Here is a 136,964-nt window from a genome sequence, read left to right as displayed (position 1 = left end):
AGGTGGGTGGGCGGTGCGATGACGCGGCACGAGTGGGCGTGGCGGGCCCGTGACGCAAACGGGGGGTGGGCGGGGCAATGACGCGCACGGGTGGGCGGGCCGGGCCCGTGACGCAACCGGGTAGGCGGGCCGGCATGGCGCAGGCGGCAACGCTGCGACCTCGGCTTGAGCAGAGGGTTACCGAAAGAGGGTACAGTAACGGAGGAGCACAGGGGAGCTGGTGCACACAGCTACAGGAAAAGGGATAGTGAAAGGGAACAAAATATGGTCACGGTGCAGGACAAAGGGAAAAGGAGAGGAAGGAAGAAAGAAAGAAAGAGAAATATACAGGCAGGCTGGGAGACAAGAAGCAGGATGGAACAGAGAGACACCAGAACTCAAAAACCCTCCTCCTCTGAAAACTGAAAAATCAACAAGAAAAAGCAGGCCTGCCGGGTCTGACAGGAACTCCCCCCGACCCCCTCCTACCCACCCCTGTCACCCGACAGCAGCGAGGAGGAAGGAGCAGGGCACGGTCTCGGGGGACTGCAATACCACGCTGTGCCCACAAGGCGGCAGCACTGCCGCTGAGCTCAGCCCGGGGCTGCGGCGCTTTGAGGACGGACAGACAGACAGACAGACAGACAGACAAGGGAGGCGGGGGGAAAATAATGAGATCCATCCCTTCAGGAAACCCCCTAAATGAATGCAACAAAATAAACCCCAGCCAAAACTAAAGAAACACTTCCTCTAACCAAATGAAAACAAACGAAACCGTTTAGATATATATATATATATATATAGATAGATATATATATATATGTATCTACTGGTTATTATTTAATTTATATTTATATTTATATTCATAGTCTACACATATCTTTATATATTCAATTAAATATATTCTAATATAATGCAAAATTTAGACAATATATTGTATTTAGTTTTTATTCTATATCTTTATACTACTAATATTTATTTTATGTATATCTTTCTATTTAAATTATTTGTATGTTTTTATTTTTAATATCATTCATTAAAAAGCTCTGCTTCTAACCAAATGGAAACCAAAAAACCACTTGATATTAAACTATATATTCAAATATATTTTTCTACTTGAATTTTTCATATTTATATCTGTAATTTATAAATTTATGTTATGCATATACTATAAGAGTATTTTCAATATTATTGTATTAAATACTACATAAATACTTTTCTGATTCTATACAGATTTATACTTACATATATTTATAGATGCATTTCTAATTTCATGTCTGTATTTTATTGTACATTTTTACATTTATCTATTGCTTATACCATTTATAGTTCTATTATTTGGATATTTATCTGTTGCTAATATTATTTCTTCAACACCCTGCCCCAAACCAATTAAAAACCAATAAAACATTTATTTTAAACCATAGTTAAATGTTTTTATATTTCTAGTTTCATCTTTTACAACTTATATTTATACATTATGCATTTTGATAATATTTGCTTTATTTATACTATATGCTCTGTATTTTATACAGATGTGTAACTTCTTTGTTTATATTTTATATTTATACAAATATTTTTAAAATTTATTTTTCTATTGCATTCCATACATTTTATACTTATATTACCTATAAAAAAACCCTGCCTCTAACCAAATAAAAACCAATCAAATACTTCTTTTCAACGAGATTTAGGTCTTTTCTTATATTGCTATTTTTCATGTATTCTACGGCCACCCCTTCCTATCAATGTCCAGGCACCCATGGGTCCCTCTGGGGGAGGGCACCCAGCATGACCCCCCCCATTCCCCACTCACCTGCTCCTGCGCCGCAGCGTGGCTCCCTCTGCCGGGGACCTCGGGCTGCCCCGAAACACATCGGAGCCCCCCGAGTCTCCACCCCGTCCCCCCCTCAGCCTTCTTTCCTCACCCCCAAAATGAAGGCACAGAACCGCTCCAGCTGCCCTGGACGGCAGCACGGCCCTTGATGGGAACCCTCCCCACGGGTCCATGCCCCCAAAAAGGGACCCTGCTGGCACAAGGAAAGGGGGGGGCAGCCCACAGGAGGGCTCAAGTTCCTCCCCAGCCCCGCACACACAGAGGTCACGAGGCAGAGAGTGGCAGCAGAGAGGACACAGGAAAGAAAATGAAGATCAGGGTGCAGGATGAAATGGAGAAAAAAAAAAATAAAAAACAAAACCACAAGAAAGGGATGCTAGATGGGCAGCACGAGAGAGGGATTAAAGAAGAACAGGGGCAGCGAATGGGACACAAGGATCCCGGGGGAAACAATGGCACGGGGAGCACCACAGAGCCACAGGGAACAGAATGGGAACACGAGTGAGGCACGGAGAAGGACAGACAAAAAGACGGAGTCCCAAACACACAGCAAGGACGCAGGGACACAGAGACAAAAAGGGAAACCAGGACCGAGAGACAGGAATCGACCACGCCACGTGCTCGGGAGGGTAAAGACGGGCAAGGAGCGGCACGGGGACGGGGACAGAAAAGGCACGGCCAGCAGGACAGAGGCTCACCAAGAGAGCGTGCAGTCAGGGAGCAGCACTGGGCAGCAGTCAGACTGGGCAGGGCTCCTCTAGGACAAAAATATTTACACATAGGAGCCATTCCCTCCCTGGCATCTCATTTGTGTTTAACCTCCCCAAAAATGAATTCATATCACGAGCAATGTGCAGTCCTGGCTTCTCCCTGCCCAGGATTTGGACAGAGGACCTGGGCACAGCACCCACTTGTGAGTCAGTAGAACAAATCCCAGGTGACATTTCAAAGGTTCTCCTTCTGGCACTGCATGTTTGCAGATCTGGGCTGGCACGTTCGACTCCCTGCATGGCCACATTCAAGAACAACTGACCACATATGGCAGAGAATTCCCAAGAAAACTCACGTGCCATCAGTGAGCAGAAAATCCTTTGGGGTTTAGTTCCATCTCTCACCTGTTCCCAGTGGAAGGAAGATGGGCTTTAGTCACACATCACAGCAGCAGTGATGGAGCGGGGGCTTTTTTATTTTAAAATTTAATGAAAGGTAATACAAATAAACCACGTCTGACAGAAATGCCTTTTAAAGCCATTAAAGCTTTTTAAAGCCAAGGAGACCATCCCCATGCCCGAGTTCAGTCTCCTATTCCTACTGTTTTTGGTATCAGCAAATCCATCAGGCTCTTTTCAGAACTAGTGCTTCATATCAACTAAACCTCTGGCTCCTCTTTATTTGCACTTACAGCCCCTTGCAGGAAGCTCTGCAGCCTTTTTTCCTCATCCTGCATTGGAGAGAGGAGGGATATTAGTGACACATGTATGCACAAACAATCCTTCTGGCTCTTCAAACAGTTCAAAACGCCTGTAATAAAATTGATATCAAGTAATATTGAGTATCAGGCTGTTCAAGAAAAGGGAAAGTGGAACTTTCATGTCCCACTGCTGAATAAATACTTCCCCATGAGTTTGCACACAGTAATACCATTTTATTGACCAAACCAAAGTAAGAATTTTTTGACCAAACAAGTTAGGTCTGTGTGAGAACAGCTCAGGAGGCTTTCAGGGCTCACAGCGATGATGGCAGAGCACAGAACGTTACAGATGAAGTGTTAGTTCCCCGAATTAACAGCCTGATGGAGCCAAATCATTTTGCAGGGACACATAAGAGCTTCTTCTCCTTTCAGAGTTTCCAAGTCACCCTGTAGCTTACCTCCTGAACCAGTGCACACCAATCTGATGTGGGTAAGTAACAGATCCAGCTCCCGAGCTCCAAGCCACACGGCCCCGATGGGAATGCAAGTAAGGAATAGAAAAACAGCTGTGCAAGAAAGATGAGAGAAAAATCAGAAGAGATATTCTTCTATTTCCACACAGCAATACCGACCAAGCTGTCTATCTCCAGGACTAGCTTTTCAAACAGCTCCCTAACTCTTTTCCTAGATGGAAAAGTTCGAGTTCCCGGGCCCATACCAAGCCAATGATCCTACACACCAGAAGGAACAAACCAGTTTCCTGTCAAATCAAACAGTTTGAAACCTGACCTGTCAGATACTCTCATGGACCAGCAATAGGGATCAGCATCCAGGCCCCCGTGGACTTGTTTTTTGAAGACTATTTTCCCTCTTGGAATTACAATTCTTTTATAGCTTTTGCTCCATTTTAGTCCTTGAAAAGCGAGTTCTGGGTGAATATTGTGCAGAGGGTCCAGAATGGCAGTGCTGCTTTATTTTTCCCAACAGTTCCTAGCTTGGTGTGCTGACAGACTATCCTGGAATTCAGAGGTCAAGCAGGGCGGCCTTTGGATCGCCCTTCACCTCTGCTCCCACTCTGTGCAAACACAACTTGTGCTGAGGTCACTGAACACATCGCCTCAGCTTTTCCCTCCAAAAGATCCCCTCCCTCTTTCTCTGCAGGTGAACTCCGATCCACTCCTCACCTGCACTGCTCATCCAAGTGTCCATTCTGTTCCCCCGGTTACCCCAGCGAGGTCCATTTGCCTTTCTCCTGCCCCTCTCCAGCCCCAGGCCGCTCCTCTGCTCACTCTCTCCCGTGGGCCTCATGCCGCACGGAGCCTCTCCTCCCTTCCTCGCCGGCTGCTGCCAGGGAAGGAGGACACAGAGTCCCAAGGGCTGAGCCCTGCCTGCTAGCCCTGGAGAGCCCTGGCTGCGCTCCCCAAGGCCCTCGCAGAAATTTCCCAGAGAAATTCTCTGCCGGGCTCCCTTCAACTCCCTCAGCAATCCCCTCAGAAATGCCTCCTCGCTCCCGTGGACAACCCCTCAGCATTTTCCTACACAAACACCTCTCGTGCCCCGTCTCAGTGACCCCGGGCTCTGCGGCTACATCCACGGCACGACCCGTGCCCGCTGCTCGTGCTTCACCCGACCACAATCAAGAGCAAATGTTGGCTGGGCTTTCAGAACTGGAAATGACTTGCAAGCAAAAGAAATCACCTTTTTTCCTTCTTTCTCCTGCTGGACTTGCCTCTGGGGATGCGTGCTGAGCTCTCGCTGCAGGGGACTGTCAGGCCTGAATGGCTGGGAGTTCGTCCTCTTCTCCCTGGGCAAGCAGAAATTGGCATTCATTACACCACAGAAATGCTTTCTGAAACCTTTCCCCTCTCCTGCCCTTGGCTGCTACATCTTCTCTCTCTGCCTTGGAATTGACAGCTGTATCCCTGATGTCATTTCCCCTGCCTGGCTTCTGTGCAGCTCCAAACTGGGACAACTTAGCGGGGACAGAGGTGAGACTTTTTAGCTGGATTTTTCTCCGACTTCTAACTACACCAAAACCTTCTCCAATTCCCCACTGAGAAGAGCACAAACTCACAGCCATTCCGGGCTGGCAGTCGCTGAGGGAGATCTGACACAGTATCAATAAATAAGTAACCTTTCCTGGGAGCAGCCATCACCCCAGTCCTCCAGCCTCGGCGAGCTGCTGCAGTCAATGGACCCAACTTCTAAGGCTTAACCTACATTTCTGTCAGCTCCTGTTAGAAAGATCCCAAACAGTAAATCATACGACAGAATTTTAAAATGGCACCAAGAATAACAGAGCCCAGGCCAAACCCAACCACCCCCATCGCTGCTCCACCCCGCTCTTGGCAGAAACAGTCGTATCCTTTAGAAATCCTCTCCTTTCCCTGCTACTCAGTCCTTCGCTGCCCATCCCCACAGAGGATTTACTCCACCTTTGGCTCCCCACAGCACCTCTCTCCCCAGCACAAATCCCACTTGGCACAGACACAGACGGAGCAGACCTAAGGCAATGGATCCAGCAGCAGCTGCGATTCCGAGCTCCCCGTTCCCCGCACAGCTCATCCATCCAAGCACTCCTGGCAATCTCACCTCAGCCCGGACTCTCTGTTCCTCAGAGGCAAACACGGCCTGATGGGGCACGGCTCTGGCACCCCATTTCCTCTGGCTCCTGCCGACCTGGAAAGCCACAGGGAAATGCAGTCCCCCGGACCTCACGTGCCTGGATACCAGCAGAGCCGCAGTTTCACCCAGATGCCATAGACACTTCATCCCAGCGGGGAGGAAAAGGGGAACCCTGTGCGGTCAGGACCGGGAGCCCTCCAGTGCAGAGCCCTGGTGCTGAAGCCTCTTGGCTCTGGCTCCTCAAACACCACAGCTTTTGGCAAAGACGGGAGGAGTGGAAACGTTTCTCCGGTCCTGGAAGATAAGAGGAAAAGAAAATGAAGTCCCCTGCAGAAGTCAAAGGATCCCAGCTTTCACACTTCTGCTCTGATTGCTCACTGTGGGGCTTGATCCAAGCCAGGTGACACCGATTCAAATATAAAAGTGCGCCTCTCCTGCATTCTTGCTCCTAACCCTTTCAGACATTAAAAGGATGCTCATTTTTCTTACTGCATTCTTTGCTCCATTTTAACAGATCCATTTGCATGCCAGACCCCACTTGTCACTCACTCAACCCTTCACCACTGGACTTTGCACAAAGGGACACCCGGGGTGCTGCATCACAAGAAATCCCAAAGAGAAACCCCTCCAAAACCTGACAGAGAAAGGTTTCAAGGCACTGCAGAACACAGACAGCTGTTCATGCCTTCTCAGGCCACACCAATCCTGTCCCATCCACCAGAGCTGTGCAGGTGAGCTGTGCAAAGCCTCCCCTTCCTCCTAGGCAATCGCTGTCTGAGGCCACAGATGTCCATCCTGGGCAGCACCTGGAAACAACTTGGGAAAGGCAAAATGAGAATGTTTTCTGTCAGAAAATGAGTAACAATGATAATAATGATCAGAACTTCTGGACAAATTTAGTAACATCATTTTCATATGATAAATACTGGCCATGCCCATCCTTCCAGCCCAGGTGAAAACAGGAAGGAGAACTACAGGAAAAGCACAGTCCCTTCTTTGGATGTCTTTCCTAAAGACTCTTCTGCACTGTATGCACTTTGTGTTCTTTAAATGAATGGATAGCTGCTAAAAAATTTCAGCCCATATTTTCTTGGCCACAGGCGGGACAAGGTGGGCTGCAGCTGCAGAGCCAGGGAGATGCAGGACCTTGGCACACCAGGGATAAGAGCAGGGGAAGCAGGGGGGAGAGCTGGACAAGTGAAGGAACAGGCATTTTCTTGTTTACATTCATCCGTGCTGGGAACTTGGAAAACACGTGGTGCTGCATGCATCCAGGACACAGTGCCCACGGTTTGGTTGTTTTCCCTCTGGTCATAATCCCTGCCTTCAGCCCCACTCCAAGGGAGCAGAGAATTCCTCCACGCTAAGGGTGAGTCTGGTCCCACACAAGGGATGGGTGCGGTAAAGGAGGGGAGCTGTTTACGGGAACTGACCGCAGAAATCAAACCCAAGAAACACTGAAAGGGACTCTGTCGAGCTGCACCACCAAGTGCTGGCAGCAGGCAGAGGCGCGAGGCGCACGCAGGACCAACAAGTACCACTTCACTTGTTTTTCCTGCTTACCTGTATTGCAGTTCTGCTTCACTTCACAGCTGCTCTTCTGCCAAGGCCATTTCCATTTTCACAAGCCTGTGTCACGCGTGGTCAAGGCTGGAAATCCTCCCCTAGGATTTCCACGTCACATCTGGATTTGCCAGGAAGCATGTACACACACAGATGCCTGTTTCTGTGGCAGCTCAGTCAGAAATCACATAAGCCAGCAACTTGCTCCTCACTGCACCACTTGGAAATACATAAAAAAGCCAGAAGAAACAACAACCAATCAACAACCCACAAATGACACAACTTAGCACAGCTACATCCTAATATCCTTCGTGCCCAGTGATGGAGAGAAAGAAGGAGGAAAGCTGTTCTTCCAGTTCTCACAGTTCTGTACCAAGCAGCTGGAAACAGCCTACACTGCCCTCACCTGCAGCTGTGGCAGCTTCCCTCCTTCCTTCAGCCTCGCCCTGACTTGTAAGGGGCCAGAGGCACCACACCACCAAAAAGTATCAGCACTCACAGCCTCCGCCAGTATGGACGTTGTCATGGTCCGTCTTTGGCCAAACAAACCTCGGGGATGGTTTTGCTTTCCTGACAGACTTGGCCAATCTCATTCCCATTTATCAAGGTAACGCACCTCTTGTCAGAGCCCCTCTGGAACAAGAACTCGAGAGAAGATTGGAGGGAAGAGTCCGAGAGCAAACTGAAATCCCACGTATGCAATGAAGGCCTGCTTCTGGCAGGTTCCTTGTGGCTTTTGGGACACAAGAAAAGCCTTCAGACTATAAAAGCATACGTGAAAACCCCACACCTTCATGTTACAGACATAGAATTGCTTTGGGATTTGGCATTTCCTGCACCCACACAAACACACTAAAAGAATTAAGCGCGGAGTCCTGAAGCTTGGTTCTTCCAATCTTATTTTGGTGGTGTCACTTGACGTACCAAAATCCAAAGCAATAATTCATAAAAATGAAAAGCAGCTCCCATCCCCTCCCCTCCCTTCCCCTCCCCTCCCCTCCCCTCCCCTCCCCATTCAGTTTTCCAGTTTAGGGCTCCTTTTAAGAACAAGTTAAAGAAAAGAAGAAAAGCCCAAGACCTACTATCAGCTAGTGTACCAACCCCCTGTTTTCCACAGATTCTCATTACGCCTGATGGCTTCTCTAAGAAAATCAATTTGTACATGTAAAAACCCATCGAGCAGGGGCAGGGGTTTCTGAGCCCGCACCTCGCAGGTGAAGGATCGGGGGAAGAGCGGCACGGAAGGATCCCAAAGTGCCCAAGAGAGGGTCAAGTTCACTGTGTCGGGGCAGCAGTTTTTGAAACCAAAGTGCTCTGCAGCTGCCCCAAGCCTGGAGTTCACAGAAACAAAATGAGCTCCCCCTCCTGCCTCATTTTCTGCCTTCTCTCATCAAGTGACAATCACATCATGCGAAAGATAAGAGACAAGATGCTAACACCAGTCCAGTGCCCCCAGGATGGCCCCTGGCACCAGGGTTCATTCCCCCCTCTGGCTGACAGAACTTAAACCCAGCTGTTCTGGGATTTAAGGAGAAAAGCCCAGCTTTGCCACTTGCTCTTCCACTCACTCCCATGTTTGCAGAGCGGGAAGATTGCTGGGTTCAGCACTGCATCTCAAAGCAGCAGCCCTGGGAGTGCTGCTGGAACCCAGAACACCCTCCCCATTCCCAGACACCAACCGAACCGGTCAGCCTCACACTCCTCCAAAGGCAGAAAAACCACAAACCAGTAAAAAATGGCTATTTTACACAAAAATGGGACCCATTTCACAGGTCAAATATCCCACGCTGCGTCCCTGAGCGTTCCCAAAGCTTTGTGACAGGAAAGTGAAACTTCACACGTGAAGCACCATTTCCCTTGGAACAACATCCTCCATAAAACTTGCCACATAAAAGCCCTGTGGAAACAGCACATCCCCTATGCCAACCGACTTACCTCAATCTCTGTGTTTGCTTTCCTTCAGATGCTCCTGGCAGACGGGTAAGGACAGGCTCCGCCTGTCCCCAGGGCACACCACTCACTTGATGCCTTTTTCCCTGGTCCTAGAAAGATGAGACAAACACAGTTAACCGATATAAGGGATTGAACCGTGGTATTTAACAAGGATCCTCGGTGCAACAAGTGGTCAAGGAGGAATACACGAAATGCACACAGCCGGTGCACCGTGTGTACAACTGTACGGACCTTGCACGTCGGCACCACCGACCAAGATGGCCCAAAGAGAAGCTTCAGTGAGTGGCGTGACATCTCCCTATCTGAAAGTATTCCCCCCCAGGTGGGGCTTAATCCTGCTTTACAAAATACCCTCCCAAGGAGAGAACCTTGGTTTCTCAAGACAGTGTCAGGCTTTCCAGCCTCCAGCTGGGAGGCCTTTAGGATGCTTGATCTTCTTGCCTAGCAGAATACCAGGACTATGCTAATAGACCAGATTTAAACAATTACAAGGATGCATGCTAAGGATACATAAAAGGAATGTAAAGAGAAAAGGCAAAAAATCATCATGACATAGACTCCCAGCACGTGCCACTGATAAAAACTCACCCAGTCCCTCACACTCCAAGCTCCAGCACCGCTTCCAACTGGGTGACTTGCACATCACAGGTTTCCCATCTGCTGTCACACCCGAACACCTTTGAGTCCTCAGGTACGGAGGGACTTGGAGCTCACACCTTGGAGCTTTAAAAGTTTTAGCTTTTGTATTTTTCAGAATCTCTGCTGCTTAGTGTGTAACTGTGAAACTTCATATTAGGTGTTAGTAAGTTCTCTTTACAGGATAGTTAGACAAAACAATTCCTTTCTAGCTAGACAATCAAGGACAAGCGATACCCAAAAAAGCAAAAGCAACGGTGAGGGAAAGGGAGCAAGCCAGGGGGCTGGGAGTTCATAGCCTGAGGCTATGGCTGGATAATAAACCCCAATATGGAGATGAACCAAAACTTATAAAAGTGTAAAGACTTGTTACTGGCATCCATGTGGAATCTGACTTGGGTGTAGTCCTGGCCGGGATGTCGCACTGCCCCAAAGTGTATCCTTTCAATAAATACCTCTTTTATTCCTTTTACTCTGTCTAGTCTCTGTTCCAGGTCGGCCTTTCCAGGCAACAGAGCAAAAACATTCCCAGCAATAACAGCAAAGGAACTTTACTTCGGGATTGTCTTGCTAAATCCTGGGTCAAAAAACAGTGTCAAATTGTTTAGGGCACAAAACCAAAATTAAAGAAACCAACTCTGGGAAAGCCGGCCGCAGCCACCCCTAAAACTCCCTTTGGAATCTTCCTTTGGCTGAACCCTGAATACCTGCACCCCTGCTGACTGAAAAGCAAAACCAACACGAACGAGTCCCTTCCCTAACGAGGAAAATGCAGCAAAGATGCATACAACGGCACTGAATACAAATACCTGTGGGAAGGTCTCCCCTGAGCTTCCACGTTCCAGTCCAGCTTCTCCAGAAGATTAAAAGGTAAGCAGAAGATTTCTACAGAACTCACTGAATCCAATTTCTCTAAACATCTGCAAGCAGCATGGCTCCTGTGCCACAAGGACTTCTGTAATCATGTAATTAGAAAATATGTTACCATATGAAGGATAAGAAAGACGAATGAGCACACCAAGTTAAAAAAAAAAAGTATACAAGCCAGTACTGTGCAAAGAACGGACGAGTGAGTTTGTGGTGGAGCAATCCCCCTCACTCATGGCGTTGAATAAACAAGTACATGCGCTGTAAGCCTTACACTGCAGAGTAGTGTATTCTCACCTAGTTTTCAGGCATCAACCCAGCATAACTCTGATTTACAGAGATGCTTCCCAAGGCCACTGTGTCCCCAGGCAAGGAGCACCAACCACCACACTCCACCAGAACCACAGAAAATTCTGGCCAAGAGTGAAAACTGACACAGAATATCCAAAAAGCAGAACCTCCCTGTGAAAAAGGGTCAGAAAGAAAAACTACAATTAGGGCAGCCCCTTGCTTTTAACTCTGCACAGAGAAAGGAAAGGTTCTTCCATCCTGAGGCAAGCCCTGGGACACCAAAGAGCAGCAGCCCCCTTGCAGGCTCACCTGGGCCGGCAGAGCGGGGGAGCGCGGCGTTGCAGCCGGGCGGGCTGAGGCGGCGAGATGAGCCGGGGAAGCGGCCCTGGGTGGTGATGTGGAGCGGCAGCCCCGGATGATGATGCCGCGCGCCGGGGGGGTCCGGGGTGCTGATGCGGCCGGGCCGGGGCGATGATGCTGCCGGGCGGCGCGGGGCGATGACGCGAAGGAGTGGGCGGGCCAGGGCGATGACGCGACATGGGTGGGCGGCAGCCCAGGCGATGACGCGCACGGGTGGGCGGGCCCGGGCGATGACGCGGCACGGTGGCGGGCGGACCGGCGCAGTCGCCACCGCTGCGAACTCGGGTTGAACGGAGGCTTGCCGAAAGAGGGTACAGTAAGTGACGAGCACTGGGCAGCAGGTGCACACAGCTACAGGAAAAGGGATAGTGAAAGGGAACAAAATATGGTCACGGTGCAGGACAAAGGGAAAAGGAGAGGAAGGAAGAAAGAAAAATATACAGGCAGGCTGAGAGACAAGAAGCAGGATGGAACAGAGCGACACCAGAACCCAAAAATCCTCCTCCTCAGAAAACTGAAAAATCAACAAGTAAAAGCAGGCCTGCCGGGTCTGACAGGAACTCCCCTCGACCCCGACCCCCCCCCCCCCCCCCCGCCCCGTCCCCCGACAGCAGCGAGGAGGAAGGAGCAGGGCACGGGATCGGGGCATGGCTGCAGTACCGCGCTGTGCCCACAAGGCGGCAGCACTGCCGCTGAGCTCAGCCCGGGGCTGAGGCACTTTGGGGACAGACAGACAGACAAGGGATGGGGGGGATGAAACAACGAGATCCATCCCTTCAGGAAATCCCCCTAAATGAATGCACCAAAATAAACCCCAGCCGAAACTAAAGAATGCCTTCCTCTAATGAAATGAAAACAAACAAAACCCTCTAGATATATATATATTGAGATATATATATATGTATCTATTTGCTATTATTTATTTTACATATATATTCATAGTCTACACATATCTTTATATATTCAATTTAATTTATATTCTAATATGGTGCAAAATATAGACAAGACATTGTTTTTACTTTTTATTATATATCTTTCTACTATTTATTTTATGTATATCTATATCTTGATATTTAACATATTTGTATGCTTTTATGTTTAATATCATTCATTAAAAAGCTGTGCTTCTAACCATAGGGAAACCAACAAACCACTTTGTTTTATACTATATTCAAATATATTTTTCTACTTGCATTTTTCATATTTATATCTGTAATTTATACATTTATATTACGTATATATTATACTATAAGAATAGATTCAATATTAATTGTATTAAATACTACATAAATACTACATAAATACTTTTCTGATTCTATATTTTGATAATATTTGCTTTATTTATATTATATACTCTGTATTTTATAGAGATGTGTAACTTCTGTGTTTATATTTTATTTTTATAAAAATACTTTTAAAATTTATTTTTCTATTGCATTCCGTATATTTTAGACTTATATAACCTATATAAAACCCCTGGCTCTAACCAAATAAAAACCAATCAAATACTTCTTTTCAATGAGATTTAAGTCTTTTTTTTATATTGCTATTTTTCATGTATTCTATGGCCACCCCTCCCTGGGAATGTCCTGGCACCTGTGGGTCCCTCTGGGGGAGGGCACCCAGCACGGCCTCCCCCCCCCCCCCCCCCCCCCGCCATTCCCCACTCCCCTGCTCCTGCGCCGCAGCGTGGCTCCCTCTGCCGGGGACCTCGGGCTGCCCTGAAACACATCGGAGCCCCCTGAGTCTCCACCCCGTCCCCCTCTCAGCCTTCTTTCCTCACCCCCAAAATGAAGGCACAGAACTGCTCCAGCTGCCCTGGACGGCAGCACGGCCCTTGATGGGAACCCTTCCCACAGGTCCATGCCCCCAAAAAGGGACCCTGCTGGCACAAGGAAGGGGGGGGGGGGGGGGGGGGGGCAGCCCCCAGGAGGGCTAAAGTTCCTCCCCAGCCCCGCAGACACAGAGGACACGAGGCAGAGAGTGGCAGCAGAGAGGACACAGGAAAGAAAATGAAGATCGAGGTGCAGGATGAAAGGGAGAAAAAAAAATAAAAAACAAAACCACAAAAAAGGGATGCTAGATGGGCAGCACGAGAGAGGGATTAAAAAAGAACTGGGGCAGCGAAGGGGACACAAGGATCCCGGGGGAAACAATGGCACGGGGAGCACCACAGAGCCACAGGGAACAGAACGGGAACACGAGTGAGGCACGGAGAAGGACAGACAAAAAGACGGAGTCCCAAACACACAGCAAGGACGCAGGGACACAGAGACAAAAAGGGAAACCAGGACCGAGAGACAGGAATCGACCACGCCACGTGCTCGGGAGGGTAAAGACGGGCAAGGAGCGGCACGGGGACAGAAAAGGCACGGCCAGCAGGACAGAGGCTCACCAAGAGAGCGTGCAGTCAGGGAGCAGCACTGGGCAGCAGTCAGACTGGGCAGGGCTCCTCTAGGACAAAAATATTTACACATAGGAGCCATTCCCTCCCTGGCATCTCATTTGTATTTAACCTCCCCAAAACTGAATTCATATCACGAGCAATGTGCAGTCCTGGCTTCTGCCCGCCCAGGATTTGGACAGGGGACCTGGGCACAGCACCCACTAGTGAGTCAGTGGAACACATCCCAGGTGACACTTCAAGGGTTCTCCTTCTGGCACTGCATGTTTGCAGATCTGGGCTGGCACGTTCAACTCCCCTCATGGCCACATTCAAGAACAACTGACCACATTTGGCAGAGAATTCCCAAGAAAACTCACGTGCCATCAGTGAGCAGAAAATCCTTTGGGGTTTAGTTCCATCTCTCACCTGTTCCCAGTGGAGGGAAGATGGGCTTTAGTCACACATCACAGCCGCAGCGATGGAGCGGGGCTTTTTTATTTTAAAATTTAATGAAAGGGAACAAAAATAAACCAGGTCTGATAGAAATGCCCTTTAAAGCCATTAAAGCTTTTTAAAGCCAAGGAGACCATCACGATGCCCGAGTTCAGTCTCCTATTCCTACTGGTTTTGGTATCAGCAAATCCATCAGGCTCTTTTCAGAAACAGTGATTCATATCAACTAAACCTCTGGCTCCTCTTTATTTGCACTTACAGCCCCTTGTAGGAAGCTCTGCAGCCCTTTTCCCCCCCCCATCCTGCATTGGAGAGAGGAGGGATATTAGTGACACACGTATGCACAAACAATCCTTCTGGCTCTTCAAAAAGTTCCAAACGCCTGTAATAAAATTGATATCAAGTAATATTGGGTCTCAGGCTGTTCAAGAAAAGGGAAAGTGGAGCTTTCACGTCCCACTGAGAGCTGTTGAATAAAATCTTCCCCATGAGCTTGCACACAGTAATAACATGTTTTGGACCAAAGCAAAGTAAGAATTTTTTGACCAAACAACTTAGGTCTGTGTGAGCACACTTTTTCCTTTTATGCTGATGGGAACAGAGCTCCTCTCTCTCATCTGAATGCTGCTGAATAAAACGTACACCTAGGAAGAATGCAGGTGGGGAGGGATTAAAGAGTCAACTTGTTCCAAAGTACATCTAGCAGCACATAGGATAGAAGCACACACTACTGAAACACTGTATCCAGAATCACAGGAACAGCGGGCTTAGAATTCTCAGCAGCTGCTCCCTTTGGCTACTTCAAGGGCTCTCCCAGCCAGGGAACCCAGCCGGGGCACCCGGCTGGAAGGGGCACCTTTGCAACAAAATGCCATGGAAGCTTGCTCCAAACCAGCGCTGCAGCTGCTGCCACACGCAGAGGACACCGGGCTGCTGCCAGCTGCAAGGGTGGGGAGCTGGAATTGTGCCTGGGAATTCTCCCGTGCCCGCTCTCGCACGCCGCCCCGTCCTTCCGCCCCTCTCACCTCTCCGGCAGAGAGAGCAGGTGCCTCCTCCTGCGGGCTGCTCCGGGAGCTGGGCGACCGTTCTTCCTTCGTCGATGCGTTGCCCGGGCGGGAGCGGACCCGGGGGGCGCGGAGACGGGGCGCGGCGGGACGGGAGTCGCGCTCCGCGACGGCGGCCGTGGAAGGACCCCGGCAGAGAGAGGGGCGGAGCCGCCGCTGCCTGTCGGCGCCCGCCGGGCTCCCGCGCGTCCGCGGCGCCGCTGAGCCCACAGCCCGTGTGGGCACGATGGGAAACGCCGCGCAAAATCGCGCCGGGGGGGGGAGGGGGGGGGGGTGTGATCGGCGTCGGCGTCGCGGGCAGGCAATGCAGTAGACACCCCGTGAGGGGTCCTATTTTTCCCCGCCCTTTTTTTGCCGCCCTATGTAGAAGGTCGGGCGAGTGACGGTTGAGTCGCCATCTTGGGAAGGTCGAGACGCAATTTCCGCCCTCCCCTGCTGCCATCTTTGATACTGGCAGAAGCCATTTCCGGTGCTTCCGCCATCTTTGTTTCGGGAAGTGAAAAAGAAGGCCCCCTACATTGGCGACTATTGAACTCGCCTGCCTGAATCCGGCCCCGAAACCGATCCCGCGTTCTCGGCGCGATTTTCCGTCGCCTTTTACGCGGCGCGGACGGGCGCGGACTGGTCAGCGGTGCTGGAAATGGCTCGTGGGACAGGCGGCGGGAGAGCGCGCGATCGGCGTCGGGGGTCGGATTCAGGCAGGCGACTTCAACAGACACCATTATCTGGGGCTTTACAGTTACCACAACAACGGTGGCAACGCCACCGGAAGTGGCTTCTGCCAGGACCAAATTTGGCGCCAGGAAGGGCGGAAATTGCAGCGTGCCACTCCCAAGATGGCCACCTGGCCATCACTCACCCGACCTTCTACATAGGACGGCAAAAAAAAGGGCGGGAAAAGAAGGACACACCCCCCCCCCCCCCCCCACACACACACACACACACACACCCCCCAGCGTATCTCTGCTGGGGCCCTATTGCGTCCGCCGTCCCGAGCGTCGCATCAGTTCCAGTGGAACGGCATCGTCACGTTGGGCCATCCGCCATCTTGAGAAGGTCACACGCCCCCACCGCCCTCCCGCAGCAGCGCCGAGGAGGAGCCCGTCGCCGCTTCGGGGCACGGCTGCAGTACCGCGCTGTGTCCACAAGGCGGCAGCACTGCCCGGGCTCCGGCTCCGGGCACGGCTGCAGTACCGATCTCTTCCCACAAGGCGGCAGCACTGCGGCCGAGCTCAGCCCGGGGCTGCGGCTCTTTGAGGACACGGGGGACACAGACAGAGAGACAGACACACAGACAGACAGAGAGACACACACAGACAGAGAGACAGACACACACAGACAGACAGAGAGACACACACAGACAGAGAGACAGACACACACAGACAGACAGAGAGACACACAGACAGAGAGACAGACACACACACACACACACACACACACACACACACACACACACAGATAAGGGGCCAAAAAACATCGAGGTCCCTCCCTTTAAAAAATCCTACTAAACGAATGCCCCCAAAAAAACCCCGACCCAAACTAAAAAATCCCTGCCATGAACAAATTAAAAAAAACCCAAACCCATTATATATATATATATATATATATATATATATATATATATTTGTTAATAATTAATTTATATTCATAATCAATACCTATTTTTGGATATTGAATTTAATGTATATTGGCATCAATTACAACATGGGTACAATATTATTTTTATTAAGAAATCTTTATATTACTAACATTTGTATTTTATGTGTGTGTATATATATGTATATACACACACACACACACACACACATTTATATATTCTATATCTTCACATTTTTATATCCTTTATGGAAAAGCCCGGCCTCTAACAAAACAGAAAATTAAAACCCCTTTATTTTAAAACTATATTTCAATTCATTTTTCTATTTATATTTGGCATACTTACGTGGAATTCATATATCCATATAGTCTACACATTATAAACCAGACACAGAGGACACGAGGCAGAAAGGGAGAGTGGCAGCAGAGACGACACGGGAAGAAAATGAAGATCGGGGTGCAGGATGAAATCAAAAAAAAAACCAAACAAACAAAAGAAAAAAAAAAAAAAAACAAAACCAGAAAACAAAAACACGGCCAGCGGGACAGAGGCTCACCAAGAGGGTACAGTCAGGGAGCAGCACTGGGCAGCAGTCAGACTGGGCAGGGCTCCTTTTGGGCAAATATATTTACACGTAGGAGCCATTCCCTCCCTGGCATCTCATTTGTATTTAACCCACACCCCGACCCCCCCAGAAAAACCTGAATTCCTATCACAAGGAATGTGCAGTCCTGGCGTCGCCCCGCCCAGGATTTGGACAGGGGACCTGGGCACAGCACCCACTTGTGAGTCAGTGGAACACATCCCAGGTGACACTTCAAGGGTTCTCCTTCTGGCACTGCATGTTTGCAGATCTGGGCTGGCACGTTCAACTCCCCTCATGGCCACATTCCAGAACAACTGACCACATATGGCAGAGAATTCCCAAGAAAACTCACGTGCCATCAGTGAGCAGAAAATCCTTTGGGGTTTAGTTCCATCTCTCACCTGCTCCCAGTGGAGGGAAGATGGGCTTTTGTCACACATCACAGCAGCAGTGATGGAGCGGGGCTTTTTTTCTTTTAATTAAATGAAGGGCTAACACATTCAAACCAGGTCTGATGGAAACACCTTTAACAATTTGCCTGGCACGCCAACATAAACATAAGGAATCATCAACCCCCAAAGAAAGCAGAGGCAGAAGTATCCAGCTCCAGGCCAGCAGGCACCTGTAACTTTGAACACCACAACACCACGCTCACTGGAAACAAACTGGGGCTTCAGTAACCTCCCCCTCACTGCAGTTCACTCTCGGCTCTGCTCCCCACCAAGATTCACACGAGTGAACTACATGGAGTTATTCCCTTTTGACCTTTCTTAGACACCTGTTAACCCACAGACTGGTACGGCACGCAAGGTCTGATGGAAAAACAATCCTGCTTTTACACAGAACAGTCACTAGGACTGTAAGTCGCTGAACACTTTTTCCTTTGACGCTGATGTGAAGAGAGTTCCTCTCTCTCTCTCTCTCTCTCTCTCTCTCTCTCTCTCTCTCATCCGAGTCCTGCCGAATAAAAAGTACACTTAGGAAGAATGCAGGTGGGGAGAGATGAAAGATTAAACATTTTTTTCCAAGTACCTCTGCATCAACTAAGACCAGTTACAGACATCACACCTACATGCTGCAGACAAACGATTGATTTTCCAAGGTGTACTTTGAAACCTACTGTATCCTGCTTTGGAATCTCTACCAAAACTCAGAGTAGCTGTTCTGGATCCGGGAATTTTGAGGTAACTGCAAAAAAAAAAAAAAAAAAAAAAAAAAAAAGCAGACACAAGAGAAATGAAACTATTTTCCCTCTGGGAATGACATTTCTTTTATACTTTTTGTTCCACTTCAGTCCTTGAAAGGCAGCTTCTGGGCGAATATCATGCAGAGGCCCAGTGTAGGAATCGGACTGACTGACATGCCAAGCCAGACCAGTGTTTTGGGTGAGGAGTTGGCCCATGGCCCCAGACCTTGGAGGGCATTCGTTTAAGTTTAGAATAGCTCCTAAGAAGGTTGTCAAAGGTTTTAAAAATTCTTTATGGCAAAGCTTTAAGGTAAAGCTTTATAACCCTCATTTCCCATTGGTTGCCTCTGTTCTCAGTTATGTCATCCCCTGTCTCCTCCCAGCTCTGGAAAGTTCTTGTATCCTTGTACACCCCCCCCCCCACTGGTTTATGTTCACTGCACTGTTCCACCCATCCTACCTTATCGGCCCCTGCCCTGTATTACTCCTCCCTTACACCACTTTTCCCTTTACCCACTGAATTCTCACCCTGGACCCACCTCTCATCATCCCTTACAAATACCCTGGATTTTCCCTCAGCCTTGTCTTCGACCCTGAACTCTTCCAGTGTATGCTCTCGCTGCAGGGGACTGTCAGGCCTGAATGGCTGGGAGTTCGTCCACTTCTCCCTGGGCAAGCAGAAATTGGCATTCATTACACCACAGAAATGCTTTCTGAAACCTTTCCCCTCCCCTGCCCTTGGCTGCTACATCTTCTCTCTCTGCCTTGGAATTGACAGCTGTATCCCTGATGTCATTTCCCCTGCCTGACTTCTGCGCAGCTCCAAGCTGGGACAAACTGGGATAACTTAGGGGGGACAGAGGGGAGACTTTTATTTAGCAGGATTTTTCTCCCACTTCTAATTACAGCCAAAACCTTCTCCAATCCCCCACTGAGAAGAGCACAAACTCAGAGCCGCTCCGGGCTGAGGGAAATGTGACACAGCATCAATAAATAAGTGACCTTTCCTGGGAGCAGCCATCACCCCAGTCCTCCAGCCTCGGCGAGCTGCTGCACTCAATGGACCCAACTTCCAAGGCTTAACCTACATTTCTGTCAGCTCTCGTTCGAAAGCTCCCGGACAGTAAATCACACGACAGAATTTTAAAATGGCACCAAGAATAACAGAGCCCAGGCCAAACCCAACCACCCCCATCGCTGCTCCACCCCGCTCTTGGCAGAAACAGTCGTATCCTTTAGAAATCCTCTCCTTTCCCTGCTACTCAGTCCTTCGCTGCCCATCCCCACAGAGGATTTACTCCACCTTTGGCTCCCCACAGCACCTCTCTCCCCAGCACAAATCCCACTTGGCACAGACACAGACGGAGCAGACCTAAGGCAATGGATCCAGCAGCAGCTGCGATTCCGAGCTCCCCGTTCCCCGCACAGCTCATCCATCCAAGCACTCCTGGCAATCTCACCTCAGCCCGGACTCTCTGTTCCTCAGAGGCAAACACGGCCTGATGGGGCACGGCTCTGGCACCCCATTTCCTCCGGCTCCTGCCGACCTGGAAAGCCACAGGGAAACGCAGTCTCCCGGAACCTCACGTCCCTGGATACCAGCAGAGCCGCAGTTTCACCCAGATCCCAGATTCCATAGACACTTCATCCCAGCGGGGAGGAAAAGGGGAACCCTGCGCGGTCAGGACCGGGAGCCCTCCAGTGCAGAGCCCTGGTGCTGAAGGCACCTTGGCTCTGGCTCCTCAAACACCACAGCTTTTGGCAAAGATGGGAGGAGTGGAACCGTTTCTCCGGTCCTGGAAGAGAAGAAGAGGAAAAGAAAATGAAGTCCCCCTGCAGAAGTCAAAGGATCCCAGCTTTCACACTTCTGCTCCGGACTGCTCGCTGTGGGGCTGCATCCCAGACAGGCGACGGCTGCAGTACCGCGCTGTGCCCACAAGGCAGCAGCACTGCCGCCGAGCTCAGCCCGGGGCTGCGGCGCTTTGGGGACGGACGGACAGACAGACAGACAGACAAGGGATGGGGGGGGGGGGGGGGGGAATGAAACAACGAGATCCATCCCTTCAGGAAATCCCCCTAAATGAATGCACCAAAATAAACCCCAGCCGAAACTAAAGAATGCCTTCCTCTAATGAAATGAAAACAAACAAAACCCTCTAGATATATATATATTGAGATATATATATATGTATCTATTTGCTATTATTTATTTTATATATCTATTCATAGTCTACACATATCTTTATATATTCAATTTAATTTATATTCTAATATGGTGCAAAATATAGACAAGACATTGTTTTTACTTTTTATTATATATCTTTCTACTACTACTATTTATTTTATGTATATCTATATCTTGATATTTAACATATTTGTATGCTTTTATGTTTAATATCATTCATTAAAAAGCTGTGCTTCTAACCATATGGAAACCAACAAACCACTTTGTTTTATACTATATTCAAATATATTTTTCTACTTGCATTTTTCATATTTATATCTGTAATTTATACATTTATATTACGTATACATTATACTATAAGAATAGATTCAATATTAATTGTATTAAATACTACATAAATACTTTTCTGATTCTATATAGATTTATACTTACATATATTTATAGATGCATTTCTAATTTCATGTCTGTATTTTATTGTACATTTGTATATTTATCTATGGCTTATACCATTTGTCCTTATTTTATTTGGATATTTATCTGTTGCTTATATTATTTCTTCAACACCCTGCCCCTAACCAATTAAAAACCAATAAAACATTTATTTTAAACCATAGTTAAATGTTTTTATATTTCTAGTTTCATCTTTTACAACTTATATTTATACATTATGTATTTTGATAATACTTGCTTTATTTATATTATATACTCTGTATTTTATAGAGATGTGTAACTTCTGTGTTTATATTTTATTTTTATACAAATACTTTTAAAATTTATTTTTCTATTGCATTCCGTATATTTTAGACTTATATAACCTATATAAAACCCCTGGCTCTAACCAAATAAAAACCAATCAAATACTTCTTTTCAACGAGATTTAGGTCTTTTTTTTATATTGCTATTTTTCATGTATTCTACGGCCACCCCTCCCTGGGAATGTCCTGGCACCTGTGGGTCCCTCTGGGGGAGGGCACCCAGAACGGCCTCCCCCCCCCTCCCCCCCCCCCGCCATTCCCCACTCCCCTGCTCCTGCGCCGCAGCGTGGCTCCCTCTGCCGGGGACCTCGGGCTGCCCTGAAACACATCGGAGCCCCCCGAGTCTCCACCCCGTCCCCCTCTCAGCCTTCTTTCCTCACCCCCAAAATGAAGGCACAGAACCGCTCCAGCTGCCCTGGACGGCAGCACGGCCCTTGATGGGAACCCTTCCCACAGGTCCATGCCCCCAAAAAGGGACCCTGCTGGCACAAGGAAAGGGGGGGGGCAGCCCCCAGGAGGGCTGAAGTTCCTCCCCAGCCCCGCACACACAGAGGACACGAGGCAGAGAGTGGCAGCAGAGAGGACACAGGAAAGAAAATGAAGATCGAGGTGCAGGATGAAAGGGAGAAAAAAATAAAACACAAAACCACAAAAAAGGGATGCTAGATGGGCAGCACGAGAGAGGGATTAAAAAAGAACAGGGGCAGCGAAGGGGACACAAGGATCCCGGGGGAAACAATGGCACGGGGAGCACCACAGAGCCACAGGGAACAGAACGGGAACACGAGTGAGGCACGGAGAAGGACAGACAAAAAGACGGAGTCCCAAACACACAGCAAGGACGCAGGGACACAGAGACAAAAAGGGAAACCAGGACCGGGAGACAGGAATCGACCACGCCACGTGCTCGGGAGGGTAAAGACGGGCACGGAGCGGCACGGGGACGGGGACAGAAAAGGCACGGCCAGCAGGACAGAGGCTCACCAAGAGAGCGTGCAGTCAGGGAGCAGCACTGGGCAGCAGTCAGACTGGGCAGGGCTCCTCTAGGACAAAAATATTTACAGTTAGAAGCCATTCCCTCCCTGGCATCTCATTTGTATTTAACCTCCCCAAAACTGAATTCATATCACGAGCAATGTGCAGTCCTGGCTTCTCCCCGCCCAGGATTTGGACAGGGGTCCTGGGCACAGCACACACACCTGTGAGTCAGTGGAACACATCCCAGGTGACATTTCAAAGGTTCTCCTTCTGGCACTGCATGTTTGCAGATCTGGGCTGGCACGTTCGACTCCCCTCATGGCCACATTCAAGAACAACTGACCACATTTGGCAGAGAATTCCCAAGAAAACTCACGTGCCATCAGTGAGCAGAAAATCCTTTGGGGTTTAGTTCCATCTCTCACCTGTTCCCAGTGGAAGGAAGATGGGCTTTAGTCACACATCACAGCAGCAGTGATGGAGCAGGGCTTTTTTTTTTTAAATTTAATGAGAGGTAATAAAAATAAACCAGGTCTGATAGAAATGCCTTTTAAAGCCATTAAAGCTTTTTAAAGCCAAGGAGACCATCACGATGCCCGAGTTCAGTCTCCTATTCCTACTGGTTTTGGTATCAGCAAATCCATCAGGCTCTTTTCAGAAACAGTGATTCATATCAACTAAACCTCTGGCTCCTCTTTATTTGCACTTACAGCCCCTTGTAGGAAGCTCTGCAGCCTTTTTTCCCCCATCCTGCATTGGAGAGAGGAGGGATATTAGTGACACACGCATGCACAAACAATCCTTCTGGCTCTTCAAAAAGTTCCAAACGCCTGTAATAAAACTGATATCAAGTAATATTGGGTCTCAGGCTGTTCAAGAAAAGGGAAAGTGGAGGTTTCATGTCCCACTGAGAGCTGTTGAATAAAATCTTCCCCATGAGCTTGCACACAGTAATAACATTTTTTGGACCAAACCAAAGTAAGAATTTTTTGACCAAACAACTTAGGTCTGTGTGAGAACAGCTGAGGAGGCTTTCAGGGCTCACAGCGATGATGGCAGAGCACAGAACGTTACAGATGAAGTGTTAGTTCCCTGAATTAACGCCCTGATGGAAACAAATCGTTTTGCAGAGACACATAAGAGCTTCTTCTCCTTGTTTCAGAGCTCCCAACTCACCCTGTAGTTTACCTCCTGCACCAGTGCACACCAATCTGACGTGGGTAAGTAACAGATCCAGCTCCCAAGCTCCAAGCCACACGGCCCCGATGCGAACACAAGTCAGGAATACAAAAACAGCTGTGCAAGAAAGATGAGAGAAAAATCTGAAGACATATTGTTTTATTTCCACACAGCAATACCGAGCCAAGCTGTCTACCTCCAGGACTACCTTTTCCAATAGTTCCCTAACTCTTTTCCTAGATGGAAAAGGTCACCTGAGCTGTGCAGGTGAGCTGTGCAAAGGCTCCCCTTCCTCCCCGGTAATCACTGTCTGAGGCCACAGTTGTCCATCCTGGGCAGCACCTGGAAACAACTTGGGAAAGGCAAAATCAGAAAGTTTTGTGTCAGAAAATGAGGAATAATAATAATAATAATAATCATCATCATCAGAACTTCTGGATAAATTTAGCAACATCACTTTAATATGGTAAATACAGGCCATGCTCATCCTTCCAGCCCAGGTGAAAACAGGAAGGAGATCTACAGGAAAAGCACAGTCCCTTCTTTGGATGTCTTTCCTAAAGACTCTTCTGCACTGTATGCACTTTGTGTTCTTTAAATGAATGGATAGCTGCTAAAAAATCTCAGGCCCATATTTTCTCGGCCACAGGCAGGTCAAGGTGGGCTGCAGCTGCAGAGCCAGGGAGATGCAGGACCTTGGCACCCAGGGATAAGAGCAGGGGAAGCAGGGGGGAGAGCTGGACAAGTGAAGGAACAGGCATTTTCTTGTTTACATTCACCCGTGCTGGGAACTTGGAAAACACGTGGTGCTGCATGCATCCAGGACACAGTGCCCACGGTTTGGTTGTTTTCCCTCTGGTCATAATCCCTGCCTTCAGCCCCTCTCCAGGGGAGCAGAGAATTCCTCCACGCTAAGGGTGAGTCTGGTCCCACACAAGGGATGGGTGCGGTAAAGGAGGGGAGCTGTTTACGGGAACTGACCGCAGAAATCAAACCCAAGAAACACTGAAAGGGACTCTGTCGAGCTGCACCACCAAGTGCTGGCAGCAGGCAGAGGCACGAGGCGCACGCAGGACCAACAAGTACCACTTCACTTGGTTTTTTTTCTGCTTACCTGTATTGCAGTTCTGCTTCACTTCACAGCTGCTCTTCTGCCAAGGCCATTTCCATTTTCACAAGCCTGTGTCACGCGTGGTCAAGGCTGGAAATCCTCCCCTAGGATTTCCACGTCACATCTGGATTTGCCAGGAAGCATGCGCACACACAGATGCCCATTTCTGTGGCAGCTCAGTCAGAAATCACGCAAGCCAGCAACTTGCTCCTCACTGCACCACTTGGAAATACATAAAAAAGCCAGAAGAAACAACAACCAATCAACAACCCACAAATGACACAACTTAGCACAGCTACATCCTAATATCCTTCGTGCCCAGTGATGGAGAGAAAGAAGGAGGAAAGCTGTTCTTCCAGTTCTCACAGTTCTGTACCAAGCAGCTGGAAACAGCCAACACTGCCCTCACCTGCAGCTGTGGCAGCTTCCCTCCTTCCTTCAGCCTCACCCTGACTTGTGAGGGGCCAGAGGCACCACACCACCAAAAAGTATCAGCACTCACAGCCTCCGCCAGTATGGACGTTGTCATGGTCCGTCTTTGGCCAAACAAACCTCGGGGATGGTTTTGCTTTCCTGACAGACTTGGCCAATCTCATTCCCATTTATCAAGGTAACGCACCCCTTGTCAGAGCCCCTCTGGAACAAGAACTCGAGAGAAGATCGGAGGGAAGACTCCGAGAGCAAAATGAACTCCCACATATGCAATGAAGGCCTGCTTCTGGCAGGTTCCTTGTGGCTTTTGGGACACAAGAAAAGCCTTCAGACCATAAAAGCATACGTGAAAACCCCACACCTTCATGTTACAGACATAGAATTGCTTTGGGATTTGGCATTTCCTGCACCCACACAAACACATTAAAAGAATTAAGTGCAGAGTCCTGAAGCCCTATTCTTCCAATCTTCTTTTGCTGGTGTCACTTGACATACCAAAATCCAAAGCAATACCTCAAAGAATGCAAAGCAACTCCCCCTCCCCTCTGCATTCAGTTGTCCAGTTTAAGGCTCCTTTTGTTTGTGCAGATAACCTCTGGAAATTCTGAAGGAAGCTGGCTATTAGGTCATGTTGAACAGTTAGCATTCATCTGGATAAAAAATCCTCGAGCAGAGCTGAAACTTGTGTTCATTGGCAGGCTGTGCTTTCCTCCAAGTGGCCTTACCATACCTACACACCACATACAAAGACTGCACCCAGATTCTAAGTGTTCACAGGTTCCCCCCCTCCCACCCACTTGTGCTGCTACAAAGATGGAAACTGCTAATGGAAGCTTTCAGAAATACAAACCAGTACCATCTGCATTTTTCAACGTATGAACGTAGGATTAAAATAAACCAGGAACTTCATCACATACGACAGGTGCTCACATTTCTGATGCTGTTTTAGGTTTCTTACTGTAGACTAAATTAAGATGCTCCTTGAGCTAGAAATAAACAATTTTCACTAGGAAAGGAAACCACTTTCAGAAGAAGGTTTTTTCTTCTATTTTGACATAATGATAAACGGAAAGGTGACTGAAACACAGCAATGCATGTCATTCTGAAACTCATTTTGTTCTTATTTTCCAACTCTCACTAGCTTAGCTGAAAGGTAGTCCACAGCTAGATCAAGACTGCTTAAAATATAAAGAACAAAGAACTCAGATATTTTAAACAAAGAGGCTAAAGCAAAGATTTACATGTTTCACCCAGAATGTTTTAGGTGTACTCATTCTGTTCCATTACTTAATTTTTTTTGCACTTCCAGAGGACAAGGACTAACAGAGCTTGGAATATAGAAGTCACCATATAATTATCCAATTTTATGAAAATAAAACAGATTTTTTCTCCAGAAATGGAGAACCTCAGTTGCTGATCAATGACAATCAGTTCATACCAATACTAAAGACTTTTTATGTATGAGAAGGTCAGAAAACATACAACATTATAATTACATGGCTTCTATATGTCAAGTGCAACGTACGTTCAACTCCAAATACATACAAATTTTAGTTTGAAAATACCTGCTATGTCATCAACCATTTCCATTGCTCTATAAGCTATGTCAAGGAATTCATTGATGTTAGGCTTAACAGCGTAGCGCTCCTGGGTCCTCATACTCAGACATCCTTTTGTGCATCTTGCACTGTCCTTAATTACAGTTGCAATCTTCCCAAGTATCATTCCAAATCTGTAATATCACTTGTATCGTTAATTAGATGCATAATCATTCACAATTTTTACTTGCAGCATCATCCCCAAAATACAAGTAGCAGTATTACAGATAAGTGAAGCTACTTTTAAACTTTCTGCTGTTAAAACAAAACACTGCATTTCATTTCTAGTTTCACCTCAGAATGAACCGTGACTATGCCAAAGTCTGACTAAAAATACTATTCACATCTTTGGAAGATACAAATTATTTTTCAAATAGACATTTCTTTCAAATACACAACACTTGATTTTTGCATGATTATGGAGACTCATGGAAACCACTACTCTTGTCTTTTCAGAACTATTTTTAAGGGAGTTCAGTTCAGCAGTAACTCACCTATCACAGCTGGCTCTCTTGCTTTCATCCCCGCATTAATTTGCTGGGAATTACATTTGCTGACAATTAAAATCAGCTTTAAACAAAAGAATTGAGCTATGCCCATAACTATGAACAAGCAAAGATGCAACATCTCTTATCTTACAGGCTCTTTTGAGATGAGACTTTCCAACCCAGTAGCTAAGGAGTACAATAAATACCTGGTAGCTTCAAGGGAACTGTAATAAGCCTTTAGCAGCTGTGTGTTACAGCTTCTTAAAGCAGGCTATTGAAGACTAAAATGTGGCCATGTCACTTCCTGCTTTTTGCAGCCTTTTCAAAGGACCAAGAGTTTTCAGATTCAGTGAGACTAATCAGCACTTGTACAAACAGCCTGCGGAATCCGAGCAGGAGTTTCTGTTCAAGGTTTGTTACATAACCAATTATCAAGGGAAAGGCAGGAACCCTACTCTTCACAGCATAGACTCAAATGCCTATTGCTGACTGGTGTTAATCAATGGACTATGCTGGCAGTGTTGTGTTCTGTAATTCTATTATTTGTTTATTTTCTCGATCCCTTCCAACTCAAGATATCCTCTGAAATTTCATTAACTGCACTTCATACACGTAAGGGCAAAATTATCTCTACTTCATTTAAAAAAGAAAAATAAAGAAGAACGAAGACCACTTACTTTCAGAGGCTCCACGAGTTCTGAGGTATGCTTCAGGTAGATTAAATTAGTTCTTTTTGATTCAGCAGTTTTAATCTGTTGAAAATTTTTCTGAATATTAGAGGTGTTTGTATGACTGCTCTAAAAAATATTTAGCAATTACTAGAACTCATATTCTTAAAAGTAACAGGCTTATAGATTTAATGAAAATTCCTGAAACGCTTTGTAAACTCACTTTGATAGCTTTGTGTCTGCACAAAATATGTTTGCCTGAATTTTACACTGCCTACTGTGATAATTTGTCTCCATCCGTAGTCAGATTTTCCTGTGTGTGATCTGATAACGAGCTCTAAGAACACCCTGCTAGCCCAAGATGTGAAAACTTCTCCTCTTCTATGTATACTTGACTCTAGAAATCTCTACACCATTTGTAGACTTTTTCAAAGCAAGTACATGATCGGTTATAATGAAGCACACCACCTTTTCCATTAATGCTGTTAAACACAACATAACCCTGTTTGCTTGATTGCTCTTCTGTTAATACACAATTTACATCCTTAAGCATCTGTCCATATGATAATAATAAAAATCCAGTAAACATTACAGAATTTTTCTCACAATAAGGACTTTTCTTAAAATCTTTCATTCACAGAAACCCTGGACTTTGTTTGGCATGACCCATTTACACACCTGATAAAGAACTCTGCTGCTGATATTAGGTCATAGCATGTGCAGTACACATGCACTGTGCAAGAAGGTTTTAATGAAATAACACAGGTAAACATAGATAGAAGCACATTAACATAGGAGCATGACCCCATGTGAAATCTTTTCTCATTCATATACGAAATATCTCCTTACTCTTGTGACAGATGGCACCTCTTATCTTACAGTCACATCAAGTTGTGGCTTTTTTGTAAAAGATAGAACTAAACTGTGCTAAATGCAATAATGGAAGAATGCTAATCTCCAGAGACATATTCGGTCCAAGTCCCATGAAGAAATCAGAGATGAAAAGAACTGCTGTGGTCACACATGAAAAAGTGGTAGTGGAATGGATCTTGGACTAGATCGTTCTTAGAGGAATTTTAACTCAAGTCGTGTTAAAAGCGAATCTCTGCACATGACACTCTGAAGCCAAAAGGCAGTACACGATTTCACCATGGAGTCACTGAGCCAGTACTTGGATAAACCTGTCTGCTGCATGAACAGTGAGCTCTGCTCTCCTGGAACCAGGCAACGGGGAAAAACACTGCAATAAAAATGTTTGCTGTACATCCTCCTATGCTTGCACAAAAGCATCCTGTGTGACACACCTTTAGTCATACAGAACGAACCCATGAATTCCTGTTACACATTTCCACAAGGAAAGCCGGGAGCAACAACCATGCTGGGGTTCGATGATGGCATTTAAGAGATTTACCTGCAGGTACTACTGTCCTGTTGGAGTCTGCACCTGATTTCCTTAACTACAATTAGACAAATCCTTTAGCTAAGCAGGTAAATAAGCACATGGGAGAAGACACTGGGAGGAGAAAGAGTTGTGAGTATCTAAGATGCTGCCACACCAACATAAACATAAGGAATCATCAACCCCCAAAGAAAGCAGTGGCAGAAGGATCCAACTCGAGTACAGCAGGCACATGCAGCTTTTAACACCATGCTTTCAACAGGCTCAGTGGAAACAAAGTTGGGTTTCAGTAATCTCCCCCTCACTGCAGTTAACTCTCGGCTCTGCTCCCCACCAAGATTCACACGAGTGAACTACATGGAGTTATTCCCCTCTGATATTTGTTAGACACCTGTTAATGTACAGACTGGTACGTCACGCAAGGTCTGATGGAAAAACAATCCTGCTTTTACACAGAACAGTCACTAGGACTGTAAGTCACTGAACACTTTTTCCTTTTATGCTGATGCGAACAGAGTTCCTCTCTCTCATCTGAGTCCTGCTGAATAAAACGTACACCTAGGAAGAATGCAGGTGGGGAGAGATGAAAAAGTAAACATTTTCCAAAGTACGTCTAGAAGCACACCCAACAGAAGCACACACTGTTTAAATATTGTATCAAAAATCACAAGAACAGCGGGCTCGGAATTCTCAGCAGCTGCTCCCTCTGGCTACTTCAAGGGCTCTCCCAGCCAGGGAACCCAGCCGGGGCTCCCAGCTGGAAACACCTTAGCTACAAATCCCATCAAAACTTGCTCCAAACCAGCGCTGCAGCTGCTGCCACACGCAGAGGACACCGGGCTGCTGCCAGCTGGCTCAGCGCGGACTCTGTGCAGCAGTTTCAGCACAGCTGAAAGGGGGAGCTGGAATTGTGCCTGGGAATTCTCCCGTGCCCGCGCCCCCACCCCGCCCCATCCTTTCGCCCCTCTCACCTTTCCGGCAGAGAGAGCAGCTGCCTCCTCCTGCGGGCTGCTCCCGGCTGCGGGCAGGGTGATGGCTCATGTTCCCAAGGGATTTCTTTAGGGACATGCAGCTTCTGACCTAATAAAATAATCCATATTCCCACAGAAACCTGCTAAACTGTGGTTCTGGGGCAGGAGTGTCAGAAAGTAGCATCTTCAGTGTCAGCTCAGTATTTTCCTTGGAGCTCTCAGGGTCAGGATGAAATGGTGTTCATGCCCCACTGGGAAAGCACAGAGCTGGATCAGTGTTTCCTGCTCACTGCACTCTCTCAAGGATGACCTGGAGTGTTCTGGCTCACAGCAATATAATCTGTGTGTAACAGCTTCCCGTGCCTGCCAGTGCAGCTGGGACAGTCACCGAGTGTCCCATGGAATCCCTGAGGTTGGAAATGCCCTTGAAGACCAGTGGGTTCAACTGCTGTCCCATCACTGCCAAGGCCACCCCCACCCTCTGTCCCTCTGACCACCCACTGAATAACATGAATTGGGGTGAGGGCTGCAGGCACTGACAGCATCAACTGCTCACTGGCAATGCAGCTGGGGGCTCCCAGAGTGGCTCCATTGCCCCTTTGCTTTTCCCTGGCCTTCTCCAGGCATGGTGATTGGTCTGGAGAACACAAGGTGCGTGGGGTATAACTTCAATGCAGGCTTGAGACCATTTTGCTGCAGTTCAGGGAACCTGTGCCCAAAGCACCTTGAACTCCCATGTGCTCAGCTTTTCCTTTGGGTTTTTATACACCTCGAAACAGAATTTGGGATATACCAGTAAATTCAGTGAATTGTCCCAGCCAGAGACCTTTTTGCTGATCTAAAAGTAGCTTTTAAATCCTAGACCCAAGGCTTGCAGTATTTTCCTACAGCAGAGTGAGATGTGATGGATGATCCTGTTCAGTGATACAGCTGTCTATGAGGGCCAGGTCAACTGGGACAGCCTTTGCTGTTGTTTCTTGTCTCTCAGAAAAGAAAAAAATTGCCTGGCTTTCCTATGTGGTATTGACTGAGGCTGTGAAGTGCAATCCAGAGTTGGTGCTCAGGGCTGTGGTGTTTGGTGTGCAGACAACATTCCAGCCTGTCTGTTCTGGGGTTGAATGTGCATTTCCTCAGTTACTTGGACTGTGAAAAGTCCAGCAGAAGAAGAGGCCGTAGAAGATGGTGGGAAGGGCTTTCTCCCAGTCCTGGACAGCCTCAAGGCAGGGATAATTTTTTTAATGTTTGTTGTCTTTTATTTCCCAGCCCAGGGCTAAGTTGGTATACCCTGAAAGGGAGGTGGAATGAGGAGGTCTCTGTTGGAAAAGTGGGAGAAAAGGATGCACCTAACTGGTGTGTCTTGGGTGGGCAGAGAAATCTGATATTGGCAATATGTGTTTGTGGGCATTTAATCAATGCAGTGGTGCCAACATGTCTCGGTTCTCAGGTGCTGGTAGTTCAGGACAGAGAGGAGAAGGGGCTGACAGACACTGGCACTGGGTGTTTGGGCATGGCTGGAAATGAGCAGCTGGATCTCCCCCCCAGGCTGTTCTGGGTGTGGATTTGGGTCCTGTCTGTCCACAGAAGTGTGTGGCAGCTGGAGACTGGGCAGGTTTGGGGGCTGTGCTGCCCCAGCATCTTTAGTTCTTGTCCCTGCTTGTTCCCTTTCAGTGGAAAAGCATCCCTGCTTGGCTGGTTATTCCCTGCAAACAACCTGATGTTCCTCGGTATTGATGTGACCCACTGGCACTGTCACCTGCCCTTGGTAGAGTCTGCAAAGCTGCCTGAAACACGCCCTGTCCGCAGCCGAGAGCAGCCAGCAGGAGGAGGCGGCTGCTCTTTGCCAGAAAGGTGAGAGGTGCGGGGGCACGGTTTGCCGGGCAGTGCTTCCCAGGGAGAATTTCGGCTCCCCGCAGCTTTCAGCGAGTGCTGCATGGACTCCGGGCTCAACCAGGTGGGAGATGGGCGTTGTGTTCCTGTTCCCGGGAACTCTTTTCCTACCTGCTGGGACTAACTGCCTAGGGAATGACATTTCTGACAGCCTGATCCTACCCGTGTCTGATGGAAAAGGAGGAGGATGAAGAGGCAAATGCCACGGCTCCTTTGGGATGATACAGTTGTGGTGTTTGGCTGTGCCAAGAGGGGCAGGAATTCAGAGAGACTGTGCTGGCCAGAACATTCATGCAAGAACCTAAGGAAAATGGGATATCCTTGGATAATCCAGCCATGAGAGGGCAGTGAGACACAGCTTATGGTGAAAGCCATGCGTTCAGAAATTATTTCAAAATTCCCCTGACCTTGCTCCACCGCATAAAAAATAAATACAAAGGTTTGCTGCTGCTCATGCTGGGAGAAGAAATTAATCCAAGCCCAAGATGCTTTTACGGCACAGGTGGGAAGGATTCTAAAGATAAACAGCATGGCTCTGTGTGTGCCTTGTGATTGCAGTCATAATAGATGTATAATATAGTGCACTCGTATCCTATGCAATATGCAGTGAATATATCAGGTACTTATAATAAATAGAATACATAATAAGTTTATAATATATGTTACTTATAAAATATTATAAATTCATGCTATCCTATTACAGCTGATGCTTGCATCGAATATATAATATTTCACTGCCAATTACAGAAGGAAAACATCACTGGAATCGAGTACCCACTGCAACAGATACCCAGAGGAGTTGAGGAATCTCCATCCTTGGAGATATTCCAAACGGAAAGGCCCTGAGAGCACAGGACCCTGCAGAGGTCCCAGCTCAAGTATGTGACTGATCTTTGACCACTTGGAGCACTGCAGCCATCCAATAAACTCTAATTAATTAGTCCTAAATTGCACGTGCCAAGGAGGTTGCAGAAGTCTTGTGCCGTTTGTGTTTCTCTGATATATCTCAGGTAGTTTGTGACGTGAGTTGCAAACAAAAGGAGGGAGGATAGAGACAACTAAAGGTAAAGGATCTGCTGTTAAATCCTCCCTGCTGTATCCATGCCTCTACATTCCCCACTAATCATAAATACACTTTGTGCCACTCTACTCTGTAAGCAAATTATCAGGGTGGTTAAATGCAGCTAGGGTGACAATATTTAGAATTTCCCGGTCTTATCCTCGAAGCCATACACAGGCAGGTCTCCAGACAGATTTTGCAAAGCTGAGCTCAGGATGAGCTCCCGCGTGAGCTGGACTAACCAAGCAATGAGGTCAGCATAGGATAATGGGGCAAACTGAGCTCTGCTACAAGGAAATGTCATGTTGATAAATGCAACTGCAACGTTTTTTATAAACAAAATTAAACTTCATTTGCTTCACAGTAGCTAATGTGCCGTTAATTCAAACCCCACAGAAGAACTCACTGGACACAGTTAATAGTCAGCAGAGCAGATAGGCCAGGCTATGAAAGCATTTAATATTCACTGAAGTGCTGCTTGTATCCAATTATAACTCACTACTTGCCATCTTAATAATTTAAATCTGTCCACTCTTTGGAGAGGAAAAAAATGCTCTAATCAAAGACATGAATGCACCTTTTGCTTTTGACAGCATTAAATTAAAACTAAATGGTAGGTCTTGAATGAATTACTCTGAAAGAATAAAGGCATTAATGAGGTAATTTCATTATAGAGGCTTATCCAAGCCTATGTGAAAACAAGGGAAGTAAATGGAGAGGAAAGCCGCCGAGGAAATTAGGGTTCCTTCCACACTAATTAATGTTTGGGGGCATTTAGTACAGGCACCAAATTAACTGCTCCAAAGAACGCCATTGACATAAAAAAGACATTGTTGCCCTGCCATGTAATTAGAAGACAGTACAAGCAGAACACTTAATGAGTATAAAGCCAGCCTTTAACTTATTCTACCCAGTTTCTGAAAACATGCCTTTGTGGAGGCCTAAGTTTAAGGAAGCACTGGGCGTACAATATAGGATTGTTTAGGTCCTTCTGGTCGCTGAGCTGTAAACAGGTAGCCCTGAATGACAGACTCTGAGACTCCTGGGAGGCCTGGCTTCCCAGAAAAAAAAAAAAAAAAAAAAAAAAAAAAAAAAAAAAAAAAAAAAAAAAAAAAAAAAAAGTCTTAAAAATGCATCCAGAAAGAAGCAAAGAAAGGTGAATAGGCCCAGTCCAGCAGGGACAGCACAGTGAATGGTCACCGCTGTCTTAAGTGATTACATGATGTTGTGCCACCCCCTCTCATTGAGTTATCTTTACACTGCTTTTGTCTCCTCTAATTGAAGCTGATGAGGTGCTAATTGGTTGCTTTTTTAAAAAAGCACTACTTAAGCACTGGCAAACAGAGTAAGACAGCGTGAGTGGAGTTAATGAGGGCTTAGCAAAAAAAAAAAAAAAAAAAAAAAAAATCATCCCACCAAAACCAACCAACCTCAAAACCCAAACCTAAACTAACTCCTGTTGTTCAAAACTACAACCGAGAAGGGAAATGACTGCATGAGGGAAATAGTTATGAGGGTTTAAGGAGAGAAAGGGACAATTCCAGCACTAAGTGAATGCCTACACTTAGGCCAGCGTTGTAGGCTCTTTTTCTTTTTCTTTTTCTTTTTCTTTTTCTTTTTCTTTTTCTTTTTCTTTTTCTTTTTCTTTTTCTTTTTCTTAGTGCTGCCATCAGAGTGGTAAACTTGTTGTCACTACAGCTGGAGCCAGAGGTCCTGCTTTTTCCATATCCAAATGCATTTCCTAAAAAAGAGTTTGCATAACATTAAATACTCTGTACTTTCAATGTATTCTGTCGGTGGGTTGATAGTAGCTCCTGGTTTTCAAGACCAATTCTGTAGTTCCCAGCTACTGAATGTATTCTGAATGCTAAAGGAGACTACAAATAGGCCTTGCTGTATTGCTGATGTTGCCTGGCAAGACATAGAAATAATTCTGTGAGCCTTTTGAAGGCGACACTGCAAATCCCTGTGTAAAACACAATTTTTTATATCCAATCTAGGCACACGTGGGCACAGGACGCTTTTCCAGGCTGTTTGTCCAGGTAAACAACACCTTTAAGGCTCCAGAAAGAGGCTGCCTAATGATGACTGGTTGAGAGTCTCTGGCACAAGCTCAGGACCAACAATCAACTCTCAAGATTCTTAAAAATCCAGAAGCTAAGTAGTTTTCTATCAGAGGAAAAGAGGAAAGTGGACCTGAAACTTCTCCAGTCAACTCAAGAAGACAATGAACTTTTCAGTAAGACAACTCCGGTTACCTGTTTATGTAGAAGAGCAATAAAGTGTCAGAGCTCCTCCTTTCCTGAATTATTTTTTTCTATCTTTGTATAGAAAGCCCAATCAGTTTACAAATAGCGAGTTCCTTGGGTTTGTGTTTATGCTTGGTAACTTGTAGCTCTATTCACATTCTGAACTGGATTATTTTCTATTTAATGCATGGTCACTTGCTTTTCTTTTGGTTGTAATGAAAACGAGGGATTTTTTGCTGGCTGTTAGAAAGAAATTTCCTAGAGAACAAAGTTACAACCATACCTTCAAACGGGTGCCCACAACCATCCAGCTATAACACAGACAAGAAAGATGCAAAAGGGGAAACCTTGCTTTTTCCTGCAGAGGCAGAGACAAATTCAGTGGTTGCAAATCTCCTGGAGTGCTATGTGCCAAATCACCTTTGTAATCAGCATTCTGGTGGGACCTGAGAGCATTTTCAGGCCATCTCATCTGTGGCTCCTACCATCAGGGGCCAATGAATCTCATATTTTGCCTCCGAGAGAATTTGGCAGCTATCCCTGAAGAACAGGTGGTAGATGGCAGTGTATCCATCAATTGCTGACATGAATAAAGCTGGAAAAAGCAAGCAGCAGAGGAGAGGCTGGAAAGTAAAACCCCCCTGCCTTTCCTTGTCCTCCTTCCTGCTGCTTTGTCTCAGTCAGAAAACGTCTTTTCCTCAATTTTGCTCACTCTGGAAATGTTAGTTCAGTAAAAATTCACATGGGGAAATGTTTAATAAGTTTACAAATTTCATTTGAAGGCAAAAAGCACAAGGGGTGACAGCAAAGGACTTGGTGTGGGTATGTCAGTGGGTGTGTCTATTTTGCCCTGAATTCCCCAGGTTTCTTCATGGTCTTTCTGAGAGCTCTTCTCAATAAAACTCAATTGAAGGGGACTTCCTCTGACTTATTCCTTTGAGTAGCAACCTCCTGAGAACTTCCTGCTCACATACAAAAATAGAGAAAAGTGGCAGTAATGTGCTTGCACTGAAAATGATCTGGATGGTTCTCTGTTCATCAAAATATGCATTAGGTATCATGACCTACCCACTGAGACTGGGACATGTAGGGTTTTAGAGAAACAATAAGAACATGGAAAGTTGGGTAGTACTGAAGGAAGGCCTGTAGTCAGCAGAGAGAGAAATGTGCTGGAGAAAGCAAACACCAAAGGTAGGGAGTGGAGATAAAACAAGGGAGATAACAAAAGTGTAGCCGAGGCAAGGCTCAGAGTCTGGGGTAGACATCTGACAAGTGACAGAGACTTGTCACACAACCAGAAGAGAGGCAGCAGTGAAAAACTTGTGGTTCAAGCTGTGCTGAGAATGACATGAGCAGCTCACCCAGAGCCTGCTCTCCAGAAGCCAAAGGCAGGGATGCTCCCATGGTTTTTATGGCTCACTTCTGGGTCATTTGTTTAAAGAGACTAAATTTGACAGCTTCTCATGTTCAAAGAGGTTTAGATGATTTAAAATCTGTTTGGCTCATCCCTGTTTGAGATAAACATTAATGGCTCAATTGTTCATTTTAATGAAATTCAAACTAAAAAGAGCCATCCAACACCACAAAATGACAGGTTAGAAGGGGGTCTCTCATTGAAGAGGAAAGTGAGGACGCGCAGCTTCATTCCATCTCATGATGGCCTAACTCTGGTCACTATCAAAACGGTAATTGCCACCATGAGGCTCCTATAGGCCTCCAAATTTAGATTAAGGCATTTGATTTTCCCAAGCATGTTAAGATCTTTGCAGTTCCTTTAGTGGATTTAGCCACCCAATTGATGCATCCTTTTGAAATTTAGCCTCTTTTATGAAGTGGGCTGTGGAAGGCATGTTGCCCTTTATTAACTGATGTCTACCCATTATTTGTAAGATTTACCCTTGATCCAGGAATAATTATCAAATTGTGTCTTAAAACAAAAATCAACCATAAAACCTGTGATGGCATCCTCAAAAATCTTGTGTAGAGAGGCTATGGCCTGCTATGGCCTTGTTGGCCCTCTCGCCAGGTATTTGGCAGTTGGAAGAAAAGCAAAATAACCCCTAATATTTTGCATAAATTCTCCTTTCCACTGTTCAAACATTTAACTTATTTAAGGCTATACTTTTTTTTCCCCTTCTGGCAATCTGTGGGCAAAGAAGGTAAAATCCCTTCTAGAATTTTGTTTGTTAGCTTGTTGTTGTTTTGTTGTTGTTGTTGTTGTTTTGTGGTTTTTTTCTGTGTGTGTGTTTTTGGTTGGTTGGTTGGTTGGTTTTTTGTTTTGCTTTGTTTGTGGTTTTGTTTATTTGCTTGTTTGTTTGTTTGGTTTGTTTGTTTGGGGTTTTTTTGGTTGGCAGCTTTTTTGTGTGTTGGTTTGTTTTTGAATATTGTGAGTGGCTTATGTTTTGCCAGCTCACCTTCAGCACAGTCTTACCCTTAACTGAAAGTCCTACAGTTCATGTTTGAGAGAGCAGAGTGTTTCAATTTCCCCTGTCCAAACAGGTGGCCTAATGTAAAATCACCTGCTTTTATGCCAAGGCTACACAGAAGAAAAATGGAGATCAGCTGGCCTCTAAAATTGCCCTGATTTCTACATTCACATATTCCCAAAAAACATGGCACAAAGTTAGAGGTGCATGTGTTCCTGCTACAAGAATGCCCCAGCTGTTACAGAATATCCTGTGTTTATCTCTACAAGAAGAGAATGTCTGTTTGTTTTAAAGAAAGCTTTGATAAATGCCTGCGCAATTCTTCGTCTCACAGAGCTATTGTCCAAGTGAACTGAGAAAGCAGCAGATATTTAATGGTACATTCTGCGCCCTCTTAATATTATTCTTCAAGCACAGTAATCTCATTCCCAACTGCTCTTTATATCATACAGAACAAAACCATGCAAGAATCCATTTTGAAAATATTAACATGTTTACTAAATCCATCTATTTTGCTACAGATGAGCCGTTTGGCTATTTTATCTATGTCCCTGGGATTTGTGTGTGAGATTTGCCCTGTCAAATCTCCAGTGGGATTAATTCCCAGAGTCTAAAGTCCCATGAGTGGATTTCGTCCTTAGTTCTTGGAAGAGCTGTCTTGCTTTTTAGCTTGCTAAATCCCCCAGGGTGATTCCACAGGCAACAACCTCCGGGCAGGACTAACCTCGGGAGAAAAAGAACACCCAGCACAGGGTGAGTGTGTCAGCAACGGCAGCTGACGCAAACAGCGACACCTTCACACTGGGAAGTCACGAAATCCATCAGTGCTGACTGAAGTATTTTGGTCTTGTCAAGCGTCATTGTTCTGGACTTCTCCTGACCTCACATAGCAGAACGCTGCCACCGCCTGTAAGGTTTGTCTTCAGTATTTGCCGTGATAAGTAGCTCTGTAGGCATTTGTTTTCTCTGATCAAATCATTAAATGATAATGCAGTTGTTAGTTCGCCTTGCCCAGTTAGAATACATTTTGCAGCCAGTAACCATTCCCAGTTCATTAAGTGCCTGACCTCAGCATTAACACCCCCTCTGCTCGGGTTGCCTTGGAAACAAAGCTTCCTGCGCGTAATCCAAGCTTATCTAGCTCTTTATCCTACATGTGACCCTTAATTACTTGCTAAATTAGAATGGTTTTCTGAAAATCGCAAGAGGAGGTTAATATGTTCTTCCAGAGCTGGTCAAGCTAAGATGACACTAAATTCACAGGGAATTCAAATTCCATGATCCCTGAAGGCGTCTCTTTCAGAAAGAAGATGAACTTTCCCAATGGGAGGCAGTGTGCCATGATAATGCTCCTGTCACTCACTTTCCTTGCCCAGCTTGTCCAGACCCAGCTTAATCCAGTGTGAACAACGGAGTAAGTAAATATCAGGTTGATTAATTATGGTGCAAGATTCAGTAACCACTTGTCTTCTGTAATTAACATTGTAATTGAAATTCAACAATATACTTCATACACAGATTGCTGGCCTAGGAGGAGGAGCAAGGGAGAATCTTCAAGGCTGGATGACAGGGAGATGAAGCTCACTAAAACAGGACTCAATATATTAATCGTCTTTTTTGAACTGTGGTACATTTTAAGAAATTCTTCTGCCAAAAAATAGGGGTGTTTTTAAAGGCTGGATTGATGATCTTAAAGGTCTTTTCCAACCTTAATAATTCTGTTATTCTAAAAAGAAAAATTGTTACTTCCAGATGACTTGGAGTAGAGATGAAATGGGTTAGGGTTAGGGTTGAAATGTGCCTTAAAGTTTCTGAAAGTCTACCTTCCCTTCACTGATTTGATAAACAGACATAATGAGAAAAGGTAATGCTCTCTAAGATGCCCAGTGCTTTTCCTATCCATTTTTTTCCAGTGGCAACTCAAGGACAGTGAGTCTTTGGCTTAAATCAGTGGCTTTATAAAGCTGTGCTAAGGCTCAAATGCTAAGGCATGGTCTCAGGAAAAACCAAAACTAAAATCCTCTGTAATTTCCACACAGCATTTAGTTACTTGCATATATACTGAAGCACAACCAGTGCAAAAATCCCAGTCTGTTTCAGCATTCCCATCTACTGTGACACAGAAAATAATTCTGCCTGTGTGCAAAGGCTTGCTTTCAGGAATATTTATAAAAATCATGGACTGATCACTGCCGTGGGAGGAGACCTGACAGGTCCTCTGGATGTAGACACAACCACTTGCATTTCTGCTCAAAATCCTCAAGCTCAACACAAGACACCTCAAAAGTTTATTAGCATAAGCAGTGGTTCTCCCCACACTTTTTAGGAGAGTTATTTGTTTTCATTTTTTCTCATCTGCCCTTTCCAGTGTGGGCTTGTTAATTTGTCCAAATGCTCTGAGCTCTGGAGGTTGAAGGAGAAATTTATAGTTACTGTGTGTTCACAGGGGTTTTGACTTCACTGATGAGACCTGTGGAAAATATAATGGCGTTTTTATAAGAATAATGACAAACTAAACCAACTACTTCCAGGTAGAATTTGAGACAATGAATGCATTTCATTTGTTACAATTGTACAGAACTATGATTATACAGATTATCATACTGTCAGTGCTCTCAGTTCCTGCCAATCTAATTGTGTTTCAGGCCAGTGTGCCATTTTCTGTTCTCTTTGCTGAGCCTTCATTTCCATGTCACTGGCTTTGAATTCAAATGTATTTTTCACAACAGAATTCAATAAAATTTTTATAAATAGGAAACATATTTTCTTTCCTCTAGTGAGCTCATGTCGCAGAACAATTTGAAGAAACTTAACTTGAAGAGTCTAAAATGCTAATATCTATAATTTGTGAGTCTCTGGATGTTGTCCTGCATTGTCACAGAAGATTGGAGGGCAGTTTTCCATGCCTGGAAAGAATACTTTTAAATGAGTTTCCATTTTCAAAGAAGGTTTTACAAATCCCGCATGCATAATAGTGAAGACCGTGTCTATGCCAATGCCTCTAAATGGCAAAATTTCAGCCTGTTTCCACCTGTGTGGTTAAGCGGAGAAGAGGGAATTGTTTTAAGTGCTTTTGGGCTTCTAGTCTCCTTCAGCGCGGTTCTGGTATTTTATTGGCATCAATTCGGAGGTTACTGCCAAATGTAGGAAGCAGATAGGAGAGTGAATCATTTGCTCTATTTGGATCTCTGATGTGCACACCATTTTATCCTCCTAAAGTAATTCTGAATTTTACCTCAGAAATTACTTTCTAGATCTTAAAATGACAGAAAAACAGCTGAGTTTCCTGTGTCTACAAAGCTGTCAAGAAGAGACTCCCAATTCCTTTGACATCTCTCACATATATGATCTAAACCAGCAAAATAGATTAATAAATCAGGGATGTTTTAGAATATTGTTGGATGGAAGACACTATACAAAACAAAACATCAAGCACTTTCTTCTCTATAGAAACAAGTGTTAACTGATCAAGAACACTCAATATATTTATATAGAGATATTTTAAAATTTATCTCAGAAACATTTTGCTTGCCAAATCTCACCTGGTCACATATTTGCTTACTCCTTTGTGTAGCTGAAAAAGAAGTGAGAATGTAAGGTTTTAATTTCACCCATGCTGAAGGAAATGTGTGCCATTTTAGAAAAAGAACTTAATCTCTCCTGAATGCCTCCAAGATCATCCTCTTCTTTAGCAGGCTCTGAACCTACTTACTGAGTTTTAGATTGCTCATACTCGCAGATTAAAAGGAAAAGAAGGGATGTCAGAATGAAATTGGTATGAAAAATGTAGAACGAAACCCAAGGGTATAAAGAAACTAAAAACAAGCAAACAAAAAATAACAAACACCAAACAAACAAACCCCCCCCCACTCCTGATAATTATTTTCTTCTCCAATAAGGCTGTAAGACATGCTGCTAAATGAAAATTGTGAGAATGAAAAAGGAAGCTCTTAACTGTTGGTTCAGTGCTTGATTTAACTCTGAGACAAGCCCTGCCCCTGCTCCGTGACGCTGCACACTGACAAACAGCCGTGTTTCTCATCTGGGCAGTGTCGGGGGCTCTCCCGCCTGTCAACACTGTCACCTGTCATGGCTGGGGCCTGCCTGCCACCTGAGGTTTGCTTTGCCCGCCTCTGCGAAAGGTTGGCCTCGCATGTTGGGAGAAACTGTGTGGATTTCCCCGCGGGACTTCCGACTGCTTTGCAAATGAACTGAAAAGAGCCCGTGGAAGTGTGGTCTTACCTAAGAAAGGAAAGAACAGATTATTTATCGTTCAGACATTCTGTGCACTGTTAGCGGCTCGCAGCTGTCCGAGAAGCCGCACGAATGAGACGGACCCGCCCACCAGCTAACAGCGCGCGGCCCCTCACACCCACCCGGCCCACTCCCCGCCCTCAGCCCGGCCCACTCCCCCTCCCTCGGCCCGGCCCACTCCCCGCCCTCAGCCCGGCCCACTCCCCCTCCCTCGGCCCGGCCTGGTTCCCGCCCCGCTGCCCGCCCTCACCTCAGCCCTGCCTCTCTCCCCGCCCCACGCGCGCCCTCCCCCGCGCTCGTCCAATCAGGGGCCGCCCCGCTGGCCCTGAGCATCGTCCCGCATGTCGGGCAAGATGGCGGCGCCGCTCGCGCCTTTGGTACTCCTACTCGCCCTCGGCTGCCCGGCGATCTCCCGCGCACAGACCACGGAGGGCGCGTCGGCTGCGCCGCATCGGCGCTTTGAGTACAAGTACAGCTTCAAGGGGCCTCACCTGGTGCAAGCAGACGGCACGGTGCCGTTCTGGGTGCACACGGGAAGTAAGTGCCGGGCGGGGTTGGCCGGGCCGGGCCAGTGGCGTTCCCGAGGCTGAGGCAACAGTGTCCGGTCGGGGGACGCGGGGTCTCGGAGACAAGCCGAGGGCAAAGCTGGGCGTGCGTGCCGGCCGCCCCTTCGGGCTCCACGTGGTACCAGAAGCGCAGAGGAGATTCTGCGGTGGCGGGGAAGTGGCCGGGCCCGCCGGGCTCCCACCCGCGGGGCGAAGGCACCTATGGCCTCCTGGTGTGGCGGCTACGGGCCCTGGGTAGGGGACTCGTGGCACTGCCGGCAAGTGCTGATGTGTCACTGCTGCCGCGGTCGAGGTCGGCCCGGGCCGTGCCGCCAGAAAAACTGCTGGGTTTCATCGTCTCAAAGCTCAAAATGCAAAGTGTGCCTTGGCGTATAAGGCTTGGTTGAACAACGTTTGTTCGGTTTCTAAGCACTCTGGGTTAAGGGTTCTGCTGCTGTGCTCTGAGAGGCTTGTTGCCTTTCCTGAGTGTCCCCTGTTGTGAAAGGTGTTGACATCTACAGTTCCACATTTGCACAGTTTCTCTGCAGTAACTTCTGCTGTGGTTTTGATTTTTGTCAGACTTTAATTTAGTTGCTACTATTTAATTCTGAAATGTAACTTTTTAACTTGACATTATGCTGTAACTGACATGAAGGAAACTGTCTATAGATGAGGGCCCTTGCTTTCTCAAGAAAATAATCCCTAAAATAAATGTTTAATGCAAGCAAATTAATCTCTCTCTGAACGTATGCCTGTTGTTCTTTTGCACTACTAAACAAATTTAGAACATCTTGATTTTTTTCTAGATGCCATCCCAAGTGCAGATCAAATCCGTATAACAACCTCATTGAAAAGCCAGAAAGGCTCAGTATGGACAAAAAACAAATCAATATTTGAATACTGGGAAGTAGAAGTGACCTTTCGAGTTACAGGAAGAGGCCGCATCGGAGCTGATGGATTGGTAGGAGCAGTTTCATCTAACTGAGAAAAATAAATGTGCTTTAAAAGTGTGTCTTGACTTATGACTTTTTGCTTTCTTCATAGGCAATCTGGTTTACGGAAGAGCAAGGCTTGGAAGGTCCTGTTTTTGGGGCAGCTGATAAATGGAACGGTGTTGGAATTTTCTTTGATTCATTTGACAATGATGCAAAGGTTGGTTGGAAGGAAACTCTTCAAGCAAAGATGACAAATTTTCTGCCTGTTGAGGAAAAAAAAAATGGGATGTTGTTTTCCTACTCTTACCCTTATTCACATCAAAGGGATAAAACAAAATAGTCAAGTTTCCCTTATGCTGGAAACACCAGTTTCTATGTGTGTCTTCAGAGATGCTCGTTTTCTTGGAAGAAATCTGCCTTGAGCAAAGATTTTATAGCAGATGAGGATGACAGTTGCTGTTTTCAATTCTCAATTTTCCAATCCAGAATGATCCTGATACTTAAACAATACATACGAGGTCTGGTTTGGTGCTTTTGCTTTCCCTGCACAACTTTGGCTTGCTTTTAGTCATTTTAGACTGATTTTAGTAGTAGGCTGTCAGGGATGTTGCTGATATTTCCCCTCAAATTAATCTATTTGTGTGCCATTTCTTTCCCTAGAAAAACAATCCTGGAGTGATTGTTGTAGGTAACAATGGAAAGCTGCTGTATGACCATCAGAAGTAAGTTTATTTTCAGTGTTATTGCTGAATGCTTGCTTTTGAATGATGAAACATTCCATGAAACCCTTTGAGAAGTATTATAAAGGTTTCTTTCATATGAAACTTTGTTGTTTCCTTTATATTTGAGGGTTTCTGTTTCGTAAAACACTGCTTTGGCAGTGTCAACAGCGAAATTGGCAACTGATGGATATTTAAGGGGCATATGCCCTTTGGGATGGATGAACTCAGAGAAATATAGGTACAGTACAGACTATTGCTTGTGGGGATCCTCCACAAACAGCTAATAACTGGAAGAAGTTACTAATTGAAAGCTAATTCTTGTTATTATAATTAATTGGCTTAATCTTGTTTTTTGATTGTTTATCAACAGCACAATGGACACCATTTTGTATTTCAGAGAGAAGAGGTGCCTAGCTCAATTTGTGCAGACACTACAGCTCATTTCTATCTAGGTTCCCAGGTGCAGGAGTATATCTGAAAATTATATCTTAGACTGCATCTTAGAAAACAGATTTCCCCATTGTTGCATTCCCTCTGCATTTTGTCCTGTGTACAGCATGCAGTGCTGAGGATCCCTGCAGAAAGCTCAGTGCAATTACAGAACAGCCTTGGAAAAGCTTACAGATTGAAAAACTGGGATGAGGTTGCTTAGTGAGAGTCTTTTTTGGCCCAGTTGATTAATCATAACACAGAATTTTTTTATATTCTCTTTTTGCACAGTGATGGATCCACGCAAGCACTGGCATCCTGTCAGAGGGACTTTCGGAACAAGCCCTATCCTCTGCGAGCCAAGATCACATACTACCAAAAAACACTGACTGTAAGTCTGAAATAACAGAATTGCTTGTCTTCCTCAGCTTCTTAAATGTGAGACTGGGTTTTCACAGACTTGCAACAAATATGTTCATTCCAGTGTTGGAAATGTGGAGCCTGGCAGCAGAGGTTGGAAGGAGGTGCTATGTTTAAATGCTACACAGGTTCTTTTGGCTGCATTAGAATGCAGGTATTGCTGATTTTTCTCATGTGGCTTAGGAGGCAGTCATGCAAGCACACTCATAATGGGCTCAAACTCTTCCCAGTTGCACTTGACTTGCCTGGAGAGGTGTCCCAAAGTCAGGATCTGTTTAAGCTACAGGTGTTTGAGCAGCTCCTGACCTTGGTATTTCTTAAGCTGATCTTAGCATTGCAGAGGGTTTTGTAGCTGATTTTTGAAGCAGAGGTTCTTGAAATGTGGCTAAAAAACTAAAACCATTTAACAGTAGATTTAAATGTTCTGCTTGAGTCTTCTCGCCTCCAAAAAATAGAAGACTTTGAAGGCTTTGAAGACTGAAGGTTAAAAACCACTGGTATAAGGGAGTCTTTAAGACTTCTTAAATTCAGTTGAATTGTGAATTGCTTCTAGGTAAGGAGAGACAAATACTAATGTGGTGCCAGGTTGTGAAAGCTACAGAGTGTGAGTTTGATGGCTTCTGATTCCTTCTGGAAAGGTGCTGTTCATATATTCACAGGTAGCAGCCATAAAGTGCAGAGCTATCATTTTGTAGCAAGTAGAAGTTTCTCTAAAAGTAAACATGATTGTGTGTAAAAGAGGGCAGACCTTGTACTGTGTTGTGACGGGAAAAGCTGTCTGTCACTCTTGAATGAAAGTTAAACTTCAGCCCCCAAAACTGCTCTGTTTTCACATGGGCCCTGATGCCTCTTCTAGGAACTCCTCTGTCCCAGATGTTGCTGTTAAACTTAGCAGTTCTCTCTTTTTCCAGGGATGCATTTGCAGAATCTCCCTAAGCTTTGAATCAGAACTGCTAGGGATGACTGGTGTAGATCAAGTCTGTGCTGCCCAGAACCTTCTTGGGATGTGGACTTTTGCAAACAGAATGCTTATGTGAAATGTTGGCAAAATGTCTCTTTCAGAAGATAGTTTTTGGTTTCCCATATGAGCTGCTGAGTTACCCAATAAGTTGTATTTCGTGGGCATTACTGCAAACTGACCAAAAGAAATTAACACGAATGTGGTGAAAATCCTAAGTGCTTGTCCTTCTAGGTATTAATTAATAATGGCTTTACTCCGGATAAAGAGGACTATGAATTCTGTGCCAAAGTGGAAGATATGGTGTTGCCATCACAAGGGTACTTTGGAGTATCTGCAGCCACAGGGGGACTTGCAGGTAGGAAATGTTAAAAATTATGGCAAATGCTGTGATGATTTGCAAGGCTTGCCAAGAGAGGTTGGTTGGGTGGTTGGGTTTTTACTACTGGTGTTGATACATTATACCAGTTTTTGACCATGATGATATAATTAATCCTCTTGCAGTCCTAAATTATTGATATGATTTTGCCTTTTCCTGACTCCAGCTAACGAATTTTTGTGCTTTCCTGACAAAGGCCCTGTATAGTCTCATTCCCCACTGCACAGACTTTTGTGAGGATGCTGTTTTTTCAAGGTCCTTTGCAAGTGGAAAATTGGCTTGGGAATTACAGACATTTGTAAGGTGGTTTTGTTTTGTTTGTTGAATACAGATGACCATGATGTGCTGTCATTTCTGACCTTCCAGCTGACTGAGCCTGGGAAGGAAGCAGTAAGCATTTTTATGCATGATTAATAAAATATTTTCTTGTGCATGTTATTTTATGTGTGGCACCAGATTATGGCATTTCCTCTTGAGTCATATGTGGCATTACTGTTTCACGATTTTGGCATGTAGCTGTGCTGTCATCTGATTTAGAAAAATTAAATTAGTATTGTAATATTTCAGTAATATTGTCATTAATATTCTCAAGACCAAAATTCTGGAAGCACCACAGAAGCAACAAAACTCATGATGTCAAACCAAACCATGCAGTACTACAGAGTACATTTTCTTTTGGAAGTGGGCAAATACCTCTTCTCACTTTCAACTTTCCCTACTTATAGAATGATTCTGTACTGCTAAACAGCATTTATCCATGTAAAACTTGTTTACATTTTCTGTTGGGAAAATTTTCTAGTTGCTGTCCAAGAGAATGTGTGGTTTTTCACTTTAGCTAAATGTATGAATGCACTGCAGTAATTTTGTTTATATGTTCACATCTGAAATCTGAACAGCCTTGCTACAGTCAGTTATGTTAAGAGTGGGGGAGAACATGAGAAAAATCTCACATGTGCCTTTCCCTCTAATAATGTTTTAAAGCCAACACCAGATGCAGAAATCCCTCAGAAAGATAAAGAGAAGTATCAAGAAGAGTTTGAACACTTTCAGCAAGAACTGGATAAGAAGAAGGAAGAATTTCAAAGGGAACATCCTGATGTGCAAGGACAGCCAGGCAAGTTATTTGAGCTATTTCTCAGTTGTCCAGGAAAACATTTGTTTTCCAGGGTGTTCAGAACTAGGGATACTCTGGCTGATCTTGCTAAGTTCCCACTGATGTTACTTACATTATTTTAAAATCTTTAGAAACAGGAAACACATTACAGTAAAGTTATTCTGGTGGTGCCTGGATTGAGAACAAAATGAATGACTGTAAACATGGTGGGAATTATGAACAACAGTAGGGAGAGAAGGTCATGCATCCCTCTATTAAGTGGTGATTAAGAAAGCATGACCATTTTTTCATTATTTAAAGGACATCTTTTTGATCTGTTTCTGCACATTCATAGAAAACTTTTTTAAAGGTGGGCTAGTGCATATCTTGGAACATCTGCTTACCATGGAAAAGCTTTTTAATGCTTGCTTAATGCTGGGCAGACAAGAACCTGATTATTTGAAAATATAATGGAAACCATTTGTTACTTCTATGGATTTTAATAGCTGTATGTTACTGCAGATACACTGGGAATGTACTTTGGGCATCTAGGTGTGAAATTTCAGGTGAAATTTCATCTTTATTGCTCATTGGTAAGTTATGACTGTTCTAAAGGTCCTATACATTATTTTGATCTGCATTTTTGAGAATACAATTCAGCCTTTCTTTGATAAGAAATAATCCCTTTGCCACAAAGTCTTTTGGACTTTGGGATGGCAAAGTTGTGGAAGGTAGATAGATGCGGATATGTTAAGAGAGCAAGTGCAACTTGTGAGGAGTGTGCACATGTGTGTGCCTGTGCTTTTCTCTTAGCAGCAGATGATGTTTTTGAAACTGTGAGTGATCGTGAACTGAGGCAGATCTTTGAGGGGCAGAATCGAATTCATCTGGAAATCAAACAGCTTAACAGGCAACTGGACATGATTCTGGATGAGCAGAGGAAATACGTCTCTGCAGTCACAGAGGAGATTGCCAAAAGAGGAGCTGGGTTTCCAGGTCAGCAGGGACAGGTAAATAAAGTCCATGGTAATTCAGAGCCCAACCTGATTTCAGCAGTGGGATCCATATGTTTTTTCCAAGATACGTTGATCTTTTTCCTCCCCCTGCCCCTACCAGGTTTCCCAGCAAGAGATAGAGACAGTTGTGAAAACCCAAGAAGAGGTCATTAGACAAGTAAAGGAAATAAGGTAAACACCTTCCAAATATTATGGCTGTGTTTTTAATTTTATGATTTCTATTTAAATTCTCTGTATTATTTCAGTTTTGCAAACTTGAAGTTTGTGTTAGTTCCTTACTGAAGACTCCCTGCATATATTTAATTACTGTAATAAAGTCAGTTCATGCCCCAAGGATTGCTAAGCTCTCTAATTTAGTAAAGAAATTTTTAAATTAATTTTTTTTTAAAAGCATCTCTTTTTATTATCATGAATTCCACTTTGACAGGTAAGTTCAGCCTCTTGGAAACAATGAAGTGAAGCCCTTATTTTGACGGTGCTATACTGCTAAAATAGATTTGTGAAGATGCTTGTGTGTGATGGGGATGCCTCAGTACTTCTTTTAAGATGTTATACTGCTGCTGTCTTAATCAGGAATGGCTTTAAGCTGGTTTAGCCCTTCATTTGTAGCAGCTAAAACATTCCTTACCTTGTATTAAAAAAAACAACAACAACAACAACAACAAAAAATCCTTCAGTTGTGCTTTCTTTCCCCCTGTATTAGTTTGAGGTCTGCTCTTGTGATTTATCTAAGTAGGTCAGTTTTTTGTAGAATGAAGATTAGAGTGCTTCCATTTTTGCACTTGTTCTTCAACAGAAGCTTTTATATTAATATTCTTGACAAATCTTTATACCTTGCAAGCAAATTAGATTTTCTTGTTAACATTGGCAGTCTGCCCTTGTAGTGACTACTTACCAGCTTGGAGTTTGCGTAACAGCATCTTAATACTTTTCTTAGATTAAAGAAATGCTTTATTTAGAGAGAGAAATAAACAGGCCCTTGGTGCATTGCTTGTCATCCCGCAGGAAAAGGACTTAGGAGCCAAGTAATTTTCTTGGCAAGATTGTGGATTTCTTTATCACCTGATTACCAAAGAATCTTGCATGTTACTACAATAGAAACTGTCAGCAGGGTGTTATTAATGCAAAGGTCAATATAAATGCAATTTGATACAGCCTGTCTCTATTAAGGGGAATTATTTTGCTTTTAACAAAGACTGGATCAGTCTGGGGGAAGGTGGGTGTGCAGGTTTCTGTTCATTATGTAGATACAATTCTGTTAGGAGGGGGAAGAACCAAGTGAGTGTCCCACTTGTGTTGTAACAATGTGAGATGTGTGGAAAGACAGAATTGCTATCAGTGGTTATTAGGCAGTGGGCATGTAGGCTTATTTAAGATAAAACCTTCCAGTGATACATTTACTTCTAAAATATATTATAACACTAACTGCAAGTCCAGGAAAATGAAAAATTGCTGACCAGTCTACAGAGAGCTAGGAGTGCTCCATGAAAGCACTGAAGTATGCTCCCATCTGAACCAAGTGGAAATTTTTAAGTAAATTAAAAAGAAATCCAAAGGCATACATTTTGATTATCTATATTGTTAATAATGAAGAGATTAACATTCACATGGTAAATATTTTAGCTGTAGAAAAATCCTCTTTGCAACTCAAAGGAAGCAACACAGTAGGGGAAAATGATATAAACGTATTGATTAGAGATTTAAGTTTTTTTGCTCATTCACTAGTTTACCTCAAACCAAATTAGTTATGAAACCTCAGCTTTTTCTGGATTTAATTTCATTTGTTGTAGAAGCAAAATGAATTCACAATAACACAGTATTAAGTATTATGACAATGCATATGGGAATAGAGTTCCTCATATAAATGGTAATCACGAAACAAGGATGTACCTAAATCTTTTCTTATCCCTAAAGCCTCTTCCTTGCTTTTATTTCTTACATGACTGTTTCTATTTGCTTATTTATTTATTTTTCAAACTGCTTTTGGGTTTCTTCAAAGATTGCATTAAACTCTGCTGATCCTAAAGCCTTGGCAGGCGCCTCAGACAGAGCTCTTGTTCTATAGCCCTCATCAGTCAGGTAGGCAAAACAGATGTCTGGCAACAGACTATTTGCTAGTTCTTATTCTCAGCATGACTGAGAGATGGGGCACTGTACAAATGGCAGCTGTCTGCACAATTGACTATTTTAAAAAATCATAGTTTGACTAAAGGATGATTTCTTGAGAGGTGTTCTTGAAAGCTAGTAAAATTTGCTGCCTTTTGGTGCCACTATGTATTTCAGCATAATTCTAATGAACTGAAAGTCCAGAATAACTGCTGTTTGTAGAAAAGCTGGTGTGTGTTGAAAGCTGGTTTGTTATTTGTCTTGTTTCAGAAGTTCTGTGACTGATGCTCTGAGATCCATCAGTGGGGCTCAACATGCTGGCTCTGCAGGTGTCTATGAAACAACTCAGCACTTCAATGACATCAAAGAACACCTTCATGTAGTAAAGAGGGACATAGAGCATTTAGTGCAACGCAACTCGGTAATTTATGTGCTGGGAGTGTAAAGCATGAGTGTAACATGGATTTCTTTGGCTGTCAGTGAAAAGCTGGGATGAGCCAGCATGCAATTTAGGGAGCAATTAATCCTTCATTAAGCTGCTTCACTGAAACTATGCTGCCTTGACCTAACTGCATGATCTGGGTCTTGATGAGAAGTTTTGCATAAAGAGCTTGATTTTTAGTCTAATTTGCTGTGGAAACAAGGTCAAGCAATTAGGTTTTCTGGGTGCTTTTTTTTTATGTTTGTCCCCCTACTTAACAGCTCTATAAAGAGGAGATTCTGTGGTGCTCCTGCACACAAGGGAGAGCTTTAATCAGGGGGAACTCAGGCAAGCTCTGCTTAAGGCTTCTTAATGCAAAAAATTTACTGTGTTCACATTCAGGAATACCTTAGTCTAGCCTAGGTAGCAAGTAAGCTGAATTACCTTATGATCTGTAGAAGGTCCTTTATTAATTTACCATATTTATGTATTCTTTCCCATAATACTCTCAATTTAACATCAGGCAATTTGTCTGAGAAATGTAAAGGCGGAAAAGGAGAATGAGGACTAAGATTATTTTTCAGAGTACTGTAGTTTCTCTCAATTTTCTGTTTGTGCTCTGATATCTACATCACATTGCAAAGCACTTGTTTTGTAAGTCTTTTGATGGGATGTTGTTTGCTCTTTTCTTGATTTTTAAGCCATCCAGTGAGAAACAAAAGTGTCCAGAATTGCCACCATTTCCATCCTGCTTATCTACAATGCATTTCTTCATATTTGTGGCGGTGCAAACTGTGTTATTCATTGGTTACATCATGTATAGGTAAGTCTTGTGTGGCTTAAAGTCAGCAGGGCAGATGGTTTTAGAACTGCTGACTGATAATGCCATTGGAATGGTATCATTGTGTTAATCTTGTTAAAACAAGCAATCATTCAGATCAGAAGAGACCTTGGGAGGTCTCCAGTTCAATCTTCTGTTCCACACTGAATTCAGAGAGGGTCACTTGGGATTTAAATTGGTCAGGTCTTCAAAAGCTCTAAGAATGCAAAATTTACAACTGTCCCAGAACCCAGACCTGGAAATGTTGAATTATCATAAATGACGTTTGGTTCATTTTACCCCCACTCACCTACCATGTATCAAGTGGGAACTTGATAAATTTTCAACCTGTTTTGTCTTTTTTTTCATCTAATCTGATTGGGATGGTCTTCCTGTTATCTTTCCCTTCCTTGTAATGTCATAATGTTGAAATTCTATTTGCATTGATGAAAAGGACTACCTCCATGCTTGGTAGTTTTTTTGCCATCAGCTGGAGTGGTAATTTCCAAGACAAACAGTTCTTTGTGATTCCAGCGCCTGGATGTGGTTGATCCACAGAGTCTGTATCCACTAAGAAAATTAATGGTCTGTGCCAGAGGGAGAAGGAAATCACACTTTAAGTCAATTCTTTCCCTGCTTAGTTGCATAGGTTTCCTTTTCTAAGATGATATTTAGGCCTATCAGATGTCGAGAAGCTTCAGAAAATGTTCAAGAGTATTTTAAAAGTCAGTTTTTGTTCTTACATTGTTTCTGGTTTGTGTCCAGAATGTGGGGTTGTTTGTTTTTGTTTTTTCCTTTTGTGTCTGATGCAAAATTGGAACTACAGTGATGCTACCCATGTCTTCATGAATAGAAAATATTATGTTATCTTCCTGTGATATGACTTATATTTTCTCTAAGTCTCTGTTGATAAAGAATGGAATCTTCTAATCCTCATATAAATGAACATTTAAAGCAGTTAGCTAGTTTCAAATTAAAAAGACTTGAAGAATTCTTTTCTGCCTTTTCTTTCAGGAGCCAACAAGAAGCAGCAGCCAAAAAGTTCTTTTGATGACCTATTCCACTTGTGTGTACATAACAGCAGTCTGTATGCACAGAAAATTCTACACTTCTGTAAATGAGGGAAATTTTAATGTTGGATATACTTCAATATTATAAATTATTTAATTTTGCTAAATAAAATGAATTCTCATTTTAAGTCTTGATGCTAAAAACAGGGCGCAGATGCTGGATGGGGGAAGACTGTGCACCCTATCTCGGTCTGTGTTTTCAGCTGACTTTTTCATAAATACTGAAAGGCCAATTCCCCATTCCTCTGCTCTTGTTAAGATTCCGGAGGAGGAGTTGAAACACCCAGGCTTGGTGTTTGTTCAAAGTGTGAATTGCAGATGGATGATTTGTGCGAAAACTTGCTACGAAGTGTCCTGACATAGCAGTTTAAAAAAAAAAAAAAAAAAAATTCCAAACCTCAAAGAACCATTCTTGTGTGGGATTTGTTGGGGGTTTTTTTTTGGCAGGCACAAAAATTTACTATAAACATTTTATTTGTTTACCACTTGGATCTAACAGTATAAGAATATTTTAGTTAGTTCTTATTTAAACACTTTTTAATACACGGACACAAAGACCTTTAAGACCCTGACTCTTGATACCTGATGTAAAAAAACAATTATACAGAACATGCAAAGAAAGGCTTCTCTCTCTGTTTTGCAGTTTGATTTTTGGGCAGTGAGAAAAAATGTGATAAAGTGGTTTCTTCAAGCATATTGTGGGACTGATTTATTTTTTCATAGTTTCTAGTCTGTCTGTCATTTTTTGGGAGATTTGTGGAACTTTTCCAGCAAAGGTGATTGCTTTATACATCTTCCATTCTGCTTCTATCAAGGATATGTTTAGTGTGTGAATTGTTTTTACTTTTCTAAAGCTATCTTGTGTCTTTCATGTATCAAGTACAGATGCTTTGATTTAAATCTTGACATGGTGAGTATTGTGAGCTGCAGGTATTGAGTGTTAACCCATTTCTTCACAAACTTGCTTCAGACATGTTTGTTAATCTGTAGAACCAATATTTTGTGTCAATTCCTGCTTGGATATCAAAAGCTTAAGACTGTACATGTGATTTTGAGCTTTTATCAAGTGAACATTTGCTTCAGAAAAGAAAGAAAGCAGAGGGCCCAACTTAGGAATGTGAAATCAATTAATTTTGCTTTGTTTACATATCTGTGGTAACTTTATCCTTGAGTTTTATGTAGAATTAGAATAAATATTTCTGTGGTTTCCTAAATTCTATAAAATACACCAATGCATCAGGATATTTTACTTAGAAGTGTTAATTTGTTTGTCTGAATCTGCAAAAATTATCTGTAATATGACTACTCCTATTGCATTTCTACAGTCTGCTTCCTTGGAGTGCAACATGACGCCAAATTCACTGTAATGACGAACACTTCAGTATTGTGCCTGTCGGTTTGGAGAAATGATAAATCTATGCAATATATTTTGTTATTTCAAATACAGTGTCCAAAAAGTGAATGTCTGTACTATCCTAAGAAAATGACACTGGCTTCATGCCAATTAACAGATCTGCAGTATGGAGGATACTGCAAGTGGTATAGCTTTATAGATTGATTTCTAAATTTGAGCAGGTTTTGCTGTACTAATGATATAAACTACTGCCTCAGGCTAATCAATGAATAAACAACTTCTCAGATAAAGCAGAATAACACATTGGAATTTATCTCTTCAGTTCTTTCAACACCAGCAAATATTTCCAGGTGCCTTGAGTCTAAGCTATTACAGCTGTGACTCCTGTAGTGAAGCTTAATATATTTTCCTAAATAGTTCTGAAATTGTACAGTGGTGTTTCAGTCACAGACATTCTTGCATCAGTACAATATCCAAACAGAATTCCTTCTCTCACAGCAGGCTTTGCAAAGCCCCTTATGCAGAAAGCATTTTGATAAATATCTGGCAGAATGAAGACCAGTTCAGATATGTCAATTGGAATTATATGATTGGAATGGGTTTTTGTTACTATGAATTTACCCACCCATTCCTTTGATTTAAAGCTGGAGCGGCCTATACTTCTGTTTGGTTAGAAAGAAGAGCAGGTTGGGGGTGATGTCTAGAGGGAAACTTGAAGCCTGCAGTTTTCTCTTCAGGAAGAGGCTGCTGGATCAGACATGTCTCCCACATGCAATGAGTAAACTTCTGTGGTAGGGAACAGAAGGTCTAACATGGAACACCAGAAAAATGATAACTTTGCTTCATGATCCATTTCACAGTCATCTCACCTTGGAGCTTCCATAAGTCATTGAATCAAAAGAAAACTCCCCACTGCCCAGCTCAAATTTTATCCTGTCCTTGAAGTAATAGCAACCAATTAGGATTTTAAGAGTATTTTTAGTCAATGTGGCTTCCTGGTAGGTTTCTTTCAAAAGGGACTGTGTGTTTGATTCCTATCGATTAAGATTTCACAGCAAGGGGGAAAAAACACCTTGGAATGCAGTTGGACAATACTGGGGAGAACAAGTTATATTCAAAGTGTGGATAAGTGCAAATATTTGGCAATTACAAGATCATGGGATTGTAATGGTGGGGGTTTATTAAACACATGGTCACCCCTGAATTTTTCACAAGTCAAATGATCAATGTGGTTTGTAAATGACCTGGTTTACGATTTGTAAATTAACTGCTCTGATTTGTAACTTCTGTGGGAGGAAAATCTGACCTTTCTCAATGGATCAATTACTGTAACACCAAAAAATGTCTTCTTATTTTATTTTAAATTCAAACAGCTGATAGTTCCATGTTTGTTTCTGACTGATGTAAATTGATACTTGGAGTTTAGAGATAACCTTATTTGAATAAAGGTGCATATTTTTAGTAAGCCTTTTTCTTTTCATTTGGTACGTGTCCATGAAATCTAAGCAAGTGTATTTGAAGCATTCTTTACCCTTGGTTCAGAGTCAAAACACTTAAGAGACCTGGGTTCAGTTCTACCTGATACTGGGAAGTTAATGGCATTCTAAGTCTGAATTCCCTCTTTGTCATTTTTCCCCAGCCAGGAGCAAGTTTTTTACGAAGTGGAGGAGAGGAATCTTGAATTGAATCTGCTCAAGCTGACAAAGCCCTAAAATATTTCTTTCTAATGGTCCAACTGCTAGAAAAGGCAACATCCTCTTGGTAGAGGGTTGAAACAGGGGGCAGAATCCTTTCAAGAACACCTAAGTATTTTTGTGTTATGTGACTGATAGGAACACAGAATCTAGAAAAGATGAGGAGTTTGAATGGCATTTTTTGGCTGGTCTCCCTCTGGAATTTACCTGTTTCAAGACTGAATTCTGTGCTGGGGTTAGAGATCTGTGTGTTCCTTGGGTATGGAACACCGGTTTTACATATCACCCACTTTGATCAGATCAAACAGGAACATAGTCTTTAATTCTGATTTCACTTAAACTAGAAGGAAAAGACATTTAAAGCAAATGAAGTGGCAACATGAGTACTTAATTATCTGCTGTCTGTATGTTTTCATGAAGCCTGGGATTCCTGTCATCAACAAAAAACCAGTATGTTTTTTAACTTCAGTAGAGCACCTGCCTGACACAGAATTACTCTGGGGATACTGGCTGTTGTGCCTTTTGTCACCAGTCTCTTCCCTCAGCAGTTTCAGTGTCAATAGGCCCAGTAATTTTTAAAGCCCTTTTTGTTATCGTTGATCTCAAAATTAACATGGGAAAGCCTTTTGCTGATTGCAAGGTTGAGAGCTGGAGGGCAAGACCTCTTAGCAGTCCCTCCCCAGGCTAGTCCTTGCCTTTCTCAGTCCTGTGAAACCATCACTTCTGGCACAAAATTATGTTAGAAATATTTCTAGAGGAATCAAATCCTACAGCAAAATCAGGGAAGCTTCTTTTCAGTAAAGACCGACAGCGCAAAGCTTTAACAGGTATCACTTCCCATACACTTGGAGAAGAGCCTTGAGACCTAATACTGCAATAATAAGTGTTTGCAAAACTCCAGAGAGGAGAATTTTAAATAAAGATGAAGTAGTTGTTACTTGCAATTCATGATTCTGAGTGATAGTTTCAAAAAGAAAGTTAGAGTTTCTTGTTTAGTCAGTAATAATCCAGGATTTCAGAATGTTCTGTGGCTGTGGTTGGGTTTGTTTATTTGTTTGGTTTTTGTTTTGTTCTCATTTTGGGGTTTTGTTTGTTTGGCTTTGGTTTTTTGTGTTTTTGTGGGTTGTGTTTTTGTTTTTTTTTATTGTAATAGGTGTGCTTTAATTAGAAAGGCTGTAATATAGATTAAGGCATTAGGCAAACTACAATCCTCCCATCTCTGAGTTCTCATCAAAATTATGAGAGTGCTGGGAGAACCATTTAGATAATCAAAATTACAGAATGATGCATTAAAGTATGTGCAGTCAGTGCAGTAGGATAAATGCTCAAAACCCAAACTCATGAACTGTAGAAACCTAGCAGGTGATTTTCTTTCCCAAAATAGTCTATGACCTTGGTAGCAGATCCTGGAAATCTTCACCTGAGTAGACCTGGTGAGGCTAATGATGTGACTAAAGGTTTGAAAGATGAGGACCTAGAGAAACAATCTACACCCAAAAGACTGTTTTATGGCATACAGATTCAGATTTATTCATCCTTTATCAGCAATTAGGATTACAAACAGCAGGTGTTTCATGCAGCACCAGAGATGGGGTCTAGATGGAGACAGCCTGGGGAAGAGCTGACAGAAGGAACAGTAAGAAGAGCTGACTTGCTTTCTTTGGGGTTACTTTCTTAAAATAATCATAGCAGTGGTGCCTCATTCATCTGCAAAATAAACCAACCATATGAAGAGGGGCTGAAGAAAAACCTAAAAAACGTAAAATATTTCTGTCCAGTGGAATAAAATATGGTTAAAAAGAAACTGAGTTTTTTCTTAATGAAGAATTCAAGTTTTCAAAACTCCAATCTGAGGGTTTTCCACTCAGTAGGCTGAATTTGGCTATTTTACTATGGCTATTGAGTCAAGCAGGTTTTCAATTCAGATCCAGGGATTGTTGTGATCTCTGTGAAAATGAGAGCAAACTTCAAGACTAAAGATGTCAAAATGCTATGCACACTATAATCAATTTGTGTGTGTGTGTATGCACAATTAGCTTAAAGTATTAATAGAAAAAGTAGGTAGTTGCATCTAATGATTTTTTTGGAGTAATCTGAACCATCTGCCTCCATATATTAAGGAGTTCTTTCTTTAATCCAGATTATGGCTGACAAACTGGTGTTGGCGTTCATGTTTCACTAGCACTGTGCCCTTGAAGAGCTGATGTGGCTGTAGAAACTCTCTCCCTTGAAACTCTTGTGTTTGGAAACATTTTTTGTTTGGCTTTCTTGTAGTTGTTTTCTTATACCTACATTTTGTTGTTGTTGTTTTTGTTTTTGTTGAGAAGATGGCCTTTCTAATGAAAAGTATGTTGAGCAACCAGGTAAAGAATTTGGGACTTGGAGGTGGAGGGGAAGAAAGCAAGGAAGAAAGCACTCCTTCTGATCCAGCAGCAGCTGCAGGAATGACCAGAGAGGAGTATGAGGAATATCAAAAGCAAATGGTTGAGGAGAAGTGAGTACCTGTTCCCTTTTTATGAGTATGGGGCTGATTCTTGGTAACTTTGTACAGATTAAAATAACCCAAGAAAAAGCCAAACATGCAGCTCTTCACTAATTTTTTAAAAGCAGATAAATCTTTGCTAAAAAGACTTTCCAAAATAAAAGTTCCCCAACTGGAAAGGATAAAATATGTTCTCTCTTCCTGCCCTTTCCCCCCCCCCCCCAACTCTCTCCTATGCTTTCCTGCTATCTCCACAGCTTTATATGCTGGATTCAGTCCTAGGTAATGTTACTTTATCTAGAAAAAATTTCCAAGATGTCTGTAGTGCAGCATTTGATTCTCAAATGTATATGATTTGTTCTAGAACTCCATCTGGAGCACACTTTCAATATTTAATATTTCGTTGTCTACATTTATTATGGCAGACCTGAAAAATTGTTGAGTGCTCATTAATCTTGAACAAAGGTTTAAGATAGGTTTTTTTGTTTTTTTTTTTTCTTCCTAAAATCTACTAAATAAAGTGGAACTTTAAAATCAATTAAGTCTCAATTTTGTCTCTGAAGACAATCATTCTCACTTGCTGTTTTTATGAAAACAAGTAAAATGGACGATTTGCCATGTGTAGGAGTTCAAACCATGCATAATTATAAATAAAACGATTGACTTTTAAATCTCAAATGCATCTGTTCCTCTAATGGTCAATTACATAATGGTTGTGTAAATCCTTCTTGTAAGATGATTATAAGTGCCAGGTTAATGACTGACGGAATTCGAGGTATCCAAATCTGTATTTAGCATCAGACATTTCTATCAGGAAGCCCTGGAGAGGTGTCTTTTGGTCTGGAAAAAAGCACAGAATATTTTGCTCTGCCTTTTGTCAAAGGATATTTAAAAGAGAAATGACCACCTGCTGGCAGGGAGATACTTAATGGAGACTGAGAAAGAACACAGGATTCCTGGCATAGGGAAATGCCTGGAGAAAGAGTTACTTACATACTGTTAAGTGGGGCATGTGTCCTTTCCCTGATGAACTGTACTGAGGAAGCAGGAGTACCCCTATAGGACAGAAACTCTATGAGAAAAGATCATCTCGGGGTGAGATGTGGTTCTGTGTCAGAAGTTGCTGACACAGGCAGAGAATGTTCCTGTTTCAGGGCTCCCTGGATTTGCCCAGTGTTCAGCTGTGCACGAGTGGAGACCAGAAAAGTAAATGTGCCTTGCTGAACTTGTGCTCAGGCAGTTTTGAACCCATAACCAACCAGGCTTTGGCTTCTTCTCAGATTTTAGGTTTGTTGGTGGGTGTTCTGTTTTTAGAGGGAGAGGAATCCAAACACTCCTTTTGGAAGCAGAGGAAAAGTAATATTTCATTTTGGAAGTAACTTGTATGTGCCAAAAATACCTATACTGAAACAAGATCAAGTTTGCAATAGAATTTCCATGTAAATGCTTCTGAGGGAAAAAAGAAATTCCGCGGGGGGGGTGGGGGGGGGGGGAGGAGGGGAAGGAAGGTAAAAGGTGAGTGTTATCAAATGTTACCAAAAAACTTTGAGGAGATACATTTTGCAAATAAATACATATGTAATCTAAAAATAAATTTGTGCAGAACATCTCTTAAATCTAATGACAATGTTTTATAAAATCACCGATGAAGTCAGCTTTTCCTTACATGGAAGCTTTGGAATTCATTGCCCTTGTGAAACAACGAATGCACAAAGACGAGGAAAATTCACAGGTGACAGAAGCACAGGAAGTGTGGTCCCTTGTCATAACTTTATTGGTATTGCTCCTTTTTTGCCTTCGGACAAGTTACTTACCTTGGGGAATAACTCCTATGTGTAGCTTTTTGCAGCCAAGCAACTGGCTCAGTGCAAAAGATTGTTTCTATTAACACCTTGACGGAACATTTTTTCTTATTTCCAGGATGGAAAGAGATGCAGCATTTGCACAGAAAAAAGCAGAGCGAGCTGTTCTGAGGGTTCACCTGAGAGAAAAGTACAGACTGCCCAAGGTAAGCCTGTAGCTCATTATCTCATCTAGTCCAGAAACCAAATTCCAACCAATTTTAATCTGCCCATTCCTTTTTCTTTAGTGGTCCTGTCACTGTCAAATATTTCCAGGAAAACAAAAATATTGAAAGCAAAAGCTTCAAACAACTTATTTAATTTTTTTTAAAATTGTGTTATTTTGTAAGCTTCTGCCATGGACAGGAGAGGGGTAATACAGGACAGAGTACTCTTTCCAGGGGTTTGGATCACACGTTTGCTCTGACTTGTCACGACTGGGAAGATACTGGCAAATTTCATTTATACTCCTCGAGGATATGTGTGGTGGATGTTAGCAATTTGAGAGTTTATTTGTATTATTCACCTGCCAGCTATGAGTCATTACCACTCATTTTCTGATCAGTACTTTCCAGAGCTTTTTGATTAATTAAAATGGAGGAAGGTGAGAATACATCTCCTGTAAATTTAACTGCTAAAAAATGTAGTGCTTCATCCAAATAAGTAATTTAGGGACTCATCATCAACAGAAAGAAACCAGTACGTGTAGTTCCATCTAGCCAAACTTTTAAATAAGAGTTTGAGATGAAGTTGCATCACCTCCCCGTGGCTGTCTCTCTCCCAGAGAGTCCAGGTGACAGCTGAACTCAGGTAAGGTGTGTTCCACTCCTAAGAGCCTGGTTCTTCTGGTGCTCTAGCTGACAACATATCCTGAAGGTTAGTTTAATTACAGAAAGATTAATTATGCAAAAAAAATAAGTCCAAGATTTTAAGTGATTGATTGGATTGGAGACCTAAGTCTCTAAACACCAGCATTTTAATTAGCATCTGAGGTGTAAAATATCATTAGGCTTTGCTTTCCTTTTGGAGGCATATGCTGAGACAGCTCCTGAGCAGCATTTACACAGCATCTCACTAGAGCTTTCAGCTCCAAGAGGGTCTGCTTTGGAAAGCTCCAAGATACTTGAGTGCCCAGGTCTCAACTAAACATCAGTGGAGCTGGGGGTCTCTGGTTTTCAAATTCTCCCACTTGTAGTGCATTTTTCAGCTCAAGATGGTGTCCAGGTCACCAGTCCCCCTTGGCTGAGCACCTCTTAGATACACAAGTGTGCAGTGCTGATCTGATCCATCTCCAGTAGGATCTTGGCTTTGGCATGTACTAAGTGTTCTCTGGGGCTATATTCCAATAATAACAATAGAAGACTTGTCTCCAAGGTAGCAGAGTAGCTCTAAGCCAGAAAAAAAATATTGCAGGGTACATTTTTCTGCTTTTGTTTCTCCCTATATAGCATTTCTTGGTTTTCACCAGCCCTTAGGAAAACATGTTATAGCAGGAACAAAATTAAATTATTACATGCGTGCTTTATGTCCTTGAAAAAAACCCCAATATTTTGATACAACATTCTGGCAGCAAAATGCTCTCAGACTTGTGATAATGCATGAAATATTTTGAAAATTGAAAGTAATTTCAGGTAGCTTAGTATGGGCTAGAAACACGAATATTACCAGTATCAATCACTAGCAAGCATTTTAAGTAGAAGCATGAAATTCAGGACTAAGCAGGGCCCCCTTTGCCATGTAAAATCTAAAGCTCCATGCTATCTGAGCCAGATTTATAAGAGAAAGTAGACCCTTAATGAACCTAATCCTATTAACAGAGTTGTCAACTTAGGTTTGTGATCAGAAAGATGTTTTTAGCCATGAGATATTTGATCTACGGACAACTTTTTCATCTTTAGCATATTCAGCGCACCATATTAACACAAAACATTAAAAAGTATTATATAAATGCAGACATTAATATTTTAATAATAATAATAATATCTATTTTTAAAAAAAAAACAACTCACCAAACTCTCTTATCCACTTGCTGCCTTTTTCCTGAACTGGGGTTCAGTAATGAATTTCTGCAAGGTCTAAACACAGGGCCATGAGTTGATGGTGAGCTTGTGGAAAAACGGAGTCCTAGTGCAGATGTCAGGAGGGAGCAGTCCCCATTCACCAGCTCTGTGCTCCAAGCTGTGATCTCTGGATTCTTGGAGGGTGTTTCTGGGGAGGAAGGCTGCTGGCTCTGACATTTGGCTCCTCGTGCCTACTTGTGAGGTACTTACAGCCCTTCAGTGGCATAAGGACGATGATACTGCTGTGTTGCTAATTTAAGTCCCACCTGCAGGTCAAGGCACGGTGAACTCTGATTTTGCATGTTACTGCTGTGTTATAGGTGATGAATCACAGGATAAGATCTGGAGTCAGCTACTTAAGGTTCTCTGCACATCAGCATAGGTAAATGTTATGACAAGATAAGTTTAGCATAAGGAAAGCAGTACATCATGCAGTGATGCTGGAAAAGAGTTTCGTTCCCCTGTGGATTAGTCTGTGAGCTTTATCGGTTTTGTTTACAAGCAGACTTCATATAAGCAGTGTTGAACCAGCATTTGGTCTTCTTTGCTCCTTACCTTGCACAGACAACTATAACATCATTGTTCAGAGAACCGAAAGTCCATTTAACAAGCAATACCAAACTTTGATTGTTCTTCTCCCTGCCTGGAGGGTGTCGTCTCCCTTTGAGGTTGCTTAACAAAACTTCTAATGAAAGAAGCTGCCTCTCCCTGTGGGAGGTTGCTTTTCCTGTTGGTGGACGTGGAGCTGTCTAATGTTTAGTTTGTATTCTTTACCTGTGGGAGCCAGAGAATTTCTCCTGTGATGTCAGATGGTGACCATCTCCTGCTTGCACTATCTTAATCCTTCTCCTGCTCTCTCATCCATCTTCTTTCTCATTTCTGTACACACTTAATGCTATAAAATAAAGTTGGTATCCTTGAACTGGACCTTTGCACCTAATTTGGACAGAGGACTTTATCATCAAACTTTAAAAAAGCAGATATTTAGACAGTTTTCTGCTCACACCTACCTGCATATCATTATATATGTAAAGAATTCTATTGCATCTATGGCAAAACAGATCTGGGACTGACTACATCAGGTGCATAATCAGGGTCAAAAAATATTACCATGTGCATGGACTCTATCGCCTATGCTGTTGAACTGTCAGAATAATGTCTGACCCAGTTTTGGCCTGGGCACTCTCCCAAGCAGTTCCCACAGCCAGTTTGGGAGTTAGGACAGGCATTCCCAATCGGCTGTTAGATGGGACCACCCTGTTTGGTAGGGTGACAGAATTCAATAGCGTCCCAGTGGGTTTTTCCAGGCCAGCTGGCCTTGGGGCAAGACCAGTGTCAGGCACATTTAATTTAGTAGAATAGATGTTGCTTCTATGTTCACTTTTCCATTTCAAATAAAAGTAAACAAGAATAAAATTTTCAAATTTTAGAATGAAGAGAAGAGGCTATACATGATGTATCATGTGCTTCTTTGCTTCTTGTTGAGCAATCCCTTTGGGGCTCATTTTAAGTCTATTAAAGCTAAATGCCAAGTGGGTAGAGACAGGTGGCTTGGGCAGAACTGTACTGCTTTAGACTGTATCTCGATATACTCTTTTTTGGTCACAGAACACTTTGAAGCCCCAAACTGTTGCACATCACATCCCAGACTTCAGTAGGACAGTGGGCTTTGGTGAAAGAACATGCCAGACAATTTTTCACATTGCCAAAGATGTGAATCCCCACAGAAGCATGCAGCGATGATGCCTTAAATTAGAAATAATTCTAAAGGAAAGAACATGTGTGATTGTCTGATTAGGGGCACTCTTTCAGTAATTAACACTTTTTTATCATCCTCTGCTGCTACTGGGAGGATTTCAAAAGGGCTAACTCCTCTGCTAGCCATCAGTTGTGAATAAAAGCTTAACACATTTTTTTCTGCTACACAATATAAAATTGTAAAAGAATATCTTTTCTGTTTGGGAGATTGTTTCTAGCTCCCACAGATCCGACTGCAGCAACCCTTACCCCAAAAGGTGAAGAGATGTCCTCACCCATTTTATCCACATAGCAGTAACAATCCTGCTAGAGTTCTCCAGTTTCACAGGAGATATGGGGAAAAATCAGATTAAAGCAAAGTGCAAACATAAAGTGTGAAATATAGAGCTGTAAATAGTGGTTATGCAGCCAACCACCCCCAGCCTGCTTGTCCTTGCTAATGCCTGCAACAACAGACATTGCTCATGTATGTCCTTGCATTCATTTATCTTTTCATTCATGCAAAACCCAGACCCCTCACTCTAGAAAACACCTCCTGCTGATAACATTGCTGCTTATTCATATCAGGCCTTTGCTGCTGTCATGCTTAATTTTGGAGATGTAATGAGGCATTAATGCTTATCTTTGATGTGTGAACTGTGTCAAAGTATCCTGTTCTTCTGAGCCCTGGATCCATCAGAATCCACCAGAAAATATGAACAAAATCACCATTGTTTGAAAAATTGACATAATCCCAGTGATGGAGTGTTTCAGTGGGCAGGCAGGAAATAAGTGTGTATAGTGCTTACTGCATCTCAGCCCTTTTAATTGCTTAACCAGTTTCTTCTCCTGTCTCCTTTTGCTTTCTCAGACTCACAACCAACTTCCCGCCTCTCTTTTGTTGCCCAAGTCCTCCTATTACCCCACTTACCAGCACTGCAACACTGATTATCTGCCAGGCAGCCCCTGCTCTTCATCACAACTCTGAGAGGCCAACCAAAGAACTAGACAGAGTTTAGACACAGTTTGGGAAGATGGGGGATACCCTTTTTCCAGTATTTCATTCTGAAGTTTGATGCATCATTCTTCCAGAAGGCTTCTGTTTAGTGCTGATACCTAAAAATTCCCACCCCACCCTCCCCCCCCAAAAATTGAATAAGGAAATGCTACCCCATGTTTTCTAAAGCTCTTGTTTCATTGACCAGAGGCTGACAGGCACGCTATAGCAGCTGACAGGCTTGATAGTGTCCTGGAGCATGGTTTTGAGGGATACAAATTACCTGGAATGTAATTCCTGCACTACCAGCGTGGCAAAGATTTCTAAAATGGCAAGTGACACGGGGTTTTGACAATGCTGAAGCCCCTCAAAGAAATACAATTGACATTGCCAAAAAAATCTTAAAATTTCACGGACACTGATTGAGGTCCTGAATTTGCAGGTTGCACCCAAAAAATTTGACTGAAATATCTCTGCATCTGTTTCAGTTCTCCCTAAAAAAAAACAAAAAAAAAACAAAAAAAAAACAAAAAAAAAACAAAAAAAAAAAAAAAAAAACAAACCAAAAAAAACGAGAGGGGCATTGGTGGATCCTGGGAGAGCAGAAATACTCTCATCTACTAGTTTTGTTTCCTGCTTTAGAGTGAATTGGATGAGAATCAAATACAAATGGCTGGAGATGATGTGGGGTTGCCAGAAGACCTTCAGAAGATGGTGGCAGAAGATCAGGAGGAGGAAGAAGACAAGGACTCTATCCTGGGCCAGCTGCAGAACATCCAGAACATGGACATGGATGCCATCAAAGAAAAGGCACAAGCCACCTTCACTGAGATGAAACAGGCAGCTGAGCAGAAATGTTCCATGATGTAGAAGAGCCAGCACTGCCCAAGGGCTGTAACCTCAGTCTTATGTTGCTGGGGCTGCAGAGCGAGAGCACATAGCTCTATAGCACTCAGTGTAAATATAGAACAGTGATGAGAGACTTAAAACCCTGAAGGGGCATTAAAAATTTACCTGCTGGGACTGCCTAGAAGGAAGTTAGAACTGATCCTCAGTTTTGAACATAACTTTTTCCCCCATGGAAAAAATGGTTTAAAATAAGTTAATATTGGGGAAAAAATGTGCCTTTTTCCATTTTTTCCACATGATTGAAATGCTATTAAATGTGTATGTTTGAACAAAATTGTATTTCTGATACATGACATAGAGGTAACTGCTCATTTAATCCTGCTTTAGAAATAAACACGTATATTTCTTATAAAAACATGCCTGGTTCAAAAATGTTGAGGCAAACACAGTGTTCAGATATTGACATTTGCAGCAAAACCTTGGTTTTTAAAATCATCTCTATACTAAGTGTAGCAAAAGGCAAAAAATGAAGCATGTAACTCAACAGTTTGGGTCAAAAATGTTGTCATATACACTGAATGGGGACTTGTAGGAAGCAAGGCTTGGTGGCTCTCAGTGAGCCCTGCTCTGGAGCAGTGAAGGTTTCTCCAGTCCGCTTTTATTTACCTGCCTCTCAAAGACACTTCAAACATCAAGGGACGCTAGTGACCCTCTTCTTGTCTGCTCTGTGTGCCAAATTGTGGGGCTTGGGGTAGCAGCACTAGGCTAAAAGAAACTCCCCATGCTGATTCTGGGAGTTGCCTCCATTGAAGGCTAAACATGGAAGGTTATGTCTGGGTAGGGCACCTAAAAGAGGAAAGGCATAGCCCTCACTAATGTTAAATCTGCCTGAGTCTATGGGATGTGCAGGCTGCTACTCCCAAGGAATTTTATGAAATGAATGTCTTTGTAAGTACTAGGACAGTTCTCCAAGAGCTAGCCTGGGAATTAAATTTGGAAATGAATACATGTAGCACTTTCCTACACGTTTATAAGCCTCTTTCTCTCTCTCTCTCTCTCTCTCTTTCTCTCTCTCTTTCTTTCTGTCGGCAGCTAATCAAGCAAAAATATTAATTTTAAATTAACAAATGCACTAAGTATTATTTATCTCCTTTCTTTTTCTTTCCTTCCTTGCTTGCTTCCATCTTCCTTTTCTCTTTCCTCCTTCTCTTTTCTCTTTCTATCCCCTTTTTCTCCTCTCCTCTCCTCTCCTCTCCTCTCCTCTCCTCTCCTCTCCTCTCCTCTCCTCTCCTCTCCTCTCCTCTCCTCTCCTCTCCTCTCCTCTCCTCTCCTCTCCTCTCCTCTCCTCTCCTCTCCTCTCCTCTCCTCTCCTCTCCTCTCCTCTCCTTTCCTCTCCGCCTCAGGTATGGGTTTGTGAAGTGCACAAGATACAACCACAGCACACTCCAGGTGTGAAAACCACTCTGTGCTGAGCCCCCTTTGCCTGCTTTGGGTCATGTCCTCCAGCCCCACAGAGCAGTGGGGGCTCTGCCAAGCCCCAGGGAGTTGCAGGGCTTTGTGGAGAGAAGTTAAGTCATCCCGTGGATCCTGGAAGGTCCCACCACCACCAGGGAGGAAATGTCCCCAGGAAAAAGTACAGGAAAAGTCTGGATAACACAGGTTCCACACATAAAGCAATGGTTGCAGCAGGCAGCCCACCAAGCCTGAGTGGCACAGAGCATCTTCCCACGCTTTCCTGGGATGGTCCCTGTCCCTGCAAAGGAGTCAGCAGTCACCCACAGCTACACGGGGACAGTGACAAGGAGCAGACAGACACAGCAGCCCGGGGAGGATGTGGGCCTGTGTTACGCCTGCAGTGTTTTGCTGGTCACTTAGAAAGGAGGCCAAATTCTCTTTTCAGCAAAGCCACCTCTGCAGTGAGGCAGAGAGAAAGGCAAAGGAGACTGGTTCCCCTCCCTCCTGCTCCAACAGCTGGTGGGTGCCAAGGTGTCAAGAGGAAGTCCTCCTACCACCTCCTGGTGCACTGGCACAGACACTGAGATACAGAAAAAGGCCAGAGAAAAGCTGCTGCCTTTAAAAACCTCATTACTGCTGACAGTCACAGTGGTGCCTGACTCCATATCTGCAAAAAAACAGAGAGGGCAACATACAGCTTTGTGTGTTAATCACATATGGATCATGTTTGCTTAAGGCAAATTACATTTATTTGGTAAATACTTTTATTTATATGTCTTTTAACCTTTTTTTTACTAGAATCCTTTGTCACATTTCAAGTTGATTGCCACTTTTTCCCAAATGTTTCTGCTGAGCATACAAACACTTTCTAAAATCATTCCTTTCAACCATATGTTAAATGTTCTCGTAGGTAGTTTCTAGTTTCCTTGAACACAGCCAGTTTGCTAACAGTAAAAGGAAGCTGAGACTCCTTCCTACAAATAGAGCTTGGGAAAGTTCTTTGATTGATCACTCTTCAAATATAAACTGAACAGACTTGCTTTAAAACCTGTAATCCAATATTTTCCCCATTGTAGCATTAAGAAAATATGTGTTTTCTTCTCGCTCATCTTTCTTACCCAAGAAACCCAAGCTGACAAGTTCTGAGCCTCCTTGCTTTTTCTAGAGGATGTCCTAGTGCATTAAATGTCTCTCATCCAACAGGTAATTTCTTTAGCGAAGAAAACCTATCTTCAGCAAGTCCCTTGAGCATCAGAGCTATTTTGCCTAAAACCACCAAGACTTCTGATCTGATTTATTCCTCTCGGGATTCTACTCTCACATGGCACCACAGAATCTAATTATCTATGTGGAAAGACAAGTGGTGTCTTCTAGGAGGTCTTTGCATAAAGTAGATAAAATAATCACCAGCTCAACTCAACCAGCCTGAGGTTTGTGAGGCTCAATGCATTTCCCTCTGCACTGGTACAAATCTGGGTGGTGTATCGACACTGCTGTGTGGCTTTACAGATGGAATTGTCCTATCTATAAAACACCAAAATAAACAAGCCTAAAGGTTTTGACCTTTGAATTAAAATGAGCCTGGGACATCCCGAAAATCTTACTGAAAGCATCTGGTGCTTTAAAGGGTCTAATTAAATTTGTCAGCAGCTATAGGATCAGCATTTTCTCAGTTTAAAGGGTCAAAGAAGAAAGTCAGAATCACCAAACAAATGATTAATGAGATTCCAAAAAAAATGTCAGGGCTGGCAGAGACAAGCAGGACTGAGAGGTGGCTTGTGACTGGCATAGGATGGAGCCCAGCCCCATTGAAGTGCTGTTGGCATGGGAATGAGGTGTCTTAGGCACCACTGTCAGACCAGATCTCCCACATTCAGTCTGGAGTGGCAGACCCAGGGCAGGGTGGAAAAACTATGCTGCCCTCAGCCAGAGCCTGATCTTCAGTTTGCTGGAGGTGGCTGCATGCTCCTGGAGGGCTCATCCTTCCAGCACTGGCTGTTCCCATCTTCAGCCACCAGCCACAAGCCTGGGGAGGCACATGAGGAGGTGGTGGGGCCATCCCAGGTACATTTAGCTCTCAAGGTGCTTAGCTCTGGGGACAGGTCACAGAGGAACCTCTGCATGTGTGTGCACGTGCACATGTGCTGGTATGTGAATCTGGGAATGTTTGTGTCCATATCTCTGCACAAAGGTACACGTATATGTGTGCATGCACGTGTGAGAATGGAGAGGGACATGTCTGTGTGTCCGTGTGTCTTTATCAGGAGCAGATTAAAGGGTTAGGTCACGTGGCAGCCACTGCTGGATGGACCCTACCTGGGATTTGGGTTCTTAGAGTTAATAGGATCGCTAGAGCTCAAGACCGTCATCCCATCAAGATAAATGTCTCTAGTGCCCACTTTTAAGCAATCCGAATTCAATTAGGCTAATTGGAAAACAAGTAAAGAAGGATTGCATTAATATAGCCTTATAGCATGAACCTCCCCTCCCTCCCTCTGAGCATGGCAAGCCAGAGCCCTTGCACCCAGCCAGCCCATGGTGCTCCCACCAGAAAGGGCTGCCTTGCTCCCAGAGCCTATTCCATTCCCACAGCTCACACAGACAGCAGAACAGCAAGATCTCTGCAATTCCTGGGTGCCAGACAGGAACTTGAGAGGTGGGGAAACAGCTGATTCTCCTGGGCAGATCAAGCAAAGTCTCAGCAGAAAGACAAGGAAGGTGTGAGCAACGCAGTGACAGGAGGAGACAGCAGCTTCCCCATGCGTTATGCTTTCAAGGGTCTGAAACTGCACCCTTAGGAATTTTTGGGGAGGAAAAAAACAAAGCCTTTTTTTGGTTGTTTTTAACAATCTGCTGGATGATACAGAGCATGCAAACTGCAGGAGGCTTCAGGTTCCCTTTAGGTGAATATTTCCTCCTTTTCCTTGCTTCCCTCCTATTGATTTGCAGTCTGACCTTGGAAGCCCCATTTATCTTTCCATCTCCCTGCTGCACATCTTTGTTCTGGAAAGTGATGTGTCTCCTGCAGCATGACTTCATCTTCAAATCTCTGACCTGCAAGGCAGTAATTATTCCACCTGGACACAAAGAAAAGGCAGGAGAAAAGGAAGGAGGAACCTGTGGAGTTTTATGATGCTGACTTCATTGTGTGAAATCACGTCCCATGTGATGTCTCAACAGTGACTACAGGATGAAAACGATTTCCCTTTAGTCTTCACTATACATGTACAGGAAGGAGGTACAGCAGACAGCTGCACTTCACAGATTGTCCATCATAAGAACTTTAGTTACTTTTCAAGCATTACTTCTGCAGAAATTTTAATAATGTTTTGCAGAACAATAAAAAAGGTGATGGAATAGGTTTATCCTTTGGAAGGGCAAGTAACAAACCCTGCCTGTTTCATCCCCTAATGAATACTCTAAACTTTGATTCTGGTTGCCCCCATAAGTTTCCAAAGGTCAATGGTCTTTGCAAAGCTGTGATGTACCACAGGATCAGTTTCTGAGGCTTCATACTAATACAATACATATCATAGAGGGCTGCAAGGGATTCATCTGACCACCAGGACATCAGGCCCAAAGAGAAATATTCAGTTACCATTCTTTGCCTATCTAAACCTTCTATGTAATCAGAGGAACCATTAGACTTCTTCCCTCCCTGGAGCACTGTAATACCTCATGCATGTCACACAGTCTGTGCCTGATGTATGGCAAGAGAGAAATGAGAGATGTTGAGCTGGAAGAGTCAAAGCTCTCTCTGCTCTGTTCCTGGGTTATGCGGTTTTTTTCAGGTATTTTTTTCAAATCGGGATCAATGGAGTGACTTCCTCTTTCGACAATTCCACTCGCTTGCAAGAAAGATGCTACAGTGATAAGTGTAGCTCCGTATGGAAAACACAAATGGAGTATTCTACTGATGAAGAAAGAGGAGGCTTCTCTGTCAGGGAGGAAGGTCTCTTGTGTCCTGTGTGGGACTCAAGCACCCTGCTTCAGAGCTGAAAGGCTTTTTTGCTGCCTTCATATTGTGAGTAACAGCAAAAAAAATCGAGTATTGACCCTGTGACTGACAACTTTAACAGGTACCACAAAAGCAGCATCTCTGCCAGGATCCAATGCCCTTTATGGCACTGACTAAAGGTGTTTTGTCCCTTCGCCTCATATTCCTATCTTTCTTAGCTACAACAAGCAAAACTGATTCGCATTTTTGCCCAGGACTCCTGGAGGGACAGGTGTGGTTTGTGCTGTTTTTGAGTGCTGTAACCCCCCACCTTCAAATTAGAAAAAATTAGGGACATTGCACCATTCATTCATCTTCACTAATAGAGTTCCTTCAAAACACACATGTAGATTAAAGGAACACAATGGCCCCTGGCTGATTGCTTTGAGTACCCGCCAATGTCCCTACAATGGTATTGACTGGCTTTTTATAGTGTCTACAAAAGCCACACTAACCTTTTATTTTCTCTTTTGTTGGCCTCTTTGTGCAAATGGACATCTGAGTTCTTTCGGCCTCAAGCCACCCCCCAAGCAGTCAGTGTAGGCAAACCTCACCTGGAGCTAGGAAAAGCCGCGCAGTCCTACAAGAAATCAATTTTGGGACGTCAGAACATAAACCTGCAAAAGGTGTAGACACCGGCAGAAGCAAGCACTGCCAATCTTTGAAGTGATTCCTCTGGAAAAATCTACATTATATGGAGTGTATTGGGACAGAAGTGGAATTTAAAAATGCAGATTCATTGAAAGAGGCCATACTTATTAGAGTAGCTAATATATCTGGAAGAACAAGAAGCAGCGATGGTGTTTTTCTTTTACATACACTCTCCTCAGGCTTCAAATAGAAGCATCTTCAAAGCTAAGTGTAGACTGAAAACCACTCTGGATGTTACTGGGTTTGTCATGTAAACAAGCTGGGACAAAAGGTAGATAGTGTCTCACAGGAACTGGGAAGTACTAATGTGAACAGTCATAAAATGACAGAAAGACAAACGCAGGAAAAAGATCGATGCAGGAGACATGATGCTGTTACATGGTTGGTTCTGTGATGGGTCCACATCTTCCACCAAACCAAGTAAAAAGTGATGTGTGGGTTTTGGCTCCCTGCCTCACCTCCAAAAACATTTTCTGCATTCCCCATGAAGCCCTGCCTGCTACACACCACACCACCCCCCCCCCCCCCCCAACTCCTCCCCCAGCCCCACTAGCACCGTGGAGTACAGGGTCACAGAATCAGCTCCTCACAGACTTTGTCCTACACCAGCATACTAGAAAACTTCCTCGCAAATATTGCTTAGAGCTTCCTTGGGTTTGTGAAGTCTGAAAGGCTGAGCCCACCTCCTGTGTCTATCCTGCTCAGAAGCACCTGGTCTGTGAAATGCCTTTGGAGGTAATCGGGCGCAGGGCGAGTGTCCCGCAGAGCACCAGCGCAGCGGCGTTTACCCAGTGCCCTTGAGTCGGGCCGGGGCCGCGGATCGTCCCGCGGGGCAGCTTTCGAGGGGCCGCCAGGAAACCGACGCACCTCCAAACCGGGAAGCTATCTCGGCTGTAGCCGTCGGGCAAGAGAAAAGCGGAGAGGCACTGAGAACCGCAGAACAATGCAGGGCCGTGCTGGGAACCCGCTGTCCTCTCTCCCGGCACCCCCCGACTCGCGCTCCTTCCCGTCCCGCTCGCTGAGGCCCCTTTACCGCGCCCCTGGCAGCGGCTCCCGCGGCTCCCGCCGTTCCGGTTCTGTCCACCCGCGCCCGGCGCGCCTCTCGCCGCCTGTCCCACTGCGGTTTCCGACAGTGCTGCCCCTGCCCCGGGGCTCCGACCGCGGCGCTCAGCCCGGGCCGGTCGCCGGCTGCAGCGGGCCCCCCCCCGCCGCGCCTCAGGGGGCTCCGGATGGCATCGCCCAGCGCCGTCTGAGGTTGGGGCCGGGACCGGGGCAGGGGCCAGCGGAGAGGGGCGGGGCGGCCGGCGGGGGCCGGGGGATGCCCTGCCTCCCCCTCCATGTCGAAGAGGCGCGGGGGCCTCTCCTTCCCTGTCGCCTACCGCCCCCCGGCACTCCTCCCCCGCCCCAAGGAGGCCAGCCCGCCCGGCGACACCGTGCCAGACTTGCCCGCGCCGCCCGGAGGCCGGGTGAGACCGCAGCGCCGCGGCGGAGCCCCGGGCCGGCCGCCTCATGCACCCGCCCGGCGCCCCGATCGCCATGGCCGAGGGCGCCTTCTCGCTGGCCGCTCCGGCGGCCCGGAGCCCCGGAGGAAACCCGTCGAGGCTTCACAGCATCGAGGCTATCCTGGGGTTCACCAAGGAAGACGGTCTGTTGGGCGCCTTCCCGCCCGACGGCAGTGCCAAGGAGGCGGACCGGCGGGGGCCCCGGCATTGCCTGCCCAAGATGCCCGGAGAGCCGCCGACGGCCGAGCCCCAGAGCCGCGCCGAGCGCTTCCAAGGTGAGCGCTATGGACGAACGCTGGGTGCCGGGGGGCGGACGGGTGGGCGCCGTTCTCCCACGCCCTCGGGAAAGCCCGCGGGGAGATCCTGCCGGTGACTCCCTTGTCTTGCCCTCGCAGAGCCGTACTGTCCCGGCAGCACCAGCCCCGAGCTGCCCGCTGGCAGCAGTGGCGAGGGGAAGCCGTCGGAAGAGGAACAGCCCAAGAAGAAACACCGGCGAAACCGCACCACCTTCACCACATACCAGCTTCACGAGTTGGAGCGTGCCTTTGAGAAGTCCCACTACCCCGACGTGTACAGCCGCGAGGAGCTGGCCATGAAAGTCAATCTGCCCGAAGTCCGCGTCCAGGTAACGTCCGGCTCGGCTCCCCGCTACGGCCCAGGCCCGACGGCCCCCGGCGCCGGGAAGCCATGCACGGCCCGGCCCGACGCGCCTCGGCGCATCCCCGTGGTCCAGGCGGCCGGAGCAGCCCCGAAGCGGCGCGCGGGCCCGTGACCGCAGCACGGCTCTGGCCACACTCGGGGTCCCACTGGAGCCCTGGGTGCAGCTGCCGCACAGCCACGGGCCGGCCCCACCGGCGGGAGAAAGCGAGGCTCGGGGACGACCTGCGTCCGGCAGCCGCGTCGCTGGTGCTGCTTCCCTTTGGGTGGCGTATCCCCAGCCCGGTGCTGCTGAACCCGCTGTGTGCCAGGGCAGTGGCGGGTGGATGGGCGGACCAGCTCCGCTGCGGGACTGTTATCCACCGAGTGTAGGGTTATGGGTCGTGGAGAAACACTCGAGCCCCCCAAATTCCTTTCTGTCCCAGCTCGGCAAGGAGTGTTTACCTCATTCTTTTGTTCTCACTGCTGCAGCCAGGGTCGAGCCTCTGTCCGCTGTCTCAGGCCTGGCTGATACATCTCTGCTTGCAGGTTTGGTTTCAGAACAGAAGGGCTAAGTGGAGGCGGCAGGAGAAACTGGAGGTGACTTCCATGAAGCTTCAGGACTCGCCCATCCTCTCGTTCAACCGCTCGCCACAGGCAACACCCATGGGTCCTCTGAGCAGCAGCCTGCCCCTGGAGACGTGGCTCAGCCCACCAGTGCCCAGCAGCACAGCCCTGCAGACCCTGCCTGGCTTCGTGGCCTCCCCGCAAAACCTGCCAGGCAGCTACACGCCACCGCCCTTCCTGAACTCTCCAGCAGTGACCCACGCTCTGCAGCCCCTGGGGGCCATGGGGCCACCGCCACCTTATCAGTGTGGGGCCACCTTTGTGGACAAGTTCCCTTTGGATGAGGCAGATCCACGCAACACCAGCATTGCCGCCCTGCGGCTGAAGGCCAAGGAGCACATTCAGTCCATCGGCAAACCCTGGCAGACAATCTGAACTCCCTCTCAGCACCTGGGAGTAAGCCATGGGGAAGGTGCATCCCAGAACGCCCGAGGGACACCCTTATCCTGCCTTGGCTGCCATGGATGGCCCAGGCACAGGAGAGCTGTCCCTTGCACCAGTCTTTTCCCTACGCCTTGATGTGCTTTTGTATTTTGTGGTCCTTTTAATTCCCGTTTCCACAGCCCCTGAAGAGTTACGGGCCTGATCATAGCTTAGGAAAAAAAAAATTATTTTGCTCTCCCTCCTTGGCTGGATGCTTTAGTTGCAATAAAAGCTACAGTAGGGCAAAGAGCTATGTAAGGTGGCTGGGAACCCAGGACTGCCGTACCTGGGGAGGGGGTTCTGCTTTTGCACCATTAAATGACACCATCTGCATGGAGGCTGTGCATCATGTTTCTGAACCCAAATGGGCATCTTGGGCTGGACCCTCTTCTACATGTGATGCACAGAGGGGTGGGAGATGCCTGGCTCTGGACTCTTCTCTGTCTTCCTCCATCAGCAGAACCCTGCCCAAGCTGTCTGTGGCACTGGGGGCTGCAGCCCCATTATGGAGAGTGTGCCCAGATGGGACTGGGCACAGAGGGGCTGGAGCCCTGGCAGTCCTTGGGCCAGGCACACCACTCCCACAGCTGCCCTTGTGGAGCAGTGCCAGGTTCAGGTGGGCTTTGCAGGCTGGAGTTAGTGATAGTCCTTGCTGCCTCTGCAAAGAAGGGGGATGGCAGGACTGCCAGGGCCCCTACCCCCTGAAGCCCAACTGCCTACAGGAAGAGACAGATGGTCTCTGGCTGGGCACTGACACCTGGCTGGGGCCTGGAAGGCTCATCCTGCCTGCTCTGGCTGCCCAGCACAACCTCTGGAGGCTGGCACAGAGCTGGGCCATGTCTGCTCCCCTGCCCACTCAGTGCCCATCGTTAGGCTGCCAAAACTAAAACTGCGGCATCTTTATTTTTCATTATCTCTGTTACTGCCTGTAATGGGGCTGAGAAGCTGTAATGAAACACCCCTTCTCCTCTGCTGGACATGGGGTACTCTACACACTCAGGAGGTTGTGGCAATTAATGTTTCTCATTAGGGAACAGAGAAGGATGCACAAGTGCCCTCATTGTGTCCTGGGGATGATTCAATGCAGACTGGGAGACCTCTCCGTTCACCATTTCCCACTCGTTGTGGCCAGACAAAGGCTGGCGTCTAATTATATTTTCACAATCTGTAGTGTATCTTTTAAGAGTCCTGTCAGAAACAAGTATGTCAGCTTTGTTCAGCTTCACTTCAGAGAGCTTTTTAACCTTAGATAGTGGTTTCTAAACATCCCTTCATAGCCTTCTCCACAGCAGCCCCCACCTATTGCATAGAGAGCTTCTTTTACAGATAATAATAGGAATCCCTCTTGTTTTCAAATGTCTTTTCCTCTATCCCCAACCTCCCCTGCAGATCCAACCTGCTTCCGTGGACCAGAGCACACACTGTGTTCAGGACCCCCAGCTTCCCTTCCCTGAACTGTGCTGGTCCAGGCCATGTAGGGAAGCCAAGTTAGTGGTCCCCCTTGAATTTGGGGGGAATGAAGCCCTGCTGGGGGAGACTGTCTTGCTGGGCTCTGGACTTGGCAATTCTACTGTGTGTGCATTTGTGGTGGTGGCCATCCTTCCCAGCACACAATCTCTCTGCTTCCTTGGCAGAGAGAGGAGGTGATGACAGGAAAAGAACTGCCATTGCTGTCAGGACCAGGGAAATATTTTGCTAACTTCTAGTTAGGACACCTGAATAAAAGAGAAGAACAAAAATCATATTGCTTCAGTTTTTAGATCTTATTATAATGGTCCTTTCACAGGTGAGCTTTGCTTGCATCATCAGTGATTTGCAGTGAGTTGCAAGAAGGCATGGCTTTTCTGGTGGCTGCAAGAGAAGGATTTCTCTTGGTGTGTTTGAGAAGTGCCTGCATAGCCTGGCTTGTGCCAGCAAGAGACACACACTAATGAATGACTGCACAGATTCTGGACACTTCCTTCTCAGGGTAGAAACAATCTCATTTGCCATTACTTGGCTGCAGTCCAACTGTGGCTCTGAAGCTGAAAACCCTCCTGCAGGTGAGCACATTAAATTGCTGCCCTCAAGTTCTCACCTGTGCTTATTGCTAGTGGTTAATAAGCAACTCCCCAAGATTTCAAGAGTGCTTACCCTCCCTTTCTTTTACCTGCTGTTCTTCAGTATCCTGTTAATCCATTGGAAAGGAGCCTTCGATTTCCTAATCAGCTGTCACCAGTGCTGATGCTTGGTTACTTGAGATAGTCAAAGACTGGTCGTAGATAAAACCACAATGACAGGTCAGCTGAAGATACCTGCTCACTTTCAATAAGGTCCTGATCCAGCACCTGCAAACAAATAAAGAAACATTATGGCAAGCTATGGTGGTTGTTCTTTTACTGGCATATTACACAGGTCTTTCTTATACCTTGTACATGTGAACCCTGTACGTGGATCAACTGTGTGCAGTCACCTCCTTCAAGGAAAACTGTTTGTTGCTAAAAATCATTATTTTACCAGCTACGCAAAAGTGGGCAAATAAAGAGACAGAGGCATATGTAAACACATCTTTCTTCTAACCTGTCTAGTTTTCCGTGCTCCTACACTTTCTTTCAAATTCTTCCATTCCATTTTAAAAGCCCATTTGTTCATTTTGTTGTAAATATCTTCTCGTCCTTAATTGGGTGCTGAGTCTAATAATCCTGCCTCGGCTTGTTAACTGTACAATACCAGTCAGAGTTAATGACCCATTAGCGATTAATTCCTTAAACAGCATCTAATTGCTCACTGTAAAACCTTTTCTTAAAACTGGATTAAATCATCTAGATCCTTAACCACTTCTTTACTCTAACTTTGGTAAGGCTATTAGCATGGTCTTCCGAGTGGTCTGGTTCTTCTTTTGCTTAAACTATATTAGCAAGATAGTATTTTTAGTATCCATACTTGACTTCTTCACAACACCTGAAGTTATAAGGAAGAATAATACAGATAAAAAGATTGCCAGGGAATGAATAATTATGAGAAAACCGCCATGACGGAATTTGTTATCAAGAGTGTATTCTGGTCTCCCCTTCTTCTCCTTATCCCTGCTCAAAATCCGGTTTGTGTTCAATAAAACTAGCAGATACATGAGCTCTTTAATTTTAACTTGAGGTTGAGCTCATTGGCTTCCCGGTGGATCAGGACTGTCTGTGTGAGTCCCTCAGTCCCTGCTGGATGGCTCAGAAGCTGTCATTCTCTCTGGAGCAACAGGCTGGCAGTTGTGTGTGCTACTGCCATGGTAGTTCATGGCCCCTGCGAAATGAAAACCCACATTGTTCAGCCATAGTTTGAATTTCTGTTACTAGCTGCTGGGGTTGAGGGCAATACTGTTTCCTTGGTGCAAAAAGTTGAACGATCTTGTTTCGATCTACCCTGGCTACATCTGACAGGCGTTCCAATTATGGACATTCAGGTTTTTACTACTGAAATATCTCAGGTAGCTGTTCAAGGAGCCCCTGGTTACATACTTCCTCATCTCTAGGGAGGTACTATGAAGTCCAACGGACATTAATTCAAGGGGTTCCCTTCAGCTACAGTATTTCAGCATCTCTGTTCTATGCAGTCAGCTGTCCTCCTTTGTCACTGTTACAAACCTTGGGACTTCCTTTAGTAGTTTGTCAGCCACAGAGCACCCACCCGCAAAATGCTAACATAGGAGAAAACAGTGAAACAAAACAAAGCAAAACAAAACTCATTGATCGTTAGGCCAGGACGCTGCTATTACCAGTTTCTCTAGTAGAATTAATACCGTGCCTCCTCTCTGAGCATCTCTGTGTTCTGCCAAGGCATTCTGTCAAAACTAGCTGGCGTTTTGCAGTCATCCGTGTGTCATATGACACTTCTGTCCCACTCAGATTGGGATTGTAGAGCCGAGCAGAGGTGGTGCAACTGAGATGCAGCAAACAGCTGCAGCCACGGAGCTCACCTGGTCCCCGAGCTCACCGGAGCGCTCCCCTCACGGGCGGGCCGGGGCTCAGCCGGTCCCCGAGCTCACCGGAGCGCTCCCCTCACGGGCGGGCCGGGGCTCAGCCGGTCCCCGAGCTCACCGGAGCGCTCCCCTCACGGGCTCTCGGGGCTCAGCCGGTCCCCGAGCTCACCGGAGCGCTCCCCTCACGGGCGGGCCGGGGCTCAGCCGGTCCCCGAGCTCACCGGAGCGCTCCCCTCACGGGCTCTCGGGGCTCAGCCGGTCCCCGAGCTCACCGGAGCGCTCCCCTCACGGGCGGGCCGGGGCTCAGCCGGTCCCCGAGCTCACCGGAGCGCTCCCCTCACGGGCGGGCCGGGGCTCAGCCGGTCCCCGAGCTCACCGGAGCGCTCCCCTCACGGGCGGGCCGGGGCTCAGCCGGTCCCCGAGCTCACCGGAGCGCTCCCCTCACGGGCGGGCCGGGGCTCAGCCGGTCCCCGAGCTCACCGGAGCGCTCCCCTCACGGGCTCTCGGGGCTCAGCCGGTCCCCGAGCTCACCGGAGCGCTCCCCTCATGGGCGGGCCGGGGCTCAGCCGGTCCCCGAGCTCACTGGAGCGCTCCCCTCACGGGCTCTCGGGGCTCAGCCGGTCCCCGAGCTCACCGGAGCGCTCCCCTCACGGGCTCTCGGGGCTCAGCCGGTCCCCGAGCTCACCGGAGCGCTCCCCTCACGGGCGGGCCGGGGCTCAGCCTGTCCCCGAGCTCACCGGAGCGCTTCCCTCACGGGCGGGCCGAGGGCGCCACCTGCCGGAGGCGGCGGGAGCGGGCGCGGGCTCTCGGGGCTCGTCCCGGGCCGAATTCCCCTCCGGGCACAGCGGAGCTGCTGCCGGCCGGCCGGGGGCTGCGGGGACAGCGCTGAGCGGCAGCGGCACCTCCCGGGCACAGCAAAGCTTCTGCCGGCAGCGGACCGGGGGCTGCGGCGTCAGCGTCATCTCCCGGGCACACACGGGGCACGGAGGCTCCCAGCAGAGAGGCTGGAAATGCAACACACGCCCTATCCTGGGGAAGGCAGCGGTCATTGCTACTGGCTTTTACACAGCGAATTTCAATGCTTAACTAAAATAAAAGCATAAACTCCGCCTTTTTCTTGGTACTTTTTATTGCGAATGTTGCAATGTAATGTAGTTTCGAACTAAGATTAAATGATTCGCTAAGTAAGTAATATAATTAATTGGAAGACCCTTCCGTAATAAATATATCTATCTATATACCTATAAAGATAGATATATATACATCTCAGTATCTCAAAGCCATTCAAATGAGAAAATGCAACCTTGAAAATGAAGTAGAGGATTTAGTCCTTGCTGAACCATACAAGAATATGGGTATTTAAGTATAATATTTAAGTACTTTACACAAAAGAATTCTTGTGTACAGAAAAGTGACCTTGTTATCTGATACAATCAAGTGCTTGTGAAATATAGTCTCTTACAGAAAGCATTGAATTTTTTCATGATTTAGTGATCTTCTTTCAGCTTGGAGTGCTCTCTTTCATATTCACAACTTGAAGGAGATAGTCCATCATCTAATAAAAAGAGAAATATATTATTTATAGACCAGTCCTGAAAAAAGCAATTCACTAAGTTAATAAACTTGCTGTAAGTTTATAAGCCTAATAAACTTACATGATCTGCGCATTCACAAACATATTCCTAATAATCTTTTCAAAACAGACCCCATTTGTCTTGGTTAGTGTAATAACCAACTGCCAAAGTAGGAGGAAAGTCATTCTCCCAAATAATTCTGTGTGCCATGTCATTTATACTCTGTCTCATTAGTGTGAAAAAGCCAAGTAATAGAAACAACTTAAAGTTTATTTTCCAACTTACTTTTGCACTTAGTCCAACTTGCAGTAGAGATTTGCATCGCCTTTAACTACATTAACATTAATTCACAGAATAAAGAGCAGGTAAGGTATTAACTGAAAACAAAATAACACAGGTGCACTACCCTAAGCCAAACTCCAAGAAGCCTTGGGCTCACCTCTTCCATTTTTTGACTATTTGTGTGTTATAGCCATTTTCCTGCTCTGGGTGAGTCCTTTAGAAAGGATTCCTTTCTTCTTAAGAAATGTACAGCCCAGTGTGAGCATCAGTTGTGGTTGCACTGGATGATTTGGGCTAATAAGGAAGACCCTGAATTCAGTTACCTGTGGTACTTTTCTGTATTTACTTCTAGCTTTGGGGCTTCCTGATCTTAAATTGAAAATACAAGCTTTGAATTAAATTGGCTAAATTTGAGAGCATCCATGAAACAAAGTTCTTGGAGTCTGTTTGCTCCCAATACAGCCAGTCTTTGCTGTGTGCAGCAGGAGGAGCATAGGGTTGCAGACACAGACTCCTCCTGGCTGGCATCTCTATCAATGCATGGGAATTGCAGCCCTTGGTGGGCCTGTGCTCCTGGGACAGCCATTCCAGAAGCTGGCAGCAGGGTTCATTATTTACCTTCTTTTGGTCACATTTAGTATCTCAGTCTCCAACAGGCCACTGCACAGGGAACAGTAACCTGCTGCAAATTTGGTGTCTGGTTTCTCCTAGAACAAGTTTCTGTTCCAAACTCATACGACACATGCCTGGGAAAGTATTTCACATTAAGGACAAATTTTCTGGATGTGCTGTGCCATCATCCTCAGATGCCTGCACCTGGTAATCCTCTCCTGTGCATGGAACACCTTCCACAGCTGTGGTACAGCAGCACCTTACCCCAAATGTTGTCTAACCAAAATCTGTGCACCTGAAATCTCTCACATCCTGACAAATCTACACAATCAACCCCCAAAGGCCAGTTATGCATTTGTACCACTGTGCACATGAATCCCACATTCCATGTATCAGAGTTCTGCTTTATAAATAAGACTTCATTTATTAAAAATAACTTTTAAGTGAAAAATAGTTCTCTTGATTTAAATGTTTAAGAAACTATCACAGCCCTCAAAAGAGTAAAGCACATTCCTTTTGATCTTCATGTTTTCTTCATCTAGAAGGAAGACCCCAGAAATACGTTAAATTTCAGGTGCTGTCCTGAAGCCAAGGAGAAAACAAGACATCATATCCTATCAAGGCAGTGTATCATCAGGTATTTGTGTCTAACAGCAGGAAAGTACAGCTACAGCTACTTTCACTAGACTTTACTTCAGGGTGGAGACAAAGAAATGTTGAATGATGGAAATCAAAGGTTCTATGGCCAAAAGAGGTTCTGCACATTGTCCTCAATAACCTCAATAATTATGTAATGATGTTTGATGTCTGACCACAGAAATGTGGATGTTACTTTATGGTGAAAGTACACACATATGAATATGGTTCAACTTACTGGAGGCAACTACCAGCCTTCCTAAGCAGGATTTATTGACAGACACTTTCAGAAGTCAGAACACTTCCCTCTTTACATTAAATAATGGAATTTGTTCATTTAATTTTATTACAATGGTGCACACTGCAGAACTGAAGATGGAATAAATAGTTTATTTTTTTTAGACAGTATTAATAATCAGTTACTATGATGCATCACTATCATAAAGTCACAGGCAAAAAGAAACCTATGGGTAGCATTCATATCACTGGTGTGAGAGACTTAAATAACAGTTTAATTTAAAGGGTGAATTTTTACCCACATTTAAATAAAAGCCTAAGTACTCACCAATTTGATTGCACCAGGATTTCAGGAGGGAAACTGGGCTGAATTTAGTCCAGGAATATTAATGACATCATATTGCAGTAGAATATGGGAAGAAAAAAAATCTTCCCATTGATGTATTTAAGAGGGCGTATTAATCTTTTTATTGTATTTCATTGTCACCCAAAATAATTCTGCAGCTTTATCACCATGACTGTGCCTGAGGCATTGTAAGAAAATGAGTTTTTTTGTGGATCCTCTGATTTGCATTACACCCCAATTACTTTCTGTAAAACCTCACTGTTACGCTTCCCAGTCTATTTTATAGAGTTTCCCAAAAGAATAGGGATTAATCTGTTCCAAAACCTTGTCATCTTGTGCAACGGCACTAGGAAGAACACTAACTTGAGGGATGAGGAGGGGCAGCATATCAGTAGTCCCAGACTCTTTAGCAAACCCAGGAATGACCACAGCAGTAGCCAGAACCATGGGCTGGAGGAAAGGCAAAGGAGACAGGGACAAAGCTGTGACCAGAGAAAATTCTGCAGCCCTGTGGCTTTACTCAGCCCAAGGAAGAACATCCTGAATGGTGAGGGAAGGGGACAGTCAATGTGATGTGGTTCCTTCTGCCCTCACACTTGTTCTTCACACTAGCTTTGCTGGGCAGTATGCGCTGCTGGTATGATCACTTAAGCATGAAGAAAATAAAAGAATGGCCCAACCAAGCAGCTTGAAGGGAGCCCAGGCACTAAAATCTGCTGAATGCATGCTGTGTTTATGCCCGGCAGCAGATGAAGTCATCAAAAATACAGTTGGTGAGTGACAATCTGTAATCAAGAGCAGAGTGTTACTGTACTGAATGTCTGATACATGAGATGAGTTTCTGCTACTTTTCTGGACAATCCACCAGTTAGAAGATTCTGATATGTTACTGTAAACCAAAAACTGAACACATGGAGTATCTTTACAGGTTTTATCTTACTTACATGTTTCCAACTGCTATTGTCATCTGTCTCCCAGGTGTTCCTGGTATACCAGGGAAGCCCTCCTTTTAAAAAGTGACCACTTTTATTTTCATTCCTTTCCAGCAGCCTTAGCAAATGTTTTGAAATTTCTTCCCACTGCAGATACTCTTCCAGCTGCTTGATATTGTCAGGTAATGCTGAAAATGGTGTCTTGTTTTCTTCTTCAGAACTGTAAGGAAAATCTCCAGTGCTTTTTTTCCCCATTAAATGTCCTGTAACAACAATTAAAGTAACATAAAATTAACCAAAACTGGTAAAGATTTGATTGTTCAAACATCAGCGGGACAGGGAAGGGAAGGGAAGGGAAGGGAAGGGAAGGGAAGGGAAGGGAAGGGAAGGGAAGGGAAGGGAAGGGAAGGGAAGGGAAGGGAAGGGAAGGGAAGGGAAGGGAAGGGAAGGGGCTAGATAGTGTCGAATTGTAGCCCTACAGTGTCATACGCAATTTCTTCTGTATCTTGTGTTACATTGTCAGAGAAAACGTGGCTGAGAAAGGGGCAGCGATAACCAAGCACTTTGACTGGAGACAGAGAGAGGCGCTTGGCAAGATTTGTTGGAATTAGAAGTGGGCAGAGAAGCTGTAGATTTTAGACTTACCCTGCCTCGACACGGGAACCGCGCGTTCCAGTGCCTTGGTAGGAATTAAGCCGCACTTACCCACAGCCCAGTGGCTGCCGCGGGGGTAAATCTTGGTGAGCGCGGGGGTCCCGCCGGGCTGCAGGGGCGCCGCTCCGCCCTGCGCCGTCAGCAGCGCCAGCGCCAGCAGCGGCAGCGCCGCGGGCCGCCCGCCCCGCATCCTGCCCTGCTGCGGGTGCTGCCGGTGCTGCCCCGAACCGCGCTCCGGCTCCACCAAGCCTCCGCCAAGGCTCCCGAGTGCCGCCGCCGCCGCCGCCCCCCATTTATCCGGAGCCGGGCCCGGCGCGAGCGGAGCTCCCGCGCTTGACGCCTCCTCACGGGCCCGCTCCCCGCCCCGCCGGGCTCCGCGGGGGGAGCTGAGGCGGCGCCGGCCCCGGGCGCTGCCCTGCGCGGGGGAGGTGGCCGTTCTCGCTCTCGTCTCGGTTCCCTTCGCAACACTGGCGCGTCCCACACGTTCGTGTTCCCCCGCTCCGTTCGCCGGCGGTCGATGCTGAGGACGGCCCGGGGCACCGGGAGCTCCTCAGGGGGCGGCCCGAGCCGCTGAGGAGACCCGGGAGCCGCAGGGGCCGAGGCCACCCCCGCCCTGCGGGACCGCACGGGACGGGCTTCGGCTCGGCTGCACTTGGGGCAAAGGGTCGCGCTGTCCCTCGCTGGAACAGAGCTTATTTTAATTTGAAGTATCGCCTAAATTTCCTGTCACAAGTGACAGTAAAGTGGAAGCGGATTTACGGGACTTCCTGCTTTCCTTGCACAGGGATCCTGTAAACTTTGCAGCACCCTGAGGTACCTGGAACTGGCCAACTTTGCAGCAAATGGATGAAAAGAATTCCAGACTGAAGAGGCAGTGCAGGGAAAAGGTGGAGACAGTACACCCCTGGAAAGGCTCCGAAGCGGAACACTTAAAAGTGGTTTCACTGGAGTGAAGCTGGGTGAGCAGTGATGGGATATAAAGTCCTGACTGCCGTTTGTCACCCAGGAGAACAGCAGGGACAGGATGAAGTCACGTGTAATAGGGGCAGTTCATGTGATCATTCTGCTGTCTAGAGAACATATGTGTATCCCTGTGGGATACACAGGGAGCAGAGCTGACTGTAAGGAACCTGCCAGCTCCTCCAGCTAGCCCCACATGATTGGAACAGAACTATCCCTACTGGAAGCTCCCATGGATGTGAATTAACATAATTTCTGGGCAGACTCTTGTACAATTCCTTTTGAAATCAACTGTGTATCCTGCTGCACTGAGCCAAACTGTTCCCTTGTTTCGTTTACTGATTAATGTGATTCATCCTTTTCTTTTGGTTATTAATTATGCATTCCTGCTCAATTCACAGTAGTATTCTCATGCCTCAAGTTTCACTGTGCACTCTGCAGTACAGCTACAGACATGTGCTCTGTGCTGAACGACAGCTGATCAAAGAAAATACTGCCATCCAGAGAAACTTCTAATTGTTTGGAGCAATCAAGGCAGGAAATTAAAAAATTCAGGAAATTGTCCATTTTCAGAAAACAAAACTAAAGCAAACCAAACATGAAATCTTACTCAGTTCCTTGTTCCCCAGTAGACGCAAATCTCTTTTACTGAAAATACCACGCAAACAAATAAACTTTTCTTGTATGTCGTATATATGCTATGTCTTTCTTATTCTAATTCTTAATTTATTACCCTTCTAAAAGAAATAATAACTTGATAATATAGGGAAATACTATCCTGGACCCCCCACAACAGAAAAAGAACCAGGTACAACCAAAGGATGTTATGAACTGTGAGTGACTCAACTCACTAAAGACAATCTTTCTCTTCAAGAAGAAGCCTGGTAACATCAATTTGTGTTTGAACATCAAGAAGTGAGTCTCTCTGTTTTAAAATACCGTTCACCTTTTCATGTATCCCATGGCAAAGCAAAATGTTGCTGTGCTTCATGGCAGGAAAACATTAATGGTTTTAAAATGCTATTACCACAATAACACTCTTTAATCTGCTTCCTTTACATTTTAGACAAGCATCATTGTTCTATCAGCAACACGCATTTGATGGCTATAACAAGGGATAATATAAGAATGGTGTGCCTTTCATAATTTTCTTTTTAGGGATCCTGGTGTTAGAAACAGCCAGGATGTACATTCAGAGCAAACACTGGGGGAAGCCTATCTCCAACATAATAACAGGCATGATCACTGAGGAATACTCTGTAAATGTTGAAGATGCTGAATACACTAATCTCCAGCATTTCCAACCTGCACTCAGGGCAGGTGTTCTGCAAATAACCTCAACATCAACTCAGTGCAGCAACAGTTCCCTGAAGAACTGAAGACATTTCTCAGAGAAGAGCTCCACAACTTTACAGAAGCTGAATAATATGAAATAATAACATTTATTTAATAAGGTCCAGTGTATGACAGTTGATACTGTTTGTGCTGAATTTTGTGAAGTCCTGGGACAGCTGAAGCTTGACCACAGTGATTGCTCACTGCACACTGAATGCGTGCCAGGCTGCTGTGGCAGCCACAAGTTTGGGTTTATGACTATGGAGGGGTTCAATAGTTGGAGAATTCAAATTTGAAGCATTTACAAACATGCCTGTGGACCAGGACAGCCTACAGAGACCATCCAGCCCAACAGCCCAAGCCTTTCCAGACTGCCCAGACGCTCAAGGGCCTTGTCCAAGTGCTGCTGGAATGCTGAGCCTGGGGCATCCACCTTTTCCCGAGGGACGCTGCTCCAGGTCTGAGCACCCTCTCAGTATGGAAATGCTTCCTAACATCCACTCTGAACATCCCTGGCACAGCTCTGAGCTACTCCTGTAACTGGATTCCAGTGTCACATTGGCCAGCTGCAAAATATCCAACTGCACCCACCAAGTCAGAGCTGACTGAGCTTGCATTGGGAAAGGTGACAGCTTAAATCTGGATTTCAGCAACACCAAGAGAAGGGAAAAAAAAAAATCTTACTCCACATACACCATCTACAAAAATCACATTATTTTTTCTTAACTGGGATGATACACTTCCAGGAAGACTGCATTAAGGTTCCAAACATTATTCTGCTGTGCCATTTATTACACTCAATTTTATTTCTATACAATTTGACACAAAGTAAGTAATTTTTGTAATACAGTTGGACATGAAAACTGCTTAATAGGACACAAAGGAAGTAATATTACTTGTAGAAATTCAGCAGTTGTCTGCTGAGCATGAGCTGTTACAACAGAAAAAGGTGTCATTATTGTATAATAGCGTATTTTTGCAGAAGTAAGGGATTACAGAAGAAACAGAACTCCAGAGGAAAAAAGCATCATGCTGTTTCTTATCAAAGCTACAAAAACAAAGCCAGCAAGGAAAACAAGTTCTTCTTTGTTGAAGGTGCAACACTGACATTCGAAGACAAGATTTCATATAACACAGTTATCAGGTAAGTTTTTAAATTGAAAATCAATTTTATGTTTAACACTATTCGGGTGTTATATGATAGGAGAGAATAATACATTCTCTAAACTGGCATAAGAGTTCTGACCCCTTCTTGGCAATATCCCTGAAGTGTACTACTGTTCTATTCATTCAGTAATTTACGGGTGTTATTAAACCCCCAGAAAACCTTTTTGTTGGGTTTGTTAAGAGCTAGAACACAAAAGGAAGAATCATCAACAGCCTGAACACCAGCAACACACACAGTCCCTAAAAACCAGGCCTCTAAAAATCAGGCCATTTGGGCTTTTTTCCTTACTCCATGAAGGAGCAAGTTTCAAATTCAAGGAAAAAGCTCTGAGTCCCCACTGCTCAGTACCAAGTCAGAGTGAAACTCCCCTTTTGGCTGTTTTTGTCAGCCACAACCAGCCAACTTAGGCATAAGTCTGACTAAACTCCTAGAACTTACTACCTGTTCAGAGCTTCTGTCCTTACAAGCACCAATCAAAACAATTTGTAAGGTGGAAAAAGAGGGCACAGATTAAAAATAACCCCCAAAACAAACAGGAGGGCAAAAGTGGGTTCAGATGCAACACCAGCCAGGAAAACCCACTGTGGCATGGTAAGAGAGCTCTTAGCTGCTCCAGCATGACAGTCCTCCAAACCAGTGCCAGGCTGGCTGAGAGCAGTCTAGAAGGTGGCAAATATGTAATTTTGTAATTAGCCAGCAGCCAACAGCTTCACTCATTAGGTGTCATTTATTTAGACAAGACAAAAGCTTGCACAGTTTTGTAATTGTATACAGAAATGAAACCATCTGATATATATTAGTTTTTTCCCCCTGTACATTTCCCTTTGATCTTGTGTTTAGGATTCCCGTTTGAGCAGTACATATGCTCCCATCACTGCCAGGAGAGCATACTGCAAAGAAACACAGAACACAGACTCGTTACAATTCCTCTCCACTGAGCTCAGAAAGCACAAACTGTTCAAAAGGTGCCCTCTTAAAACATCACACCTTCCACAATTTCAGAGCTCTGGTCCTACAGAACTGCATGAAGATTTTAAAGTGATCAAATTCATCATAACCAGGCATCACAACTGGATACACTTAACTAACAAAATTCTAATAAATGACATGTTTTCAACTCCTTACAAACAACAAATTTTACTGCCCAACAGTAAGCAAGGAAACCCAGCTAATCCTACATTAGGCACCAAACCACAGACACAGATCTATTAACGTGTATGTCTGGAGGCAAGGTTCTTATCGTCTGTACTTATTTTAGTAATTCAAGTATTCAAAACATCAGTACACATACCTTAAATTTTGGGTAGTCATTCATTATTATAGTTACCATTCCTACATAGGGCAAAAACCTGTAAGTGATAAATTAACAACTGTTAATTTAATTGAAAATTGATAAATGCAAAATTAACCCTCAAACATTACATGAAAGTATTTTAATGTTACTCAGTCTGGAATATTTCAGTGGAATCCCATCATTTACACCTGGGACTAATGCAGATCTGAATAGGAAGTAAAATTTATTAGTTTTCCTTAATCAAAGTCATCTGAGAAAATCTGAAGAGATTTCAGCTCAGCTGGAGAAGAGGTCAAAGTCAAAAGCCCAAATCTTGCATAAAATGCCTGTGGAATGCCAAAAGAATTTCTGAAGAATTTCCAGCCATTACAAGAAGCTGGTTAAATTTTGTATTTTCAGACAAACTACTTGTTATATGTCCTTCTCCCCCCACCCCCCCCCACTCCACATCAGTGGGAGGACTATAGGAAGCAACTTTTCTGGGTTTTGTCCTTAACTACAGTTCTATTTAAGAAATTTAAAAAATACATCAGATCTGGTTTGTATCAACAGCAGAACCAATTTAAGAGCTAATTTTTCTATTTAATTACAAAGTACATTTTACTTTACTTACCCTCTTGCTCTTCCAACAACATCTTTCTTCTCTAACCAGTTCTGACCTTCTTTGTACAAGCCTCTATCATCAACTTCATTATTATCCCCTTTAGTCAGAAATTTGATGTTCCCATTTCCTCTAGAAAGCAATGAGGTGATAAACTAAATAGCACTTAATTAAAAAATCTCAATTAACATCTACAAAGCAAATGAGGATGAAAAGTGTTACAAGATTAGATAACAATGTTTGCTTTCAGCCCTGCTTATTGAACAAACACCATTAAATCATTAACATGACAGACTGTACTGACTTTATATATCAACAGATATTAACAAGAAGTGTTTTTTACAGCACTCCTAGATTGTCAATTGATGCAAGCAATTGCACAATGGACATGAAAGGGATATTGTCCATCCAGGCACTAAACAAAAGCACTGTGTGTTTATCTGCATCTTCAACAAAACACAAATTCAAATAAAGTTCTTAAGCTTACAGTCTTCAAATGAATTTCAGTCAAGTACTGGTATCAAGAAATGAGTTCTCATTAAGAGAAATTAGGCAATAAAAAGAATAAAATAGGTGATTATTGGAAAATTTAAAAAAGCATGGAAGAACAGATATTACTCAAGAAATAAACATCTACAGTTCATGGAACAAATATGTCAATGCTTGCCACCTCCATCTTAGCTCTTCACTGTGCAGAACTAGGAGCAAAACTGTGGTTTGGAAGGAACTGCTTAGCAGAGCAGACATCTGCAATCAAGGCCAAACCAAGTCCTCTCCCCACTGCTTTTCAGCAAGAATTGTTGTGGGCAGTGTGGCCAAGAGACACAAGAATAAGAAGAATCTCTTATTTTATCCTGAGTCAAATTTGGAAAACTTCAGTTAGCAAAGCTCACACATTCTGTCAGGCTGCATCCTGATCCTGAATCTCCACCTTCTGACAAAAACTTGCTCTTATAACCAAAACCCTAACTGTACAACCATCAGCATAGAATGGTTTCTGCTCCCATGAACATTCCTGGATTCCTCCTGGGCACAGATTTACCTGATCCAACCCTGAGCAGATCTGATGAGGGAAAGGTTTCAGACCCTCGAGAAGTGTGGCACAGTACTGGGGACAGAAGTGGATCACATCCGACAGCTGAGCTTTCTCTCACTGCTTATCCTCACCTGCCTTTCTCACACACCAAACCACAATTAAATTGTCACTGAAAGCCACAGGGAAGGAAAGGAGCTTTACAAACAAACAAACCAAAAAAAAGCCAAATTGCATTACTTTTCATGCACTTTGATAACTCTGTGAACTATTGGAATGTCTCTGCCTTCAACTTTAAAAACAACTATTTCACCAGCTCTGATTGGGTCATCATGAAAATTTGTTAGGAATAGCAGGTCTCCCCTGTGAAAAGCTGGTTCCATGCTGCCACTACAAACAAAAAGAAAGAGAGAGTTTGTTGGCTTAAATGAAAAAGTACCATGAAATCAAAGAACATTTAATTCTTACAGATAAACCCACAATTTTAACTGAGATCTATAGCTTCATCCATTCAGTTACACTGCTCAGACCTTTAACAGAACCCAAATTCCAGAAAGCAATCTGCAGCTTACCCATTAAGAGAAGGAACTTGGATTTTAAAAGGTTTCACACGTTTACTGCTCCTACAAACCTCATTGGAACCTGAGCCATGGCTACTGAGAGTCTGACTTTTGCCAGAGCCCAAACACAGCTAGAAGAAAATAAGTGTTTGAGTCTTTCTTTAAATAGGTGAGATTTCAAATTGCATATGTATTCAAGAGGAATAGGGAGGAGACAAAAGGCAAAACAGTACCTGGACTTGAAGGAGAAAGCCTTTTCATTGACTCACCTGAGCACCACAACAATGGGGCTCTCACTGCCAGTGATCACGATCAGCCCTTTCCAGATCATTAGGGCAGAAGACACAATCATAGCGAAATTTAAGACTTGGTAATATAGCTGTGTGAAACAAGAAAATTGCTTTTTAAAGGTACTGTATTTTATTTAGAAGCACAACACAGAACTTCAACGCAAGTGCACCACAAATTTCTAGGCTTTTATGCTAAAATCCTATTTGAACACAAGAACTGCAACATAAAGCTGGAATCCTCTGTGTGCCTTAGTCGTGGGTAGTCCACTCCTGTGTGTCAGTGACAGAGGCAAACACTCCAACAAAGACTTATAAAGCAGGGGAAGCGACCTGGCAAACGATCAAACGTGGTTTGGTCACACGGTCCCGACTCCCTCCAGAGCTCAGAAACACCCCAAAAGGACATGTGGAACACCGGACTACCAGCAGAGGCTGACTTTCTAAGAGCGATTTTTGTTTAAAAAAAGGAGCTGTAGGAGACGAGAAACGACAAAGGATCATTTCCTGCTACTGTCATACTGAAATTTCTTATCTAGAAAATCACTGATTTGACTCTGTGCCCCCAAATTCTCCTGCTCCGCCAGCCCTTCCAGCAGTGGATGCCCTTTAACCACACTCCTTCATTTTTTGTTCCTTTTCTCGGCAGCACACGGGGACAGTGGTGGGAAGGAACCTGAACGCTGGCGTTTGAAAACCCCCGCTCCCCGGTGAGGGGTGAGAGCCGCGGGGGCCCCGGGCGCAGCCCCGGTACCTGCCGCTTGTTCATGCGCCGCAGGTCCCCGAACAGATCCATGGCGGCCCCGCCGCGGATCCCGCCGCTCCTGGGCCAGCAAAACCCGCGCCCCAGCGCAGCGCCAGGGATGACATGGGGACCCGCACTGGTCTCCGGGATCTGTAGTCTCCTTCCTCTCCCGCCCTACTGACGCACAGAAGGCCTCCGCGGCCAGATGAACTATAACTCCCGGATGCACCGCGGCGAAAGGTCCTGATAGCGAGGCCCCTTGCTTCTTGCCACGGAAGGTGCCTGAGCAGCTGGCTTGTACCGAGGGACTGTCGGTGAAGGCTCAGACCCCTCGGCTCGGCGGGAAGAACCCCGCCCGCCCGAGAAGCATCGGGACGGCCTCACGGGGCTCCCGGGGGGCAGAGTTTCGGGTCAGGCGACTGCGGCGGGCACCCTGGGGCCTCCGCTGCGTGTGCGCAGCTCATTGGCAGGACGGGGAGGGCGGGGGGGCGCGCGCGCTCTGTGCAGGTGGGGCACTGTGAGGGGCGGGCGGGGCGGCCGACAGGGGGCGCTGTGCTGAGCGCGGGAGCGGCGTGAGGGGTCGGGCGGGCGGAGGGGTGTGAGGGGATCGAAGCGGGCATCGCAGTGCCCTCCTCACCGTCTGTGAGCGGAATCATTTCATGGCAGCTGCTGGCGGTGACCTCAGTGTTTGCTCAGGGACTGCGACCAGATCAGAGAAGAGCACAGATGCTCAGAAAGCCGCGGCCGTGTGTGACAGCCCCTCGGTGCCATCCGCAGTTTTGGCGGCCGGCAGGGGTGGGCCGGGGCTGCTCAGAGCGTGCCTGCCGGTGGGTCAGACTCCCAGTAGCACAGGTAGACTTCACACCTATTTCCCGTTCGTCACTGAATGAGCCTGAAGCTGCAAGCAGGCACAGAGATAAAGGTCACAGCCCTGGGCCTGACTTCCTGGGAATTAAACGGGCCAAACCGAGTCAGGCATTCACCAAGTTTAAAATTAGGCCCTGAAGACTGAGAATGGGAGAACAGAGAACACATGAAAATGCTACTAAGATAAATGGAAGCAAACTGTCTAACCAGAGGGGTGTTTTTGTGATTTGCCAAAAATTCACCAAGACTTTAATGTTGGTAAACACTTGGGCAAACCAGACTAGGACTCACTCAGTGAGGCAGAACTGGCATTAGATCACAGAGGAAGGTGTGATGCTCTCAGGAATGAAAAGAAATGGCAAATTGGAAAGAAAGCTCCAAGGACACCAGCTAGGCATGATCTAGATAAGATCCTTCACTTCCTCACCTGACGGTTCTTCCAGTGACACCAGTATTTGACTTACTACGCAGGAGTTCCTCTAAGTTTACGTGATTTCAGGTTAGTTCTCTGCTATCCTTTAAATACTCAGGGAAAAGCATCTGCTGCTATCACCTTTGAGCAGATACAATATTCAGAAGTAATTACCAAGATAGAAGGAGAATACACAAGAGCAGACTCAAAGGTGGTGAAAAGATTCTGAATTTTCTTTGTACAATTAAGAGTTTAATTATAAAGGTGTGTAAAAAAGTTCGGTGTTCTGTATGGGTGGGATCTGCCCACTGACATGTTGTATTGACTCTTCCCCAGCAAAAGGTTTTCTGCAATTCTTCTGGGTAGGTTTTACATACCTTACTCTTTGGACAGATTTTTTTTAATAGAGTTTTTTGCCTTTGTGTACAAATCTGCTTGCGTTTATTTTTATTAAAAAACCCTGAGAAAACAGGGATTTTAAATGGTGATTGGGACAAAATTATCAGGCTGAACAATCAGCATAAGGGAGACTAACAAATCTCAGTCTCCAAAAACCTCGTTGAACATACCAGTAATTTACACTAGGGTTCAGACCATTAACTCATAGGCAATTAGAAACTATTTGACAAAAGCATCTTTGTTAAATTTGCTTTGCTATTGGAAGGAAATCCCTGTAATTTCTTGTGGTTATAGCTGTACATTCCACTTGAGCTATTAATTTATTAATGCTGGGTATCATCTGCATCAATATCAAAAAAACACAAGAAACCATGCTTTTGCTCCAAAACACTGTGTATCACACCCAAATTCCTTGTAAAGTAGAATAGATTTAATCCTTAATTTGTCTTTAATTATCTTTGCATTTAACAGTAAATATTTGACACTTTTCTATTACCTGGTCACACAAGGCATGGCTGAACATAAATGGATGAATTTTCATCCTAGACTAGAGTTGCAATGCTGCCACTCAGAACAAAGGTGAATGGCTGTCATAGAAGAATGATCTCTGAGTGTTATTTTTGAGTAGTGTTTTAATTCACCAAATACGCAGAAAACTATTCTTGCTTATTGTGAAGCAGAAATAACATTTTTGGAGGCAAAAGATAAGCAGCAGCTGAGAGAACCTAAATGACAAAGCATGCTCAGTGTTGGAACAACCTGCAGTCATTCCTGACAGAAAGAATTAAAAGTGGAAGTCGAGATGGTAAAATCTAATTCTGTAATTCTGTAACAAGTGGAGTTTGTGTGTGGCAAATTTAGAAAAGCGAGAAGGCAGCTTTATGTTGAGACCTGTGAGGATTGAAGCTATTTTTTTGCTTTTTTTTTCCTTTTCTCCACATAGATGTGACTTTCTTTTGTCTGAGTCATGAACTCACACTTAATTCTGAGATTGCAGTTCCTTTGCCTGTTGGTTTGATTGTGCTTGGTGTTTGATATCTCAGAAAACACTAGGACTCCTCCACTGTTTGTGGTGAAGCAAGAGAGAGAAAGTAGAAAGCTGCTTTTCTTCCTTTTCCAGAGATGCTGGGAATCACCCACACCTCTGTTGGTAGCTTTGTTATTTCAACATCTGCGTGATTTCGATTGTTAAAAGTTACATATATTTTGAAATCTTCCCCTGCGCTGGATGTTTGACTTCAGTATTTGTACAGTAGATCTTCTGGGGCTCTGCAGATAGAAAAATATGCTAGTTTTTTAGTACACGGAAGATGTAGCTTTTGACATTCTGGCATATTTGCCAGACCTTTGCGCACAGTCAGGCATTAGTGCTACCTGCATATGTAATACTGAATGACAGCTTCCAGGGGATTGGTCATAGGCACAGAACTCACCCCTCTTCTGGATACTTTTGTACTTGTATTTTATTGCACGTTTGTAGCAGTAGAAAGACTGTTTCCTTCCTGCACGCCCATGGACGCACACCCCCACTTTGGAGGCCGCTGGTAGGGAACGGGTGTGGCTTTTGTCTTGTGTTACTGAGTCTGGGAGCTGCCAAGGACCCATTCACAGGCACAGTTTGCAACCCCGGTGTCACTTTCTAAGTATATGAGTCAACATTTTGAGTCTGCTCTGCGACCCGGTGTCTGCAGAACTAATTGGATTTCAGCTGAGTGGATTTGTTTCAGGGAGTAGTTTATTTGTGAAAATACTTTATTTTTCTCGGGAAGAAGGGTAAGGGGAGGGAGGGATCCAGCTATCTGAACATTCAATTGAATTTAGCAAATAATGTTCTCTTTTCCTTCCCTTTCTCCCATGGAACACAGAAAAAAAAATCAGAAACAATCACTAGATCAGGAAATATTGTTGTGATTGACCTGCAATATTGGTCTGGCCCTCAAAGGTACGGCACTGTTAGCCAAATGCTGAAATGACCCCGGGGAGAGCAATGCTGATAATGCACTGCATCCATAGCCCACCATCACTTTAGAGCCATTGAATACAAAGATAGCACAATTGGAGAACAGAAAATAAATGAACTGCATAAAGTCTTCCACCGAATTATATAAGGGGACATATCTGTGAAGGGTGCCATGCTCAACTTATTTGGCTAATAGTCACATTACTGTTTCTAATACATTTCTTCTTTCAAAATAGAATCCTGGGGCTCAGAGAAGAGAGCTGTAGTGCCTCCAGTTAATTTTCCAGGTGAATCTGGGTCATTCCCAAGTGCAGTGCCTCACTGCAATGCCCTCAAATGGGCCATTTGGTCCCCAGGGAGGAAAGCTCTTTTTTCCCCAACTATAAAAGAAATAACACCAAAACCAGGCTTTGTACAGTCACTGTTGAGGAGCAATTTTTTTTTTTTTTTTCAAAGTGAGGGAGTGCCCAGGGATGAGATGAGAAGTGACTCCTTCTTTTGTGCTCCTGCATCCACATCACTTTTGCCTGCAGAATCTACTTCGTACACAGAGCCAGGGGATGTAGGTCAGGAACACTTGTGCTTTCCATGGTTGACCATGTACTTATTTCTCTTGTCAATCCATTCCCCACTGTTTCTAGTTGCCCTTCATGGAGCCTGGGCAGATAACCTTTGAATAATTGAAATTCAAATAGAAAGAATTGACTACTGAAGTGCCCTAATATTTGAGAAAGGTTTCAAGCTAAAATAGTTTTTTCTTTGTGCTGTTATTGGCCTGGCAGTGGTGTGTGTACTCTACCTGTACTGAGAAAGGTAATATTAACAGACTGAAAAGGTCGGAGTTTTATAAAAATCCTTTTAAAGGTAAATAGGTTTGCCAAACTGAATTCCCCACAGGTAGACAGAGGTTAAGAACTGAGAACATTTGGGCCTTTGGCAGGTCAAGTTGTGCGTCGGTAAATGCCCTCCAGAAATACAAACACCAGACAAGTGTAGAGAAGTACAGGAATTGTGGCCAGCCAGATTTACCTCCAGCTGTACCGACAGGAAAGAAGGCCAAGGCTCAACAGCTCCCAAGGGATGTATCTAGGGGCACCGTGCAAGGTGGGCACAGCACACCTGTGTCGTGCCCAGGAACAAGGGATGCAGATGCATGTGGTAGTCATTAAAGGCATCATGCACTGCACAATACAAATGCATTGATTTAATTACACTTATTTCTGGCCGGGCTTAGAGGTAGGGCATAGCCCCAATGTGTATGGCAGGACATGAAGGACTGGGGTATGCTAGAGTGAGTCAGTGGGTGGCAGGCTGGGAACGCACCCTGCGTGGAGGAACACGCATGACAGAATCACAGAATCTGCTGAGTTGGAAGGGGCTCACAATGATCATCACAGCACCGTCCCCAAGAGTCACATCATGCGTCCCAGAGTATACCAACACTTCGTGAACTCTGTCACTCTGGTGCTTTGACTGCTTCTCAAGGGAGCCTGTGAGCTCCTTCCATTCTCTGGGTCAAGCACCTTTCTCCAATATCCAGCCTAAATCTCCCCTGGCACAACTTTAGGCTGTTGCCTTGGGTCTTGTCCTGGGAAGGGTCTGGAATTGAGCTTGCCTTTCCCCTGAGCCCACTGCTCTCGTGGCAGAGCATTTTGCTTCCTGTGGGTTTGATTGCACAGAGTGAGGTGGCTCTGGTTGACAGTGTCCCACTTCCCCTTATTGTTCCTTCTGTCCAGTCTCTCAGCCTTTCTCAAGGGCATCTTTGTTGTGGCAAATTGCACGTTTTGGAAAGTGCCTTGGTATGGTCCTGGGCACAGTGAGGAGGGCCAGCTCTGTGCCGCCTCACTATTGTGAACTCCCCTGCTGTCATTATCTGTTACTTCCCCAGTTACTTCCCCAGTGGCGAGTGCATGTCCCCATGGTTTGTGGGGTCCCCCCCACTTACTACAGCCTCAGTGACTTATTTTGGTGCTATTTCTCAAAGACCCCACATCCACACAGCCCAAGCCAGGTGACTGGCAGCCAGGCACTGTCCACATGCCCTGAGGTGAGGTATTAACCAATATTAGCAGGTGAAAAAAGCTTTATTGAGGCTGTGTTGGCAGGGGGACCCGAGCCTTGGCGCAGTCCTGGTTAGGCAGTTTGTGTGCAGCTGGATCTTTGGGCAGAGGTCTCAGTGCACTCCCTGCCTCCCTGAAGAGCAGAAAGGATGGAATGGGAAGGCACACAACAGGAGGAGATATATATAGCCTTAGTTTCTGTTGCGATTTGAGGTTGCACTGTTAAGCATCTTTGTTTCCAACCACAAGAGTGGCTGCAAAATGGTGGAGTCTACATGATCCCTTTCCTAACTCTCAGAAAGGTTTTATGAGGTCTAATCCATTACTCTGTCCTCACAGGAAAGGGGTAAAAAAAAGGAGTATTTATGTAATCTCTGACTGTTAGTGTCAGTGTTAACTAAAAGCAAACAACTCAAATGTTAGATCTTGGACAAAAATAAGTTTAAACATTTTTTCTATAGTTTACAAGAGGAAAAAATTCCTTTAGGCATGCCTACTGATATTTGTGCCTTTTCACTGTATCTCACGTTGATTTAAAACCTCCTGTTCACCTCCTGCTTTTCAGGACGTTGTCCTTCTGTTAAGGAGGTATGTCAGCTCTGACACAGAAATGTGGCTGGAGCTTATGGGGCAATTCAAGACCCTCTATTCCTTAAACCTTTCAAGAGATTACTGGCAGAAGAGTTATACTGATCTGCCAGTTAGACCTGAAGAGAGCCCACTGCCAAGCAGCTGGGCTGCACTCCCTGGCTGTGCAGGAGCTCCTCTGGGGACATGAGTGGCAGCATGACACCCTGGCACCATGATGCCTTTTGCTTCATCAGGTTACTTGCAGGTATAAGACAGTGAAAAGGGAAAATAAAGAAAAGTATTAGTAATGGCTGTGAAAACTGAACTTTTATTATCGGTTCACTGTATACAAAACACCATTCTGCATAGTGATAACTTATTTGTTGTACAGTTGACAGTGCACATCAACAAAGTGTTCAGAGGTATCCACTAAATGGGAAGGGCAGTGGTGGTACATACTGAACTGCTGTGCCCGCTGCATGCTGTAAGATGAAGTACCTCACAAGCACTTGATATGCCAATAATATAAATGGGCTAACAAGCATCTAACCAGGAGCCAAATTAGGAATGAGGATGAAAAGAGCAGAACTAATGTATCTGATGCACAACTGCCAGAACGATTAAGTTTTACAGAGGTGGCTGAGAGGATCTATGTTTTTTTAAACACTTCAAATTTTAAAACTATTAAAATTTAATGATAAATAACAGAATCTCACAAATCTTTTGGGGCAAAATGCTCCACATTTATTTACATATGAAATGTGTTTAATACAGTTGTAATGGACATAGTGTATAGTAACACCTGACAGCAGCAAGACTTATAAGGAACCCAACAATTACTACTGTTTATCATGCAGCTATCTATATATACACAATTTGTTTTAAAAAAAAAGTACAAAAATGTTTGTAGGGTTACATACAAGGTATAAAATGCAAAAACAAACTAAAAATATACTCTCACAGAGAACTCTATCTGAAAGGGACAGTATGGTACCTTTTTGTACTTGTGCAAGCAAAACTAGTGGTGCTGGACAGGAGTTTGCAATGTCTGGCCGAGCTCTGCAGGGCCTGTGCTAAAGCTGCAAGCCCCAGTCCCAGTCCTGGCAGGGGCTGGCTCCTTCCCAGTTGTGGCTGTGTATGACACTGAGCACCAGAACGTTTGGCATAATCATGTGGAGCTGGCAAATCCCAACTCCTGAAGCAAGGGTCAACTATTTCCTTTCAATAACCAGCAAGGAAAATACATAATGCTGTGTACTCACTTCTATATATTTAATAAATTACATGACAAAAAACATCATCATTATAAACCTATTCCTCTAATTACATCTTATTTCTTAAATCCAGAGCAGCCCAGCCCTTTTGTAACAATTTGAGCTTTGATCACAAACACCAGATGACCTATAAAATCTCTTCATGATACTCAGAGTTGTGCATTTATACTCTTCAAAAGTACTTTACCACTCCAGGGGGTCTGCACCTGTTCTGGTATTGCCACCTAAAACAGAACTTCATTTTACACATGCAGTGATACTTTTATTTTTTTTATAATATATTTTGTAAGAAAAAGCTTAAAAGCTTCCTTAGACATTTGGAGGCCCAAGTTCTTTAGAATTTAAAATCTCCCCTTTGCTTACTTACTCTCTCCTCTCCCCTCCTAGCACCTTCTCCTGATGCACTTCCATTAGCTAAACTTTCTTTCAGAATCATTCAAAAAACAAACAGTTTAAGAGAACCTAAGGAACTGCCCCAGCATTCAGAACTCTGTTTTAAAGAAACTTACTACAAAAGAACAGAACCAAAACAGGAAAAAACCCAATTTTTCCACTAGATACTGATACAAACACATAACAAAAGAGTATAAAAATTATTAGTTTAAATATATACAAACTCTTTCCAACTCAAATACTGCTTCAATGGTTCTGAGGGTATAGACAACGAGGTGAAGGGGATACTTTTATGCAGAATATATTGCAACAGCCTGAACAGTACTGTTAACACTATTATACCTTGAACTTTCTGTAGCAAAAATGTTATTAATATTCCAATGTGGAGTGAGATTTCTGCATCCCAAACAATCTGATCATTTGTCAGCTGAACTCATTCTTTTGGACTTGATGAAAGCCATCCCATGTGTTCTCATATGAGTGTTTAAGGCCGCTTCAGTTTCAAAAGTCTTTGCGCACACTTTGCATCTTCTGTCTGATGCTGCACTGTCGGACAAGTCATCCTCATGACTGGGTTTGTTTTCTTGCTGATTATCCTCCCCAGAACCATTCTGTTTTGATACTGGCTGAGGCTCCTTTAGCTTATGTACAATGAAGAGGTGTCTGGAAAGGGACACGTGAGATGTGTAGCAGAGTCCACATTCCCTGCATTGGTATGAAGAGCCATCAGATTTATGCTGAGGAATATGTTCATGAAACTGGAGAAGATTTTCTGTTGTAAAGCCACAAACTGCACACTTGTGAACTTTAAAAACATTTATCTTCAGCTTCTTTAATGGCTGAGTGATTGCACCTCGTGGAGGTCTAATCTCCATTACAGGTTCTTCCAATTTACGCTTTGGACTAGGAACCTAACAAAAAGACAGAAATGCTGTATCAGACACATGTAAGCATCAATATGCAGTTCTTTTCATAACTATTTGTGACTTGCAAATGTCAGACTCCCTTGGCAGATTCTAGAACAACTCTGATAAACAATGATAATTTTGGGGCTCTACTTCACAGAACATGAGACATTTATTGCATCAAAGTATCTGTATTTATATAAAGATCCTGAATATATACCCACCAAAAAAATAATTTTCAGTGACTGAATGAGTCTTCTAAGTGATTACCTTTGCGTCTTCTTTTACTTCCCTTTCTTCCATATTGGTAGACTCAGTCATTTCTTTCACATCAGGGTCTTTAATGCCATGCATCAACTGAATATGTTTTTCCAACATCAACCTCTTGGTAAAAGTACGTCTTGAATCTGGGCAGTGCCTGCAGAAACACCCACACACATACACAAACATTCAAGTGTCATGCTTAACAAGTACCTTTTGGAGATTGGAAGTGTGGTTGTATATTTGAGAGGCTCCTGAAAACCAGGGTCCCCAAAGTGGAACTGCAAACACTCAGCTCAGCCAAGTTTCAGACTGTGCTCTCAGGAGCCTGACACATTTCTGCAGGCAGGACAGATAATTGATTTGCCCTGTCCTGAGCATCTGAATGAACAAGACACTGGCTCTTACACAGTTAAGGAAAGATGTTCAGCTAACAATGGTTTTTGTATTCCATTTCTAAATAAATAAAACCAGAACTTACGAGCACGTATAAACCTTCCTAATGCCTTTGTGCTTGATACGATTGTGCCGACATAAACTATGGGATGAACTGAAAGATTTGTCACATTGCCGACAAGGATGTTTCTTCATTTGCTTTAAAAGAGAAGAGAAAGACTTTCATTAAAAAAGCTCAGTAGAAGTGGTGCATGTGTTGAACCTTTTGATAAAGAGGAAAGAAACATCACTTACCCGTTTTTGGTACTTCACTTTGTGTGCACCCCCAACCCCCATTGCTCCTTTAACAGTGCTGTACAAGTCAGAGCCGGACCTCCTTCAAAGCAGTGTGACCCCCATGAGCTACACACATACACACCTGTCCCCAGCTGTAAACTGGTGTCTTGGACAGTGGGTGAAGAGAATTTTTTCCACCAAAGAAACAGGGAAGATCAGAGGACTATTTCTGTATAGACTATAAAGGCAGCAGGATGAGGGGGTTGCTTTCCCTTCCCATCACCAAACCACATCCTCAGCTGCTGACTAGGAGCTCCTCAGCCACATACAGGGAGCAGTGAAGAGCACAGAAGAAAGACCAAACTTGAACCGCACACACACTGACACACTAACAGGGTCCAGGAAAGTCAGAACAAAATGAGTGGTATGATCTGATGCCAACTTGACAGCCATCTGTTTGGGGAATTCTGTGGGGTTGATGTTGCAGCTGTTCAAGTGGAAGGAAAAAGTAAAGGCAGAAACTGAGAAGGGCTGGAGCAGTCACACATCGTAGCTGTGTGGCAATGAGCAGAGGCATCAAACCCACGGTCAGAAAAGCAGGAGGAGGATGATGTTCAGCAGGACCTGGGGGCACTATGTGGGGTAGCCAGCTGTGACCCCACACTTTGTTCTAAATTCCTTGGGGAGACTTGAGATAGAGACCCAAACAGGACGTTGGATGCATTAGTTTCTGCAATGGCAACCAAACAAAAAAGAACTGAAAAATTAGTTCTGTAATTCAGTGCAGCATGATCTATTGTACAGCATGTTGTCTTGAGAGGAAGAGGATGATCAATGAACAAGTTGGAGTCGGTAATTCCTATTTAGAAAACATCTGCCCTTTCAGAGAAACACACCTGCACACAAGTCTGAGGAGCTCAGCATATGCCTGCCTGGTGGAAGGCAGACACACATGATCCAGTTTCAGACAGGAGTTGTACAGGCTTGTTGGAACCTTGGAACCCTCTCTTGTCTTCTGGGCTGGTAACCTTTTTTTTATTTTATTTTTTTATTTTTTATTTTTTTATTTTTTTAGCACTTGTAAGATCAGGCAGAGAGGCACATCAAGGTGGCTACAAAATTTCCTACCCTACAGCTGGATCCCTTCATCCAGGATTCTCAGGAAAGGATCAGAAAATGTCAATCTGTCTATGTAGACAGTTCCCAATAAAGGCTGGAACCTTAAGGATCTGTCCAAAGAGCATATACATGTCAATACATCTCCTATGCATAATCCAGCCTGGGATCAGCAAGGAGTTACAGCTCTTTCACTCTGGTCCTGCAAAAGCAGGAATTAGAAGTTTGAAACTAGTGTTTTCTACTAGCTTGCAAATGGATTTTGTGAATAGCACATGAACTGCTTAATTACAGTTTTAAACAATCATTCAGAAAGGATAATTTTACAGCATTTAACCCACACCTATCATTCTTAAGAAAATCAGACTGTAAATTAGTTCCTCTATTTATTGGATCACATAATTGGTTATCTTATGCTCATTTCTGTTCACTCTATAGTAAAAGTTTAGTTTTACAACACAGTCTTTTTGACAGACAACAGTTACTAAAAGTTTTGACAGGTTGGGAAGGAATATAGCAGCGGGTCTGTATCACCCACTTCTGGAAGAAATGGAGTTGTATTTCTGTTTATTTTAGTATCTATGTGCCTCCTGTGTTATTCAAGGAACTGCTTGAATGGGGATAAAAACCAGCACCTGAATGGAAGCAATGAAAGAGGCCCTCAGGCCAGGATTTGAGTGCAATAATTATCTAATATTTCATAATAAGGGCTGTTCTTGAGGTAACATTGCACATAAACATCAGAGAGAGAAAGACACAGATTTAAAGCTAATATTTAGAAAGCATTATTGATATGTTACTAACCTTCTTTTACATGCCTTTGGCTACTCTGCTGTGGATGGAATCAGACTGAATATCGCTCTCTAGTTCACTCTGAAGTGACAGTTTCAGTGGGAGGTTGTGCTGCTTTGTTTTTAAGAATTGCATAAATGTACAATGCATTCGGTCTTAAACACATTTCTGATTGCCAGTAAAAGCTCTGCTGAGTTAATATTTGGGCAGCAGGAAGCTGAAGGAATGGGGTGGGAGTTACTGGAGGCAATGATGCTGGGGTGCTATTTGCTTGAAGTTGTCCTAAGAAAATTGAAGATGACACTCAGTAGTCCAGCATTTTCAGCTTTTCCATAAAACGTTTATAAACAGAACAAAATCATTTGCAGAACAGCTTTGGAGATAATGACTGTAATAGAAACCTCTGGAAATGTGCAGTCATTTATTATAGCACATTAGAATCCTGAAAACTGCATATTTTCATTCAGGGTGGCTCTCCTCCACTTATACAAAATCAGCCTATTATCCCTCCCAGTCCTGCTCTTTTGCTGCAGTGCAGCACAGTACAACAGTTTAGCTCCCTGGTTGCCAGATGAGGAAAGAGTCAGAGCTTTGCCACCAGCACACAGCAAAGGTGAAGACTGGCTTGGCAGGTGGCTGCCACATGTCAGCAAGGGGCTGGAGCCTGCCACAGCTAATTGGGGTCACCACTGCTTTCCTGTCTGCCACTCTCTTTAATTTTATTTAACTGGAAATGCTATTGAATGCAGGAAGAACATCAAGCAGTCTCTCTGCTGATATGAGGATGCAACATTCCCAGATTTAACTTTCAATCACTTTTAAGGAAGATAATTCAACTCAAATTCAGCTGCTTTAAATACAAAATGCAACTTGTTAACTCAGCTGAACTTTCAAGTGTAAGATTAGAGCAGCAGCTCAACTGTGGAATGTGTCTGCCTTTAAATGAAACACCAGTTGGCACTCACTGGACCAGTAAAACATGACTGAGTATCCACTCCCTGAGGCTAACACGAACTGAGCTTCCGAACAGAACAGAATTAAATTGCTTAAGTTGAAAAAGATCTTTAAGACTGGGTCCAACCGTTACCCCAGCACTGCCACGTTTACCACACCACCATAAAGAGAGGGAACTGAGAAGGCACAAAGACAAAATAAGAACCTGGAATGGATTAGATGGCTTGGATGAAATACACCAATATCTCTCACTCTTTCCATCTTGAAAAAATTTCAGTACTGAATGAACAGGCTACAATTGGTTTTCTCAGTAGAATTATGTAGAAACTGAAAAAAACTAAGCAGCCAAAGCAAAAAAGATGAAATAGATATAACAACAGTGAATAATAATGCTGGGACTTAAAGGAATTATTTGTAAAAATACAAATGAAATTTAGAAACAAATACTTCACCTTTCAGTTTTAATTCACCCTTTTGTAATTGAATATATTCCTTTACCTTGCCATGTTCTTTCCTCATGTGGGAGATGTAAACATCTCTCTGAGTAAAGAGTCTGTCACACTCCCAACATGTCCAGCCAGGACTAGCGACTTTTTTAGGTTCTGCTTTCTTTATGGGAGAAGGTGATTTCTTCTCCAGCTTTTCTGTTCCGTTGACAGATTTTGTGTCCTCCTTGTTGTGACTGGCTGAGTTTTGAGTTGTGGGTTTAGTACTGAGAGGCAGATTGATCCCCAGGTTTGGTGGCCCCTCGACACTTTTCAAAGTTCCATGCATAGACTACAATAAAAGAGAGAGAAAAAAAGATACAAAGCTGACTTAGACATACACAGTTGTACTCAACCAAAAGCCTTCAGTTACTTCTTTGGCACACTATTATCATCATCATCATCAGATCACATTCATAAAGAAACAGGGTTAAGTAAAGGCAAGACCTAGCATGACCTAACACTAACAGGCACCGTATGTAGGTATTTTCACAAAAAAATAAGAGACTTACTTTGGAAGTTAAGTTCAAGTTGTAGTTTAACAGGGAGGAAAAAAGGGCTCAGTAAGAACTTTATGTTACGTTTAATTTCTCACTTTACTTACATGACATGTTAGTCGAGCATCCTCATTCCAGACTATGTGACTGGAGCTTTCCAAGAAGGAAAGGCTTTTTTACTGACCAAATGTTGATTTAGCATATTAGTAAATAAGATAAGGCAACTGTGGAAAAATCACAGGGTTCTGTAATTTTGGATATATTAACATTTTATGTTGAGGCTGAGGTTAAGCCCTGCCTTACTATCCAGACAGGTTATGAGCATGCTCATTTAGGGCTATCTTGCTAACAGCCCTTAGAATCCAAAGTGTGCAGGGCTGACAGGGTCCCACAGCAGATCAGAGGGGTTTAACCATCTGTTCTCCAGCCTCTGAAGCTCCTGAGTGGGAAACTTTCCTCAGGGACTTATGTCTGCACTTTAAGTCAATGGTCCGTAAGAAGGGAAGAACTCCTTCCCCCATTTCCAAACCAGTGTAGTGTGCTGGTGTGACATGAGACTTCCAAAAAAGTGACTTGTTCAGGAAGGGCTGGGGGGCTTCAGTGTGTGTGCAAGTTTCACGTGTGGATATGGACACAGCAAGAATGAGGAGGGTTGTGGGCCAGCATGGATGACTGCAGCCCAGAGCTAATCCTGCTGAATAGGGACCCACAGTTGAGGTCTCATGTCTGAAAGGCTTTACCAGGACAGTGTTCTGATCCTCTCACCTGCTGACCCTTACTATAACCCTCTTGGATGATATGTGCAACCAGCCCAAACAGAATTATTTTTCTTTCAGGTAAAACCCATTCAATCCATTCTTGACTCTGGGAATATAGGAGTATCAATGTGATACTCCACCAACAAGTTCTTTTGTAAATACTTTGGCTCTTGGGACTACCCACTGGCTCTAGAGCAAATATCAACCTCATCAGTAGAACGTTCTTTGATTTGACAGCTTTTAACTAGCAGAAAAGCCAGTAATTAACTCCCCTAAACTGTTAATAAAAAGTGACTAACAACTAAGAGGAAAGTGCAGGTATGTAGTAAAGGAGGAGGCTGGATTTAGTATCCCACTGCACAGGGGAGGAGAAAATGAGGTTCCTGTACTCTTAAGGCAACTGAAGCTGACCTGGAGATTCCATTCCAGCCTAACCTGTCAGCATGTAAAGTGTTAGTGCTCTATTTTCCAAATGTCTTTTAAATAAAATACTTCAAATTTCATTTCTTATTTGAAACTATATTGAGAGCATTAAAGCACAGTATGGAGTCCCAGTGCTGGCCAAACAGGGAGCATTACACCTCCAGGCCAGGCCAGGCCAGGCCAGGTCAGGCCAGGCCAGGGCAGTTCTTCACCATCTGCTCTCACTGGTTGCTGGAAATTTTCTTGTAGCAAGTCATTACAGGAAAGTAAGACATTTTGCTATCAAGAAATATTGACATCTGCAGGAATTATTCTGGGTTATTTTCTGTAGCTTTAAATCATCCTCCTTCTGTCCCTTTCTGTCCTACTTTCACCCAGGTCTGTCTCTGTCTTGATGGTTTATGTCTAGCCATACCAAACCATTACTTTCTGTGCAGCTGAGCTCTGCCTCTGTCTGGGACTTGTACTCTCCTTGAATCCATTTGTGCTTTTATCTTCTCCCCGAATCCTGTTCTGCTTTTATCTATAACCTGTTACTGTTTTTTTTTTTCAGTCCCTCTTAACTGAATTCCAGTTTACACTGCTTTGCTCCAGTCCCAACTGCTATACACACATGCTAAATGCAAAACCAGCAATACTGCTACTGCACATGTATTGTCTAATCCTCTAATTTTAGTCACAGAAATGTCTGAATCATTAATAGTGAATCATACTAAAACCACACTGGTTGAAAGTTCAAATACTGGCATGGAACACTAAAACCAAAGAAGTAGCTCCTAAATAACTGAGCGTATCTTTAAAATGTGAGATGCTGAGCACCCCAATTTCTGTAGAGGTAGCTTCTGGCCCTAAATGCAGTCAGATCTAGCTCCTGAAAGTGTTGTCTTCAGATCTTACAGAAGCACTTATGTACAGATATAACAATACTTTTCCAGTAATATTTGAGTCAGGTAAAACTAATTGCAAACACAAGACATACACTGCAATACACAGAATTTGCCTATTTAGTTTAAAAAACTCCCAACCATCTGGTAGATCAAAGGAAACAGAAAACAGTTTTGCATTGCTGCGTGAGAGGAGCATCTAAAGATATCTTGCAATAAAGATGCAAGAACTAGTGCTACTAGTTCAGAAGCAAAGAAAATATCCAGCCCTTGTATTTCTGAACATCTTGGCTCAGCCCCTTCCTCATCTCCTCCTCAAGCTGAAGACTGGCTTTAAGACCACCTGTTTTTTTAAGACTTGTGATCTTATTTTCAACAGAACTTTGGAGAATTCTGTGGTTACAAGTGCCATAGTTGGGACTAAAATGCAAAATGATGGTTTTAGCAGTTTTCCACTTTGCTGTAGAGAAATAGTACTCAGAAATTGTGTCACTGCAGAGAAGTGCAGCGAGCTGCCCAGTAGCATTCTGGACTGCAGGGCTGTGTTCAGGCACCAGGGGTTAGTAAGGCATAAAAACCTTAGCTTTGGTCTGTATGACATGAGGTAATAGTCTGTGTCAAACACACAACTAACAAATGATAGCCAGGGGGCTGCTGATCTTTAAAACCAGGATTTACAAGGATCACAGTGAATCGTTAGCTGTTAACAGTGTTTGTGAGGAAATCCACTTGGAGGTTTTTTCAAAGCACATGTGTTCAAGTTCATATGTGAATACACACTGGTAAGCCCTACATCCAGCAACATACTGCTTCCTGGTGAATTCTGAACATTAAAGGTTTGATTTTGTGATGCACTCAGCATTCTCAGCTCCTACCAATTGGAATAATACTTAGAATACTGTAAATAAAACTCAATATTTGTTAGGATTGGACTTGCTGAGATATTCCCAGTATACCAAAATCAACATTCTTGCAGAAAAACCGACTGAGTCATCACAGATATGCTGAAGACCAGACAAAGTATAACATTTTAACATTTGAGAACAATATTCACAGATTATTCCTTCAGAATTAGTAACATCTCTTTCAGCAGTCTTGTTATTCTGTGCCTTTTCACAACATATTCTCACAGCATATATTGCATGACAAATGGTATCATAAAGGAAACAAGAGAAGATGCCTACACACCTTGATATGATCCATCATAAGCTGTTTCTGTGCATATAGAAGAGAACAGTCTGGACACTTGAAAACAGACACCTTCTGATTTTCAATGTGCTGATCAAAGTGGCGATAGAGCAAAGGTTGTAGAGTAAACACAGTGTCACACATAGAGCATTTATATATTATTCTAAAAACAGAAGCACAATAAACTATGTCAGTCATGCTCATGATCTGTTTGCAAGAATCATGATGTTAACTTTTTTCTCATCACAGATAAGATCTGACATGTTTAAGCAATCATTTCAACACTGCCTGAAAAAAATTAAATTAATTCAAAACATCCTCCAATTTCAAAACATGGGAGCAGTAGAAGAAACACAAAAATAGAAAAAGTAATTTAAAAAGTGCAAATAAGAAGCCAGAAAACAACAGCAAATGCCAGTTACATATACAACAACACCTGCTCAGACACTCTGACAGTTCAACACCTTCAGTTTCTGAACTCACATTATAGCTAAAGGATAATATCCCTGCTCCAGGTTACAAATGCAGTATGTTTTAAAGGAGTGATTAATTCAATCGTAGTTAGTAACATACTTCAAGATAAATACATTTTTGGCAATGTTCATGGCTTTGATACTTCTTAATGCCTAGACTCTGTCAATGCCCTGAAGCTCCAACAGCGCAGGATAGGGTTTCCCTAATCTGTCATTCCAAGCCTTGATGAATCTGTCATAGAAACGTAGAGATACCACCAAATGCTTCCTCTCTTGGAGCCCATATGACTTTTAATCTTAGGTCCCTCAGCCTCCTGTTCTTACAGCAGTTTTCTGACCCCATATTATCAGATGAGAAAGAAATCTAAGACATCTAATCTGTAGTGCTGCAGAGAAAGTTTAGCTAGAATAAAAGAACCCCAACCACAGGTGCTCAGTACAGCAACAGGTGCTTCCCATCTTTAAGAGTAACTTCCACAAAAAAAACCAAAACAAAACAAAACCCTCAAAACCCACTGCCTGCTGAGCTGCTAAATCTTCTCATTAGCCAGATAAATGTTCCCAGTCCTTTCTATATTCTTCTAAGTAATTGTCACGGATAGTGCATTGTTCCAGAGCTCTAGGGATCACTCTGAACTGTGTTTTGAGAAGAACATGGGCAAGAACATGGGCATTGCTTCCATGTCCAAGCTGTCCTGTAATTCCAAATGAAAAACAATTCTTCCTATTAACTGGGAAAGACTTTGTTTTTGTGGTATCAAGTGGTCCCAGTTTCTCATATATGCTAAGATAAATGTATTATTTACACAGCATCCTCTGATGATCAATGTACTATTGTCCTGCCTTCTGCAGTGAACCCTTCACTGCAGATCTGCAGTGAATCTGCTACAAAAAAATCCGACGTCTTTCTGAATTTCTTGCACATAAAAACTGCACTAAAAACATCACAAGCTGAATTTCTGTATTTTCTATGGCAGCTAAAGTACTTTACTCAGCCTTCACAGAAGCAGAACTATCTGATAAAGATCCAAAATTCAGACAATCTCTGGGCAAAGACTGTACTCACTTAAATTCATACCAACACACATCCCACTATGAGTTATGACTATACACACCTGGAGTATTTCCTTCAGACACAGCAAAAACATGATTTTCAATTCCTAACAACATATATGCAACCAAGTATGCTTGTTTTGTTTTTTTTTTTTTAATTTAATTAAAGTATTCAGTGTTTAACATGTAACTGCCTAAAATGCTATTCAAAGCCTAAAGGCAGTTGTGCTTCTACAGGATGTTATTTACAGGGATACTGGAATAAGTAAGGCGGTCCATCCCACCCCATCCCACCCCATCCCATCCCATCACTAGGCTGGTTACTCATCACTGCTCCTGCCCCATAGTACACACCAAAGCAGGTGCATGGCCTTTTTCCTTCCCAAAAATCAGTTTAACAAATTCATGTATTATCTTGGAATAAATACAGGTGTTGTCTTACAGGAAAATACTTTCGGTCACGTAAAAGACATTTAGCATTTGGAAAGCTTCTGCACCAGAGGATAGTATTATTCCTCCTTCCCATTTTTTTTCCTCTAAAAAAAGGAATGTGTGGGATAATACACTTTTTACCAATTGTACAGTAAATATCCATAATTTGGCTCGATAAACAAGAATTTCTCCAGTATTCAAGAAGAGATCAGCCATGAAAAATATCTTAGTGCCATTCCTAGGCACTCTTTACTTAAAAAAAAGATCACCTCTGTGGTTTTCTGGGAAACCAAAGATTAGAGTATGTTACAGGAGAGAGCTTCCCAGAGTTGAAGACAGCCATCCATACTAAAAAAATCTTATTTCATTCCACTGGCATTGCCTGAATATAAAAGCCATTTTTCATACACTAAATAGTTTAGTGCATGTGTTCTGCAGCAACTGTTTGTAATGTAATTGTAAATCACACAGTTCCAAATAAATGCCAGAGGCAGGCAGCCCAATTCCTGTAAAGAGAGGAGTGTGACCTACTACAGAGTCCCTCAGAACCCATGGGGCCAAGAGTCCTGGCACTGCTGAAGCCATGGCCAGAGTCCTTGGATTGTGCCACACACCTGGGGTCAGGAGTGAGGCTGGCAGGTTTGCAACGGGTACCAGTCACACAGCCAGGGTGCTCCATGGTGCACAGATAACCCAAACGTGAATGTATTGCCTCAAATACAACCTGTCAGCTCTGCTCAGAACTAGGCAAGCCAAGAAGTCTGAAGACTGCATGGGCTGGAAAAATCAGTCACTCTGCATGCACTTAAGGCAGCATTGTGACTGAAACTGGCAAATTTAAAGGGAACACCACTTAAGAGGAGTGTTCAACTATGGATTCTGTGACTTTTTATAGTAGTACATAATAAACTTTAATTTCATTTTTTTAATAATAAATTTGTAAAGGAATACAATTATTTCCATCTATATGCAAAATACTTAATTCATGAACCTGATCAGAAACAATTTGGCAGATCCAAGCACAGTTCACTTTTCATATGTGTAGCATCTTACACAAACAGTGATCTTAATATTTTATGTATCTGTAAGGAGAACTATGGGAACCTGAAAAAAGTTTTAAATGCTGGTATCTCATAACCTTTGTCTGATGATAGCATCCTGAATTTAGACAATGTATCATTTCCCACTAGGCAGAAAGACCTTCAATTGGTATCAACATGGCAAGTTTGTTGCCATTTTGCTTTGATGGCGGTGTAAACAAAGAAAAAGATCTGGTGTTAATATGTTAGAAGAAACAGTGAGAAAGGGAACTCCTAGGAATGATGGTTATTATATGACATGGCACCTAGGTTCTTGAGCCTGCAAGTTGTTACCATGCTGATGCTCTGTGCACACCCCAGAGAAAACACAGAGCTCAATCCCAGTTTACTCTGAACAGTGCACTCATGGCAGTGAGGAGGAGGCAGATGGAGAAGGGGTGCTCAGAGAGTCTCATACCCGAGGGCTGGAGGAGTCTGCACACACAGCAGCACCTGCACCTTCAGCAGAGCCTGCCAGTGTCCAACAGCTTTAAAAAAAGACCCTGAGGCTGAGTCCTATCTATACCCTGTGTCACCACCTTCAGCAAACTACCACCTTCATGGCCAACTTTCCTAGCTACAGAATAAAACCACTTCTGCTTTAAGCCAGAAAGAGATTACCTATTGGAAAAAAAAAAGCTTACATAAACAGATAAAATGGCTTTTTCTCAACTTTTCAACCACATTATGAGAATCACCACATAAGCACTGGTGAGTCTTAGCAGCTCTTTTTGGAATCACATTACTTTTAATTCACAGTAAAAATGCTGATGAGCTAAGCAGATTAAAACATCAGAACAAGCAACACTCTGGCCACCTGTCCAAATAATTTGTGTAATTACATTTTTTAATCACTGTCTTGTAGTGTGCAGTGCTTAAAGATCTGCTAGTGCATTCAGAGAAATGTCAACTTTGCCCAATGAACTGCCAGCTGAAAAGTCATGAAAGCACTACACAAATCCCACATAACAGCAGGCTGACAAACTGGCGGCTGTCAGAGGTGACTTTTATGACTGCAGAGGACAGAATGCAATTTCACAAGTCATTCAAATGCAGGCAAGTGCAGTAGAAGATGAATTTTGCTTACTTTGGTTCGCCTATCTTGATACCCGGGTGTTGTGTGTAGGCATGGGAGTGTGTGCTGGGAGCAGATTTAAATGCCATGGGACAGATAGGACACTTGTAAAAGACTTCACAGTGACAACCTTGAATATGAGACTTGAGTGCCGCCACGTCAGAGTATACAACATTGCAGTGCACGCAGCTGCGGAGAGAGCGGAGGAGAGTCAGTGCAGCCCTGCCCCCAGCAGTGCTGGACATAATCAACAGGGATTTTCAAGCAAAGGGAAGAGAGAAACACACATGGATAACACTGGATAAAACTACATTACTCTGTCAACTCAAACAACCCCATAAGAATCAACATAACCAGTGATTTATGGATCACAAAGTTAAGGAGAAAGAAATTTCACACATTTTCAAATCAAAGAGATGTCAGGTCAGAATATGTTTTTATGTTATTAGAATGAAACAGATAGAAGGGTCGACAGAAAAATACTCTACTGATTGCAGAAAAAATGCTTAAATCTTCTGCAAATTTGGGAAGAGATTTTCCAGAATACATTTTTATCACATACAGGGTATTGTTTAAAGTACAGCCCAGCAATTTAGAAACCACCACCACATGGAAAACCAGTAAGGAAAATATTTTCACTATTTCCCTAGTTTAGATTTAATGAAGATATACTGGTAATGATTTTCTGTACGTGTAATCAAATCAGCACTTGGATTGAAACTCAGGAAAACTAAACCAAATCCTTACTGTCAGAGCAATATATAATACTGAAATTTAGAAAATATTTTTCAAAAACATACTTTTGCTGTGTCGAAAATTTGTGACCTTTCTGCATCTATTCTAAAATGAAATGATTAAAAAATTGAATTATTATTAGAACATAAGAATTTTGATACACAACGGTTCCCTTTAATGCCCTACACGTCCAGTACCAAATGCTCCCAGATCAGTCCAAGATCATAGTGCAGTCAGCAATTACCTGTCAAATGAGACAATTTCTTATTGATCAGTATTTTGCAGTGAGACTTTTACAAACTCTTCAAACATAGACGGCCTCCACCCTTCCAGAATTTTAATTCTAGCATCTATCATGGCAGTATGATTGTTGTCATGTAAACGCCCATTTAATTTTTCAATACTTTTAGTGCCCTAGTGATAGCAATAAAGCAGGAAATACACTTCTACATTCCATTCCAATGCAATCCAAAGGATCCCATTTTACTTCTAAAATTTATCACCCTTGAATTTTATGAAATGTCATCCTTTCTTTCTCTGGGCATTTCATTTATACCCATCTAGTCTCTGCTTACCAATGCATTCTCTACAGCACATCATTCTGATCTTTTTTGGCTCTGTTAAGATCTTCTGTGCTCACACAGAGCTGAGCATTTCTTCACAGCAGTATACAGTGTGATGCACTCAGTAACACATCTACCCCTGAGGTGTCCCTCCGGAGAGCCGGGTGGCATTTTCATCTCTCCACGCCACGGCTTGACTTTGTTTTCTAGTGATGCCACATACCAACTCATCCTCAGCATCCACCACTGTATGTTGCACAGTTCCTAAGGACCAAGCCTTCCTTTCGGGAACTGCTCTAACAGCTTCTTGCTTTCACCTTGGCAGGATGCAGTGAAACTTCAGGCTGAAATTTTCTGCTGATTCAGTGCAGACAACTAGCCTAAATCACTGGAATCAAAGGGAACTTCTTGGCAGAGGCCCTTTGGAAAGGCAGGACAGGCTATGCTGCTCCTTAGGCAAAAGCATCTCAGTTCTAAGGACAGGCTGAGAAGTCTAAGGAGGGAGACAGTAATATTCCCAGAGGCTGCTTTTGCTTGCCTGGGTGACTTCGCTTTAGTCTCACCAGATCAAGAAATTCTGACTTGGTGTGACTTGAGATGTTTATGAGACATCTTGAAAATTTAGTGACTTAGATTCACAGTGAAGGGGATTCTGTTGGTGTTACTGGGGCAGGTCAGGAGTCCCTAGAGGTGATTCCGTGTACAGACCCAAGAGACATACATTAGAGGAAAGAGCAGTGGAGTGCAAAAAGCAGGTGGAGAAAAAGCAAGACAAGACATACTACCACTTGAGAGAAAAGGGTAAAAGACCCCAAAGAAATGAAAAGGGCTTGGAATTGTGCCAGGCCATGGATTGAAGCTAAAAAACAGAGGCTTGATGCAGGTAAAAATGCTTTCTTCCCTTAGGGGAAGATTGCACAGCCGTCCTGGAAAATGAACTGTGGCACCTTAAGGGTGGAAGGAGCTACCTGCTCTAAGATTTAGAATGGCCTTTTACCAGGCAGACAGGGTGAAGTGGATGTGGTTTTGGAGTGCTAAGCAAAGCTTGGGATATGGGTGGCTCTTCTAATCTCTTGCTGTGCTGCCTTGCATTCATTGCAAGGAAAATTCTAGCAGAAAACATTTTTTCAAGTCTTTCAGAACTAAACAATTCTGTGAAATGCCTCTGCTCCTCATTTTCACAGTGAGTTGCCATTACAGGGAAACGTAAAATTCAAAGGGAAACTGAAGAGTAAAAAACGAGAACCAAAGGACAAAGCTATTTGAGAAAGGCAATTTCCAATTGATGTAAAGCCAAGGAATCTTGACTTCCTACAGAAAAGAGACCAACCAGACAGGTGCAGTATGCCCATCAACATCTCAACCATACATGCTGGACATACTGAAAATTACTGTTCTACCAGAGAGTCAACAGTCTAAAATTCAATGTTCTGAAGAAACATGAGAAGTTTTTTGAGAACCTGAAATTAAGACAATGCATCTGAATTCTCTAGACTTTATAAACCGTGAAGTCCTGAATCTGTGTGACACTAGCTGATATTCTGGTTTATTCATATACAAAAGTGGATGCCCAAAACAAAGCAGAATGCTAATGTATTTATTCCAAAATTTTAGTACTAACAGTACTGTTGCCATGACAATCTTAAACCCATGAAGCTGGTATTGTCCAAACAATGCTTATGAAAATGGCAAATCACTTTTAAAACCATAAATTATAAATAAATTGACAACAAAAGGAATCATTATACTGACCGAAACCCAACTCTTCGGGTATAATGCAGGCAGTTCTTAGTGACATGGGTCTGGAAGTGGACAGATCTGCAGATTGCTCCACATTCAGGACACGTGTATGGAGATTTATGCTGATGAATTCTCTGGTGTGATGCAAAACTGCACTGGTTAGGAAGCAGCATCTGGCAGATATTGCATGTCTTCTAAATGATAAACCAGAATAGATGAGACAAAAGGTTTGGTTCAGCTCTACATAATGTCTTGTGTCAAACACTGCAATATAGCAAAAAAAGGTTAAATGTCATAACTGGGATGGGACCCAAAGCAATAGGCAAGTACAAACACAAGTCCTGCTGGCAGAGCTGGCAGGTGCTGGTAGCCAGACAGACTGGCATTCTGGGCCACAGAGCTGCTTCATACACCATTGACCACGGGAGATACACATGGTTTACAGAAATACTACTCAGGTGCCTTCCCAGATTACCTTAACAGTGCAATGGGCCTACATACAACTCCAGAATCAAATTATTACTATTGTCTCATGGCTTAGGACTTGTGAAACTCACCAGTGACTTGCAAAGATTTAAAAACAAACCCAAGACTTATTAATGACATCAGTATTTTTTGGAACATGTATTTGCAAATTTTTAGGAATGTTCTCTCTAAGAGTCTGGCATATGTAGTAATGTCTACACTCTGCAAGAATATTGACAAAAAAAACCCCAAAACAACCAAAACAAACGAACAAAAACCAAAACCCAACAACAAGAAGAACAAAAAAAAAAAACAAAAAACAAAACAAAACAAAAAACAAACAAACAAACAAAAAAAAACAACAAAAAACCCTCCAGAGCTACATTATAAATTATTTAGTAACACATGCATGAAGAAATCCTGAAATAAATGCTCTGAGAGCACTGTGGCCTGGTGTGTTTGAACAGTCTGTACAAACAGAGCTCTCCCATGCTCTGACGCAGCAAGATGGCAAAATGCAAACCATTAAATTACACAGCGTGTTAAGCAAAGAAAACCTGCCATCACTGCAATGCAGGTTCCACTGGCCCTCCTGCCAGCCCACGACAGTAGTGCTCAGCATGGGTAGATGTACTGCTCTCCTGCAAGGCTCTGCCTGAACTCAGCTATCTACAGGGATTTCAAACTGGCACCTGCTCAGAGCCTTTGGCACACAGTAAGGCTGTACTGAGACACACTGAAATATTCACTTTGAAATGTCAAATACTTGGCCTTAATTGACTAAACAGTATCCAGAAGTGGGGGACTCACAACCTCAGGCTGACCAGAACTGTTTTGGGGTGTTAACTTTGTCTTAAGTTCAGCTAAAGGAAAAACCCTCTGACCAGCCATAAGTGCCACATTTACTGGGCTCACTACCATTCCCCAAATCTCTCTTTGGCTGTTCCTGTATTAACAAGCTGTAATACAATACTAGAGAATCTGGAGCATTAATTGATAATGTTAAGAAAACAGCAAATCAGAACTTCTTATTTCAGTAACAGAAACATTTGGAGGTTTCACAGTCCTCCTTCCAAAGCTTTTGGCTTGCAGGACTTCTGAAGGAAACCGGGATGTGATGCCACAGAAGAGCCACACAACATTCCTGCCCCAGCTCAGTCATCTTCTTGATTTTGCAGCAAGCTGCCAGACTCGTTTGCTGACCCAACATGCCAATAATGCTCTCAGTTAAGGTCCCTGCTCTGCTATTTCAATGAATACAGAAAATGTTTAATTGTAACTGATTACAGTAGAACAAGAAGCATCTACTGTGAAATTCTGATATTCAGCACATTTGCTTACCATTTTATTTTGGGCTTAAGGTGGCATTAACTTCCAGTTCTCTCATTCCAACCCACACCAAAATAAAACACAGTTTGTGAAAATCATCACCTGCCTGCATTTAAAGTCAAAGTTTCAGAAAAAAAAAAAGGGTTAGAAGGAAAAATGGTGGAGCTGGAAAATAAAGATACACACATATGCTGAGTATGAAGGGAAATGAGCTATGTAGTTTCCATTGGAGCTATATACTCCTATCTATAACTGAGAGAAATATTAACATTCATTAGCCCAGATTTGCTACCTTTTCCCCCCAGCAAGTAGATGAGGGTTTCATTCAGCCAGAAAACCTGTCAGTGAGTCAGGCTTAATATTCCTTTAGCTGGAATATTCCTTTAGGTTAATATTCCTTTAACAGGAATATTAATGGCAATAAAACATTACAGAAAGGTAACAACTTTATAGGGAATGTATTTTCACTGCTAAGATTGTTCTACCATTGCTTATTTAAACAAAACATTCTACCTTCGTAACAGGAGTATATGAGCATCTACTTACTCATTGGAAACACAAAACTATACATTTTCCATTTCAGGAGCTATCAGATGGGACATCAGAAAGAACAGCAAGCTGCAAATAACCTTTTTTTCTATTACTTGTTTGCAAAATCTAGGTATTCATTTTTATTCTTTCTTCCTTCCTTTCAAAGAAAAAAATACCAATCTCATCTAACTTCCCTGTCTTCTTCCCCCCCTACAATAATGGCAGTTTTACAGCAAAAAGCCAATGCCAAGCATTAAGAAGGATAACAAGTCAGAGTATTTCTCATCCAAGCTTCTCAAGAAGTAACATCTAATGAAAGAGTAGCAACATACTTAGTAATCAATGCCTATACAGAGTCTTTCTCCAGGAAACACTACCCCTACAGGAAGCAACCAAACAAACAGCAGCTGCTTGACATATGGAACGGACTATGAAAAATGTTTAATTGATATTTAAAAGGATATTTCAACAAAGTAGATTTAAAACTTCATTTATTAAGTGTTCTTTTCAAGTGGAAGAACACGAAAACAGCTTATTTTTCTCCAGTGCTTTGCACCTTTTTTTAAACCTGCAGCTCTTAAGCAGAGCAAGTTTTCATAAGGAGACACAAACCCTGAGAGGCAGCAGGCAATGCCAGCAGCTGCTGCAGCAGCTCCAGGGGCTTCTCTCTTTGAATAGCCGTACCTGGGAATTCACACTTCTCTCCCCACACCTCCCTGCAGCTGCATTTTGACATTCTGTGAACATCACAATTGCTTTCCTTTAGTAAATTACCAGGACAGACAGTACCTAAAGGACATGTATGGCGAGCAACTCAGCAGCAACAGGGAAAAAGCACCAGACAGAAGGAGAAAGGGAAGGGTAAAAGGTTTAGTTTACTTTGCCATAAAGACAAAAATCCTCACACCCTTAAAGTGAGAACTTTTATCACTTTATCTCTGTTCTCTTTCTTTTCCATTTCTATTTTAGTCTCATCCTCCCAACCTCTTCTGTGTCTCTCATGCAATTGCTTTGTCTTGGCACCTTCTTACTTGCTTCATTTTCCAGTACCAAAACCAACAGGTTTTGCAAGGACTACTGGATCTTAGATGGAATGTTACCTAATGGGCTTCTTATAGGAAAGAATCTATCTACAAGCAATAAGCACCGGCAAATCAGTTAGCTAAAACCCCTAAGTATTAAGTAGCTCAAGCTGGTGCAGAATATACTCATGGTCAGCCTTTAGATCCTGTTCAGAACTGCAGCAACATCTATGGATGGACAAGTTTGCTGAAGGAAACTCCCTTAGGTAGGCACACTTGTAGTATCTTACACCAGACATTCATTTGCATGGCATTCCATTTGGAATCCAGCCTATCTCAGTCTAACTCTGCTAGCCAGTTAATGGGAGGAGCTAAGGCAAAGCCACATAATCAAGGTTACTTCCACATGCAAATCTCTTTACATTGCTACCTATAGTGGTAGGTGCAGTGGAGCTGCTTCGTGGTACAGAATAGGCCCTAAATCTTGTGAACAGATCCTGACAGGAACCTGCCTGTGATCCTAGGACTAGGACATTTTTTCCTAACTGCAGGATTTAAAAATCTTTAGCCTGTCCACTGTTGTGTGATTCCCAGGAAGATTCCTGGGGTATTACTGCCTTGAGTATGCTTGCAGGTTTTCAGCTTCCCCCGCAGCAAGAAGCTGGAGCACCAAGCTCACCTGAATGCTTTGAAACACACCAGAATCCCTTTTAATTGGCACACCCCAACAGAGATCCAACCGTATCATTTAATTAACCACCTTCACTCTGCTAGGATTATAAAATACATCACACACTGATTAATATTAAGTTTTATTGAATGACGTATTTGTTTCAGGTGAGGCCACATACATTAGTAAAGAATTTTCAAATGGCTTTAAGCTGAACTCATGAGCATTTGTAAGAGGAAAAAAAACCCAACCACCTAAACCAATGGTCACACAGAAAGGAAGATGTGCAAGTGAGAACAGCATTTTGCACTTTCTAAGGAAGAGCTGAGGCAAACAGCAGGCATGCCTGTCAGTAGACAGTGTGCCATTCGTCACTGCCTGAGTCCCTCCCTGCATGTGAGGGAATACCTCACTCACTTAGGGCACTTGGTGAAAACTCTAAAACCTGAAGACCAATCGAGAATGAATCACTTAAAGTTATCATTCAGGTTGAATAGATGGGCTGTTAATGAGGGTGCCAATTAAGTGGATTCCACAGGGTAGTCAAATTCCAAAGCACAGAAAGAAGCATTAACATACTGTTAGTAAAACCCGTTATTATTTTCCGTATTATAATGTTCAGCTCTAAGAAATCTAATGCTAAAATTTAGCAAAAATATACCGTGTCAATTTCAGATTTCAGGTCCTAAAAAATTTCTAAGAAGTCTTATTTAAAAAGTGTTGATATTTGCTATATAAGTGCTTGCAAGACTTTCTGTGGTTTTTGTTTATCATTTTAATCACAGAGGTTCAGATAATTAACAGCTAAATGAAAGTAAAAACATATCCAAAGTCTCCTAGGCTTATAGATGAAACATTGGAATGTAAACATAGGATACTCTACTTGTCCACTTGTGTCTGCAGCCTGCTGGAAATGAGTTGCAAGAGATGTCTCATCTTGGAAAACTTCATTGCACTCCAAACACTTTAGACTATGTCTACAGAGTTTCGATGGATCTTCATCTAGCGGCATAGCTGGAATGACAGGAGAGCTCGCAGGGGCCGAGATCACTGTCCCAGTTAAGCCAGTCTGGATCTTTGTTACCGAGTGCATGCCAGCTCCCCCTGGGCTCTGGAGCACGGCCGCAGCAGTATTGCTGGAAGGAGATGCTATCATTTGATCTGCTGGGACTGGTTTTAGGATCAGGTGGGAACACTGCATCACGACGCCTTTCTCCTTGTGCCCACGAGCATGGGACAGGAGACTACATTTATTGTAGAAAACTAAATTCTTTGTACAATGATTACAAGTCACTTCAATTCGCACACTCCTCCTGTCATAATGCTGGGTCAGGCTCTTCTCGAGAGCAAAGGAGTCGCCACACTCCAAACACTTGTAACCTCGTGTTGGTAGGGTGATTCCGGCATTGGCAGGGGGGCTAAGGTTTGGGATGTAAACTGGTACGGGATTGACGCTGCTCAGCACTTTATTGAATGCTTCCACTACAGAGCTCTGTAGAGATGACACCACCTGCACTCGAGACACTTTTTTCGAAGGCTGAGAGGCAGCTGCAGAAATTATTGCCTGCTTGATTTGCTGCTGGGGTTTTGTTAGCACTTGGCGCAGTTCAGAGGTGGTTTGAGCACCCTGAGGCAAAAGGTTAAGGTTGGCAAGATGGACCGTCTTTGGCACAAGTTTGGCACTGGCAAGGCTCGATGCTGGCACCACGACCGTCTGCTGCTGGATAGCATTGGCAGCTTTGATAATGGCGCTGCTGGCGCTCTGCACGGACGCGGCAGAAATGACAGTGGCTTTCACTGTGGTGTTGTTAGCCAGCTTCAGATTGATCACTTGGGAACCTGCTGTTTTCACTGCTGAAACGGGCAGGAAGGCAGTAGCCACGGGCTTGATAGTGACCTGTTTGGGGGCAAGTTCTGCAGATCCAACTGCATTGGTGACAACTGAGGACTGCAGAGGAGCTCTGGGAGGAGAGGAGAGAACAGCAGCGGAAGTTGGTGAGGACAGGAGAGATGTCATGGACGTTACCATGGAAGCACTCTGCTCTGGCTTTTTACCGGAGTCCAAATCAACTTCTGGCAACACTCTAGTAACAGTTCTCTTGATCTCCCCAGAAGAAGTCTTGATGGTTTTTATGCGAACCTTAGGGATTGCTGGTGTTGACCCTGCAGGAGAAGACGGAGACCCTTTGCTACTGTTCTCACTTGAGATGCTTCTGGGACTATCGGGCGGTTTGACAGACGGCTTCTTAGCACCATCAATGAGACTCTGAGACTCAGGAGATTTTTCCATGGCCCGGGGACTTTCATTCATGTCTTTTGGTAATGGAGAAGACTCTCCTGAATTAGACTGTAAATCTTTACTGCTATCTGTAGCTGCCTTTTTAGCACTCAGTGCTGCGATTGCAGCAATGCAGGACGAAAGCTTTGCTGATGACTTCGCTTTGGACTGGGAAATGCTGGCAAGATTTGTGTCACTTTTTTCAGTACTCAGTTTTCCATCAAGTGCCCTGTTTTCAAGAAGCTTGTCAGAATTGTCTTTTAGTAACTTGTCGTCTGTTTTTCTAGTTTTAAAAGGCTCATAGACACCTAAATTCATGGAGTTTGTCTCTGTTTCTCGTTTAGCAGTTTTATTTTTATCTATACTACTTGAAACACTGATTCCAGATTTAATTAAGTTCTCCCCTCCAAGTGCCTTTAGTTTGTCATATTCCTGCTGAGACAGAGATCCTGCCAAGACATTAGCTCTGAAATTTGCACGCACGTCCTCTTTATCCGGGGGGTCATCCACCTCAATTCTCTCATCATCATCAAATTCTTCTGCACTTGATATTGGGCTGAACTGGTTGAAAGCTGAATCCTTCAGTGTCGTCTCAGAAGCTGACCCATCATCTTTAAGTGATTTCCCTTCATCTTTACTGTAACTCTCAAGAGCTGCTGATGTTAGGAAGCCATTGTGCAAGCTATTGCCTGTGGAATGGTGGCCATCCTTATCCAGACCTTCGGAGGAATCAATAGTACGCACATTTTTCACAATGACGCTCACCCCAACATCAGATGATGATGGGACATGGGAGTCTTCATCTGTGTGAGCATTTTGTTTTATGTGGGTTTCGTGGTCATCGTGTCCAGATTCAATAGCTGCTTTGGGATCTACCATGTCTGGTATGTCAAAGGCTGCAAGAAGGTCATCAAAATCTGGGGTCTTCATATCCCCCATGGCCATGTAGTTGATTATAAGCAAATCTGTAAAATAAGCAGAAAGTCATCACTTTAAGCTCTAGTTGCAGTCTTAAACAGTCTTATACAGCATAACAGTGTAACAGTCTTATACAAAACAAGTGCCTGTTCACATCTGCCAGGTAAATAAGTGTTATTTCACTTCTGAAGTAATGTTTTCAGAGATTATACATTACAGGACAGCGTTCCAGTCAAAGTGTACCATTGAATTATTACACCAAGAATTACAGTAATTCATAAACTCCACATATGGTAACCTGGCTATTTTATTCTGGGCCCAAATTGCAGTCACTTTCTTCCTGTTCCCTCTCCTACTCTCCCTCCTATCCTCACCCACCCAGACTGGAAAATACTTGGACATGCATAAAAACAACAAGAGACACTTGTAATTTCTCTTAAGTCTTGACTTTCCCCAACAGTTGCGCCATTGATCTGAGGAGTCTTCTTGAAAATAATGAAGTATAAAGTAATAAACATCTGTAAGACTTAGGTATTCATCAACACTGGCTACCTGAGGTCATTATGGACTATGAAAAGGCAACTCAGGAAAATTTTTCAAGGATACTGGAATAGACACAGACACTTCATGAAACAGCTTCAAATAAATATGGAAGGGTCTGGAAATTTGTTTACACAGTTCACTTAATGGTTTTGGGCCTTTTGTCTAACTTAAGAAGTCCTTAATAAAAAAAAAGAGATGCATACACAGGATCAAAATCACAAAGCAAGTTTCTGTGAGGATTAAATGGAAAAGATTGCAGACACCAAAGCATATCAAATTCATGTAAAATGACACAAAGCTTTGACATGGTTCCTCATAATCTGGGATACTAATTGCATTCTGGTTGTACATTTGTCCATAGATGTCTTTTTCCAGTTATTGCATACACTCAAAAAGAGCTAGATAGTCCCCCTAGTCTGAAACTTCCACTAATTACATATCCTGGAGTTTAATTAACATTAGCCCATAACAGTGAATTAAGGCCTGCTTACACACTTAATTCTTCCAAGTATGTTTAAGATCACAACACCCCAGCAGACACTGTCCTTTACTGAGAACTACTGCTGCCCTTACCAAGAACTTCCCTCATTCTTCAAACTTTTCAAGCAGAGTTAAACAAAAAAGGAGACAAACATGATCAGTTGTGATACACAGGGAAGAGAAGTTCTAACCTGGCCATTTTATTAATCTCTTCCACACTATTCTAGGGCACCCATCTTAAGCTTCAATATATAAAACTATGTTTCCACCACAATTGCCAGGACTCTGCAGCCATATTACTCCATTTTTTTTCCCTTCCACAAACCTTTTAGTAACTCTTTCCTTTAAGGATAAAACTCCGCCTTTTATCCAAGATCAAAATCAACTGACACCTTGGCTGCCAGACAAGCTGTGAGTCTATTCCTTCTCTGGGCCAACATGACGCCTGTAAATACTTCAGAAGAGGAAATAAGGCAAGCTCCTGGTTCCCTAGGAAATAATGATTTTCCAGGAACTGGAATTTCTTTGAAAAGTGCTCTGAGAATGCTTGAGAAAAGCTATACAGAAAACCAGTTTATTTAAAAATTCAAGCACTACTTTGCTTACTTATCATTCAGTGACAGAAGTAATAAGTAAAAAATCTGGATATGGCCAACAGAATTACACAGCTACAGAACCACAAAGCAGTGAGGTGAAACGCTTCTGGGTTCTGCTTTTCTGATGGTGGTTGAAAGAACTTCTGGGTAGATAACAAGTCTGAAAAACTTAAAATAACAGATTCTGAATAAACCCTTTCAGGTTTCCCTGAATCTCTTCAGTCACAACACCCAGCCCTGTATCTGTGCATCAGCATCTTACTGAAACTAAGTTCTGGGGATGAACCAGCAGTGGCTTATTTGTGTTCATACTTTCCCAAAGCACGTGTGCGTGATCACTGACGGAATTATGTCAAAGCAAGAACTAGACCATAAGAACTCTCTTCTGACAGCAGAAGCAGCAAGCAGGACAAACAGGACTTAGAAGTAAACAGCTGCTTCTGAAGGACTGATTTTTTTGTTTTACTCGATGGAATTGTTATCACTTCTCCTCAACCCCTGTATCTGTACCTGTTCCAGGTGGAAAGGCTCTAGCCATATGAGGAAAAACAAACCTAACATTTCATGTTCTCTGTTGAGATGGGGGGACACACCAGAAAAACACACATTTTTTTCTTACTTTTAAAGTCAGATTTATCTTGTAGCTCTGGCTTCAGGACACCTGCAGATTAGGCCAAGCATTCGCCACAGAAAGACCAAGATGCCTAGCAGCTGTTGCTGAGATTAAAAGGTACTTTTCTGGGTAAAGCCAAGCAATTGTAAACACTGCAATCAGAATTGTTCTGGGGAAGTTCAACAGTCTAATGAAGACAAGGAAACAGAATAACCTGGCAGCTCCTAGCCAGGTCCTTTCTCCAAACTGCTCAGACCCCTAATTTTTGTCTATCAGGTACAAGAACAGCCTCAAGCTTTCCAGAAATGGCAAATAATCCTCCTCTCTTCTCAATACTTTTCTAATTAATATTCCCTATGCATTAAGGCTTTTATAATTTCTGTATCACAAGCATGGTCTTACATGCTCAATTCTTACTCTTTGATTTAATCCTTAACCTTTGAAGAATCAAACTTTTCCTCCTTGACACTCACTTTCCTATTCATCCAGATCTTCCGAACAGCTAAACCACAAATCTAACAACTTTATACAATTGCTTTAACTGGACCAGACCATTTTTTCTGCCTTACTAAATTCCTACCCTTTACCTTCAAATCCCACTTAAATATTTAATTACTTGCTTTTGTTCAGTTACTCAACTTCAGCTTCCTTCAGCAGCAAAGGAAATAGGAAAAGAGCCGAATTTAATCTTCATCCACCTATGGTATTCATGTTCTGTGACTACATTCCTTTACCTGCCCTAAACTCTTGTTTTTACTGCTGATTGTGCTACGTACATTTGTGGACTGCACCCTTTAGGACAGAGACCTTTTCTTTTGCATGTTCTTCAAAAAAACACCAGCATTCTTTCCAGTTTTGTGGAATGAGGACACTGAAAGAACACTGAGACTCCTCTTTTCAGGGTCTGGCACATGGCAGTGTCTTGGTTCTGGTATAGTCACATACAGAAATTAGTACCAGGCAGACACACTACTCCAGAACAAAATTCCAGTAATCTGGAATAATTACCCCACTTCCAAACAAGAGTAATGATGTCTAAGTAACATCAAGCTCATTCTGGAAGAAAATGCCTACATAGGGAGCAATACCAGCCTAACCAGCATAAAACCGTACTTTTCTGCATTTAGGTTTCTCTATTGTTGTGATAAGAAATTTCATCAGGTAGAGATAAGGGATTCAATCAGAATTACAGTAACATATACCCTAACATTAGGCAAACTTCATCCTAATACACAGATTATGAGCAGTTCCTTGGTTATTAGTAATTATGACCAACATACTTCCAATAATTTGCTCTGAGAGCCAAGCGTTGTAAAGGCAGACAAAGCAATATGCTAATCTAACCACAAAACCTTCTTCCGGAAAATGGGAACCACATCTCCAGTCACAGCCTTGCCTGGTTTGACATACTCAGCAGGCAAGTGGGATGTGGGATGCAAGAGGCCACTTCAACCACAGTCAGCAATGGCTGTCATGCTCATATACATAAAATACATGTTCGTTTTTCACTATCAAAGGGCCCACTTACTGTTGTAAAACCCAGACAAACACCCACTTCCACAAATCACAGAAGTTCCATTAATAGTATGCAAAGTAATTCTTACTCTAAGAAAATTCCATTTCTCAGGATAAAGGTCTTATTTAGCATCCATTTAGCATCAGTGAGGTCATGCCAGTCCTAATGTAAACCTCTTTGTAAAGTATGGGGTGTTTCACATTTAAAGTTTATCCCACAAACCTACTTTTTCTATACTATACACCTTATCTACCTGCCTTCAAAAAGGGGAAAATGCAATTTGTTTCCATGTTCAAGACTCAATGAGTAAAAGACTTATCTACCATTCTGACAGCCAAAATAGTGTTATTTGTAGTTCAGGACTCCTTAGGAGCCTCATCCTGTAGTCCAACGCATCAATTTTTGAACTGAGTGTCTGAGGTTCTCTTGGGGTATGAGAAAACAAGAAGAGGAGGGGAATCTTCTGGAGTCTGAACCACTGCTAGCACAGCTTGAAGGGAACCACATGCAGCTGGTTCAAAGTTCAGGACAATCAGCCTTTGGCTGGCAAAAAGAACAGGGATGTTTCAACACATGAGCAAGCAATCTCCTTATGCACAACGTGGGGCTGAACAAGCCATCTTCAGCTACAGCTGGACACATGAAAACCACCTGTATTTATCAAGAGATTCAGGGCAGGGTTTGTATCTAGCCACTTCCAAAATCCCTCCTAAAGCAGAGCTGAATTCCTAAAAAGCAGCGAAATCTATATACCATTCTTTTTGCAGCCTACTTAGAAATTCATTACAATCATGGCTTAATTTTGTATTTCTATATGTAAAACAGGCTGGGCCAATAACACATGAATAATTCAGATGCACAACAGTTAAGAGAATTTTGTGATTCCCAAACTATTGCAGACTCGAATTACATTCTAAATGGCACAAGCTTCCCACCTCTTTCCTTTAAGGTACTCTTTTTGAAGCGGATGGCAACTGTGGCCCAAGCACAGCATGAGCAGCCACAGCCTCCCAGAGAGCTCTCCCCAGCCAGGTAGGGCCCATCAGGGCAACAAGCAGGCCTAGGGTCAAGTCTGGGTTTTTCTGAACATATATTCCTGCTACTCTGCTACATATTTGTATTTTAACACATAAGCATATGGCTAGGAAAACAACAGTTAAGTCAATTCATTCCAAAGGGACTTGGAATGTGATAAATCCTTACCCTCATTCTGGAGATCAAATAAATGAGACCAATGCAAAATGAGATCCTGAGTGCTAATACAGAAGACTGGCCCTCCAGCATTAACATTTGCTGCTGGAAAGCTGGCCTGCATGCACAATCCAGATCTCCTGATGAAGAGCATTTACAGATATTACTAGACTGAAAAAGACAACTCACCAAAAACACTGCAGACTCCATCTATTCAGTTTTCTCATCTTACAGCCAACAAAAATCCCTGCAAATTCAAAATCTCCTTTGCTAAAAATAAAAATTCCTAATACAGATAAGATTCAAAAACCCAAACAGAATAGATTCAAGGAATTTTGTCACAATCCAAGAACTTACGATTTTAAAGCTGCCTACTATTCTGGCAGAAGGAAAAAAAACCCCAAAGATACTCTTGTGTAATACATGATTTTTAGCTGACACCTGGAAAAGAACATGCATTCTCATCCAGAAGAGATCCTATCCCAATCATGCAACAAGAATTCCTGTTTGCAGGCATCATTCTGCTACAGATGTCTATAGTCAGATATAGACCCTCTGCATCCCGTTGTTGAAGAACAGGAGCAGAAATCGGACAGTGATCTGTCAGGCATTTTGCTCCACCACAAGCTATTCACTGCTCTATCAAACCTGAAAAACACCACATCACAGCTGCAGTAAAGACCACAAACCAAGAATTTCAGGCCAAATGTTAGCATGCTATTTTCACTTTTCTACAGTTAATAGCTCAGTGCCTTACATAATCTATTGCAGTTAGAAACAAAAAGGTTCCCTTGTAGTGTTACCCTGCCTCAGCAGCCATCACACAACTTACCCAGTATCCACAACCTCTCAAGGCTTTTAGAACTGTCTGTTCTGCTGAGCACAGAGGAAAGTACCCTCATTTCACACCACAACAGAGTACTTCCCATGTTTTGCCTCCATATTACTTTGATTGTAGATTACCAAACCAGCTAACACAGCCAGGACTGAGAAGATTTAAAAAAAAAAAAAAATCACACTGGTTAGGATTCTAGAGTTGCTGATTTCCTGTTATAGGAAGTAACAGTTCTAGCAAAGGAATCCCCCGGGGCAAAATGTTTAGTGATCCACTGTGCAAGCTCTAACAGCCTTTGTTCTTCCCTTTGCTAGATTCGTTTCTGCTTCCTTCTCTCTGCTCCTCTCCCTCTCTCTGAATCCCTCAGATCTCACTATAAGATAAAAACGTCAGCTCAAATCTAAGTACACATTTTGAAAGAAGTATACATTTGAGAAAGAAAAACTAAAAATTTCATCCATTATCCATTACTTTGAGTAAAAAGCAGTCCCCTCTGCAGCTGCTGCACTGCCCATCCGGTTTCCTATGCACAATATTATAATTTACACTACTGATAATGCACTGGAGCTCCATTCAGCCCCTCAAAATACATCTCTCCACTTGGCTGCTGCAAAATCCTCCCCAGGTTACAACAGTTTTAGAAAAGCCATCCATACTATTTCTTTTGCTCAGGTTTTTTCTCTGTAGGCGATATTAAGTACATATTTAACACTGAAGACCTTAATTAAAAACCAAGTATTGGGTCATTGAGATGTGGTCGAACAATAACGTGTAAATAATCTGCAAATTACAGACAGCAAATTCTGCATGTGTGAGTCTCTAATACAGCACAGAACAGCTCCCTGTCACAACTGGTCCACAATCCATGATTGTCATTCAGAGGCCTATTCTATATATATCACTACAACTGTGAAAAAAACCTGTATCTGGATATATTTCAATGAAAATAATGTATTTAGCCAAGATATCAGTAAGTCTTTACAAATAACAGCTTTAATCCTATTAAAACTAGAGAACCTTCATAGCATTACTTCAGTAACACTTAAACAATTGTCTCCTTTCTAATGTGCCAAGTGTGCAATCAGGATGTACCTCCATGCTATTGTTATATTCAGCCCAAACCACCACATCTCACCTTGTGAACCTTGACCTTTGAGAGATTTTTTTAGCCAGTGCTCAGTTACTGCCACATCTGCATTACCTCTGCAAACACCAAAGGGTTAAAGGCAGCCCCAATCAATAGGCCTACAAGGAAAAAAAAAAGGAAAACGAGTATGCCTTATAGCATCTTTTCAATGCTTTTATGCACAATTCTATAACAATATTGTTTCCTTCTGGCCTTAGAGAAAGGCACAGCAACCCCCCCCATTAATGTTTCCTAAGGAAGCAAACCACAAGACAGCACCCTGTAAATAAAACAGCATGCAAAACATCCTCAGTCACAAGCATAACTACAATTACAAATAATTTAATCCATTTTATTTCATTTAGTTTTAAAATAGACTGCATAACCAGTGTCCCACCCTTGCAAAGCAAAAATATTTTAGTAAGGGTCATAAATCTCAGCTCTTTCCCATTCCTTAAGCATAAAAAGGCTCGAAAAGCCAAAGTAATCTCAGTTACTGCAAATATGTACATTTACATACAGAACCCTTTATGACTACGTTAGCCACATACCAGTGCTGTGTGTCTAAAGTGTGCATTCACATACTGTTTTGGGAAGGTATCTTTCTGCAAGCTCCTCTGCTTTTGGCTGCCATGAAGGGAGGAAGCTATCCCAGTGTAGTAGCTCAGTGACTGCATTGTGTTCAGGAGCTGATCTGCCTCAAACCAGTTCCAGCCGGTTCTGGTCACCCTACATAAAAAGCTATGGCAACCCTCGCTGAGTTGCCAACAAGACCCTGAAAATCGCAGGGGCTGGTTTTTGTGTGGCGTGGGGCCGGCACAGCCCTGTGCCCTGGCTCCCCTCTTGCCCGGCTCACGCAGCCCCTGCTCCCCAGAGCCCCCCGCACGCTCCCTTGCTCGCCTCCCCCACTTACCTCCCACAACCTGGCTGAGAGCTGTGTGTGCGTGCGTGCCTGTCTGTAGCTAACAAAGAGACCGCAATAAAAATCCTCACAGGATCTCTCTTGCAGCACCAGGCAGGCTCGGCCACAGCCCTGGGAGACAGGCTGCTAACCCGGGCTGCTACCCCTCTGCTCCCCCAGATGAGGGGTGGCTACTCACACACGTCACATCTGCCCCCTCATGCCCACGGCCATGGGGTGCCCGATTAAGGGCTTCTCCCATCTGCCCTCCCCACTCCTCGTTCCATCTGGGGCCACCCGAGTGGCATTTTCTGTGCTCTGAACAGCATTGCTACAGAGTACCCACAAACGCGCCTCCCTCCCCTCAAGAAATCCATTTCCGCAGCAGCAAGATGCCTACAAAATAGTTCCTTTGCCCCCTACTCGCAGCACTGATTTGGCTGCTACGTTGATTTTTTTTTTTTTCTTTTACTATTCGACTATGCTAGAGGTCTTGAGAAGCAGCGTGCTGCAGCCCCACGGCTGGGCAGCCCCCCCCCCCCCCGCTTGCACCCGCCGGCCGGGTAGGCCCAGTCTGGCTCTGCGCAGCTCCCACCCCGCAGAGATTGTGCGGACCGACCGCCTGCCCGGCCCTGCACCTCTCAGGCGATGCCTGCCCAGGGTCTCGGCCCCCTGCGGTGCCCACGCCGCTCCGGGGGTCCGCACCCACCTGTGCCCGTGGCCGCTCTGCTCCTGCCCGCTCCCCTTCACCTCGCCCACGCCAGGGCCTTCCTCCTGCATGGCTAACAGGCACCCAGACCGAGACAGCAGCCACCCCGCTCCTCTTGGCTACTCACCCTTGCTCTGGGAACACCAGTAACCACCTCCGCCTACGCGCTGAAACCCCCTCCTCTCGGAGGCTGCGGGAGATGCTGCTCCGCAGGGCTCCCTCCGGGCGGCTGGGCGACCCCGGCAAAGCCCCTCTGCCCCTGGCTGCACCTGCAACTGAACAGAGGTCTCGGGCACAACCCTGCACCCCTCCCTGCGGAGACACCTTCTTAGCATCCCTCATCCCCACCCCGTTCTGGGGAGAACCACCATGTTCTTCCGCAGCTTCGGCCCGTCTTCCCCACACAGGCTGTTGTGGCCGCAACCGCGGCCGGCCCTCCCTCGGCCCCCTCGGTCCGGGGGGCCGCTCCCTCCTCCGGGCTGCCGCGGCCCCGGGCACCTCCCCGCGGGTCTGCGCGCTCCCGGCCCGAACTGGCCCTGTCCGAGCGGGCCTTGCGAACCGTGGGGACAGCCGGGGAGGAGAAGCTGTGGCCCCTTCAGCGGCGAGGAGAACGATCCGCCCCCGCCCGGCCGGCCCGCAAGCCGCCAGCCCGGGCAGTCCCTTCACGGGTGCCCGCGGGTCTCCGGCCGCCGCCGGGCCGGGAGGAAGCGACCCCATAGCATGCAACCTCCGGTCCCCATGCGACACACCTGCTGCGGCCGGAGCCGGCGGGCTCGGGCAGGGCTACGGCCCGCGGCGCGGCCCGGCCCCGCGTCGGAGGAACATAATGGCAGGAGGCTGCGGGGCTGGGCGGTGGGGGTGGGGGTGCTCGGCGGCACAGATGGGGAGACGGCTCCCGTGTGATTCCGTGTGGAACGGTTCCCTGGAGAGTGCCGGGGGCGGGGAGGCTGCGGGGCCGCCGAGCGCCGCGGGGCTGGGGCCGGGGCCGGGTCGCAGCCACCCGCAGCCCGGACAGGTCGGGGGTGTTTCCGAGTGGTGCCGGCGGGCAGAACCGCGCCGGCTGCCGGGGCCGAGCTCCCCTGCGCCGAAGCCGGCGCCGCCCGGGTGTCGTGGGAGACGCTGCCCGGGCACCGCCGGGCTCTCCCCGTGCCCGAGCGCCTCAGGCCTCGAAGGGCAGCCGGGGAGAGAGCCCGCGGCCGGTCCTCCGGTTCCAGGCCAACAAAGGACGGGAGGAGCCACGCGCTGCCAGCTCTAGCGGTTCAGCCCCTCCGCCGATGCTGCGGCCGCTGTGCCTGGGCCTGGCCGGGGTCACCTTCCAGGTCCCGGGGCGCGGCCGGGAACCGTGTCCCAGAGCGATGCTGCCTTTCCTTCCACACCCTGTTACCCGGGTACTCTCGGGCCCGCCTGCACAGCGCCTGCGGCCCTTGCCTGTGACCAGCCGCCTTTGTTGGCTGCGCAGCATCCTGGAGGCATCGCCATTGCTAGGAACGGCAGGACAAGATCCCGCCCTCTCTGTTACCACCGTGCAGTACCATTTTCAGAATGTAAAGTTTTGCACACGAATCACTTTATTGAATCATAATAATGGCTTTAAATACATAACATCCGTCTCAAAGTTATGCTATGAGCATACAGTATAATAAATATTCTAGATAAAATAATGCTGATGTCTTAACGTCTCTTACGTTAGCCAACTGTTAGGAGGGCAGCAGAGTCCCGAAGGCATTCTGCAAAAGCACAGCTCCTTCTGGGAAGCTGCCCCAGAAGCTGTGCCCGCAAGTATCGGTAGGGCAGGAAATTATCCATCGACCCACACCCTGGCTGCTCCAATCCAGCCTCCAAGTAAAAATTCTAACTTATTCCAATTAACCAAAACAGCAGCAGAACACAGGTTCTACAGATTGTCAGCAATGGTAATCAGTGAGATTAACAAGTTTCTAGTATTTAAATATAATAAATCAATTTTAGGATTTATATAAAAATGGACTTGCACACTAGTTTTAATGTTCCAGAAGGGCCATGTACTTCAGCTTGCACAAGCCTTGGGCTCATCCTGCAAGTGACTTGTAGGATTAGGCCATGATAATTGCAACACCCTATTTCTTCCCAATTCACCACTAAACTGATTTGAGTAAAGAAGTAAAAACTACACTCTCTTTACTTACATTGAATTTCTGTGGTCAGCTTGCATAATAGCATAAAGATGGCAGCTGCTACTACTACTCTGGTATTAATATTTGAAATGTTAATCGATTTCACAGTTCACACATGGCACAAAGGTCCTTGCATGTGCTGCCTTTCAAACAAATCTACTTGTTTTCCTTCCAGCCAGGTGTCTTTGACATCTCCGGGGGAGAAAAAGTCTGTCACTCTAAGTATTTGACTTAAAAATATAAGATTAAGATAATTTAAAGTATATTTTACAAGCTGTTCCAGGTTGATAGCCCTCATCCAGTGTTTGTTTTTTTTTTTTTTAATTCAAGCACATAAAATAACAGGTTCAGCATCATGAGTGTCCCTGCAGTCTCTTCTGCACTGAGAGGAGTTTTTGGCACGTTGACCTTATGTCTCAGTTCGGAAGTCTTAGACCAGAGGTCCTGTTCACTCCCCCAGACACTGTGCCAAATAATCCTAAGAACCTGTGGTGGAAGAAATCCTCATTATTTAAGTTATTCTGTTTTATCCCTTGGCTTTGCAGCAGCCAGGTTCGAAGTCCCCAACCCTACTGTGCTCGCATGGACAATCTCCATCCCAACCAATGAAACCATCACTAGTGGATCATTCCAGCTGGACTCCAGTTCTGAGGTGGGATCTCCTGGCCACCTGTGCTGACACCTGCTGAGTCCCATAACTCGTGCTTCCTCGGGAACCAGGTAAATCTTGAGCCCTTCCTTTTCTTTTCCTGAAGAAATACTTCCAGTGTGGCCTGCTGTTCTTTCTGAGCAGTCAGCAAGGAGCGCTGCCAACTCAGAACACTTTGATGCTACAGTGAATGCTGAACCTGAGTGCAATAACAACTTCTTAATTATTTGACTTCTAAGGATTTTAAGGCTCTTGAAATTCAGAGCTCTAAACAGTGGTGTATTCATTTCATGCCTGCTGTCCAGGGATCAGTTTTAACTGCATCAAACAGAGCTTCTGCACATTAAAGATGTGCTGGGGCTGAAGAGGAATTTGCAGGTGGATTGACACAATAAAAACTGAAGTAAACTCACATTTGTATTTTTTATGTCAGAATAAGTACTGCCTGTTTTGTCCTTCCTACTTTTGGGGAGGAAAATAACAAAACATTTCCTTTCCAGCTAACAAAACATGCTTAACTTAAGTAAGAAGGGTAAAATACAGATTCCCTATTTCCAATCCTAGATTTGTTTTCAGAGTAGTAGCTTTATGTCTTCTGGCAAATGCTTAATAGTGTCTGTTAATTGCATTGCTTTTTTCATCTTAAAATTTCTTGTAACATGTGATCAACAACAGAAGCTTGTATTTCTTGTTTTAGAATATTCTTGTTTTAGAATACTTATATATATATTTTTAATCATTGTTTAGAATGCAGTGGTACTTTCCTTTAACTATGTATATTTAAACATTAAATTTTTAAAAACTAGCTTACAATTAAACTTCTCCTTTTCAGATGGTCCTATTACTAATCTCCAGGTATTGTCTTGGGAAAAAAATAATTTTCCTTTCCTGGTTATTAAAATATATATTCTATTAGATTTTGAACTAAAGCCCCCATGATTGCTTTTTTGAAATGATAGATTTATTAAAAGAAGGTGATCTCAAAGGAGACAAGATGAAGGACTTTGGTAGGGAGAAATCTACAAACACTGCCCAGAGCTGTGGAACATCTCCACAATAGGCAGTTTCCACCAGATTTAAATGTATTCATAGGAGCTGGCAATTTGTGTTATCCATCTTCAACGACAGAATCTTTACCTACAGAGTAAACATTTGCAATGCCCAAGTAGCATGAAGAAACCGTAACAACTCTCAAGATGTTAAATACTGTAAAAGCCCAAATACTTTGAACAAGAGAGTCCTGTTCTTATTCATCTGTAAAAGAGATACTGATTTAGGTGTAATAGAGCACCAAGAGGATTTGTCAGGGCTTAATTATACCTTTTTTTCTCAGGCTGATAACAAACCAGAGCAAACTAAGCATAATCCAAAGAAATGAGAGTTGGTTAGTGGATGGATCATGGGCTTAAAACACGTTTGTGAGGAGTTACAGTCAATACCTCAGTTGTTCCACATGTACTGGGAAGAATGAGGTAACACTGTGCTGTGCCATGCTGAGAGGTCACAGCTCTTCTGACCCAGAAAGAGCAGAACACACACCCCTCAGGCACTCCCCTGCATA

At 44.1% G+C, this 136,964-nt stretch overlaps 6 protein-coding genes and 1 long non-coding RNA gene across 23 annotated transcripts; 3 read left to right on the top strand and 4 right to left on the bottom strand.

The window, feature by feature from the left end:
- Positions 1-2,981: 2,981 nt before the first annotated feature.
- On the bottom strand, positions 2,982-11,629 carry LOC134056523 (uncharacterized). Of its 9 annotated transcripts, none has more exons than XR_009934157.1 (12): positions 11,472-11,629; positions 10,814-10,959; positions 9,957-10,153; positions 9,351-9,457; positions 7,822-8,148; positions 7,416-7,634; positions 6,487-6,668; positions 5,820-6,146; positions 5,302-5,461; positions 4,926-5,031; positions 3,686-3,793; positions 2,982-3,257 (listed from the first exon to the last, which is right to left on the bottom strand). It is a non-coding gene; the product is annotated as an uncharacterized LOC134056523 (long non-coding RNA). The 9 variants fall into 9 exon arrangements; XR_009934159.1 differs by having other exon boundaries at positions 9,957-10,091; XR_009934152.1 differs by having other exon boundaries at positions 9,957-10,959.
- Positions 11,630-42,787: 31,158 nt separating this feature from the next.
- LMAN1 (lectin, mannose binding 1) lies at positions 42,788-54,111 on the top strand. The gene is made up of 13 exons (XM_062512930.1): positions 42,788-42,971; positions 43,786-43,940; positions 44,024-44,131; positions 44,575-44,636; positions 45,357-45,456; positions 46,678-46,801; positions 47,154-47,212; positions 47,804-47,936; positions 48,729-48,925; positions 49,032-49,102; positions 51,308-51,458; positions 52,160-52,281; positions 53,293-54,111. The coding sequence occupies exons 1-13, from the start codon at positions 42,788-42,790 to the stop codon at positions 53,327-53,329; spliced, it is 1,503 nt and encodes a 500-aa protein (XP_062368914.1). The 3' UTR covers positions 53,330-54,111.
- Positions 54,112-58,723: 4,612 nt separating this feature from the next.
- CPLX4 (complexin 4) lies at positions 58,724-66,401 on the top strand. Its single transcript, XM_062513606.1, has 3 exons — positions 58,724-58,890; positions 60,799-60,886; positions 66,156-66,401. Exons 1-3 carry the CDS (start codon positions 58,724-58,726, stop codon positions 66,381-66,383), a joined length of 483 nt encoding a protein of 160 aa, XP_062369590.1. The 3' UTR covers positions 66,384-66,401.
- A 7,573-nt stretch (positions 66,402-73,974) lies between these two features.
- On the top strand, positions 73,975-75,605 carry RAX (retina and anterior neural fold homeobox). The gene is made up of 3 exons (XM_062513640.1): positions 73,975-74,242; positions 74,363-74,592; positions 75,153-75,605. Exons 1-3 carry the CDS (start codon positions 73,975-73,977, stop codon positions 75,603-75,605), a joined length of 951 nt encoding a protein of 316 aa, XP_062369624.1.
- Positions 75,606-80,778: 5,173 nt separating this feature from the next.
- Positions 80,779-85,326, bottom strand: GRP (gastrin releasing peptide). Its single transcript, XM_062513635.1, has 3 exons — positions 84,927-85,326; positions 84,234-84,484; positions 80,779-81,157 (listed from the first exon to the last, which is right to left on the bottom strand). The coding sequence occupies exons 1-3, from the start codon at positions 85,063-85,065 to the stop codon at positions 81,104-81,106; spliced, it is 444 nt and encodes a 147-aa protein (XP_062369619.1). The 5' UTR covers positions 85,066-85,326; the 3' UTR covers positions 80,779-81,103.
- A 2,618-nt stretch (positions 85,327-87,944) lies between these two features.
- Positions 87,945-92,987, bottom strand: SEC11C (SEC11 homolog C, signal peptidase complex subunit). 3 transcript variants are annotated; one of them, XM_062513488.1, is made up of 6 exons: positions 92,868-92,987; positions 92,096-92,205; positions 91,507-91,656; positions 90,246-90,365; positions 89,630-89,687; positions 87,945-89,228 (listed from the first exon to the last, which is right to left on the bottom strand). In XM_062513488.1, exons 1-6 carry the CDS (start codon positions 92,907-92,909, stop codon positions 89,175-89,177), a joined length of 534 nt encoding a protein of 177 aa, XP_062369472.1. In that variant the 5' UTR covers positions 92,910-92,987; the 3' UTR covers positions 87,945-89,174. The 3 variants fall into 3 exon arrangements, with proteins under 3 accessions (XP_062369472.1, XP_062369473.1, XP_062369474.1); XM_062513489.1 differs by lacking the exon at positions 90,246-90,365; XM_062513490.1 differs by lacking the exon at positions 91,507-91,656.
- Positions 92,988-101,209: 8,222 nt separating this feature from the next.
- On the bottom strand, positions 101,210-124,138 carry ZNF532 (zinc finger protein 532). Of its 7 annotated transcripts, none has more exons than XM_062513028.1 (8): positions 121,779-124,138; positions 116,891-117,072; positions 113,853-114,029; positions 109,729-109,891; positions 105,992-106,270; positions 102,441-102,553; positions 101,969-102,116; positions 101,210-101,704 (listed from the first exon to the last, which is right to left on the bottom strand). In XM_062513028.1, the coding sequence occupies exons 1-8, from the start codon at positions 124,116-124,118 to the stop codon at positions 101,210-101,212; spliced, it is 3,897 nt and encodes a 1,298-aa protein (XP_062369012.1). In that variant the 5' UTR covers positions 124,119-124,138. The 7 variants fall into 7 exon arrangements, with proteins under 7 accessions (XP_062369012.1, XP_062369013.1, XP_062369014.1 ...); XM_062513029.1 differs by having other exon boundaries at positions 102,447-102,553; positions 121,779-124,118; XM_062513030.1 differs by lacking the exon at positions 113,853-114,029 and having other exon boundaries at positions 121,779-124,118.
- Between the last annotated feature and the right edge of the window lie 12,826 nt (positions 124,139-136,964).

Source organism: Cinclus cinclus, chromosome Z (assembly GCF_963662255.1).
Source record: "Cinclus cinclus chromosome Z, bCinCin1.1, whole genome shotgun sequence".
In the NCBI taxonomy this organism is placed as follows: Eukaryota; Metazoa; Chordata; class Aves; order Passeriformes; family Cinclidae; genus Cinclus; species Cinclus cinclus.
The sequence above is the reverse complement of the archived record's forward strand: the minus strand, read 5'-3'. Positions and strand labels throughout refer to the sequence as shown.

Bases quoted from the DNA above. Each gene is read 5' to 3' on its own strand.
- LMAN1 (XM_062512930.1), top strand. From the start codon at position 42,788: ATGGCGGCGCCGCTCGCGCCTTTGGTACTCCTACTCGCCCTCGGCTGC. The intron at 42,972-43,785 runs GTAAGTGCCGGG...ATTTTTTTCTAG, and splicing joins GTTCTGGGTGCACACGGGAA to ATGCCATCCCAAGTGCAGAT. The intron at 47,213-47,803 runs GTAAGCATTTTT...AATGTTTTAAAG, and splicing joins CTGAGCCTGGGAAGGAAGCA to CCAACACCAGATGCAGAAAT.
- CPLX4 (XM_062513606.1), top strand. From the start codon at position 58,724: ATGGCCTTTCTAATGAAAAGTATGTTGAGCAACCAGGTAAAGAATTTG. The intron at 58,891-60,798 runs GTGAGTACCTGT...TCTTATTTCCAG, and splicing joins AAGCAAATGGTTGAGGAGAA to GATGGAAAGAGATGCAGCAT. The intron at 60,887-66,155 runs GTAAGCCTGTAG...TTCCTGCTTTAG, and splicing joins AAAAGTACAGACTGCCCAAG to AGTGAATTGGATGAGAATCA.
- RAX (XM_062513640.1), top strand. From the start codon at position 73,975: ATGCACCCGCCCGGCGCCCCGATCGCCATGGCCGAGGGCGCCTTCTCG. The intron at 74,243-74,362 runs GTGAGCGCTATG...TTGCCCTCGCAG, and splicing joins CCGCGCCGAGCGCTTCCAAG to AGCCGTACTGTCCCGGCAGC. The intron at 74,593-75,152 runs GTAACGTCCGGC...CTCTGCTTGCAG, and splicing joins TGCCCGAAGTCCGCGTCCAG to GTTTGGTTTCAGAACAGAAG.
- GRP (XM_062513635.1), bottom strand. From the start codon at position 85,065: ATGCGGGGCGGGCGGCCCGCGGCGCTGCCGCTGCTGGCGCTGGCGCTG. The intron at 84,485-84,926 runs GTAAGTGCGGCT...TTGTTGTTACAG, and splicing joins CGGCAGCCACTGGGCTGTGG to GACATTTAATGGGGAAAAAA. The intron at 81,158-84,233 runs GTAAGTAAGATA...TCTTTTTATTAG, and splicing joins ACAATAGCAGTTGGAAACAT to ATGATGGACTATCTCCTTCA.
- SEC11C (XM_062513488.1), bottom strand. From the start codon at position 92,909: ATGGATCTGTTCGGGGACCTGCGGCGCATGAACAAGCGGCAG. The intron at 92,206-92,867 runs GTACCGGGGCTG...TGTTTCACACAG, and splicing joins GGCGCATGAACAAGCGGCAG to CTATATTACCAAGTCTTAAA. The intron at 89,229-89,629 runs GTATGTGTACTG...GTTTCTTTGCAG, and splicing joins ATGACTACCCAAAATTTAAG to TATGCTCTCCTGGCAGTGAT.
- ZNF532 (XM_062513028.1), bottom strand. From the start codon at position 124,118: ATGGCCATGGGGGATATGAAGACCCCAGATTTTGATGACCTTCTTGCA. The intron at 102,554-105,991 runs GTAAAGGAATAT...TCTCTTTTAAAG, and splicing joins TGAGGAAAGAACATGGCAAG to CAAATGAAGAAACATCCTTG. The intron at 101,705-101,968 runs GTAATCACTTAG...TCTTTTTGTTAG, and splicing joins AAGTAAAAGAAGACGCAAAG to GTTCCTAGTCCAAAGCGTAA.